The sequence below is a fragment of the Xyrauchen texanus genome, chromosome 26 (assembly GCF_025860055.1).
Source record: "Xyrauchen texanus isolate HMW12.3.18 chromosome 26, RBS_HiC_50CHRs, whole genome shotgun sequence".
NCBI lineage: Eukaryota > Metazoa > Chordata > Actinopteri > Cypriniformes > Catostomidae > Xyrauchen > Xyrauchen texanus.
Genome location: NC_068301.1, coordinates 40,494,638 through 40,617,212, shown reverse-complemented (window position 1 = coordinate 40,617,212; position 122,575 = coordinate 40,494,638). Strand labels below are relative to the sequence as shown.

The window sequence follows — 122,575 nt, the reverse complement described above, 5'->3', positions numbered from 1 at the left end:
GTTCAAACTTGTTTGCTCACGTAACTGTCAGCTGTATTAAATTATATCCCCATTAAAGTACGATACATAATACAATTTTATTTGATAAATAGTATATTTGCTCTGTGTAAATATCAATATATAGGAACTGTATCTAAAATAAATATGGGGGTGATAAATAAATAATAATACAACAGGCTGGAAAAATAGACATTTATTAATTTTAACATCCTATATATATTTTAAATGTGTTGAAATTTTAAACCAGGTGATGCACCCGGAAAACTGCACCATTATAACGGGGAGAGCTTGGTGTCTGTCTCAATAAAGCTCATTTGGTATCATTGGAGTGCAGGGGTTTTAGAAAGAGAAGGCATGGCTAATTCAACAGCTCATTCTGTGGAAATTCAAGAATGGCTAAAGTCAATTACAGCTCCTTCAAGTAAAAGTAAAGATATCTTTATGGGAATTCACTTAATTAAAAGTTAATGTAGTGCATGAGAAAATGACTTAAGTAAATGTATTAAAGTAAGAGACATTAAATCTACTTAAGTTTCAAAAGTTCAAGTAAGTCGCATAAATGACTGCACAGCTCACTGTACCCATGGCAGCGTGCTGCAGTCTATATGAGGATATGTAGGAGTTAACTTAAGAACTGCCCTGACCAATTCAGTGAGTGAGTGAATCTACTACTACGCTGGTGCAAAATATCAAAGTAAACAATATTATTGATGTATTCGTCATGTCGGAATTATTGTATTTACGAGATGAGCACAAATGAAAACTTCTACAAGGTCAAAACTACCAGTGGGCAACTCAGGATTTTCTTGGAGTCACTGATTTTCCGAGTTGTAGGGCGTCAATTAAACAATCACAGCGGAAGCAAATTGGCATAGATCGCAACAGTTCCCGTTAACTTTATCAGCCACCTGGGTTCTGGAAGTATTTTGTCCCATTCCTTTTTTCCATAGGCTTTTCTTAAAAACCTTTATAAAAGAGTTCTAATCAATGAACCAAATCAACCAGCTCTGAAGTGATTCACAACATTAAAAATTTTGATTGGAAGCAAAAAAATATTAAAGGGTAACTAAACCCTAAACCAACTTTTTTTAGTTAATGATCTGTAAGCATGGGGCTTTATTAGTTCTGGTCACTGATTCAAGTAATTTTTTTGACATTTGTGTATAAAGTGTTTTAAAGGGGTCATGACATGGTTTTTTTTATTGTATTATTATGTTCCCTTAGGTGCAATTATAGTATTAATATATTTTTTTTTTAAGAAAAACTTTTAAAATCTAGTGATTTATGACCTTTTCCCACCCTGTTTCTCATCCTCTGATTCAAACAGTCTGTTTTGGGGGCGTTTTCCATTTAAGACTTCAGTGTTAACGCCCACTGTTATGATTGGCTAACGTCAGTGCCTATGTATCAATTATTGACGCCCCCAGCCAGAACAATATGCAAGTAAACTAAGTAAAAACACTGTGATTATTCATAATGAATGAAATTGCGCTTTAAAAAGTAGTTTAAAGTTTAAAATAGATTACTTACAGTTTGCGTCGTCGTTGTTCCCAGAATAGTCGGCACGGACTTATCTTTGAGCAACAGTTTTCTGGCAAAGCCAGCATCATATTGAGATTTGTTCTCAAAACAGTCATCCTTAAAATGTACAGAACAAACGCTTAAGTTAACACTGCCGTGACTGGAACGTCCGCAAAAAATAAACTGCATCCATTTTTCCCTGACGTCTGGATCTTTCGGCAGCTTATTCAGAGGTTTTGTTTGACCACAGCCAGGAACAGCACATCTGTGTGGCATCGTAATTTTCCTGTGCACAAGTAGTCTCTGTCAGAGCTTGCTGTCCATCGACTGAACACTTGTGAGGCGCACGGCGATACTGAAATGAGCGTAGTTGTCTTGCGCTTAAAGCGTAGTTATCTTGTGCTGGAGGCGGTCATATGCAAACGCTGTTACGTCACTTCTAACCGACACGTCACTTCTAACCATGAATCCAGAACGAGCTGTATTTTGAGCTTGATTAAATAAATGATTCGTTTAGAATGGGGAGGACGTCTTAAATTATTAAACTTGCAGGACGTTTTAATGATACAAAGACCTCTTATATACCAAAAGATCAAGGCAAATTTGGTTTCTCATGTCATGACCCCTTTAATTCTACAATATATGGTGTAAAAACGTCTGAGTGCTGCCCTCTTCAGGTTGAACGGTGGCTACTGCAGTTGAATTTTCCTATTGGCTGTTGCGGTACTTTGTGACGTAAGCGGTGACAGCTGACGTAAGCAGGTTCCAGCTCACCACGCCAGATTCATGTACATGTCGTCTTGCGACCGTGTGAGGAATAATAATAACAGAGTCTGACAGCAGCTGTCAATTAATCCGTCACTACGAGTCTCAGGTGCCCCACCCCGCTCAGCCCCGCACTCGGTTCGTTCCCTCTATCCCCGCCGGGGTCTGCCCACTTTTCCTGCATTTTCAAATATTTCTAGTGGGTGGAGTCAGACTCTGAGCAGGTGTTTAGTTACCCTTTAAAACATTTGACAAAAAGACAAAGGTACAAACGGTGTACATACATTTTTCACAAGGGCATAAACTACAATACCATGAAGCATTGCGAATGATGTAATCAAATAAAAAAATATGGAAATATATAAAACTATTCATTTAAGGTTATGTATTATAAGTATAGAAACAATATATTTAAAAATTACAGCAAAATATTCACAAATATGCAAATATATATGTAGTTTAAGGGTGTATGATATTTCGTCATTCACAGTGCATCATGGAAGTAGGTGGTACTGCTGGACTAGTTTGTGGGGCTTTGTTGGCTGCAGTACTCTGATTGGTGGATCTTTCTCTGTTGGACCATGGGTGGTGTAGTTGTTCACCAGGAATTTCTGTATTAAATATGATTTTTAAATTTGATCTAACGTGGACTGATGGCTTCAACTGTCACGATTCCCTTGTTGTCTGCCCTGTGTTTCACTTGACTTTGTCTAAAACTACACTTTCCACAATTCCCGGATCTCATCACTGCCAGCACTCTGTCATTGTTCGCACATGATTGTCGTTTGTGATCATCCTGTGTCTGTGTATTTAAACCCTGCTGTTTCTCCATTCCCCTGTCGGTCGTTGATGTTTGTGGATGCTTGTTTTGCCTGTTTTCCCATTGAATGTCTTCCGTGTTTTTGTTTTATTTTTCCCGTTGTGGATATTTCCTTTGTTCCTGTTTGTCGTGTTGTCATTCTTGTTTAAATAAAAACCACTGCATTTAGATCCTCGCCCCTCGTCTGCCTTCACCTGCTCATCATTACAGAACGACCATAATGGATCTAGCAGCGGTTTTCACCGAACTGGCCCAGGCGGATTTGACCATCCGCGAGTACTCACATCTCTTCTCCACTGTTGCCATCCACACCGGGTTCGATGATGCTTCCCTGAAGACCATCTACCGGCTCGGGCTACCAACATGCCGGCAAAGGGAAGTGCCGGAACCCGGAGATCACACGTGGAGGGAGTATGTGAGTCTCGTTTTGAAAGAACTCGCTACCGAGGAACCACCTCTCTTGATCCAGGCTTTCGAGCCAGAGCCCACGCCAGCCACGGTCAGCGAGCCAGAGCCCACGCCAGCCACGGTCAGCGAGCCAGCAAAATATTCACAAATATGCAAATATATATGTAGTTTAAGGGTGTATGATATTTCGTCATTCACAGTGCATCATGGAAGTAGGTGGTACTGCTGGACTAGTTTGTGGGGCTTTGTTGGCTGCAGTTCTCTGATTGGTGGATCTTTCTCTGCTGGACCATGGGTGGTGTAGTTGTTCACCAGGAATTTCTGTATTAAATATGATTTTTAAATTTGATCTAACGTGGACTGATGGCTTCAACTGTCACGATTCCCTTGTTGTCTGCCCTGTGTTTCACTTGTCTTTGTCTAAAACTACACTTTCCACAATTCCCGGATCTCATCACTGCCAGCACTCTGTCATTGTTCGCACATGATTGTCGTTTGTGATCATCCTGTGTCTGTGTATTTAAACCCTGCTGTTTCTCCATTCCCCTGTCGGTCGTTGATGTTTGTGGATGCTTGTTTTGCCTGTTTTCCCATTGAATGTCTTCCGTGTTTTTGTTTTATTTTTCCCGTTGTGGATATTTCCTTTGTTCCTGTTTGTCGTGTTGTCATTCTTGTTTAAATAAAAACCCACTGCATTTAGATCCTCGCCCCTCGTCTGCCTTCACCTGCTCATCATTACAGAACGACCATAATGGATCTAGCAGCGGTTTTCACCGAACTGGCCCAGGCGGATTTGAGCCAGAGCCCACGCCAGCCACGGTCAGCGAGCCAGCGCCAGGAGCCCCGACCGTACGGCTCCGCCTCCAGAGCCTCCCAGGGCTCCGCCTCCAGAGTCTCCTGCGGCTCCACCTCCTGAGCCACCCATGGCTCTGCCACCTGGGTCTTCCACGGCTCCGCCCTCCATGGCTCCGCTACCAGAAACTTCCATGGCTCCGCCTACCTCGGCTCTGCCCTCGGAGTTCCCCATGGCTGTCCTGTGGCCGCCTCCCAGGCTTCCTGAACCTGTCCCTGTCCTGTGGCCACCTCCCAGGCTTCCTGAACCTGTCCCTGCCCCTTGGACTGCCTTCATGCCCCCTGTGCCCCCTTGGACTTCCTGCCTGCCCTCTGTGCCCCCTTGGACTGCCTTCTTGCCCCTTGTGCCCCCTTGGACTGTCTGTTTACCCCTGGTGCCCTCTTTGGTCTGCCTGCCCCCCCCCACTCCTTGGACGATCTCTGTTTTTTTTGGGGTATTCCTTATTTCATTTTTTTTTCAGGAGCGTCTGGAAGCCACTCCTTAGAGGGGGGGGTTATGTCATGATTCCCTTGTTGTCTGCCCTGTGTTTCACTTGTCTTTGTCAGAGCCCACGCCAGCCACGGTCAGCGAGCCAGCGCCTGCAGCCCCTACCGTCAGCGAGCCAGTGCCTGTAGCCTCGACCGTCCCAGAGCCAGTGCCAGGAGCCCCGACCGTCCCAGAGCCAGCGCCAGCAGCCTCGACCATCCAAGAGCCCGCGCCTCTCGAGCCTCCCAGGGCTCCGCCTCTTGAGCCTCCCAGGGCTCCGTCTCTCGAGCCACCCGAGCCTCCCAGGGTCTGGAAGCCACTCCTTAGAGGGGGGGTTATGTCATGATTCCCTTGTTGTCTGCCCTGTGTTTCACTTGTCTTTGTCAGAGCCCACGCCAGCCACGGTCAGCGAGCCAGCGCCTGCAGCCCCTACCGTCAGCGAGCCAGCGCCTGTAGCCTCGACCGTCCCAGAGCCAGTGCCAGGAGCCCCGACCGTCCCAGAGCCAGCGCCAGCAGCCTCGACCATCCAAGAGCCCGCGCCTCTCGAGCCTCCCAGGGCTCCGCCTCTTGAGCCTCCCAGGGCTCCGCCTCCCGAGCCTCCCAGGGCTCCCCCTCCCGAGCCTCCCAGGGCTCCGTCTCTCGAGCCACCCGAGCCTCCCAGGGCTCCGCCTCTCGAGCCTCCCAGGGCTCCGTCTCTCAAGCCTTCCAGGGTTCCGCCTCTCGAGCCTCCCAGGGCTCCGCCTCTCGGGCCTCCCAGGGCTCAGCCTCCCAGGGCTCCGCCTCTCGAGCCTCCCGAACCTGCCAGGGTTCCGCCTCTCGAGCCACCCGAGCCTCCCAGGGCTCCGCCTCTCGAGCCTCCTACGGCTCCGTCTTCTGAGCCTCCTACGGCTCCGCCTCCAGAGCCTCCCAGGGCTCCGCCTCCCAGGGCTCCGCCTCCCGAGTCTCCTGCGGCTCCACCTCCTGAGCCACCCATGGCTCTGCCACCTGGGTCGTCCACGGCTCTGCCCTCCATGGCTCCACTACCAGAATCTTCCATGGCTCCGCCTACCTCGGCTCCGCCCTCTGAGTTCCCCATGGCTGTCCTGTGGCCGCCTCCCAGGCTTCCTGAACCTGTCCCTGTCCTGTGGCCACCTCCCAGGCCTCCTGAACCTGTCCCTGCCCCTTGGACTGCCTTCTTGCCCCCTGTGCCCCCTTGGACTTCCTGCCTGCCCTCTGTGCCCCCTTGGACTGCCTTCTTGCCCCTTGTGCCCCCTTGGACTGTCTGTCTGCCCCTTGTGCCCCCTTGGACTGTCTGTTTACCCCTGGTGCCCTCTTTGGTCTGCCTGCCCCCCCTCACTCCTTGGACGATCTCTGTTTTTTGTTGGGGTGTTCCTTATTTCATTTTTTTTTCAGGAGCATGTCTAAGTGTGGTGTTGTGATTCTCCTGCATGTGCTCATGTTTTGTGGGCAGTAAGGCTTCTATATCTTGTCCCTTTTCCCTGGTGAGTCACCTGATTTATTGCTTTTTCTTACAGCATTGTCTTTAATCACTGTTTTTTTTTCAGGAGCGTCTGGAAGCCGCTCCTTAGAGTCGCTCTTTGATTCCAGATGCTTGTTTTGCCTGTTTTCCCATTGAATGTCTTCCGTGTTTTTGTTTTATTTTTCCCATTGTGGATATTTCCTTTGTTCCTGTTTGTCGTGTTGTCATTCTTGTTTAAATAAAAACCCACTGCATTTAGATCCTCGCCCCTCGTCTGCCTTCACCTGCTCATCATTACATCAACGAATGAATATACTATGATTCTTTAAAAAATATATAGATATTTAATACATGACGCTCCCATTGTGTAGATAGAACAATGGTTAAATGTTCTTTGTTCATTTCCAAAACGCATTTGTATATAATGGGTATCCGTAGTTATGACGTAAGCATTACGTATCGGTACATGGAAGAGTAATGTAGAGATGTACGACATGTGCATGAGCTGATATACAGTTCTCTAGAAAAGTGATTAATTTAATCAAACATGTTGTCCGATCATTATTAACAACAAGACGGTACGTGGAAATGAGAACATCTCAAGGATTAAGACGAACGTCAAATTCCATCTAAAAATTTCAGAAGACTAAGATTATCTTTATTCATCAGAAAATGGCAGAAGGTTTCCAAAGACCGGATCCATTAATGTTTGTAGTTAACATTGCTAAGAACTGGCATATTTTTGAACAAGAATACAACATATTCATAGCAGCTGCTAACTCTGTCAAAGATGCGAGGACACAAGCATTTATTCTCCTTAATTTTGCCGGCTCAGAAGCTATCGAGTGAGAGCGTGCATTTGTGTATGCACCAGCTGTGTATTCGGGAGAAGGAGAGCAAAGAAGGATCATAACTGTATCTGAATCCAGAGAGGATCTAGAATGTCTGAAACTAAAATTCCATGAGTTATGCAATCCACAAATTAATATAACTATGGAACGTCACAAGTTTAACATGAAGAACCAGAAACCTGGTGAAACCATTGAGGCATATGATATAAGAAATAACGCAAAAACATGCAGATTTGGAGATTTAATGGATTAACTTATAAGAGATAGACTTATGTGTGTGGTGTGAGCAATGATGGCATGAGAAATATACTGCTGAGAGACTGTGACTTAACGCTAGCTAAAGCAATAGACGCGTGTCACATTTATGAGATAACAGATACACACAAAGACCCTCGCAGTGCCCAATTTTAAGTAACACTAATGTGGACATTATGCAGCCCAAAACAAAGGCTATAACAGCACAAGTATTTAAACAGAGATCAAATTTTAATCGCACAACCTACCTAACCAGACTAAATTGTAGTAGTTGTGGGGGAAAGCATGAAGCCAGCAAAGCCTGCTTAGCCTATGGACAGCAGTGCCATAAATGTAATAAGTTGAACCATTTCAAAAAGTGCTGCAAGACAATGCCAAAACACAGGATGTGTAGATAAAATTAAGCAGTAAATCAGGGTCAGACAAAAGAAAGTTCTACAGACAGCACAGATGAATCATACTATGTGGATGGTGTGTCAATGGAAAAGTCTGTGATTCAAACAGTGGGGACAGAAACTAAACAAAAGAGTTGATTGGCACAAGGCACATAAATGGATATGCAGTTGACTTCAAGGTAGATACAGGAGCCAAATGTAATGTAATGTCTGAAACTTTATTCACAAAAATACAAAAGGGAGAAAAACTTAGGCTTATAGCCTAAGTTGGTAGAAACACTCCCCGTGATAACATATTGGGATCACCAGCAGAAAGACTAATGTAAAGAAAAACACGGACGACATTGCCAATCAAAACAAAGTTACTGGCCCCTTCCACCAAGAGTCAAAATGTAGTCAGAAAGAGACTCACACAGAAACGTCATCATCAAAAACATTATTGCGACTGGACCAGTAAGCCTCTTTGTCCATTGCTGAGAGGTGAGGTCGTCAGGATGCAAACTCCTCAGGGGACAATAACCCACAATAAATTAGGTACCATCAAAGACATTTGCAAATGCAACCTTTGGCTAACGGGATAAAGAAAGCAGACTATGCCACCTAGGTCATTTTACTGCCCAGGAAAATAAAGTGAAACTTCCCCCAAAAGTTTTAAACCAAATGCTGTTACAATAATATAAAGGACCCTGCTGGTTCGGATTGGATGAAAAGTTAGAGACATGACTTCCAAACAATACCAATTTATTTCACAAATAAATTTATTCCACTAAAAGGTTTCTAAAAATTTACCATTTGACAATTTACCAATTAAATACCCACAGTCTATAAGACACTATAATAAAGCAAACATTAACAGAAAGGACTAATCACACATCAAATCAGTGCATAAACACTCTTAAAGCAAATGACAACCCAAAAAGAAAAACACCTCAGCCTCAGTATCACAGCAGGTCAGACATTAACAGGTAATAGGACTGTGGATATACCCTGGTAAAAAAACTAAACATACAAACAAGAAACCAAACAAACACCAAAAAATAAAACAAACTCCAGGAGATTAAAATCACACTAAATATTTAAGATCTTTCAAAACCGCTTCACCACAGTGAAGAATACAGACCTATTGGTTTAATTTATAAACTCAAAGGACAAAAATGTTAAACTACTCACAGATATATCAAGCAGATCCACAGAGCGAAATCATCCTAAAAACACTCTAAAACAGTGATTAAAGACAATGCTGTAAGAAAAAGCAATAAATCAGGTGACTCACCAGGGAAAAGCGACAAGATATAGAAGCCTTACTGCCCACAAAACATGAGCACATGCAGGAGAATCACAACACCACACTTAGACATGCTTTTTTATAAAGCCACCAGAACCTAACATGCCTCATTAATTGAGCCGCACAGGAGTGCTCAATGTCAAGATGCCGCTCAACAGCAGCGGCATCTTGCATTTGAGATGTGCACAACCATTAAGATGGCAAAACAAATTCTAAAGAACCAAGAACCAGGGAAAATACTAGAGACACTCAACCTTTCACATTCTACCCCCTAGTTTTAAAATCGTCGCCCCCTACGATACTAACTCCAAGGTCTAAAGAGAGTGGAAACACTGTTAGTTACAGATATCTGAGAATTCACAATACCCCCTCTACCCCCCATTGTCTCTGGCAAGTGATGGACATTGGGATGGTAGCCTGCGAATGTGTGTTGACTATCGTCAACTTAACAGCAAGACAAGAAAATATTTTTTCCCATTACGAAGAATTGAGGAATCCTTGCATGCCCTTTCAGGTGCTAGGGGTTTCACTACAATGGACCTCGCTAGTGGATACAATCAGGTCCCAATGGCTGAGAAGGACAGGATGAAGACTGCCTTCTGCACACCTTTTGGGTTATATGAGTGGAATAGGATGGCTTTCGGCCTGTGCAATGCACCGAGCACATTTCAGAGATTGATGGAGCGCATGTTTGGCTTACAACATTTTCAATCATTGTTGCTTTATCTGGATGATGTTATAGTGTTCTCTTCTACCATGTCTGAACACTTGCAACGACTGGAGGTGGTCCTGAATTCTCTACAGCGGGATGGCTTAACTCTTTCCCCGCCAAACACGGAATTTTCCGGGTTTTATGAAAAAACGCTTCCCCGCCAAACACGGAATTTTCCGGGTATCCGTGTTTTAGGTGGTATACGGTAAGAAAGACCCGCACGCATGTTTTGAAAGAGTACGCAACTCTTTGATCAAAGAAACAGACTGCGATCATCTCAAACATGAAGTGGAACACCATACTAATACTAAAGCACTTGTTTGATAAAAATGCCTTTTTCTCAGCTTTTTGTCCGAAATGTTTTTTTTGACAGAACCTACCTCTGTTCAAGTGGCAATAAAAAAAGAACACATAATATAAAATAAAATCGTTTTTTTTGCCTAAAAGCAGAGGCTCAGATCTTTATTTTGATATATAGCATCTTCATATATTCATGGAAGAAAATATTCTGCGGGCCATTAAAGTTTAGCGAAAATCGTCAAAAACCCTGGCGGTGGCTGGCAACTTTTTTTAAAAACGCTGGCGGGGAAAGAGTTAAAGGCGAGGGGTGTCAGCAGAGTTTTTAGACCCTGAATCAGCGTTTGGTGAGTGCTCCCCTGTTGGCTTATGCTAACATCTCACAGCCATTCATCTTAGAAGTGGATGCCAGTTATAGCGGATTGGGAGCAGTCCTGTCGCAGGATCAGGAGGGCAGAGTTCGACCAGTAGCCTATGCTAGTCGTGGTTTAAGACCTTCAGAGAGGAACATGTCCAATTATAGTTCCATAAAACTTGTATTCCTGGCCCTTAAATGGGCAATGACTGAGACATTTGTTGAGTATTTACTTGGACACAAGTGTGTGGTATACACTGATAATAATCCTCAGTGGGCGTGTCTTCCCATTTGAGATGTGTACAACCAATAAGACAGCAAAACAAATTCTAAAGAACCAACCACCAGGGAAAATACTAGAGACACTCAACCTGTCACACAAAGAACCCAGATCATACATGGTAGAATCAGAAAGGAGAGAGTACCGAAGGATTCGCAGACACATTATGCCTGTTTCAGAAACTCTACCACTTCAGCATGAGGTCAATCCAGCTGATCACTCAAGAGTTAGTGCACAAGGACCAAATCAAAGTTAATTATCAGTACACGCTGATGGTGGCGTCTACTGACTCTGCATTTACTGACCCAGTGACCATTGTAGCTGTTAAAGGAATAGTTCATCCAAAAATGAACATTTGCTGATAAGTCACTCACCTTCAGGCTATCAAAGATGTATCTGAATTTCTTCATCAAAACAGAATTTAAACAAGCACCATTCACAAACCAAAACAGTCCATAACAATTTGAAAACAATATAAAATAATAAAATAAAATAACAAAATTCCAAATAATAATAAAAAAACTATTTGTGCTTTTTCTTTAGCAGAATTATATAGGCTAGCCTTTACACAGCCTAGAATTGTGTTTTGTATCATTGTCCTGTTGAAAAAAAGATTATAGTCTCACTAAACACAAACCAGATGTGATGGCGTATTGCTGCTTGATGCTGTGGTAGACTCACTGGTCTAGTGTGCCTTAAATTTTAAATATATTCACATACTGTGTCAACAGAAAATCACCTTCACATCATCACACCTCCTACTCCATGCTTTATGTTGTGAACCACACATACAGAGATCATCCCTTCACCTACTCTGTATCTCACTAACAGAAAGCGGTTGGATCCTAAAACATCTTTGACCTTTGGACCTGACCAAAGTACAGATGTCCACTGGTCTAATGTCAATTGCTCTTATTTTTGCGCCTAATGAAGTCTCTTTTTATTGTTTTCCTTTTTGGTAGTGGTTTGTTTGCTTCAATCGTTCAATTGTTTGCTTCATGAAAGCCTTCTTCACGCAGTCTCCTCTGAACATTTGATGTTGATAATTGTCAGTTTCTTTAACTCTAAAACATTTATTTTAGCTGCAATCCCATTTAATTTAGGATTTCTGAGGCAGGTTAGTCTAATTAGCTTATGCTCTGCAGCAGGTTTAACTCAGGATGTTACTTTCCTGTGTTGGTCCTCATGACGGTTTAATAACAGAACTTTATGGATTAGGTGACTGCACTTGAAGATACTTTCAAAGTAGTTGCAATTGTCCAGTTTGACTGACCTTTATATTGTAAAATAATCATGTACTGTCGTTTTTTTTAGCTTATTATAGCTGTTGTATACATAACATTGAATAACAATTAATTACTTTTGAGTGGTCGTTTTAGTTTTAGCAATGCCCCTTCAGCCAGACAACTGTGCCCCCTCTGTCAAAATGTTGTATTTGACCCATTTTGTTATATATATATAATTTAGTTCTTATCTTTTAAATGTGTTTTAAATTTTTAATTTTTTTTGCAAGCCTACATTTTAAACTAAATTACAAAATAAATTAAACAAATAAAGCAAATTAATCCTTAAACTAAGTTGGGAAGGTGGAACTAAGTTGGGAAGGTAGGGACAGGAGTTACGCTGTCTGGCCAATTAACTGATCTCTTTTCCTAATGTATTCTACTATGTAATTCAGTCAGAACTCAGAGGCTCAAAGACTAAAAGAAGGAAATGGATTTAAGAAAAAGATTTTACCGAGTCACGTGATGCCATGAGCGGACGTGTGAACGGCGAGCTTTGCGCACTTTCTTAATATATGTGTTATAAACTGGTGAGATTCTTAACTGTTCTAGGAAGACAATATGTAAAAAAAATTCAAAATCCTCGGGCTCTGGAGATATTAAAAGACACATGCTCGGGCTGATTCCCCGGAGCAACAGACCGAAGCCCCGGACTCAATTCAGACGGTGAACTGAAAGAAATCTGGCGTGAATTGATGAATGTGTCGGCAAGCTGATGAAAGTCATTGCAGATTTGGAGAATCTTGTTGTAATATGTCAATTACAGAAGCTGATTACAAGATTGTCGGACATTGAGAGACGGATCGATTATCTGGAGTCATCGGAGAGGGAATTCGCTGCTAATAAGCTAGTAACCAAGGTGGATTTGGAATGCATTTGGGAAAAGGATTTGGAGAATCGTAATCGATGAAACAACATCCTAATTGTTGGAATTCCTGAGCATGAGGAAGGATGAGATATGGTGAAGTTCCTAGACGAGCTCTTCCCGAGTCTACTCGACATAACAGGCCATAAGTTCGAAATAGAGCGAGCTCTCAGATCCGCTTAGGGAGACCAGTCAATTCTGGCCAAATTTCTGAGATAATCCGATAAAGGTCTCATGTTATGCGAGGTGAGGAGTAAAGGAAAGCTTTCTTGGAAGAACCACAACATTTTCTTGTTCCCAGATGTTGCAAATTCTTTAAGAGAGAAACATGATTGATTTAAGGAATGCAAGAAACTCTTACGTCAATGGAAGATCGCTTTTGCGCTGATATTTCCAGCCAAATTTAGAATAAATACTAAGGAGGGCTGCAAAATATTTACGTGCTCACAGCAAGCATTGTCTTTCATAGAGACAATGGGGCGAGTGAGCCATTTGGTGTTTCACATGTGGTCCCTGAGTGATCTTGACTCCCTGAATATACTCTTGACTCTCTGAGGAAGCTGGGCACCATTATGTTTCTTTTTGTGCTGGTTCATCCTAGCGGCTGGAGTTTGTTTTGTGGAGTATTTTTTACAGGACATTGGAAGGATTAAGTCATCTGCTAGACTCATGAACAGCCTGCTCACTGAAAATTAGTTTGACTGTGCGAGGAAATTACATTTGTAATTTTATTGAACTAAATTTTTTGTGCTGGTTCCACTAGCGGCTAGAGCTTGTTTTGTGGAGGAACACACCCTTGATAAAGTTTTGGGAATTAATCTACACGTTCTTTGTTTTTATTTTGCCTATTGGCTGGAGTTTGTTTTATAGATTATTTTCTGTATGTAATTCTGTCTCAAAATTTGTATAGAAGTGTCAAGATTCACTGTTGTCTGCCCTGTGTTTATCTTATTCTCTTAAATCCTTGGCTGCACCTAGATCCAGCTCTCTTGACTTCTTCCCAGCGTCACTGAACAACTGACCGTAAAATGGATCTAGCTGTGTACTTCACTGAACTAAGTCTAAGATTTAACAATACGCGTGTGCTCCCATTTCCTCTCCACCGTTGCCGTCCACACCGGTTTTGATGACGAGACCCTAAAAACATATTTTGAATTGGACTACCAACACGCCGGTGAAGGGAATTGCCGGAAACCGGAGATTGCACATGGAAGGAGTATGTGAGGCTAGTTTTGGAGACACTCGCGGCAGAGGAATCACCTCTCTCAATCTCGGTTTCGGCTTCTGAGTCTTCCACGCCTCTGCTCCGCACCCTGTCACAGCCACACCAGAATCTACTCCATGCCATGTCAGAACAATGCCTCAACCTGCTCCATGCCTTTTCACGCCAATGCCCATGCCTGCCACAGCCAACGAGCCAACGCCCATGCCTGCCACGGCCAACGAGCCAAAGGCCACGCCTGCCACGGCTAACGAGCTGGAAGCTTCTTCCATCCCAGAGCCAGCGTTGCCAGCCTCGGCCGTCCCAGAGCCTGCGCTGCCAACTTCGACCTCCCGGAGGAGGAGGAAAAAGGTTTCCATTTCCAAGTCTCTGCCAGTATTCATGACCACGGTGGTCATTTCCAAGACTCTGACAGTGTTCACGACCACAGAGGTCGTTTCCAAGTCTCTGCCAATGTTCACGACCACAGAGGTTGTTCCTGAGTCTCTGTTCATTCACACGACCACAGAGGTCGGTACTGAGACTCTGTCCATGTCCATGACCACAGAGGTCGCTCCTGAGACTCTGTTCATTCCCACGACCACAGAGGTCGCTCCCGAGACACTGTTCATGTCCTCGACCACAGAGGTCATCCCCGAAACTCTGTTCATGTCCTCGACCGCAGAGGTCACTCCAGAGGCTCTGTTCATACCCACGACCACTGAGGTGGTTCCAGAGCCTCTGCTCATGCTCACGACCACAGTGGTTGATCCCAAGGCTCCGTTCATGTCCTCGACCACAGAGGTCACTCCCGAGACTCTGTTCATGCTCATGACCACTGAGGTCTTTGCTCAGTCATCCTGGACTCTTAGCTTCGAGCCTGCCACGACTCTGCTCCTCGAGCCTGCCATGGCTCTGCCTTCCATGGCTCCGCCCCTCGAGCCTGTCACGGCTCCACTTTCCATGGCTCCGCTCCTCGAGCCTCCTACGACTCCGCCTCCCATGGCTCAGCTCCTCAAGCCTGCCACGGCTTCACCTTCCAGGGCCTCGCCCCTCGAGCTTCCCATGGCTCTGCCTTCCATGGCTCCACCTCTCTTTGTCGAGCCTCTCCCGGCTCCACATGCCTTCGCTTTTTTCGAGTTGTCCATGGCTCCGCCCACAGAGACTCTTCCCCCAGCGGCTCCGCCCCCCCCAGAGAATCTTCCTCCAGCATCCCCGCCTGCCCCCCCAGAGGCTCTTCCTCTAGTGGCTCCGCCTGCTCCCCCAGAGACGACTCCTCCAGCGGTTCTGCCGCATGACCCTTCCCTGTCCTGTGGCCGCCTCCCTGGCCTCCTGACCTCCTGACCCTGTCTCGGCCCTGCGGCCACCTCCCAGACCTCCTGACCTTGTCTCGGCCCTACAACTGCCTCCTGACCCTGTCTCGGTCACAGCCAGGCGGTGTCTTTGGTCTCCTGACCGTGCACCTGATCTGCTCTGGTCTGCTTGGTCTCTTGGCCGTCCGCCTGATCTGCTCTGGTCTTCTGGGTCTCCTGGCCGTCCACTTGATCAACTCTGCTCTCCTGGCCATCAACCTGACCTGTTCTGGTCTCCTTGGTCTCCTGGCCATCTGCCTGATCTGCTCTGGTCTGGGGGGCGACTCATTTATTTATTTTCTTAAATGTAAGAAATTTTATATAATGTTTCTTCAAGAATCTTCAAGTACCTAATGCTGATGATCAAGGATTTTTTATAGATCTTGAGGGAATGTTGCAAGCCACTGGCACCCCTCATTATATAATATTGGGAGGAGACTTTAATCTTTTGATGGAGATCATAGTGAAGCAAAAGTGTGTAAGACCTCTAGAGCAACATTGACACTTCACAGGATGTGTAAAACTCTTGGTCTTACAGATATTTGGAGACTTTTAAACCCATGTGGTAGGGACTATACATTTATTTCATCAGTCCATAAGATTTGTTCTAGAATAGATTTTTTTTTTATATCTAAGTCCCTCATTTCATCTGTTGTTGATTGTTCAATTGGAAACAACTTAGTCTCAGATCCCGCCCTGTTGAGTTTTGAGGTATTGCCACATATGGAGAAAAATAAATCATATAGTTGGCACTTTAATGTATCTGTAAAGGGATTTAGACGGGCAAGGAGGAGGCGAGAACCAGCTTGGCAATATAAATAATATTTAATGGTTAACTTAAACAAAAGACAAACACACACATGAAGGACATGTCCGTAAACAATCTCTCTCTCCCACACCACCGCCCGCAATCAGCCTTATCCCTCTCGGAGGCTTAATTAGCCTGATAAGGGACCGGGTGTGTATAATCACGACCCGGCCCTGCCACAGTATCCCTCTCACAAAATCTTGATTTCCAAGAAATGTTAATGGATAAAATCAATGTTTATATGGAAACCAACTGGTCCTCAGTATCCTCTGTGGGTGTGGGTGTGGCTTGGGAGGCAGTTAAGGCAGTTCTTAGGGTTCAGATTATACAGTATGCCTCATTCATCAAAAAATCCAAAGCACGAGAACTTGTGGAGTTGGAAGGGACTATTAAAAGTGCAGAGGCAGAGCTGAAGCACCAAATGTTTTCTGATGGCCTCAGAAAATTGACCCAATTGAAATATAAATATAATACTATTTTGTCACGGAAGGTGGAGCTTTTGGATATTCAGTGCAAGACAGTCATACTTTGAGTCGGGGGACAAAGCAGGGAATCATTTGGCTATATATATATATATATATATATATATAAAGCAGAGAGAGAAATGTGCTGGTGACAAAATATTTACCCCAGCCACTGATATTAAAATTGCTTTTAAAGAATTCTATATTTTGTGGAAACCATTAGAACACCTAAACTGATGACGGAGCAAAATAATTCTCTTGATTCTGTGATAACCTTGGTGGAGCTAAGTGAGGCAATTAAGGCCTTGCCTGCCTGGTCATTATATGTACAGAAACTGAAGCGATCCCTTCAGAACACTCTCACCACCCAGAAATCAGTCCATCTGAGCCCTACTAATTTCACTGGTATGTACACTAACATAAAGTGTAAAGAATAGCATAAAGCCAAGGTACACAAAATCTAGCCCAATCCATCTTCATTTTGTGGCCTCTTACATGCCTGAATGGATGCTTATTCAAATGTGCCCTTATAAGTCGTGTGATAATTTGGCAGTACACATTTTTGGAGAACCTTTGTAACATAGGATGTGTCTCATCTTTATGTCTTGAAACAGTATATCATGAACATGAATATAACACACATAACATAAACACACATGATGGTCAGCTGCCTGTAAACAATCGCTCTCTCTCATGCACCACCATCCGCAGTTGGCATTTATTCCTCTCAGAGGCTTAATTAGCCTGATAAGGTACCGGGTGTGTAGAATCACCACCCGGCCCCGCCCTCCGCCCTGTCACAACATAGTAGGGATTTTTTTTAAATGTATCTTATTCTAAAAACTCTAATAATTAAAAGATTGTTAAAATTCCTTATAGGAACATTATGGATGAAAGATAATTATCCTTTTAAGAGAAAATAAGGCTTTGACATCATACATTTACTAAATCAAAATTCAAAACTCATCTCAAACTCAAAAAATAGTGATTGATTGATTAAATAATGCAATGTTGAAATCACCAAGATGAATTTGTTTAAATGATGGATCTTTAATGGTGTACAATGCTTAGTGAAACACTGAGGTGACAAAATAATGCATGGTGTAAGAATTTGTTATTATCAAAGATAAGAAAGTGTCTCTCTAAAACAATACATACAAGTTGTGTCACAAAGCAGCTTACATATTCACTTTAACCCTCTGGGGTCTGAGGGTATTTTGAGACCTGGAGAAGTTTTGACATGCCTTGACATTTGTGCTTTTTTAAGTTGCTTAAAAACATATTAATGTCTAATGTCTGATTACTGTATTCGGCACAAACTGGGATACAATAATATGTGAGCAACATGCATGTACAGGTTTGTATTTTTGAGAAAATAAAGTTTATGCGTGGTTTTGGAAAAAACACAAAATTTAAGTCACTGAAATAAGTGCATATGACACATACTAAACATTTGTCCACAAGACTTTTGAGAACTGGATCTTGTAGCCTAGATTTTTGCTACAAAATGATGTGAAAACCATCCTGATCACTCATTCACACAAAACAGTATAGTAATTTCACTTTTGTAAGACACTTTTAGTGTTGATAGGTAATATGCGAGGGGGCGTGCACGATCATGAATATGGATGTATTTCACACCTGAGGATACAAAAACCCCTCCCCTGGGCCTATCAATGAGGGATAGAGAATGAATGTTAGGAGACTTAATGATCCAAACTTAAAAGTTTTAAGTTAAAAGAATTAATCTGACTATATGTTTTTACATAAAGACTTTACTTAATTTTAGACCTACACTACCATTTAAATTAAGTCTCTTCTGCTCACCAAGACTGGATTTATTTGATCCAAAATACAGAAACAACATTGATATTCTGAACTCTTTTTACCATTTAAAAACAGTTTTCTATTTAAATATATTGTAAAATGTAATTTGTGATCAAAGCTGAATTTTCAGCATTATTACTGCAGTCTTCAGTGTCACATGATCCTTCAGAAATCATTATAATATGGTGATTTTCTAATATGGGCATATTTAAAGTGTATTTTATTTATTTAACCTGAACACATATTTGCAAACACAAGCTTTGTTGATGAAAATGAGGCATTTTAAACACTAGATAAAATCTAAACATTCATATTATTTTTATATCATATTACATATAATATTTAAATCATACAGCATACAATTTAAATACCTGTAACTAAAACTTGCTTATTAGGACATATTTCAAATGTCAATACTCTGAATCCTGGCTGGAGATTCTGGAAACAGTACCATTAGTAAAATATGAACATGTTTATATAAAATAGCATGTCACCTAATGAAAACTAATTGAAAACTAGTCCGAAATTGTATCCTTGGCTGAATCAAATCTCTTTTCAAAATACAAACGTTCATATGAGTCCCGCTCTTCTTCTGAGGAAAATGTAAAATCTTCCATAATATTCTGGAGCTTTCTCATCTGTGTATCGTTGCAAACGCGCAGAAAAATGAATGAAAAGTGTTTACAACCTCACAGTCGGTGTACATTTGCGTTGATCATCTCAGCACATTAGCGTATGAATGGCGTGCTTTGCTGGTGGGTGGGATCACATTACAGATAATGAGATGGACCGGTAAAAACCGTACATCGCTTTGTTTCAAACAGATTGCATTGCAGCAGAATATTTGTTTTAAATTTTACATTTTAAGCTTTCTTTAGACATATGTTTCATCATCATTTACACCCATCATCATGAAGTGCTTCGAGAGGCTCATCATGAGGCAGATTAAGACCCAGCTGCCCCCCTCACTAGACCCACTGCAGTTTGCGTATCGTTCAAACCGTTCAACGGACGATGCCATCACCACAACCCTCCATCTGGCCCTCACCCACCTAGACAATAAGGACTCATACGTTCGAATGCTGTTCATAGATTTCAGCTCAGCATTCAACACAATCATTCCCCAGCACCTGATTGGAAAGCTGAACCTGCTGGGCCTGGACACCTCCCTCTGCAACTGGATCCTGGACTTCCTGACTGGGAGACCTCAGTCAGTCCGGATCGGGAACAGCATCTCCACCACCACCACACTGAGCACTGGGGCCCCCAGGGCTGTGTGCTCAGTCCACTGCTGTTCACTCTGCTGACTCACGACTGTGCAGCAATGCACAGCTCGAATCACATCATCAAGTTCGCCGATGACACGACCGTGGTGGGTCTCATCAGCAAGAACAACGAGTCAGCATACAGAAAGGAGGTGCAGCGGCTGACGAACTGGTGTAGAGCCAACAACCTGTCCCTGAATGTCGACAAAACAAAAGAGATGGTTGTTGGCTTTAGGAGAGCACAAGGTGAACACACTCCGCTGAACATCGACGGCTCCTCTGTGGAGATCGTCAAAAGCACCAAATTCCTTGGTGTTCACTTGGCGGAGAACCTCACCTGGTCCCTCAACACCAGCTCTATCACCAAGAAAGCCCAGCAGCGTCTCTACTTTCTTCGAAGGCTGAGGAAAGCACATCTCCCAACCCCCATCCTCACTACATTCTATAGAGGGACTATTGAGAGCATCCTGAGCAGCTGCATCACTGCCTGGTTTGGGACTTGCACCGTTTCGGACCGCAAAGCCCTGCAGAGGATAGTGAGGACAGCTGAGAAGATCATTGGGGTCTCTCTTCCCTCCATCAAAGACATTTACAAAAAACACTGTATCCACAAAGCAACCAGCATTGTGGACGACCCCACACACCCCTCACACAAACTCTTTACCCTCCTCCCGTCTGGCAAGAGGTACCGAAGCATTCGGGCCCTCACGGCCAGACTGTGTAACAGCTTCTTCCCCAAGCCATCAGACTCCTCAATACTCAGAGACTGGTTTGACACACATGTGTCCTGAGTTGCACTTTAATTACTGTCACTTTATAACTGTCTGCTACCTCAATAACTGCTATGTGCATAGAACACTATCTCATAGTATGTTATGTTTACATTTTTAGAAACTGTCATCTTTTTGCACTACTGAGTACTGGTCGGCGCTGCACTGTCTATTGTCCTGTTCATTGTCAGTAATTTGTTGTACTGTCCTGTACTTTTTGCACATGTTTGCACGTGCACTTTATATAGGTATATATAGGTAGTTTATATAGGTATTTTATTTCGTTGTGTAGTCTCATGTTGACTACCTATGTTGGTCCTTTGTTGTTTTTATGTAGCACCATGGTCCTGGAGGAACGTTGTCTCATTTTGCTGTGTACCGTACTAACTGTATATGGTTCAAACGACAATAAAAACCACTTGACTTGACATGTTTGTGTTAGAAGAATTCGCGGAGTTACAGTTCATTTTTGTGACGTGTTTCTGAAATATGCTTGTGAACACAGAGACTGCTGAGAGCTCACCCTTTTTATTTTATTTATTTTACAAAAGCAGAAGATTTTGTTGTTATTGTGAATGTACACAAATAAAAGTAGACCCTTTATAGTCTCTAATGATGTCTTACACTTATCTGTATACCCAAAAATGACAGAGTATTTTAAGTTGTTTCTGCTGTAATGACAAAAATATCCAGCAGGAAGCGCCGGCGCGTCCGTCGACCCCAAAGGGTTAATATGATGAATAAATGGTTTAACAAAGCTAATGTTTGGCATTAGTTTTTCAAATAGGTTTATTTTACTAAATCACAATAACGTATTTCATTTTAGCCATAGATCTAACAAAAATGTCTCACAATTTTAGTTTTAACAATGCAGTGAAAATGTGTTTCTAAAACCGTGGATATTGGTTGTAAAGCAAACTCATTCAGATGTTCACTTTTAAAGATAATGAATGAACAGTTTAACCTAGATAAAGTTTAGCAATAGTTTAACAAACATGGTTATGTTACTATAATACAGTAATGCATTTCATGTCATTTTAGATGTAGCTTTAACACATAGACTTAAATTTTTAATTTGAACAAAAGGTATTAGATTGTGAAGCACATCTCTAACATTGTCACTTTTAAAGATGATAAGCAAAAGTTTAAAAAAAGTTTATCATTCCAGTGTTTTACCAAACTGGTCTGTGTTACTGCAACACAATATTCATGTTTATATATTTCTAGCTATATCTTTAATACAAATGTGTTATGTCAACAACGATTTACATTCTCACAACAAATGATTAGTCTTAATTATATCTGTTATTTGTAATATGACAAGCATTTGCTACACTGTCTGATCACTAAATCTTATTACTTTACTACTGTTTTAATTGAGTTTTCAGTGTGTAAAATGGATTTCCCAGTTTTATTAATTGGTAATGAGGAATGTACAGCTTTAATAAGATTGAAATGGCTACCATCACACGTTTTGTTCAAAATTGTGCTTAAGCTCCAACATCCCAAACATTTCAGATAAAGATCCCCTTTGAAATAAAAAAAACTTTTCAAAACACAGTTAGCTTCCTTTTATTCCAAAGTTTAATTGTACCACCATATGAACCATCACAGGCTTCAAAGGATATTTTATTCTGCAAACAATTGGAGTCCTCTAGACGCAGTGGCCACTTCACATAAAGTTTTCTTTGGATTGATTTGATTATTCAATTCTCAGATTCTATATACTAAACGTGAAAACGTTCTACTTTAGAGACCTATTTTAGTCTATTTGTTAAAGATGTTGCAATTCTGTTATTATACATCTCTTGCTGATGTAAATTTTACACACCAGCTTATTACAGACATGCATGTATCAAATACAGAGCCATGATGAGTAATAAAATACATGTTAACAGAAAACCAATGAACCAATGAACAAGTCAAGCCAAGTAAATTTTATTAGTATAGCACCTTTCACAACAACAGATTCAAAGCAGCTTTACAGAAAATTAACTCATTAACAGATGAGAAAACTGTAATGAATCATCATTGTGTAATTAGATAAAATACGCTTGTAATCATGTTTAAAAATAAGTAATTAAATAATAATTGTATTAATAACCCCAGTGAGCAAGCTGAACTCCATAAGATGTTGATTAATGGAGAAAAATAACTTTGGGAGATACCATGTCATGAGTCAGGTTTTTCTTCCTTTTTGATTCTCGCACTCACTCGCACGCACGCAGACTCACACCCACACACACACACTCTCTCTCTCTTCTGCTTCGTTCTGCAGGCCTCTCTCTCTACCCGCACCTGTTAGTCACTGCAATCAGCGCTCGCGCTGTTTTGCTTTGACACCTGTTTCTACTTTTCCCTAAGTGCGCACCCTTTATCTGGTGTTTGTTCTGGTAGATTCTTTGTCGGATTATTGTTGCATGTCACACGTTACCTCTTCTACGACCTTCATGTCTGAACAGTTTAGTGCTTACCCTGTCTTGTCCTGTTTTTCTGGATCAGTCTTGCTTCGAAGTATTATCCGTGCCCTGCCGTTGCTACTGCATGTGAACCTGTTCGGTTCTCTCTCCCCGACTGAGACTTCTACTCCTGTCATCAAGCCTGCTCCAAGGGAGTCCTGATCTGTTTTCTCATCGTGACAGGAGTCTGCTCTTCTCTTTAAGTTACTCTATCCAGTTCTCTGTGCTTTAACGAAAGACTGCCTTTGTTCGTTATATCTTCATTAAAGACTGTTATTTCTGTCATCTCTGCCTTTGGATCCATCATTTTTCATCGTGACATACCAGACTCACTATGAGGGCCAGTTCCCCTCTGGCTAACATCATGAATATAATGTAAGTATTACTTATGTATAGTTAAAGTCATGGTTTAAAATTATTAAACTAAGTAAGTATTAAGGGTCAGTATTTAAACATTGATTTTGTTTGAACTGTAAGATTAATGACCAATGTCTTTGAAGTCCATCCTGGATTAGCTGCAGAAGTTCACATAGATGCAATTGTCCTTGTTAATTGGCTGATGAAGGCTTTTGTTGGCAATTGTTAGTCTATGCATTCCATTTCAAGATTGTAGTCCATCAATAGACCGAGGTGATGCAGGCAGAGATCAGGGATGTGAAACGCTGTTCAATCTGGCTGGTAATTTCGGTGAGGTTCGGTGTGGTCCATCCTAAATCCAAGGTTCAGACAATGGCATATGAAGTATCCCATGTCTTATGGTTTGAGTTGGCATCAGTTCATCCTCTGAAGTCCATCATAATAGACTGAAGTGATGTTTGGCTTGCACCGGCTACATTTAGTTATCATCATTCAGTGACATGTAGCAGTGGAGTCCAACACGAAGCAGGAATGGTGCTGGATCCAGCCAGTTCTGGTGACCTCAGGATAGGACGAGGTTGAGACAGGGAAACAAATAAAATAATATCTGCATAGATGCCATTCAATTTATTGCAGAGATATAAATCATGATCAATGTTTCTGGTTTCTGGTTCCAGCAGACTAAACTAAAGCAGCCTAATTGTGGGTTGGAGGATAAGTTAGGTGTATGCCTGGCTAAATAGATGAGATGAGTCTTTAGTCTAGACTTAAACTGAGTGAGTGTGTCTGCATCTCGAACAGTGTTAGGGAGACTATTCCATAGTTTAGGAGACAAATATGAAAAGGGATCTACCTCCTTTTGGGGATTTTGATATTCTAGGAACTATTAACAGGCCAGAATTTTGCGATCATAATAAACGTGATGGAATATAGCGTGGTAGAAGGTCACTTAAGTACTACGGAGCTAGACCATTCAAAGCTTTGTACGTAGTTAATATAATTTTTAATTAATACGGAATTTAACAGGTAGCCAATGTAATGATGATAAAATGGGGCTAATATGATCATATTTCTTGGTTCTTGTTAGCACTCTGGCTGCTGCATTTTGAACCAATTGAAGTTTATTTACTGATCTTGCTGGACATCCTCCCAGCAATGCATGACAATAATCTAGTCTTGAGGTCATGAATGCATTAATTCGTTTTTCGGCATTAGCAACAGAGTTGATGAATGCTGTTCTACAAACATTGGTAATTTGAATTTCAAAGGACAGATTGGTATCAAATATAACGCCCAAGTACTTCGCTGTTGAAGATGATGTAACAGTACATCCATCGAGAGTCAAATTATACTGTAGTGGCTTATTTTTAGAGTTTTTGGTCCAATAATTGGTACCTCTGTTTTGTCAGAATTGAGTAGAAGGAAATGTCTGGCCATCCAATCTTTTATTTAATTGATACACTCTGCTAATTTCGAGAATTGTGAAATCTCATCAGGTTTTGAAGAAATATAAAGTTGTGTATCGTTGGCATAACAGTAGAAACTTATTCCATGATTCCTGATAATATCTCAAAGGGGAAGCATATAAAAGGAGAAAAGCAGAGGGCCTAAAACTGATCCCTGCGGCACTCCATATTTTGTGTCATATATGACAATTTCTCATTTACATAGACAAAGTGGTAGCGGTCTGCAAAATAGGACCTAAACCATGCTAATGCAACTCCACAAATGCCAACATAATTCTCTAGCCTATTCAAGAGTATGTCATGATCTATTGTGTCAAATGCAGCACTAAGATCTAAAAGCACTAGAAGTGAAATGCAGCCGCGATCAGATGATAAGAGCAAGTCATTTGTAACTCTGATAAGTGCAGTCTCTGTACTGTGATGAGGCCTAAATCCTGACTGAAATTCTTCATATATACTATTTCTCTATAGAAATGAACATATTTGGGAGGATACTACCTTTTCTAGTATTTTTGACATAAACGGGAGATTTGAAATCAGTCTATAATTAGCCAGTTCTCCAGGATCAAGTTGTGGCTTCTTAATAAGCGTTTTGATAACTGCCATTTTAAAGTTTCTTGGGATATGTCCTAAGCATAGCAAGGAGTTAATAATATTAAGAAGAGGTTCTGTTTTTACAGGAGATACCTCTTTTAAGACCTTAGTTGGTATTGGATCTAACAAACATGTTGTGGCTTTTGATGTTTTGATAAGTTTTGTTAGCTCTTCATGACCTATGAGAGAGAAGGATTGAAGTTGCATTTGAGGAAAATTATTAGACACTGTTTTCTGAGGTGCTATGACAGATGATTGCATAATTCCAAAGTCATTATGAAGTCATTACTCTTACTAATGAGTTAGAGAATCACATCCGAACGCTAATGGAGGACAGTGAGAAAAAGAAGCCGGTAGATATTGTTTCGGATGCGAGTAGTACAGAGAGCAACATACACACTTTGGTTACGGATGTAGAGCCCCTGCAGCAGGGCATTTGGGTGACATCTCGGCTGCATACTTGCTCAGCAAAGAGACACCACTCTCCCGTTCCTGTTAGGGTTTCCAATCGATTCTCTCCACTCAGTGATACACCCACTGAGAATCATGTTGAAAGAGCCCTTGTTATTGGCAATTCTATTGTAAGGAACATGGAACTAGAGACTCTAGCCACTATTGTTAATAGCATCAAATCAAATTTACAAGTGCTGGCTAATGCTAAATGTAGATTTTCTAAAATTGTTATTCATGTCGGCACTAATGATGTCCGGCTTCGCCAGTTGGAGATCACTAAAGATAATGTTAAAGAGGTGTGCAAATTTGCAAAAACGATGTCAGACACTGTAATATGCTCTGGTCCCCTCCCTGCTCATCGTGGTGATGAGGTTTATAGTAGATTAGTGTCACTGAATGGCTGGATGTCTGAGTGGTGTCTGAAGAATAAAATAGGATTTATAGACAATTGGAAGAGTTTTTGGGGTAGACCTGACCTGCTAAAGAGAGCAGGGAAGGTGCCGCTGTCCTCTCTAGTAATTTGGCTCAAGTAATTTGGCTCATAGTCTTAATAATGATAGTATTTGACTAACTCGGTCCCAGTTCAGGAAGCAGACAAACTGGTTAATCCGAACGTCTTCTAGCTGCCTTGAGACATCACACAGGTCGCATAAACTACGACACATAGAGACTGTATCACCTAGATATCTCATAGCGACTGTGTCTGTTCCCCGAACTACCAAACACAATACCCTCACTAAATCATTTAGAAAAAATTTGATTAAGGTTAAACTTTAAAAAACAAACAAATTAAAAATACACATCATGTAAAAACAGGGCCACTAAACATTAGAACTCTTTCTACCAAAGCACTAATTGTTAATGAAATGATTACAGATCATAGATTGGATGTGCTCTGTTGACATCTCAAGGCAGCTAGCAGACGTTCGGATTAACCAGTTTGTCTGCTTCCTGGCCTGGGCCCCAGTTAGTCAAATACTATCATTATTAAGACTATGAGCCAAATTACTAGAGAGGAGTGCGGCACCTTCCCTGGAGGGATGAGTCCATCTCTCTTTAGCAGGTCAGGTCTACCCCAAAAACTCTTCCAATTGTCTATAACCAAAATTCCTCTCAGCAGACCGAACTGTCCTTTATAGTCTTCTGATGTCTAATTTCATAGCGGAACTAAGCCATACAGTTATTGAAGTGTAGAGGACAGACTCAATGACTGCTGATTAGAACTGTATCTGCAGCACCTGTGGCAGGTTGAACTTTCTCAGCTGGTGAAGGAAGTACTACCTCTGCTGCTTTTTCACAATGGAGTCAATGTGTGTCTCCCACTTCAGGTCCTGTGAGATGGTAGTGCCTAGGAACCTGAATGATTCCACTGCTGACAGAATGTTTAAAATGGTGTTTAGAATGCTGAGGGTGTCAGTGTTGGGGTGTTCCTCCTAAAGTCCACAATCATCTCCACCGTTTTGAGCATGTTCAGCTCAAGGTTGTTATAACTGCACCAGACAGCCAGCCATTCAGCCTCCCTTCTGTATGCAGACTCATCGTCATCTCAGATGAGGTGTAGGCAGTGGTGTCATCTGCAAACTTCAGGAGCTTCACAGAGGGGTCCTTGGTGATGCAGTAATTGGTGTAGAGGGAGAAGAGTAGTGGGGAGAGCACACATCCCTGGGGGGCACCAGTGCTGATTGTATAGGTGCTGGAAGTGAATTTCCCCTGTCTCACAAGCTGCTGCCTGTCTGTCAGACAGCTAGTGATCCACTGATGGATAGACATGGGAACAGAGAGTTGGTGTAATTTGTTCTGGAGTATAGCTGGGATGATGGTGTTGAAAGCCGAACTAAAGTCCAAAAAAAATGTCCCTGGTCTGTCCAGATGTTACAGGATATGATGCAATCCCATGTTTACTGCATCATCCACAGACATGTTTGCTCGATAAGCAAATTGAAGGGGATCTATAGAAGAACATCCAGTGATGTTCTTCAGGTGGGCCAACAGCAGTCTTACAAATGATTTCATGACCACAGACATCAGTGCGCCAGGTCTGTAGTCATTAAGTCCTGTGATTTTAGTTTTTTTGGGACAGGGTTAATGATTGAGCGTTTGAAGCATTATGGGACTTCACACTACTCCAGTGATCTATTGAAGATCTGTGTGAAGATGGGGGCCAGTTGGTTAGCACAGGATCGAAGACATGCTAGTGAGACGCCATCTGGGCCTGAAGCCTTCCTCGTCTTTTGTGTCCGAAAAAACTGGCACACATCATCCTCACAGATCTTAAGTGCAGGTTGAGTAGCAGGAGGGGGAATGAGTCCTGTAAGCCAGCACTTGTACATTTGATTGGATGTCAGATGATTGAGCTCTGGAAATGCATTTAACAATGGTGGCTAGAGTCTCTAATTCCATGTTCCTTACAATAGAATCACCAATTATTAAGCTTTTTCAACATGATTCTCACTGGGTGCATCACTGAGTGGAGAAAATCAATTGGAAACCCTAACAGGAACAGGAGATTGATGTCGCTTTACTGGGCGAGTATGCCGCCAAGACGTCACCCAGACACCCTGCTGTGGGGGATCTACAGCTGGAATCAAAAGTGTGTGTGTTGCTCGCTACCTGCATCCGAAACAGTATCTAATGGCTTCACTTTCTCACTTTTTTTATTTAATGCTGTGTTTGTTTTATTAATGTATTGTAGATTCATCTGTACTTGGCGTGTTTGTTTTTATTTTAATGTATTGTATATTCATCTGTACAGCACTTCGGTCAGCTTTGCTGTGTTTGAGTGTGCTTTAGAAATAAATGTTACTTACTTACTGACCTCCACTTGCATTCGGATGCATGTCTCTAACTCAATAACCTTCTCCGTCAGCCTGACTAATTCCTTACATGTATCACATCTTTATCCTTCACTGCTGACAGAAGAAGCTATAGTAAACACGTGGCATGCAATGCAGAAAGAAATAACATGAGCGAATGCCATGACTTACCGCAATTGTTTGTTGTTTTTATGGTTAATCTTGTGCAGCAAGGGTTTGAGATCGATGTGGTTCCTGATCAGTAGATGTTTGAAATTGATAGAATAATCAGTGTAAAACAAAGTGGAGAAAAATAATGCACACAGTTGAGACGCGAGATGTAGACAAGAGGGAAAAGAAAAAAGAGAGAAAACTGGATCTTGCTGTAAAATACACGCAGTTTAAACTGTAGAAAAGCAGAAAAACCTGAAGCACCTGGTAATATGGCAAAGGATAAAACAATTAACGTATTAGAATAAGCTACGCTAAGCAGGCTAGCAAGCTACAAACACTTGCCGGCAGCAACTGGAACAGGTGATAGTAGTTGTGACGATGACAACTCTGCAATAGATTTTTTACCAACAAAATATTTTGAGAACCAGAAGACAAAGAAGCAGAAGACCAGGTGGGGAAGAGGCAGATCAATTAAGACTTCCAAACCAGGGCCGGACCACCAGGAACCAAACAGAGCAGAGGTGATTCACATCTCTGTGACTCCATTGTCAACAAGCTGTGTCTCTGTTTTGTCAAAAGTTCTAACATTTGCCCCTACAAATTCCGCAAGTGAGTTCCAAACAAAGGTAGACTTTTTTTATTTTACTGGAATCTCCAACTTCCAATACTCCAAGTCTGGTATCATGCTCATATTATCAAATTCTAATGAATCAGCGTTACACAATTTTGCTGAGAAAAATACACCTTTCAAGGCTTAAGTCAAAATTCATGCCATGTATTTTCAATCCTACTCTTAATTATTTTTCTAAAAACATGATATAGGAGATTGATAAACTTTTTGCTACCAAAAGAAAAAAAGGACTATAATATTTCAAAAGAAGAAACAGAATCTTTGAAATGGCTCTCTAATAATGACAATATTGTAATAAAAAGATCTTATAAAGGATGAGCTGTTATTGTTTGGAACAGAGACCAATAAATCAAAGAGGCTTTGCGACAACTACAGTCTGTTAAAGTTTGTGTTCATTTTAAAATTCTGTTAATTATTTACAAAGCTTTGAATAGTCTAGCTTCTCAGTACTTAAGCAACCTTCTTTCACGCTATAATCCATCACACTCACTACGATCAAAAAATTCTGGCCTGTTAATAATACTTAGAATATTAATAATAATACTTGGAATATCAAAATTCACAAAAGAAGGTAGATCCTTTTCCTATTTCCTAAACTATGGAATAATCTTCTTAGCATCGTTTGGGACTCAGACACACTCTCTCAGTTTAAGTCTAAACTAAAGACTCATCTCTTCAGCCAGGCATACACTTTATTTATCCCACTGCTCCTAGTTATGTTGCATTAGATAGGTCTGCCTGAAACACTTCTCATATTCTATAATTCTTCTTTAAAGTGAATGTCATGTATGCTAATATTATTCTAATTGTTTCCCTGTCTCAGCCTCGGAAAATATATCCTGTGGTTAACAGAGCATATCAGATCATGCTTTGGTCGGCCCGATGTCCTACTCCCACTGCTATGTATCGTTGAGTGATGACTACTAACTGCAGACTGTGCCAGCCAGACATCATTTCTGTCTACTTTGATGGACTTTACAGAGGATGAACTGATGCCATCTCAAACTGTAAGACATGGGAGATACTTCACTGCCTGAATCATGGACCTAGGATGGACTTCACTGGAAATGAACTGCCACAAGCTTCCAGCCAGACTGTGATGCAATCACTGAACCCTGCCAACAAAATCTTGGTGATAGGATGGACTACACTCTCTCATATATGTAGACAATCAATTAATTGTTGACTAAAGCCTTCATAAGCCAGATAACAAAAGACTGTGCATTTGCACAGTTAATTCAGTATGGAATACAAAGCCTTTTAGTCAATAATCTTACAGTTCATACAAAATCATTTAGTTTAAACATTGGCCACCAACATCTACTCAGTTTACTAATGTAAACCATGATGACTTGTATTACAGATAGATAACTAATACTGACCTTATATTCATGCTGTTTAGCCAGAGGGGAACTGGTTCCCACAGTGAGCCTTGCCCTTGTGTTCCTATTCTCCATAAACCAAAATCTTATGGAGTTTTGTGTTCCTTTCCACAGTTGCCTTTAGCTTGCTTTCTGGGGGCCTAAAGACAAATAATATATTTTTAAGACACAATCTACAATCACGTTTTCATTTCATTTCGCTAAACCAATTTCTCCAACAGCAAGATAAAAACATCCACTTTTACGTTTCCACAAAAGGAAAAAATAAAGAGCATTGTGTTATAACAGAAGAGAGAGGATGCCAAATGTACAGTTACTTCCTTTAGCAGTTGTATTAGAAACCTCATTGCTTCTGTGGTAACTAGTATTTTAAACCAATTCTAGGGTAATATAACCCAAAGCATAATGTTATAAATGTACATGAAATAATTAAGAAATTGAAAATATAAAGTTAGCTATATTTGCTACATGCTGATTTTCCACAAACATTTATTTTGACTCATCCCTCCTTTTCTTAAAAACAAAAGAGGTTACAGTGAGGCACATAAATTTGATGCTTATTTGTTTAAAACTCGTGTATTATTTGAGCCATAAAGTTGTTTATATAATCACTTTTACAGTTGTTGTAGGGATTACAGTGTTACATCATCATTTCAACAAAGTTGTAAAATTGGATATATCTTCACACAAGGAAATTAAGCGATTTTATCACACTAAAATCATATTAACATGAATATTGTTTATGTCCAGTGGCTATACGATTGACCCAATTCACTTCCATTGTAAGTGCTTACTCTAACCCAGTGGTTCTCAACCGGTGGGGCGCACCCCCACTCTCCCGGGGGGGCGCGAGTAGGCTACGATGGAAGGGAAAAAAAACTAGTCATTGAGTCGTTCATTCAAACGATTAGTTCAAACGGCCGATTCATCAAGAATGAGACAGATGTTTGTGAATGGGTCATTGAATCTTTGACTCAACCGATTCGTTCACAACACTGAATCATTCAAAACACGATTGAGTATTGCTGTGAGATGCGCTATGGCTATGCTGTGATCTTTGTTTGGATTCATCGGATCTATTTTCGCTGCTAAAATAGACCAAAACAGTCATTATTTCGTCTAAAATGTAAGTGACTTAATATTATTAACTTGTTTGTTGAACTGTCATATGAAATCAGTGTCACATTTTCAATCGTGAGGTGATGGTAAATTAAGTGATGGTCAATTGTCAGCTCTCTTGGTCGTCAGGTCGTGTGATGTATGTTGCTGAACTGTATTCAAATGTTATAAATATAAAAACACCACATTTTGAAATTTAACTGCAGTATGTCAATTTAGTTTATTTGTGTGTGCTGCGCTCATAGACTTTAGAAAGCGAGCTCATTTGTTTGATTTCAACCTGTCTTTGCAAGGCCGCGAAACTCATATTTTGCTCCTTGCAGACAAAGTGCACGCCTTCACACAAAAACTAGACCTCTGGCATGGCCGCATCAGTCGAGGGAACTGCGACATGTTCCCCAGCCTTGCAGACTTTATCACTGATGCAGGCACGTCACACGATTTCTCCTCCCTATTTCAATCAGCGTCTGAGCACCTGTCAGCAATGAGAATTATTTGCTACATACTTTAAAGAGGATTATCGCTCTTTTGCGTGGGTTCGAGATCCGTTTGTGTGCACAGCAAACGAGCTATCAATTGATATGCAGGAACAGCTTATTGAGCTGAAGAGTGACAGTAGACTGAAGGAACTCTTTAGCTCCTGCCCACTTTCGTCATTCTGGGCAGCATTGATGCAGGAATACCCTGAACTCTGTGACGTCTCCTTGAAGATTCTCCTTCCTTTCGCGTCGACATATTTGTGTGAGGCAGGATTCTCAAAAATGACCGCACTCAAAATGAAATACCGCAATCGTGCACAAATCGAGGATGATTTGAGGCTATGTTTATCAAACATTGAGCCAAGAATTGAGGATCTTTGCAAGGCAAAGCAGGCTCAGGTCTCACATTAACATCACCTACCAGCAAGCTTCTGTAAAAAATGCAGATGATGCCTACTATTAGGCCTAGTAATAATAACAATAAATATAGCTGCGAGCAGCGATGGCGGGCCCAAGCCGGTGGCACCGCCACCCCCGTGCCTTTAGGGTCACTGTGCACGATGGGCAATAACATAACCTCGCTTTGACCGTCGAGAAAATGTGTGCTGTAGAGCTTGCATCAGTGTGGGCTCTGCAAAAGTGCGCATCAAGGGCACATATCAACCACAAAGTATGCAAGAATATGTAACGAGGCACACGTGCCAGGTCTTGTGTGTCACACTTGTATAAGGTTCAATATAATTCGATATGGGCCAACTGATCAGAAGATAAGGAGCGGCTACTGGAGAGAGGGAAACAACACAACAGGTAGGTGAAAACCAAGAGCTTTTTTTACTGGTTGGAATCTTGTATTCGTTGAAGAAATTCTTAATTGCAATTTGTCTGGAGCATGTAAATCTCAATACTGTAATTTGACAACATACAATGTATGATAATGCTTACAATCAAATCTCTTTTTTGAAATTCCAGGAAGTTGGACTCATCAACTCAAACAAATCAACTCAATTGACAACAGTTGTCATATACTTTGTATGAAAATGAAATAATAAAATGAAACTTGGAAAACTCAGACTCAGTTTGGTTATGACCCAATAACATTTTTAGAAACAATAAACAATGTTCTCAAAACAACATATTGCAACTTAATAACTCAAATCACTCTTTCAATTTAAAATGTAACAGTCTTTTCAGCCAAATGAATCAAATGTTCAAAATCCACTGAATTGATTCAGTTAGTGTCAGTTCAGAGTCAAATGACTCGGATCAAAAGAGTTTTTGACTCTTTAGAATAGTTCAGTTCAGAATCGATGTCTCTCCGTTCAAAGCTCGAGGAAAAATATGCAAAAACAAAGTCTCGGTCCAATTTGTCCGAAAATGAAAAGGTTTCTCATACCAGTTTCGATGAGTTCAAGATCAAAGTTCAATCAAATGGTCTCCGTGGGTGGCTCGCCTTTTACATACGCTCATATGCGTTGCACGTATCCAGGATGTTGATCACAATTTCTCGGAAGAAACACACATACAACAAAAAAAAAACAGCCTTGCAAAAACACAAGGCAGAACAATAATTAATCTTCCATTCAAACACTTTCATCAACAAATATCATGTATACACTTCAAACAACGTATTAACGTAATATCTTGACACTTGCACACAACATTGTCACTTTTCATCGACTCGTTTGCATCTTCACATGTGATTAGCTTTAGCCCAACGTGCAAATTAACACTAGCTCACACACTATGCACAAGCGGCCTATATGAACTCTAATGTCACACTACTGATTTGCCGCTGCGTCTGCAACAGTTTCTTGTAAAATGTCAAGTCAATAAACAAAAAAAACAACTCACCAAGGCAAGAATTTCACATCTTATTTTGCAAGAAGATAATTTGCGGTGCTTTTTGGCTCCGTGTATCTACATCGGCTTTTATTCTCGACTTCAGGTCAGCTCTTCAAAGTTATCACTTTCACTCAAATGTAATCTTTTGATTGCATTCAAGTTTCTTTTCCTCAATATCTACTTTTTAATGAGGAGTATCTGCTTCGACTGACTCGCTCGCTCTCTCCCAATGTTTTTTGACAGCAGCAGTGTGGCCCGCGCAGTCTCAGTGCGCTGCTACATTGGCTCATTGGAGTGTCAGTCAATGCAGCACGATCCATAATTGGATGAAACACTTTCTCTTCTAAAGCACTCGTTGTTCTCTCTTATTCGCTTTTCTTAATTTTCCCATCTTTTTACACATCTCTCAACTCTTCTACTGGTAGCCTGGATCATCTGGGTTACAAATATCTCAGCTCTGTTGGTCCTTTCAATGTAAGTAAATGAGAAGTGGTGAGAAACAGATCAATAATTAAGTCATTTTTTACTATAAATCTCTACTTTCACTTTCACAAGCTCTTCTCTCTTAAGAGTTCTTTTTCAGTTGTTTTTTTTTTTTGGGTGATTTACTTAAGCATATCACCCCTCCTGAGCAGGGTGGACAATTTATAGTAAAAAATATAAAAATACTATATATACTACATACAATATATACTATTTATCTTTTTCACACCCACACCTATAATATCCCTTCTGAAAGTATGGATTAAACCACTGGAGTGTTATGGGTTGCTGTTATGCTGCATTTATGTGATTTTTGGAGCTTCAAAGTTCCAACAGAGAAATTGTGGCGCTATAACTTTGACTCACAATAGTCACATCCATGCGATCGGCCTGTTACAGCGAACACACTGCTGAAGTTTCATCGAGATCAATTAATGTATGCAGAAGTTATAACACACTTCCTGTTTCTCTTTTCGCGCCATCGTTTCGTTTCCGCGCCACGGCCAAACCGTTCGAGATATCAAAAATCCGCCGGCAATGTACATCCTTGACTTCATGCTGACCGAGTTTCGTGGCGATTGGTGGAATTCTCTAGGAGGAGTATTTCAAATTCCATTGCATGCGTTTTCCAAACAACCCTAAATAGACGATTTCCTGTTGGGCTGGGGTAAAAAGTAAAAGTATGAAGGATATATGAAACGATGAGATCTATATGTGTACCAAGTTTCATATTATTACATGCAAGCGTGTTTGATTTATGGACCAAGTTTTCGGACCCCGTTCCAGGGGGCGCCGTGGAGCCCCCCTGCCACGCCCCGGTACCAGCTTCAGCCCGGCCCTAATGGCCGCGGGTTCTGACCCTTATGCAAAGTTTCAAGAGTTTTAGAGCACGTTAAGAGCCCCAAAAGTGCCCGAATAGTCGTAAGAAAAATAATATTCTAACGAAAACAATAGGGCCTTGCCTTTTCAAGGCTTGGGCCCTAATAAAGCATGGGGCGGGGCGGGGGGCACTGGGGCCCCAACTGCAATGAACCAGCTTTGGGGGGGGCCCAGCTTGCAAAAGGTTGAGAACCCCTGCTCTAACCCATATGTATATTTGTTTTTTGGTAATAATCTTTGGTAGTAATCAACATTATGCCACAAATGCTATCAATTATGCTAAACTAGAGGTGAAGTGGTGGTAACTGACTGGTAAGACCAGAACAAAGAGTGAATGTATTGAACTGAAGAAAGTAAATGTACCTCCTTACCTTGAGAAACAGCTCAGAGTTTATCATTATCTAACCCAGGGGTGCCCACACTTTTTTGCATGATGATCTACTTTTAAACTCAATAAGATCTACCAACTAAACAAAACACAGTTTCATTTTTTTTAAATGCTTGTTGGGACTACTGTATGTATCCCTACATGGAATTAATCTTGTAATTAATTAAAAAAAATATATATATGTAATAATGTTCAATGTTGATATCATTCAGTTTTAACACTAAACCCAAAACACCTACAGCACAATAGATTACAATAGCCAGGGCATTTACCTTATTCTGATGATTTGCACTGAATGGAATCAGACAGTGCTGGTAGCTAGTCTCAAACACTGCTAGCTTCGCAATTTCGCGCTCTGTTCTCAGAAGCCCTTGGAAGGAAACATGACTAGTTTTCATGGCAACTGAATAAACAAAAATCTCGCCTGGTCAAAATGTACTCGTCAAGTGCAAGTCAGACAGAAACTAAAAGAAGGAAAAGACATTATATATATATATATATATATGTATTTTTATTTTTTTTTAAATTCAAATTTAACGAAAGCGCATTTAAATTTTGTGCGATCTACCAGCATTGCCTTTGCGATCGACTGGTAGATTGCGATCGACGTATTGCGAACCCCTGATCTAACCTAACCTAAGAGAAAGTGAAAAAAGTAGGACATATTTCCATAGAGTAAGTTCTTTTTTTTTTGTAGTGTACAGTATATGAAAATGACACTAATACAGATACTGACTGTAATTCTGATGAAATGGATGTGATTAAGTGTAAGTGCCATAATGAGTGACCACCTGCTGGACAATAGCAGGATTTAATGGCCAATAAAGTGTTTTCATGTATTTCTGAACTAATATCTTTTGCAATACATTCTTGTTGCTAAAGCACATTTCCTCTCTGATATTTGCCCTATTTTAGTGACCTGATTACTAAATACACACCGTTCCAATGAGGACAGGTAAAAATAGAGACATACAGCAGAGATAAATTGGGCTATACTTCTATATCCAGCATATAAAAAAGGGATTATATGTTTGAAAAATATGAAGGCCATGGGAAAGTCACCCTTTTATTTAGATGATTTATTTTAGTCCATGAACAGACAGGAAATATTAAAGCAATGGCAACCAGCTTATAATGTTCAGCTGTCTCATATCCTACATCTCATATTTGAGCAGTGGTTGGCTGAGTAAAAAGGGAGTTTTAACATGTCTTTCTTGAGTTGTCCATTTATCCAGAGTAATGTAAAACAATTAAGTCTAATAAGACTTAAACAAAACATGTATTATGAACAGTATGGAAAAAAACAAACTCTACATTCTAATTCGAAAATGTCACGACCTGGCCCAGAACTCGGATCTCTGATGTAAGAGCTAGACGGTAATACCACTGAGCCACCAGAAAGCAGGGGTATGATCCAATCGAAACACAGGAATCGATGTCTCAGGTAAGATAGTTTAATAAACAAAAGATGATTACAGAAAACTTCAACAAAGAATCTCCTAAAAATGGAGGTATGACAAAAACACACAAAAAAAAACTCCACGAGGGGAGAAAAGTAGGCAGAAGCAAGAGAACTGCTTGAAATAACTTAAACAACAACCCTAACTTTTTCACAGGGTCTCAAAAAATCCAAAGAACTCAGGTAGCCAGGCAGACATCTCATACAAAGACCAAGTAACCAGGGAGAACAAAGACAGAGCTTAAATACACAGGGGGAAACGAGGTGCAGGTGGAGATGATTACATAAACAAGAGGCCACAGGTGAGTGGAATGACATCTAGTGGCAGAACTAAGGAAACAACAGTCCCAAATGCTGACAGGACTCCCTCCCCTAGGGACGACTCCTGACGTTCCTTCCAGAACACCCCGGTCTCCGGGCATGAAATTCCCGAATCAAGCTGCGGTCCAGGATGTCCCTGGTCGGAACCCAGGAACGTTCCTCTGGCCCGTAACCCTCCCAGTCCACCAGATACTGCAAGGAGTTCTGGACCCTTCGTGAGTCCAATATCCGGCAGACCGTGAAGGCTGGCTGGCCGTCAATGATCCTGGGGGGTGGAGGAGGTCTGCGTGGGGGAAAAAAGGAGAAGACAAAACAGGTTTTAACGAAGACACATGAAAGGTAGGGTTAATTCTAAAGGAACGAGGAAGGTACAAACGGTAAGACACAGGGTTTACTTTCCTGGCAATACGGAAAGGGCCAATTAACTTCTGGGAAAGTTTCTTGGACTCAACTCGAAGAGGTAAGTTCTTGGTAGCCAGCCAGACCCGTTGGCCGGCCCGGAAGCTAGGAGCCCTTTGTCGATGACGGTTAGCCTGATGCTGGTACCTCCTGGAGGTCTGGAGAAGCGCACGTCTAGCCTTCTTCCAGGTCGACTGGCAGCGTCGGATGAAGTGTTGAGCAGATGGGACACCGACCTGTGCCTCATCCTCAGGAAACAGTGGAGGGAGATAGCCAAACTGACACTCGAAGGGGGACAGTCCCGTGGCAGATGATTGGAGGGTGTTGTGAGCATATTCTGCCCACACGATGAAGGTGGACCATGAGGTGGGGTTGTTGGCCACCATGCAGCGCAGGGTGGTCTCAAGGTCCTGGTTGACCGTTCTGTCTGGCCATTAGACTCAGGATGGAACCCAGATGACAAGCTGGCAGACGACCCGACCAATTTATAAAAGGCCCCCCAGAATCGAGATGAAAACTGGGGACCTCGATCGGAGACGACATCCTGAGGAATTCCAAAGATGCTGAAGACGTGATTCATCAGGAGCGTGGCAGTCTCCTTGGCTGAAGGCAGTTTGGGTAAGGGGATGAATCGGGCGGCCTTCGAGAACCGGTCCACAATAACCAGAATGACAGAGTTGCCCTGGGATGGAGGAAGGCCTGTGATGAAATCCAGAGATATGTGCGACCACGGTCTATGGGGGAACAGGCAAAGGGTGCAAGAGTCCTAAAGGCCGCTGGCGCCTCGACTTCCCTTGGCAGCACACTGGACAGGCCTTCACAAAGCTCCTTACGTCCTCCTTGATGGAAGGCCACCAGAACCGCCGATGGAGGAAGTCCAGGGTACGTGCAATACCAGGGAGGCAGGTCAGGGGAGAGTCATGACCCCACTGTAGAACCCGGGCTCGGACGGATCGAGGAACGTAAAGGTGACTTGGGAGACCACCTCCTGGGTTAGGTTCTTGGGCCTCACGTATCTCCCTTTCCAGTTCCCAGCGCAGCGGCGCGACGATCCTAGCCTTAGGGATGGCAAGTTCTAGAGGCCTCTCATGTGACTCAGGAGAGTAAGCTCGGGACAAGGCATCTGGCTTGACGTTCTTGGTGACAGGCCTGAAGGACAGAAGGAACTGAAAACGATTAAAAAATAAAGACCATCGAGCTTGGCGAGGATTGAGTCGCTTGGCCTGCTGCAGGTACTCAAGGTTTTTGTGGTCTGTGAGAACCTGAAAAGGGTGTTGAGCCCCCTCAAGCCAGTGGCGCCACTCCTCCAAGGCGAGCTTCACTGCAAGAAGCTCACGATCCCCGACGTGGTAATTGCGTTCCGCTTCCGACAGGCGACGGGACATGAAGGCGCAAGGGTGCATCCTACCGTCCTCCCCTCTCTGAGAAAGGATGGCTCCAACTCCCGCATCCGATGCATCCACCTCTACCACAAAAGGTCTTTCAGGATCGGGAACTGAGAGTATAGGTGCCGATGTGAAGCGACGCTTGAGGTCACGGAAGGCTCCCTCTGCCTCTGTGGACCAGCAGATCTTGGTGACACCTCCCTTAGTCAGTGCAGTTAAGGGTGCAGCCACTGAGCTGAAGTTCTTGATAAACCTCCTATAGAAGTTAGCAAAGCCGATGAAGCGCTGAACCTCCTTGACTGTCGTAGGGGTAGGCCATTTCAGGACTGCCTCGATCTTCTTGGGATCCATCTCAACATGACCTGGGGTGATGATAAAACCGAGAAACTGAGCATGGGTGACGTGGAACTCACATTTCTCAGGTTTCACATAGAGATGGTTATTCAGGAGGCGTTGGAGAACAGCACTGACATGCCCTTCATGCTCCTCGAGAGATCTCGAAAAGATTAAAATGTCGTCTAAGTAGACAAAAACAAACTTGTTTAGCATGTCCCGGAGTATGTCATTTATTGGGGCCTGGAAGACCGCTGGAGCGTTGGTGAGCCTGAACAGCATCACCATCATAGTGACCCGTGGGAGTGTTGAAGGCCATCTTCCATTCATCCCCTTGCTGAATCCGCACAAGATGGTAGGCGTAACGTAGATCCAGTTTGGAGAAAATGGAAGACCCTTGAAGCAGCTCAAAGACGGATGCCATCAGAGGAAGGGGATAGCGGTTACGAACCGTGATTTTATTAAGTGCCCAGTAATCGATACATGGCCTGAGTCCTCCATCCTTCTTTCCCACAAAGAAGAAGCCCACTCCTGCTGGGGAAGTGGAAGCACGGATGAAGCCAGCCGCTAGGGACTCCTTAATGTACGTGTCCATAGCGATGCGCTCGGGAGGAGACAGGGAAAAGATCCGGCCTCTAGTGGGACAGGTGCCAGGGAGAAGGTCGATGGTGCAATCATAGGAGCGGTGTGGTGGTAAGGAAGTGGCTCGGGACTTACTTAAAACAGCCTGGAAGCAGTGGTAGACACTAGGGACTCGAGACAGGTTGATAGGTTCTTGAGACTTGGGACTCGGTGCTGGGGGACTCGAGAGGGGACAGGTAACCTGGCATGCAGTGCCCCAACTCAGGATGGTTCCAGCTAGCCAGTTGATGCGAGGGTTGTGTTGGTGCAGCCAGGGGTAACCCAAGAGCACAGGAAACTCAGGAGAGTCGATTAGATAAAACTCCTCCATATTTTGATGTTGGAGAACAGTGAGACGAAGAGGGTAAGTGATCTCCGTAATGCAGCCCGGCTCCAAGGGTCTGCCATCAAGGGCAGTAACGGTTTGGGGTCAAGGAAGTAATTGGGTAGGTACTCCAAGCCTCCTGACCAGAGACCGGTCCAGGAAGTTGCCAGCAGCCCCGGAGTCGATCATGGCTCGGACCTGATGTTGATGGCCTTCCCAAGAAAGGGTAACAGGAACAGAAAGCACTGCATTGGGAGGAGGAGCACTAATCTTCCCCATCACAGCCCTCCTGTAACTGGGTGGGGACAATTGTTTCCCGGAAGCTCGGGACAGAGGAGACGGAAATGCCCAGATGCACCGCAGTATTGGCAGCGCTTCTCCCTCATGCGGCGCTCCCTCTCGGCAGGTGAGAGTCTGGAACGCCCCAACTGCATGTCCTCCGGGGGCTCGAGTTACTCAGAATTAGGTGAGAAGCGTGCAGGATAGGGTTGTCTGTTTCCAGACAATCGGGGCGGAGACGTCTCCCGACGGGTTGACTCTCTCTCTCTTAGCCGATTGTCCAGACGGATAGCCATGGTGATCAAGGACTCGAGATCAGTCGCGGGTTCGCTAGTAACTAGCTCGTCCAGAATAGGTCCGGACAATCCTCCCTGGAAGCAGGCCATTAGAGCTTCGTTGTTCCATCCACTACCGGAAGCAATGGTCCGGAACTCTATAGCGAAGTCTGCCGTGCGCCGTGATCCCTGCTTAAGGGTGAGTAGTTGCCTTGAAGACTCCAGGCCACTCACTGGATGGTCGAACACCCGCTTGAACTCCTCCACAAAGAGAGCATATGTGCCACAACAGACATCCTGAGATTCCCACACCGCAGAGGCCCAGGAGAGTGCCTTATCTGCCAGGAGAGTGATGATGTAGGCAATCTTAGAGCGGTCAGTAGGGAAGCTTGAAGGCTGGAGTTCGAACGTCAGGGAACACTAAGTCAGGAATCCTCCACATGAAGAGGCATTCCCTGAAATGTCCTTAGGGGGTAGAAGCTGAGGCTCAGCGACTACTTGGGATCCACCAATGGGAGGCAGACGCGGTGCTGGAGGAGGTGAACTCTCTGGGATCCAGTGAAAAAGCTGACCAATGGATTTCATCACATCAGCGAGAAGGTCAGAGTGTCCGGCCATCAGCTCCTCCTGACGGGTGAGAACCGCTTCATGGCGTTGGTATGCTACCTCATGCTGAGCCATCACGGCCACCAGGTCCTTATAGGTGAGTGTTTCTGGATCCATGAGTGACTTGGTCTTTCTGTCATGACCCGGCCCACAACTCGGGTCTCTGGTGTAAGAGCAAGACGGTAATACTACTGAGCCACCAGAAAAAAGGGGTAGGATCCAATCGAAACACAGGATACGAGGTCTCAGGTAAGATAGTTTAATAAACAAAAGATGATTACAGAAAACTTCAACAAAGAATCTCCTAAAAATGGAGGTATGACAAAAACACAAAAAAAACTCCACGAGGGGAGAAAAGTAGGCAGAAACAAGAGAACTGCTTGAAATAACTTAAACAACAACCCTAACTTTTTCACAGGGTCTCAAAAAATCCAATGAACTCAGGTAGCCAGGCAGACATCTCATACAAAGACCAAGTAACCAGGGAGAACAAAGACAGAGCTTAAATACACAGGGGGAAACGAGGTGCAGGTGGAGATGATTACATAATCAAGAGGCCACAGGTGAGTGGAATGACATCTAGTGGCAGAACTAAGGAAACAGCAGTCCCAAATGCTGACAGAAATGCTATGTGATTCTTATTTATGTAGTTCTTTTAATAGTATTGGTATGGTATGTCCTATAGCCATGTGTCTTAGAAAGCACAGCAACAAGCAACTTATTTAATCCATGTAAAAAGATCCTGAACAATTTGTTTGCTTAATTTTTATATGTACATGTAACATGTTGTTGGTGGGGGGTAATGCATATATGTGAACAACCCAAGTGGTCTCAGACCCATCTAAAAGGACCCAAAAGTGAAACCTCAGGCAACATCAGGAGGTGGTTTGAGTACAGATCGTTTGTGGGTTCGTGGTTCCATTGATTTGTGCGATGTGACAGCGAAGAGGTACCAGTCCGGTTTGCATTTTATGACATAAATACCTTGTGGCTTGCCATACATTACATACTTCATATTCCAGTCACAATTTACTGTCCACATATGGGAATTTTAAGTGAATATAGATATACCACCATGATCACCATGACACGTTATTGTGTCTCCTTTTTCATCTTGTTGTATTATTTTAGCATCTAAAATGTGTCAAAATATGTTCCCCATATGTTCCCGGTTAGTCCTATGTTTCCCCAGTTATTGTTCTCCATAGCGATGTTAAACATTAAACATAGGGGGAACAGACTTTGACAAATGGGAAACAGACTTCACTAACCTAAGGGGAAACATAGGGGAAACATAGGGGAAACGGACTTCAACACTAACCTAAGGGGAAACATAGGGTTAACAGACTTCAACACTAACCTGAGGAGAAAGATAGGGGAAACAGACTTCAACACTAACCTAAATGGAAACATAGGGGAACAGACTTCAACACTAACTTAAGGGGAAACATAGGGTGAACAGACTTTGACACTAACCTAAGGAGAAAGATGGGGGAACAGACTTCAACACTAACCTAAATGGAAACATAGGGGAACAGACTTCAACACTAACCTAAGGAGAAAGATAGGGGGGACAGACTTCAACACTAACCTAAATGGAAACATAGGGGAAACAGACTTCAACACGAACCTAAGGAGAAAGATAGGGGGAACAGACTTCAACACTAACCTGAAGAGAAAGATAGGGGGAACAGACTTCAACACTAACCTGAGGAGAAAGATAGGGGAAACAGACTTCGACACTAACCAAAGGGGAAACATAGGGAAAACAGTCTTCAACACTAACTTAAGGGGAAACATAGGGTGAACAGACTTTGGATAAAAGCGTCTGCCAAATGCATAAATGTAAATGTAAATTTTATTTGCGCAATGGCAAATGATCTTGGTTCATACACACAATGTAAATGACACGCAGGAGTCATGCAACAATCGTGGATATAGTGATTCCCGGCAATGTAAAGCTTCAGTTCGTCCATTTTGTGAGCCATAGATCTTGCATTAGTGAGAAACATACTTGGTAGAGGAAGCTTATGTGGTTGTTTCCTGAGTCTCGCAAGAAGGCTGGCCAGACCACCTCTCTCTGCTTCTTACTCCAGCATACATCTCCCATAGAAGATGGAAAACACCACTCACAAAAACTGTTTCTATTTGGCCCGAAAATGCACTCTCTCAGCTCCAGGACTGCTTTTTACACACTGACTGGGAAGTCTTTAAACATCATGACCTGGCTGTTCACACTGAGGCGGTACTGGCCTACATCAAGTACTGTATGGACAATGTCACAGTGAATAAAATCATCTGGGTTTTTCCCAACCAGAAGCCTTGGATGACCACCCAAGTCTATAAGCTCCTCAAAGATCGGAAAGCTGCTTTCAGGTCAGGTGATAGAGCTCTTTACAGTGCTGCTAGAGCCAACCTGAAGAGAGGAATTAAGGATGCAAAGAGGGACTACAAAAATAAGGTAGAAGATCATTTCACAGACGGTAAACCACGACAGGTATGGCAGGGATTCCAGCACCTAACAAACTTCAGAGGCAACAGCTGTGTAGATGGAAACAGCTCGGCTCCACTAGCAGAGGAACTGAACTGCTTCTTTGCTCGTTTTGATAAACCACAGCTGCAAAATATCACACCACTTCAGTCTACAACAGACTCTGGTACCCCCTCACTCACTGTCCAGGAGCATGAAGTGAGGCAGGTGCTTAGAACAGTGAACACCCTGAAAGCTTCTGGCCCTGATGGCATCCCAGGGAAGGTGCTCAAGGGATGTGCTAACCAGCTCTCAGGAGTCTTCACAAACCTCTTCAACCTCTCTCTGACACAAGATTTAATTCCATCCTGCTTGAAATCCTTCATAATTATCCCCATACCAAAGAAATTAGCCACAGATAACCTCAATGACTATCGCCCCATTGCCCTTACACCGATCATCACAAAGTGCCTTGAGAGGCTGGTGTTGCAACATCTGAAAACCTGCCTCCCCTTCACTTTTGATGAACATCAGTTTGCTTATAGAGCTAACAGATCAACTGAGGATGCAATAGCCATAGCTCTCCATAATGCGCTGTGCCATTTGGAACATCAGGAGAGCTATGTGAGGATGCTTTTCATTGATTATAGCTCAGCATTTAATACTATCATACCGGACATCCTCTTCTGCAAACTCACAGATCTGGGCTTCCCTTTACTCACCTGTAATTGGATCAGAAATTTCCTGACGGACCGTCCTCAGACTGTTAAAATCGGTCCTCATTTCTCTTCCACCCGCACGCTCAGCACTGGCTCCCCTCAAGGGTGCGTGTTGAGCCCAATTCTGTACTCTCTGTATACGCATGACTGCCGCCCAGTCCACCACCAGAACAACATCATCAAATTTGTAGATGATACTACAGTGGTGGGACTAATTTCAAAGGGGGATGAGGCTGCCTACAGAAATGAGATCCTGAGATTGTCAGAGTGGTGTTTAGCCAATAACCTGACACTAAATACCACCAAAACAAAGGAAATCATCCTCGACTTTAGAAGGCACAGGGCAGACCCCGCTCCCCTCTACATCAATGGAGACCACGTAGAGAGGGTTCAAACATTCAAATTCCTTGGCACAACCATCTCAGCAGACCTCAAATGGTCAGCCAACACCACAGCAATCATCAAGAAGGCACAGCAGCGCCTTCACTTCTTGAGAGTGTTAAAGAGGAACAACTTAAAGGAGAAGCTGCTGGAGACCTTCTATCGCTCTGCAGTGGAGAGCCTGCTGACAAACTGTATCTCAGTATGGTACTGTAGCTGTACTGAGGCAGAGAGAAAGAGAATACAGTGGATTATTAACACCGCGCAGAGGATCATTGGTTGCCCTCTTCCCTCCCTGAAGGACCTTTACAACTCCCGCTGCATCAGCAGAGCCAATAACATTGAAAAAGACCACACTCACCCTGGTTCTCACCTGTTTAAACTGCTGCCCTCTGGTAGGCGCTACAGATGCTTTAAGTCAAGGACAAATAGACTCAAGGACAGCTTTTTTCCCAGAGCTATAATTACACTGAATGCACATATGCACTGAACACCTTGGATGTACTAACATCTTACCCAGCACAATATGTGTATTTATGTATTATATTTCTGTGCAATCTCCATCTCTTTATATCTTTAGTTTAGTGTAGTCTTGTATTTGTCAAAATATAATTTTGACAAAACTGTGGCAACTCTTTCTATGTTCTTTTTTCTTATTCTTTGTCCTAGCTTAAACATTTTAATACATCACTTTGTACTATGTATTATTTATTTATCTTTTTATGTACCATGCACCTTATGCAGAAGCTCCGCAATTTCGTTGTATCTTGTGTACAATGACAATAAAGAATAAAGAAAGAAGGAGGAGATGCTTGCGTCTGTCACAGTTCCTCTTGACACTCCCAGCACTCACACCCCACGATCTCCCTCTCCCGAATTCTAATCACCTGCACCTGAAGCTCGTTCCCACATTCATCAACCTGCTGTGAAAATGAGTAATGGAGCATGCTGTAACACAGGGGTACTCAAGTTCAGATGCCAAGGGGGCCACATTTAAACCACATAAAATGTGAAGGGCCACAAATTAGAACTTGCATCGTAAGATTTTATTTATGACAATATTTACCGTTTTACTTATTTAGAAATGCAGTTTATTACCTGTCTTGCTAGTCTTTGTCCTATTTAAAGTAATACTGAACATGAAAAAAAAAATCTGGAACAAAAAAGTGGAATAACAATTGTCTTGCAATATTAAAGCAAAAAATGAGAAATGTATGAGGAAAATCAAAATACAGGCTACTTTCTAAGCCCTGATAAAAAGTAGTCCTTGTTCCTAGTGGGAATTCTGAGTGTGAATTCTTTTTACCAGTGATTTCAGGTCAGCCTGTTGCTCACTGGTAGCTGCTCTAAGACAGTCTGTCAAATGTCTGTCAGTTAAACGTGAACGTTGCTTTGACTTTATTATTCCCATTGCAGAGAAAGCACTTTCACACACATATGTAGATCCAAAGCAGGTCAAGATTTTTAAAGCACACTGACTTAATGCAGGGAATGTGTCTTTCAGAACACACTTGGTCCAGAATGTGTCAATGCTCTCTTCTTTATGTCTCTCTTTAAAGATGGTGTTGTGCTGCAGCTCTATGAGTTGCTCCTCAAACGCTGCCCTTTCCACGCTGAAGGGTTCTGACATGACTGCGACAGACGTAGCCTGTATGTCACAAGCAAATGGATTTTCTGTGAATGCCAGTACAGGTGTGAAGGATTTAACGTCCGCAAATCGGGAGGAAAACTCGTCTTTTAGCTCCCTGAGATATAAACAGTAAGCACTGGGTGAAAATGAGCCAGGTTCTGTCACTTGTGACTGCAGAACAGAAAAGTGAGTGAAATTTCTTTCCTGAAGTTGTTGCTTGAACAAGTCAATTTTCAGCTTCAAATGCAGCCACATCGTTCAGCATCATCGGAAGAATCTTTTGTTTACCTTGAAGCTTACGATTGAGTGCATTTAAATGTCGCGTAACATCAGTCAGAAAAGCTGCATTGTGCATGAATGTGTCATCTTCGAGGGCTGCCAGTAAATCATGTCGGCCCTTCTCTTTCAAAAATATGAGCACAACTGGAAGTAATTCCATGAAGCGATCAAGGACATTTCCACGACTAAGCCATCTGACCTCCGCGTGCATTGCCAAGTCAGGGTATGCGCTTTCAAACTCTGCGACCAAGGAACGGAACTGTCTGTGTTTCAGAGCATGTGCAAGAATAAAATTGACTGTTCGTGTCACTGTGTCCATTGCCATTTTGAGCTCTCCACGTTTGAGCTTGCTGCACAGTTGCTCCTGATGCAGAATGCAGTGGTATGAGAAGAAGGCTGGTATTTCAGAATCTTTTCTAAGTAAAGCGATTAATCCCTTTTCCTTCCCAACCATTGATGGGGCACCATCAGTAGTCACAGAAACAAGCTTTTTCAAATTTATGTTTTTGCCTGGACCATGAAAAAAATTCATCAGTGCGGAGTGAATATCCTCTCCACGGGTTTGGCCTTTCAATGGGAGCAAGGTCAACATTTCCTCGACAAATTTCTCCCCTTTAAGAAAACGCACCCACACTGCTAGCTGTGCAACATCTGTGCTGTCAGTAGATTCATCCAGTGCTAAACTGAAGTACTCTGAACTTTCAATGTCTGTTAGCAACTGTGAAAAGAGATCGTCTGAAATCAATTCTACTCGTCTGGTCACTGTTGAATCAGACAACTGCAGCTTTGAGATTTGCCTGATGATGTCTTCCTTGTTCTTAAAATCCGAAAACAGTGATTCTGCACAGTCCATAAATGTATTTTTGAGAAATTCTCCCTCTGTAGCAGGCCTCTTTGCTTTTGCAATATTCCAAGCAATTCTGAATGAGGCCTCGGTAATATTGTCAGCACTTTTAACAATGCCGCGGAACATGCATCTCTGGGCATTAAAACCAGCTAGCAATGTCTGTACCTTTTGACTCCTGACTGAGCTGCTATGTGGATATGCAACGCTGAAATCGGAATGAAGCTGCTCATGGTGGCGTTGCAAATTAGCTCGTTTTAATACAGCAATTGTTTTTTGACAAATGAGACACATTGGTTTGCCACCTATGTCCGCAAAGGCGAATTCCATTTGCCAATCAGGGTTGAAAACTCTGTTTTCATCGTCAACCTTCCTTTTCTTTGAAGCCATCGATATCTAATGTACAGTACGAACACACAAGATACAGTATGTTCACAAGGTTTAGTTGACTGATGGGGTTTCGCTATGATTCATCGCCGACGAATAAGCTCTCTTAATTTTCGCGGCATCCGTTATAGCACCACAACCTTAAAGGTGCATACCCAGTTTTCTCACGATTTTTGTTATAGCCTTCATGAGCAGATGTTGAGGGCCATTAAATATATATTATCTTTATATTTTAACATTTAACATTTATTGATTATGCCTATAATATATCTATAGGCCTAGCCTACATCAAATGTTCAATTATTTATTAAATGTTTTCTTACATGTTTTTGTACTCAGGGTCACTTTACAAAGTTATTATTCTTAGCCTACTACTAATACCCACTATTAGCCCAGTACATCTAACTTTTAAAGGAATACTCCACCGTTTTTTGAATGTGGGGTTATTCACCGTCTCCCCTACAAATGCATTTTTGTCTCAGTGCATGCATTGTCTGGCAGCGCCGCCGCTAGCTTAGCTTAGCATAATTCATGGAATCCTATTGTCGGGTAGCATGTCAGTAAAAGTGACAAAAAATAAAAATACTTCTTTTGGCCTGCTTATTCACAACGAGTACAAATAGCAATGCAGATCAAGCACAGGCGAAGCACTGATAGGCTACTTGGACGCATAGATATCATGCAACACCTGAAATAAAGCTTGCCACAAAGAACCGGCAAAAGTAATGATTATGCATGAAACATTTGAATTGTTTATCAATAAACTTGTTCTATGTCAGTGGCTGCAAAGATAAAGTTGACGATGCAGCGCATATAGAAATGCACACTTCATATGAATTAGCAAGCAGAGAGTAGGTCATTTCTTTTAGTTTTTAATTGTTTTGTTTAAAAGTAGATATTTAAAGATTTCTATAGATGACAAGTAGTTTATACGCTGAGTTTCAGATAATTTATGAGACACGTTCCAGTTCACGCGCTGGCGCCTCCATGTCCTGATATTGTCTACTATTAGTTTCTTCTTATTTATTAATCCAGGCAAATTTGTTGATGAAACATTGATTAAAATGAAGATAAAATTTATACAAAACGAAATCTTCAAGCAAAAATGACATTCGAAGATCACTAATAATTATTTGATTATTATTCGAAAATCGCACCCCTCCGCCACATGCACGCGCAAATGCATGTATAGGACACACACCAGAGCATGTGAGCAAAGCGGAGCGGTGCGACGCTTATAAGTTAAAAAACTTAAACTTATAAATGTTGTTTTTTAATATCATCTATGTTGATTATATGAAAAGGGAACCCATGAGATGAGTAAAATAGGATCATAAGGTGACCAATATATCGGAGAAAATTTGGAATGGGTCAGACATCATTTTGACTAAAGTTTTGTTTTGGAGAAAGCGAATTTCTTTTTGTATACATTGTATCTTAATTTTAGTCAATGTTTCATCAACAAATTATCCAAAGCGTCTGCGGTATACATGTAGGCTATAGCTACCTACATATATGTCACACGGTCTAATATTTGCGCAACCTTTGAGCTCAAATTATAAAAAAAATGCATTAATTTTTTGCATGACGCGGGCCATAAAATGAATGCCGACGGGCCGGATGCGGCCCGCGGGCCGCCTGTTGAGTACCTCTGCGTACTCAGACTCGATGGTAGTGTTAAACACGGAGGTGTAGTTTATTGAGGAAGAGTGGGGAGCGGGTGCACCTGGGTGATGACTGCTGTGTGCTGGATAGCGGGTAAACCTGGGTGATGACTGCAGTTCACTGGATAGCAGGTAAACCTGGGTGATGACTGCAGTTCGCTGGATAGCAGGTAAACAGGAACTAGACGAAGGAGCAGTAGCGCTTGGATCAAGAATACGTAGGAGCGTTGGAGAGGAGAACCAGGAAGGTAACGAAGTGTCTCCAGGAGGAAGCAGGTAAGAGAGTCTGTGATCGCCGTTGAGACCAGACAAAGAGTGATAGGAGAGTGGGGCTTAAATACTGTGAGGTATGCAAGCCTTCCACGGCCCCTGTCTGCAAGCCTTCCACGGCCCCTGTCCCCCAAGGTAACTCCACGCCTAAATAAATTTTGTGGGGGGGCTAACCCTATCCTGTTCCCAGTGGCCGATTCACTGCTGCATCCAGCAGCGGCCACGGTCAGCGAGCCAGAGCCTACGCCTGCCACGGTCAGCGAGCCAGAGCCTACGCCTGCCACGGTCAGCGAGCCAGCGCCTGTAGTCTCGACTGTCCCAGAGCCAGCGCCTGTAGCCTCGACCGTCCCAGAGCCAGCGCCTGTAGCCTCAACCGTCCAAGAGCCAGCGCCTCCCAAGCCTTCCAAGGCTTCGCCTCTTGAGCCTCCCGAGTCTTCCAGGGCTCCTCCTCCCGAGCCTTCCAGGGTTCCTCCTCCTGAGCCTTCTAGGGCTCCACCTCTCAAGTCTCTCGAGTCTTCCAGGGCTCCTCCTCCCGAGCCTCCCAGGCTCCGCCTCTCAAGTCTCTCGAGTCTTCCAGGGCTCCTCCTCCCAAGCCTCCCAGGGCTCCGCCTCTCAAGTCTCTCGAGCCTTCCAGGGCTCTGCCTCTCGAGCCTTCCAGGGCTCCGCCTCTCAAGCCTCTCGAGCCTTCCAGGGCTCCGCCTCTCGAGCCTCCCGAGGCTCCCAGGGCTCCGCCTCTCAAGTCTCTTGAGCCAGCCAAGGCTCCGCCTCTCAAGTCTCTTGAGCCACCCAGGGCTCCGCCTCTCAAGTCTCTCGAGCCACCCCGGGCTCCGCCTCTCGAGCCTCCCAGGGCTCCGCCTCTCGAGCCTCCCAGGGCTCTGCCTCCTGAGCCTCCTACGGCTCCACCTCCCAAGCCTCCTACGGCGCCACCTCCCTCGGCTCCACCTCCAGAGCCTTACAGGCCTCCGCCTCTAGAACCTCCTACGGTGCAACCTCCCTCGGCTCCGCCTCCAGAGCCTTCCAGGCCTCCGCCTCTAGCTGCCTCCTATGGTGCCACCTCCATCGGCTCCGCCTCCAGAGCCTTCCAGGCCTCCGCCTCTAAAGCCTCCCACGGCGCCACCTTCCTCGGCTCCGTCTCCTGAGCCTTCCTCGGCTCCACCTCCCGAGCCTCCCTCTGCTCTACCTCTTAAGCCTCCCACGGCTCCGCCCCCTGAGCCTCCAGAGTTTTCCATGGTTCCGCCTCCCTCGGCTCCGCCTCCTGATTCTCCCTCGGCTCTGCCTCCTGAGCCTCCCTCTGCTCTGCCTCCTGAGCCTCCCACGGCTCTGCCCCCTGAGCCCCCAGAGTCCTCCATGGCTCTGCCTTCTACAGCTCCGCCCCCAGAGTCCTCCATGGCTCTGCCTTCTACGGCTCCACCCCCAGAGTCCTCCATGGCTCTGCCTTCTACGGCACCGTCCCCAGAGCCTGCTACGGCACCATCTCCAGAGCCTGCTACGGCACCGTCTCCCGAGCCTTCCAGGGGTCCGCCCCTCGAGCCTTCCATGCCTTCAACCCCAGAGCCTTCCTGGGCTCCGCCTCCAGAGCCTCCTTCGGCTCCGCCCCTCGAGCCTTCTATGGCTTCAACCCCAGAGCCTTCCTGGGCTCCGCCTCCGGAGCCTCCCTCGGCTCCGCCTCCTGAGCCTCCCACGGCTCTGCCTCCCAGGGCCCAGCCTCCCGAGCCTCCCTCGGCTCCGCCCCCAGAGCCTTCCACGATACTCACTCGGATCGTCCGGCTCCTCGTGGCCATGGGCGCCCTCGTCGCCAGGTCGCACGCCCCTCTGGAGCGGCTCCTGGAGGGGGGGTAATGTCACAGTTCCTCTTGACACTCCCAGCACTCACACCCCACGATCTCCCTCTCCCGAATTCTAATCAGCTGCACCTGAAGCTCGTTCCCACATTCATCAACCTCACAGTATTTAAGCCCCACTCTCCTATCACTCTTTGTCTGGTCTCAACGGCGATCACAGACTCTCTTACCTGCTTCCTCCTGTAGACACTTCGTTACCTTCCTGGTTCTCCTCTCCAACGCTCCTACGTATTCTTGATCCAAGCTCTACTGCTCCTTCGTCTAGTTCCTGTTTACCCGCTATCCAGCGAACTGCAGTCATCACCCAGGTTTACTCGCTATCCAGTGAACTGCAGTCATCACCCAGGTTTACCCGCTATCCAGCGCACAGCAGTCATCACCCAGGTTCACCCGCTATCCAGCGCACAGCAGTCATCACCCAGGTTTACCCGCTCCCCACTCTTCCTCAATAAACTACACCTCCGGGTTTAACACTACCATCGAGTCTGAGTATCTGTTACAGCGTGCTCCATTACTCTCGAGATGATAGATAAAGAAACATATTTTCAAATGCACATTGAATTTCAAATGAATTCATTCATGCGAAATAAGGGCTTGTTGTTGTTGTTTTTTAAACTGTATGAGTTGTGAAAAGAGCTATACAATTAAAAATGACTTGACCATGTAAAATACATTTGCGGTCTATGCTCTTAATATATGAACAAAAGCAGCACCCAAATTATCAGACCATACCTTCTCATGATGACAAATTTTTGTTAGTAAAGTTAGTAAACTGGGTGTATAGCTGTGAAATAACATGTCTACATCATATTTAGTGACCTTCACTAATTATTGTTTCTGGAAGTCTGGACCAAAACAGATTTTCTTTAACATTTGGACAGACAAAACTTTCAGTACATCACTGGCTCAATTTGTTATTAATGCACTTCAGTCTGGAAAATAAATACTGCATCCATACATATTAACAAAGAATCCTTGAAATACACCTGTTCCCTATTTCTTCAATGCTTACAGAACCGATTCCTCCTCCATTATGTATCAACATAATCCCATGACTATACTGTACTTCTTTATACAGGATTAGACTAATTGCTTCCTCTCACTCTCTCTGTTTTGCTTTTGTCATTGTTCATCTGCTGATCTGTTTGTTGCTTGTATTTTGCCTTTTGTATTTTGTGTTTGCATTATAATTGGAAAAAATAAAGAGAAAATAAAATTAAACCTTGCATCCCTTTTACTTAACTAATCTGTAAGTAGTATATACTACTGCAAATTTGCATTTCTCAAGTAGTAGGCGGTTTCAGTACAATGTCAGGAAGTTAAAGCATATTAAAGTTGCAGAGCCATCCTGTCAAATGCTGTTGTTTCAATCTTCCTTGCTCTCTCTCTCTGACTAGTAATTGTGTTCAGTGTATTGAAGGCATTTCTTGACAGTTCTATGAAAGAGAAACATGTACAACAAGTGTACAAGGCTGGGAAGTGTAAGAAGCTGTCACTCTTGAAATTTCATGATGATGAGATGTCCTTGACATCATGTATTGATTGAGGTGTGGAAGTCAATGTTCATTCATGTAATAAAAGATTCTGCTTTATGCAGCTTGCATGGTTTATAATGGTGTATATTTAATATTTCTATTTATTAATGTAATTATCAATGCATGTATTGATGCTAATATGCTAATGAAAATTGTTACAGTTTTGCTGTAGCATCTTTGTGATTAGAAAAGAAGAATAGCTCTATTTATCTGTGAAAACTCTGTGGAAAAAATAGTCTATAGCCAGAATCAACCCTCTCAAATTTGTTTTCTACTACACCACACTAGTAATAACATATGCCAATGATGTACCACTTTTCCTAAAAATAAATACATTGAAAAACAAATGTTCTGAAAAAAAATAAAAAATTAACATGGACATTTAGAGACATTTTGTCAAATTCTGCTAGCTAGAGGACAAATTTAATTATTTAATTGTAGGAATCGAAGTACCTAAAGCTGGTGCCACACTAGCTGATTTTTCAGGCAGTTTTCAGGTGTAAGCTTAATTTACATAATCGCCAGCCAGTAGGAGAGAGGCGAATCGCACACTAGTGTCTGCCAATGGTTCCAGCATCTGGAAAAAATTGTTCTGTCGCCGGGGCAGGCTCTAGTGTTCTCATCAAGTGATCAATGAACTGCTTTTTTAACTGAAGAACTGACAAGATGTAAAGCTGTTCTGAATATTTTCATCACACTCATCTGCATCACAAATGCAGATTGTAATCCTTTATGATTCTGTCAAAAAAATTTTTTTCTGTGGTTCATCTACAATAAATTGACTAATGAAATCAGAAAGCAGAGGCACTACAGTCAGTTTTTACAGAAAGTCATTATTTATTCACTGAAAGCTGCATTTAGACACACACAATCTTCGGCAAGCCTGGTGGGGATAAACACACAATCACACACATTCACAAGGTAAAGGTACTCCATTAATTAAATTCTAAATCTCTATTACAATAACTTATGTTCATGCGGTACTCATTTTGTTATTTTGGCGAGCTCCACGTGACAGGGAATCAGAGAGAGAGAATTGTGGTGAGTCAGTATATCTGTCACACCTCCACCATGCTTAGTAGGAAAGTGTGTCATACCAACACTGAAGAGAGTAAGATTTCAGCAATGCATCCTCAGCCAAGATCGAGTTGATTGGAGTCTGCAAGTGTGGCACCGGCTTAAACAAATCATGTGTTACCAAAGGTTTCTATGTGGTAAATGCATCTTCTAAGAGATGTTGAAATTAATAAAATGGCACTGGAGCGGTGCATCTCTCTCTGGTGTGTTATATCTCCTCCAGTGAGTCACTCGGCACCAGACCTCTCTTCTTACCACTGCTCACCTTCAGAAAGCCATCTGTGTCTTCACTCTTACCAACACATATCTATTGTGAAAGATTGAAACAATTGAAAAGATGACAAGAACAGTCAACTACTGTAGATTGAATCAGGGAATTTGTTTTGCCATTAAATGATCTGATGTAATGTGAAAAGATATACAATACAAATAAATTCTGTAAAAAAAGTATTTCATTTACTTAAATGTACTTAAGTGACCCGCCCAACACCCCCCCTCCCCCTCCAAACACACACAGAAAAGATAAACATTTAAAATGAGTTTATTTAGAAGGAATGTTACCTGAGCCTCTTTAACAGTCATGTGACCCAGCTCTTTGTTGCCATGGACACCTTGCATCACCTTCCAGACTCTCTCACCTGGGCGCACTCGCTGCACAAAATTAGCTGGGAAGAATCCAACTCTATCACCACATTTACCCTGCACACAAGAGAACAATATGTATCCCTCTTAAAGGTGCTGAAAGTGATTTTTTTATGAAATAACATGAAGAGAACACATTTCATATCACTAATGAAATATCACACCTGTCTCTGTAACAGCCCTAGGCTTGGTAAACAGTGGGGGAATAGATATCCATGGGCTGCAGTCTGATCCTTTGCTTAGCCAATTTAGAAGACCATCTGCCTGTCAATCATTGTACGGGTTCACAGGCCAGCACATACAGTCATATGCTCGTATAAATGCCCATACAGTGTCCTGCTCCCACAAAGCACACAGGATCAGAAAGCAAAATGCTCTGTGAAACCCTCTGCACTCTATCTGCTCCAAGACAACAGTCTCTAGTGTGTGTGTGTGTGTGTGTGTGTGTGTGTGTATGTATCTGAAATATGGGGTTTTGGAAAGAGGGTCGTGGCTAATTCAACGGCTTCTCTGGTAGAAGTTCCAGAATGGCTAAAATAATTTACAGCACATTTAACCACCTAAATGTTTAACATTAAGATACATTTATTGGTAATTATTCAATTTAACTGTGTTGTCTTTTCAATTTGAAAACAGCTACTCCAGGTTTAGGGCACTCTTTGCTTACAAAAGTTACTGAGCAGAATTATGTGGAGGCGTACCTCCAAACATTCAAGATCATTGCGGAGTTTGAAGGCTGGGTACAAGAAAAGTGGGCAACGATCACCTATTACTCTCTCCTGCCCGACTCCACAGCTGACTATGAGGCTTTGAAAGGAGAGATTTTAGAGCATATTGGCTTGTCACTTGTCCGAGCAGCACAGCTGGGTGTTTGAACACAGTGAGTCTATTAGAGCCCAGACATCCAAGCTGGCTCGTATCACTGACTGCTGGCTTCTCTCGGGGCAGGCCACCACTGGGAATGTAGCTGAAAAGGTCCTGGTTGATAAAATTGTCAGAAGCTTGCCACTCAACAAAAGGAAGGCTGGCCGAGCCACACAGGAGAGAGAATATAGGGAGCGGACTCTGTCATTTCCCCAAAGGGTCAACCTAGAGCGGCGCAAGCCAGATAAAACCTATAGCATAGCAATAGGACCCCAGGATGAAAAGGTATGGCTGGTCGGCTGCACCTTGCATGAAGATGTGTTTACTTAAGAGCCAGGATGGACCTCCATCACTGAACATCAGATCCTCATGCCATCTGGGGCCATAATCAGGCAGTGGCCCTACAGAATTCTGAGGCTTGCAGTCAGGCTATCGAGGACAAGATACAGATAAAGCTGCAGATGGGGGTCATAGAAGAGTCCAAAATCCCTTGACCCTATTGTAATGGTTAAAAACCAAATGGAACATACCAGTTTTTAGGAAACTAAATGATATCTCAAAGTTTGATGGATACCCCATGTCCCGGGTCAACAAGCTCATCTACCGTCAAGGGAAGTTCAATTTTATGTTAACGCTGAACCTGACAAAGCAGAACTGCCAGGTGCACCTTAGACCCTGTTTCCACCTGGTATTAAGATGTTAAACGGGGTCTAAACAATTTTGTGATCGGATCACAAAAACCACATACGCTAATCTGTTCTGTATGTGTCACAGCAGCAGTGAAGTGCCACCCCTCACCTGTCAATCAACTGCTGCACTAAAACAACAATTTAAAGTTTGCTGGTAACGAGCATCTTTAAAAGGAAATAACCATCCGATCGGAAAATTAAAAAAGTTGGATACGTACACAATTACAAGAGCTTCATGTATCTTCTTTAGTGTGTCTGATATCAACACAGATGACAAGCATGAAAACCTGATGCACTTTCAGGCAATCCACTAAAATAACGGATAATTCTGCTTGACATTGCATTTGTGCTTGGAGTAAATTTCAATCACATCTGGGAGAAACAGTGTGCAATTTTTTCGTGCTTTCTTTGACTTTTCTGACTTTGTTGTGCTTTATTATCATCCAGTAACATGCTGACAGAGTGATTGATGTATGTCATCATGAAGCAGAGACCCTCCACTCCAAATCCAAACACAAATGGTCACAGGAAACACATTTAAGTGACCAGGTGTAAACAGCAATGTGTCTCACCTGTCTACATGTGATTGGATCACCTGAGATGGATCTTTATACCAGGTGAACACGGGGCCTTACTCCAGCACAAAAAAAAAGTCCTTTAGAAACCGTACTGGATTCTGGCAGTGCTATGCCCTATTGTTTGGCTGCATAGGGCACCTGCCACATTTCAGCAGATGATGAACATCATCTTAAGACCTCACCAACAGTATGCAGCAGCTTACCTAGATGATGTCATGATTCACTATGACCACCTCCTGTGACTCCGGAAGGTGCTGGGTGACCTCCATAAGGCTGGACTCAACCCAAACTCAAAATCAGAAGCACGCTACCTTTGTTAACTTTTAACAAAGTTCCTGATCATGTCAGTGCTTCATTATACAGTATGTTTGAGCAGCACAAATCACAATACGATGCAGGCTTTGCAAAGAAACTTTTACTGAAAGATCAGGCAGTGCCATCTATTCTGAACCAGACAGAAATGCAGCAACTAAGTATCCAATTTCATTAGAATGTTATTGTTGCATCTGTTAATGACTAATGAAGCGGACATTAGGGTCTGCCACTGGGACTCCCTGCTGTGTTGATGGTTCCAGCAATGGAAAAAAGGTCCAAGTGAAGTCTCTTCAAGTGACCAATGAGGTTCTTTTACTGAAGAACTGACAAGATGTCAAGCTGATCTGAACGTCTTAATCGCACTCAGCTGTCTATCATCATAAACATTGATTGTAATCCATAGTGGTTCTGTCACAAAGCGTTTCTTTCCCTGCATTTTTCCCTACAAAAATGACTAATGAAATCAGAAAGCATGACAGTCTGTTTTTATGTGTCACACCCTTTGGCCAAAACAAGTTGTTTTGAGTCTGCCAGTGTGGCACCAGCTTAACTTGAGCTACAGCTGGATACATGATTATCAATCTTTTAAATTCATAGCATTTGTTAGTCTGGACTATTTTCACTGTTGTCAGATTTACATTTTATCACATATATTACATATTACATTTGACATTTATTTATTTATATCACCAAATCTTGGTTGTATGTAAGTACTGGGGAGCAACAGTATCCCATGAAATGAACTCTCAAATCCTAATGGTTGAGGCGCATGACAGAACACGCACTCAACCATGACGTCACTGGGTGTAGAATAACCTCCAAGATCTGTCTGGGCATTGTTTCCAGTGGCATTACGTGTAATGTCTAGATGCAGCTCTGCTGCTCTCAGGTATAGCCTCGTTGCACAAGCAAGTAACGTGCGACTTGCAACTTTGGCCATACAATCTCCATCTCACTAGATGAGTTGAGATTTGCTCTGTTGTAATCCAACCACGTTGGACTGTTGTGTATTTCCGCCATCGTGGGTGAGACCATTTATTCTAATGGAGAGTTTATCCATTATTGAACCAAAGACCGTCGGACAGTTTACGAGCCGTTCACCGCATTTCTGAGTGATAAACTAACAGTTGCCTTTTCCCCCCATGATCGCAGAAACCAGCTTCTGTGCGATCACTCTTCTCTCTCTTGTGCTAACTGCACACACACGCAAACATACCCACACACATTTGGCTAGTAGATAACTTGGCGATAAAGCTCAACTTTGTCTCCAAGTTATCATACAAGTGGAGACACACGCTAAATGAGCAGACACCATTAACCAGCCTCTCCCCACTCACATTCGTGGCCATATTCTCTGGCCGGAAACCTCACATGACGTACTATCCACGAGAACCACGTCCGCCATTTTGTGCACTTCACTCCTTACACACACACACACACACACACACACACACACACAAACAATAACTACCTCTCATGAATTATAGGCTTATTGTGTTGCCATATCTAATAATGTTACTTATTAGTTTGTAGTTGGAAGTTAGAAGTTTATTGACTGCATTATAGTGATTATTAATTTATATTACTACATCAATAAACTTTGTTATACTTTAAGGAGATTTAAAAACACATTTAAGTGATTCTAATCAATGTTCTATTGATTTTAATAGTTAATAATTACCTTTGATAATCCGAAAACTGGACTTCAAATTTCTCAATGCCGACCCGCTGTTTACAAACACGCCATCGGAGCCCTTTGTCTGGGCAGCCCGGCTGCGGAAATGGAGAAGGAAAAGGGGAAAAAGAGCCGTCGTTCTCATCAGGGTAAGCCGTCGTGCATATCGTCCCCCGCTACCCAGTATTCTACTGGCAAACGTTCAGTCTCTGGACAACAAGCTCTGCGAGTTGAGCTCCAACGAGAGACGAGGGACTGCTGCATTATCTGCCTTACAGAAACTTGGATGTCTGCGGAGATTCCAGACTCAGCAATCGAACACGCGGGGTTCTCCGTGCACTGAGCGGACAGAGCAAAACATGTGTGATCAGAGGAACGTAGATTTTTTTAAGTCTTTCTGCTCTCCTGATTGGGAATTTCTCATGCTTCTGTGTCGACCATTCTGGCTACCAAGGGAATTCACCGCAGTCATTATCACTGCTGTGTACATCCCCCCACAAGCCGACACAGACCGGGCACTCAAGGAACTGTATGGGAGTATAAGTGAGCAGGATACCGTGCACCCTCAGCCCACGTTCATTGTGACGGCATTCTGGGCAACGTCATGTGTGGCTGGTGTTTTTACAGACATTTTCAACCTGTCCCTCTCCTTGTCTGTAGTCCCCACATGCTTCAAAACGTCCACCATTGTGCCTGTACCAAAGCAATCAAAAATCACTTGTTTAAATGACTGGCGTCCTGTTCCTCTGACCCCCATCATTAGCAAATGCTTTGAGAGGCTAATTAGAGATTACATCTGCTCTGTGCTTCCCACCTCACTGGACCCATTGCAGTTTGCCTACCGCAACAACCGCTCCACTGATGATGCCATTGCATCTACAATACACACTGCTCTCTCCCACCTGGAAAAAATGAACACATATGTGAGAATGTTAGACTACAGCTCAGCATTCAACACCATAGTGCCCTCCAAGCTTGATGTGAAACTCCGGGCTCTGGGCTTAAACAGCTTGCTGTGCAGCTGGATCCTGGGCTTCCGGCCAGGCAGATGTCAGGTGGTTAGAATGGGCAGCAACATCTCCTCATCACTGACCCTCAAAACTTCTCAGCCCACTCCTGTATTCCCTGTACACACATGACTGTGTGGCAACACATAGCTCCAATGCCATCATTAAGTTTGCTGACGATACGACGGTGGTAAGTCTGATCACTGACAATGATGAAACAGCCTACAGAGAGGAGGTGCACACTCTGACATGCTGGTATTAGGAGCACAACCTCTCCTTCAACGTCAGTAAGACCAAGGAGCTTGTAGTGGACTTCAGGAGGAAAGACAGAGAACACAGCCCCATCACCATTAATGGAGCACCGGTGGAGAGTCAGCAGTTTCAAGTTCCTCTGTGTCCACATCAATGGGGAACTCACATGGTCCATCCACACTGAGGCCGTTGTGAAGAAGGCACACCAGCGCCTCTTCTTCCTGAGACGGCTGAGGAAGTTTGGAATGAACCACCATATCCTCATACGGTTCTACACCAGCACTGTAGAGAGCATCCTGACTGGCTGCATCACCACCTGGTATGGCAATAACACTGCCCACAACCGCAAAGCCCTGCAAAGGGTGGTGCGAACTGCCAGACACATCATCGGAGGTGAGCTTCCCTCCCTCCACGACATATATACCAGGCGGTGTGTGAAAAAAGCTCGGAGGATCATCAGAGACTCCAACCACCCGAGCCATGGGCTGCTCTAAGTGCTACCATCAGGCAGGCGGTATCGCAGCATCAGGACCCGCACCATCAGACTACATGACAGCTTCTTGCCCCAAGCAATCAGACTTTTGAACACTTGATCTCTCACGAAAAATATACATCAGAACTTTTTTTTTAATACACTTTATATTTTTATTTTATTTTCATTGTATATGTATTCTATATTGTGTGTATATTATTATTGTGTTGTGTAATTATGTGTACATTTGATATGTAAATTGTGTTGTGTAAATATGTTGTTTATTGTAAATTGGTATATGTCTCGTCACTGTCATGACTGCTATGTTGCTCGGAACTGCACACAAGACTTTCACCCACAGTTGCAATTGTGTATATGGTCGTGTGACAATAAAGTGATTTGATTGATTTGATTTGAATGCAAACTTTTACATCAATGGAAGATCGCTTTTGTCCTGATATTCCCAGCCAAATTGAGAATAGATGCTAAGGATGGTCATAAAACATTCACATGCCCTCATCAAGCGATGTCCTCCATAAAGTCAATGGAGTGATTAAGTAATTTGCTTGCACTCATGTCGCAGCCGAGTGGACCCGCACACTGAACATTTGCTTGACTGTTTGAAGAATCTGCACACTTTTTTGAGCTGGAGTTTATTTTGTAGAGTAACACACCTTCAGGACTGTTTTATGGATAAACCTACAAGCTCTTTGTGTTTATTCCGCCTATTGGCTGGAGTTTGTTTTATTGATTATCTTTTGCTGTCTAATTCTGTCTCACAACATTTTTATAGAAACATCGGACTTGAGCAATCTGATGGAAAAGTTGTCGCAGGGTCTCAGGGTATATGTCAAATGTTAATATGAGTCTCTCTCCATGTGGAATGTGAATGGTTTGGGGCACCCCATATAAAGGAAGGTTATTTCTCTTCTTAAGCATAAGAAATATGATCTTGCGTTTCTTCAAGAAATGCACCTTTCTCTGCAGGAAGCTGAGAAATTTGGAAAGATATGAGGTGGGCATTTTTTTAATAGTGCTGTCTCGAGTAAGATCAGGGGAGTCATTACACTGATAAGTATACACATAAAATTCAAATGTCTCAAACTGAGTAAAGATAAATTAGGAAGAGTCATTATTGTTTTAGCTGAAATTCAGGGACAAAGTCTTATTTTGGCTAATATGAATGCACCTAATGATGATGATCAGGACTTTTTTATAGATCTTGAATGGATGTTGCAAGTCACTGGCACCCCTCATTATATAAAATTGGGAGGAGAGTTTAATCTTTTGATGGACTCAGTCCTTGTTAATAGTGAAGAAAAAGTGTGCAAACCCCCTAGAGCAACACTGATGCTTCAAAGAATGTGTAAAAATCTTGGTCTTATAGATTTATTGAGACTATTGAACACATCTGGTAGGGACTATAAATTTAATTCCATCAGTCCATAAGATTTAATCTAGAATTTGTTTTATATCCAAGTCCGTCATTTCATCTGTTGTTTATTGCACAATTGGAAACAACTGGAAACATTTTAGTCTCAGATCTGAGAGTGGTGTGTTTAGAGGTGTTGCCAAATATGGAGAAAAGAAATCATATTGTTGTCACATTAATGTATCCCTTTTGCAAAATCCTGAATTCCAAAATATGCTAAAGGCTGAAATCAATGTCTATATGCAGACCAGCTGGTCCTCAGTGTCCTCTGTGGGCAGTGGTGGACAGTAACGAAGTAAATGTAATTCATTACTGTACTTAAGTAGCTTTTTTGCGTATCTGTACTTTACTTAAGTATTTAAATTTGGGGAGACTTTTACTTTAACTCCACTACATTTCAAAGTCAAATATCTTACTTTTTACTCTACTACATTTTCAAAATCAGTCGTTCCTTTTTATTTATGAGTGGATAAAAACGTAACTGTTCAAACGAGCCACCAATCACAGTACAGCGTGCGCGCTTTGTTTTGAACTTGCCTTGGCGGCATCTACTAAGCGCAAACCAGGGGTGCGTTTCCCAAAAGCATCGTTAGCCAACTATGGTCGCAAGTTCCGTCGTTATCATCATAGTTCAACGAGTCGGTGTTTCCCGAAACCATCGTTCCAACGAACATTCGCAAACAGCATCGCAGAATTGTGTGGTTGGAACAACAGCTCTCGACCTGTGGTTAGAAGCAGAGTTTCTTGTTATTATAACATGTGGGCTTAAATTATTATCTTGAGCCAAATAAGCAAAATGACATTCAGTACAATCAGTATCTTTTATTTAGAAGACATACAAATGTCCTTTATGTCTTTTAGTTTGTCAATAGATTTAAAGCACCGTTTTTGAAGAATGCGCATGTGTGAATGTGCTCTAGTGCGTAAGAACGAGCCTATGATTGAATCTGGAAATAAAGCAAATAACTGAGAAAAATATGAGATAGTCCTCAGATGACATGTCCGTAATTTATAGCAAAACATCTAGCATTAATTCGATCGCAAACAGATTAATTAAAAGTAGTTTTTACTCCACCACATGTGTGACATCATTAACCAACGTGGTTGAACAACCAATTTGCGACAATACGGTTTCGGGAAACAGTCGTGACTAGCAAGTTGATTTCTTCAACAGTGCATCATACTACGGTAGTGGAGCAGCAAGTTACGTCGTTGTATGGGAAACGCACCCCAGAGCCGTTAAATATGAGAGTTGCGAACATAGACGGTTGCAACAGTGATCTCGCCGCCGCGCGGTCACGTGATTCGTGTAGCTCTCAATAGTTCCAAACAAATTGGGTTGCCAATGATTTTAAGCGGGGCAGAGAGCAGCAGCTATTATTGCAGCAATTATCGGTAAATATTGACGCATAATGTACATTGCTTATTATGTTGACACTAAAATGACTTGCATATAATAGCATTTTTTTTTCTGGGGAGTAGCAGAAACACTGCATTAATACGTTTTTGTGTTTAATTTTGGAGGGAAATTGGCTGCTCCCATAACATAGAATATATATATATTCTATGTATGTGTATGCTACAGCACACATACATAGAATATATATATATACATAGAATATATCTATATATATATATATTCTATGTATGTGTGTCGTAGCGTGTGTGTGTATATATATATGTGTGTGTGTGTGTGTATATATATATATATATATATATATATATATATATATATATATATATATATATATATATATATATATATATATTTAATGGTGTTGTGCAGGTTTATGTGAATGTATCATAACATTAGGATGTTAATAATTATGACCATAGACACTTGAGAAAAATATATACACTAAATACTGTAAATGTATTATAACTTATGGGAACAGTCCCCTTCCCTCCAAAATGAAACACACAAAAAATTTATTCAATTCAAATATATATATATATATATATCTGACTAATTAACATCATTTTATTAATAGATTGGTGTGCCAAGAGTGACATTAGTCTTCATGTAGACTGAGTTAAGCAAGAGTCTTGTGACAAATTATAATAGGACATTATGGCCATAAAAAAATCATAGTACTTGGATACTTAAGCACATTTGAAGGCAAATACTTTTGTACTTTTACTCAAGTGAATGTTTAAAGGCAGCACTTCTAATTTTCCTTGAGTAATATTTTACCTTGAGTATCTTTACTTTAACTCAAGTACATGGTATGTGTACTTCGTCCACCACTGTCTGTGGGCATGGCTTGGGAGGCATTTAAGGTGGTTCTTACAGTATGCCTCATTCACCAAAAAATCCAAAGCACAACTTGTGCAATTGGAAGGGAATATTGAAAGTGCCGAGGCAGAGCTGAAGCATCAAATGTCGTCTAATGGCCTAAGGGAATTGACCCGATTGAAACAATTTTGTTGCAAAAGGTGTAATTTTGGCTATTCAGGGCAAGACAGTCATACTTTGAGTCAGGGGACAAGGCAGGGAAACTTCTGGCTATATATATTTATAAAAGAGAGAGTTTATTTCTACCATACACTCAGTGAAATTAGCTGGTGGTGAAATATTTACCTCAGTCATTGATATTAAAAATGCTTTTAATGAAATATTAATCTCTATAGTTACACATCTTTGTCTACTGATGAGGATATTAAAAACTTTGTGGAACCAATAGAACTTTCTTAACTGATGACCGAGCAAAGGAATTCTCTTGATTATGAGATAACCTTGGAGGAGCTTGGCAAGGTAATTAAGGCCTTGCCTACAGGCAACGCTCTAGGGCCAGGGGGCTTTGTCGCTGAATTATTTCGATCTTATGCTACAGAACTGGCTCCACTTTTGCTAGAAGTTTATATAGAATTATTAAAGAATGGAAAGCTTCCTCCAACCATAACACAAGCCCGGATCAGTCTGATTCTTAAAAAAGATCCAGTAAATTACATAGTCCGATTGACAAATGTGGGCTAGGTCTACCCAAAATTTTCTTTTATTATCATGCATTCAGGCTCAGACATTTGGCTCATTGGTCACTTCCACCTGAGCCCCTCCCTGGTTTTGGTATTGAACAGGAAGTTATTGCCCCTATTTCAACATTGCAAAGCCTTTCTATCAAACTAACCAGAGAAGTTACACCCCGTTATTTCACATATGGCTGAGCCCAAAATTATGTATTAATAAGTCCCCTTTCTGCTGGACAGGGTGGATTGTGAGGGAGGTTAATATGTTTGGTAACATTTATGAGAATTGTGTTGAGTGTTGAGGTCCTTTGAAAATATGGTTCAACATTTTGGGATTCCCAGGTCTCAATTCTTTAGGAATTTACAGCTGCGCAACCTGCTCTGTACTATTTTTGGGAGTAGCATACACCCCCCCTAAAGTGGCAGACACTTTGGGAGTGGTGATTACTGCTTTTGGAAAAGGTATTACTCCCTGCTATTTCAGAGCCTGGGGTATGGAGCTTTAACTTCGATCAAGAGATTATGGGAGAAAGATTTAAACTTGGTCTTGGAGGAGGAAGTGTGGGCTAATATTCCAAAAAAAGTCAAGTCTACATCTAGAGACCCTAGAGAGTCCCACCTGCTGGTGATGCCAATCAGAAGATGGGGACAACACTCATGTTTTTTGTGGTGTGTAAAGATCCAAGAATTTTGGTTGAGGGTTCAGAGATTTATATGTGACGTATTGGGCACTCAAATTTCATTTTGCCCCAGACTCTGTATTTTAGGCAATGGGATGGTCATTAATATAGGGAATAAATACATAACAAATTGGGTCCTAGCCAGTGTTATGATCGGCAGACAGATTATTTAGTGGATGGAAGTCGGCTGGAGCCCCCTCGTTTCAAGAGTGGCACACAGAGATGGGCATTTGAAAGAATGTCATATAGAAGGCTAGGTAACATGGATTTATTTCATAAAAATGGGGCAACTATTTAGCCTTTTTATAAGGTTCTCGGAGAGGGGCAGTGGAGGCAGATTTGTAGTTTTAAATGTATGATTTTTAAGTGTTTCCGCTTGTCTGTTTTAAAAAAAAAAAAGTTTTATGCGTGTGTGCTTTCATTTTGAGTTGGACCACTGGATGTTAGTATTGTGTGTGTGTGTGTGTGTATCATAATTTGACACTGTGTGTGTATGTTCTGTTTCTTCAATCCTGTTTTTTGAATCAATAAAATGTTAATATATAAAAAATAATTGTTATGTACTTATACAAGAATAACAAGAATGAAATTGGCGTCCAACATTAGGAAATCAGGCCCTTCCTATCAGAGCATGCTACACAACTCCTCGTCCAAGCTCTTGTTCTATCCAGGATGGACTATGTTCTTCTGGCAGTCTTTCCAGAATGTACTGTCAAACCTCTGCAATTGATCCAGAATGAGGCAGAGAGAGTAGTCTTCTCGACCCAAAGAGAGCACACAGCAGGCCTCTCTTCATCAAATGGCAATGGCTGCCAATAGTTGCTCATGTTAAGTTCAAGGCATTGACGCTTGCTTACATAACAACCACTAGCTTCGCATCCCACTATATAAACTCACAACTTCAGACTTATGTGCCCTCCAGAAGCCTGCATTCTGCTGGTAAATGGTGCCTCGTGGTGCCATTTCATAAAGGCACAAATTCACTGTCCCGGACCTTGACTATTAAACAGCACCTTTTTCGTGAACACCTAACCCATTCATACTAACGCACTACCTTCATGTTCTTTAAAGGAGACCTATTATGCCCCCTTTAACAAGGTGCAATATAAGTTTCAGGTGTCCCCAGAATGTGTCTGTGAAATGTCAGCTCACAATACCCCACGGATAATTTATTAAACCATGTTAAAAATGCCTCATTGTGTTCCTTGCCACAGTCGCTTTCAGCTTGCTCACTGGGGTTATTAATACAATTATTATTTAATTACTTATTTTTATACACAATTAACAATCGTATTTTATCTAATTACACAATTATGATTCATCAACATTATAGACATTATAGTTTTATTGTCTGTCAATGCCTGATCTTCTGCAAAGCTGCTTTGAAACAATGTGTGTTGTGAAAGGTGCTATACAAATAAAATTGACTTGACATGACGACTCTTTTTGGGTGGAATCAAAAACACACAGATTTTGTGTGTCTCTTTAAATGCAAATGAGCTGCTGCTCCCTGCCCCCAACATAGCTCTGGTCTCCGTGAATACAATCAGAGAAAATGGTAACTTTAGCTGCATTATCCGTGGAATCAGCTAACAAGCAAATTCAGCTAACAAACATTCACAAAATATAAAGTGTGATAATTACATCTTCAGTATATAAAGCTGGAAGACGAACAGTTGGTACTGATCCATGCTTGAGAATCAACTTTTTTTGAAAATCCTGCTTTATATTGACACTCATTCACAAAGCAGTCCTCTTTCTCTCTCTCTCTCACACACACACACACACACACACACACACACACACACACACACACACACACACACACACACACACACACACACACACACACACACACGTTGTGTTTCCATGTTTTATGAGGACTTTCCATAGATATAATGGTTTTTATACTGTACAAACTTTATATTCTATCCCCTAAACCTAACCCTACCCCTAAACCTAACCCTCACAGAAAACTTTCTGCATTTTTACATTTTCAAAAAACATAATTTAGTATGATTTATAAGCTGTTTTCCTCATGGGGACCGACAAAATGTCCCCACAAGGTCAAAAATTTCGGGTTTTACTATCCTTGTGGGGACATTTGGTCCCCACAAAGTGATACACACACACACACACACACACACACACACACACACACACACACACACACACACACACACACACACACACACACACACACATCCTTATTACTCCAACAACTTGTTAGAAACAGACAAAGCTGTCATATCTAGTCCTAAAGTGTGGTTTTCAAATTAGTAACAGAGGTTTGGACACATCTGTCCAAAAAAGTTTTTTTTGGGACAGTCCTTTTTTTCCTCCCTTTTTATTTATTTACATGTTCATTGAACTGCTTTATAAAAGTAATATCACAGAATTGCAGTCATGCTGTATTTGTCCATCTATCAGCATGGCTATGATTACTTTCGGCACTTGGCCTACGGCCGAATCACTGCCATGCTGAGAGCTTGATATACAGCACTCTTGCTCATATGATACTGCTTAAGCATGTATTTAGGATACATATAATGTTAGCAGTGAAATTAGCCTTAGCAAGACAAAGATGTCGGCCAATTTATTTCAAGAACTTTTAAAGGTAATTTCCATCAGCAGCATTTCAATCATTGATAGAATTCTGTTAAACACAATACAGAATTTGAGATGTGCTGGAATTGACACAGTGGTGGGAATTTTCAGAAGACATTATTCTCCTGTGATGCATGTACATACACTGTTGGACATTGTTAGTAGAAAAATTTAATAACCTAGTGAGAGTTTGTAAATTGTTTTAAAAAGTGCCCAAGGTAGAAGAGAACCCTCGGGCACTAATGTAATATTTCTTAAAAAGTTTACTGCTGTGATATTGTTGAGGATAAACTACTTACCTTCCACCACTCTTCATTAGAATCATCAATCACCTGAACTCTGTCACCTGGACTGTGTTTAAAAGAGATACAAAATTATATATGTAGGTGTGTTCCAAACCATCTGACACACATCACATAGACTTATCTACTTGTATGTGTATTTGCAGAATTACTGTTCCCTTCCCATTTGTAAAGAATGTGTGGTCTGGTGCTTGAAGACATTATCACAGACACACACACACACACAATAGACTCACTGTAATTCAAGGTCATTTTGCTCTTGAGGGAGGAACTTGTAAAGCGCAACATAGGTATGAAAAGAGTGAACTTTAGGAACCTGAAGAGGGAACACAGAGAGCGCTTATTCTCTGTTTTCATATATTTGCAGGATGATCAGATCATGAAATTAAGAAATAATGCAAAAGTTAGTGAGGCATGAGAGTTAATTCAGTTTATCTCCATTTAACAATTTGTGCCATAACTGCTGAAAGACTATTACAGACTGAACACAGCAATGTCACTGTACCTTTGATATCTCCTCCAGCTCAGAGTTCACATTCTCAGGAACACACACATCTGTGAATTAAACAGACACGGTGTCATAATGTTTGGAACTGTATTACTATCTCTCTATTGGAATTTGGTATGTGTGGCAGCGGGGGCATGGTCAAGCGTCCATCCGGAGAGAGTGAAAGCGGTAAGGATGCTTGTACCTGAGCTAAATTATGTATAACACCTGTTTATAATGGAGAGAGCGATATATAAGCAGCCACATCACCAGCAGTGAGGAGGAGACTGGGTCAAGAACCTTACTGTGGAAGTGGTAAATTAAAAGTTATCTACCTGTGTTGGAAGTATCCAGCTCCAGTGTAACAAAGAAGGACAACTGGAACTGGATTCTTCCAACATAGATAGATAACTTTTAATTTACCACTTCCCTGGTTTACAGCTTCACAATAACTTAACAGCTTCACAGGCACGTAGTCACAAAAAAACATTTGTTTCACATTAACATCTCAGCTTCAGAGTAAGGCTCTTGACCCAGTCTCCTCCTTGCTGCTGGTGACGTGGCTGCTTATATTTTTCTCTCCCCGTGCTCACTGGAATTATAAACAGGTGTTTGTGCCCTTACCGCTTTCTCTCTCTCCAGACGGATGCTTGACTAAGTATGCTGCCACAGTATGGTAGCATAGTTGCTCTCTGTGTTGTATTTTGCTCTGTTCAGTGTTTCTTGTGCCACCATATCTAATGTGCTGCTATTCTGCAGTTCAACTCAAGGCTCAATCATTCTTCAATATCACAATTGGTCTTTGCAATCTAAAATCTAATTAGTAAAATCAAATGTTTTAATTTAGGTCTTACATTATGATTTAGTATTTACATTTTCATGAAAAATGTGTTTGCCTATGGCCCTTAGTCAGAGTAGTGCCATGTTTAATTTTTGAAGCAACAGAATTACAGTCTGTTCAAAAGGCTGAACGGTTGTTTAAAGTGGTGTTGATCGTTCAGCTGACAAAACATTGAATATACATCTTTCCAAAAGAACTGTTGTAAACAAATACCTCCAGAAATAATTCGATGTGATCTTGGACCTTTATACAGATTTATAAAGTGTGTACCATTGTATAGACTATAAGGGGGCTTTCACACTAGCACTTTTGGTGCGCACCCCGGTTCGAATGACGTCAGAGTTCGGTTCGTTTGGATGATGTGAACGCTGTCTTCCGAACTCGGGTGCGCACCCGCGAACCTTACTCGGGTCCGCTTAAAAAGGTGGTCTGGGGTACGGTTCATGTGAACTCCAGTACGGTTCGCTGCTGATATGAACGCAATCGAACCAAACCGCGGAAGTGAACCGCTATTGATGACGTATAATGTGGTCGTCAGTCTCACACGTGTCACTTTCAAAATGAGCGGAAAGGGTTTACTTGCGATGCGTCGCGCGCGTGTACACTTACCTTGACTAAAAGCGGGATTGACGCACACGCACTGCAAGCAGATAGATGATTTCTGCTTGCCTTCGCAAAAATTGTCTTCGGCGGACAGCCCGCTGTCTTTGAACGATTTCAGTATTTTTGCGGCAGACAGACGCTAAGTGTGTTTCTGTATCTTGATGTTGAAAACAAAACCAAAGGTTAAAAAAAGAAGAACAAATGTGAACCGAGCAAGTCTATTCATTGAATTTTGACGCTTTTCATTTCAGCGGTTATCAAGCAACACGATTACGCACCAGCTGCAGCTTGATGATGCAAGCGTACCGCGGTTCGGATACAAATATATAATGTGAACACAGTCCATCGGGGGGAGGGGGGAACAATCGAACTCAGGTTCGGAACAGGCAATCGAACCAAGTGTGAAAGCCCCCTAAGTCTCTGTTTTCATCAGCACAACATTTAATTTGGCATCTACCTTGACTAAGAGAAACTATAATCTAAAGAATGAAAAACTAGAATAATCTATAAAATACAAATCATTACAAGGAGTGCGCTCAAAATAAAACAAAATATGTGTTATTTACCATATAGCTGTCATATAAATCTTTCTATTTATAATGATCATTGTGTTGATTCTCTCACAGTTCTCTGTGTTTTCAGTCAGTTTCTCCTCCTCAGACACAATGTCATTCTTCTGCTGAGTTTCTTCTTCATCCTTAAAAACACAAACAATGTTTCACACAATAATGAAATAAAACATGAGATGAACATTCAGGAAAAAATCTATTGTTTGGAAACAGAATTAGAGAAACAAATCATACAGAAATGCCCAAAATATGAATCAATGAAGAATTTATTTGAAGAGGTTAAAGTTCAAGCTAAACTTGTAATAAATCTATTGTTGATTAATATTAATATTTAATATAGCTGAGGATCTCTGAGGAGCTTTCCAATGACACCTATGGACAAACACATGGTGAGTACTCATCTGCATTAAAGGTGCACTCAGTCATTTTTTCCTCATTAAAAAAGTTTAACTCCAAAAGACATGAATTGTAATATTGCTATATATGTAGGAAATCATGAGCACTCCCATGAAAATGAAGACTTAAGTCATATCAGGAACCTTATAAAAGCTGTTTTATTCTACATGGAGAGGTTCCGCACATGGGGGCTGCCATGTTAGAATCACTTGACCATCCGAATACTACTCGCTTAATCCCAGTCCTGTTATTGGACACTTTCACTCATTGATTAAAGTAATCATGGCTTACTGTGAATACTAAATTCTACAATGGTATCAGAAACTGAAAACTATAGATTTTAAATTATGCTGCATCCATGCCACTATGTGTCAGTGGAAGTACAAGATGATACAAAGACTTAGTGAGTGTACCTTTAAAGAGACGTCAGCATTTCAGATCTGTATTAGTACACACACACACCCACACACACACACACACACACACGGTATATACACACCAGGCTTTGGGTTGGAGATTCACAAAAACTACCAAAACTGGATTGGCCGGTCTGGGAGAGAGAGGTTCCAAAGCGCAGTGTAGCGTACACTGGATCAACCTGAACTCTTGACCCTATCACATCACACACACACACACACACACACACACACACACAAAAATAATGAGCACTGTACTTACACACTAAATCTATTCACACACATAGGCTTACACAGAACTGTATTCATAGCTGTGAGTAGGTAGAATGTATACTATAAACAATCCTTTCCTTGAGAATAATGCTGTTCTTTATTCTATACTCCAAATCAAACATTGGGCCTCATTCATGAAACTTTCATAAATATATTAAATTCTGAGTAATTTGCACATAAATTAGACCTTTCCAAAAACTATCCACCGGATTCATAAGTGTTTGTTAGTAAAACGTGTGTATGTTAGTGAAATCCAAACATTCGTAAAGAGGGGGCATGTGCTTGTTCATTCACAATTATCATAATCCACGCCCATGAAAACGCAATATGAGGAACCTTACTTACTAAGGCTTTTAACATTAATGCAAAACAGTCATAAAATAGTTTTTATGAATGAAGTGCCTTCATATCATAACATTTTGATTTAGCAAGCACAATAGCATCTCAAAGATGAAATGAGGACTTACTGTCATTGCGTGTTTTTGCTGTCATTGGAGGCTCTTTTGTGATTCAAACAGTCAATAACCAAGTCAATAAAAATGGTTTGACATGACTGTAAAAACAAATTTTAGTTCAAGCCAGCAGAAGGATGTCCAACACCATTAACAAGCTCTGGTTCAGTTCGCAGCACATCACCAGCATCATCTGTGAAATGTCTCAGGCAAATCATGATGGTAACAGTGAAATACAGTACTAGCAACTGGAAGAATCTTTAGAGAAAAGCTGTAAGATTACAAATTTGAAAGCTATACTTCAGTGTGCAGGCTTCTTCTATATTTTCCCAGCTGTACTATACTGTGTACGCACCTGCCCGTGACATGCATTTATTTAGGGGTTTAACAGCATTAGCACTGACCATACGTTATCATCTGAACACGATATACTGATGCCTATTCTAAATTATGACACCTAAATTATAGAGCTCATATCAAATAATAATAATAAAAAAACTATCCAACCAGTCACATTAAGAGGGCATTCATTTCTTCAAGAAATATCAAACACTTATGCTGACATTTGTTTTTTTAATTTATACTTTGAAAAAATAGGAAAAATAAATTCAAGCAGTAAAGAAAAATTTCTAATCACGTATAGGCTATATTGTTTTTTAAAAAGTAGCTTTTTTCAACTAAATTGTTATTTTTTAAGGTTAATTTCACAAATGTTATTATTAGTAAATTTTTTATTACTTATTCAAATTAACTTCTGTCAAAATTAATTTATAACAGTTTGCCTGAAAGAACACGATGTGTTCAGATGCGTTCAGAAACGCACTGTTTACACATGGTTGGGAGCAGGTGTAAATTTAATTCATTTCAACTAATGTATTTAAAATAAGAAAACTTTCAGAAATCCGATAATGTTTGTCAGAATGGCTTTACGAACAATTTACACAAATATTCGTTCTGCTTGTGTTCAATAAATCAGGCCCATTGTTTTGTCGGTATCCCACACATACTGTACCTTGTGTGTTAACCACACATATTTGATCATTGGTCAGCAAAGGTGAGCTCACGTTTCTTTTGAACATACCAGACTGAAAAAAAAACACAAAAGAAAAGATGAATCTTACCATAAATATAAATACTTAAGTATAAAGTTTAGGCTATACCATATTAGAAACTAAAACCTAGACATATACACAAATCACATAATGATGATGTTTTTATAGATACTGATTTAACAAGTGTTTCCCGTCTGTCGCTCACTTCGACGTTGTGTCAAGTGAAGCGACACTAGGGGACTTCCTTGAAGGCCTCGGTTACCTCTGAACTTGAGAAAAGGCCAATGAGAATTTGGCAGACAGAATTTGCATGTCCCTCCTCCAGACATAAGGGTATAAAGTGAGGGAATCATGCATCTGTTCATTCAGATTTCTTCTTCGGAGCCGAGCAGTTGTGCGATCAGCGAGCTGAGATCACTTACTGTTCCACTCACCTCTGCAGAGCGTATGCTGTTGAATCTATGGTGCATATCAGCGGCTTTCTCCCTCTCTGCACCTGGCCGTTTCGACAGCGCTGGTAAAAAAGTATTCATAAAAGAGTTTATTTTCTCTAAAAGAGCAATACACAGCTGGCATTGAACATCCTTTTCAGGACACCCCTCTCGCCCCTATGTAGTTCCTTGATGCGGTTGATTTCTCTCCGCTCCTGACGGTCATAGACACTGCCCTCAGCCCACCCCCCCCGTGTCGCTCCCTCTTGCCACAGGTACTAGGAGGTCCCCCAGGTGGACAGAGTGGTTGCAATCCACCTGTGTCCCGAGAAAACCGCCACCTGGCGGGATCACCCCTCCAAGGCCTGTAGGATGACGTCGTCACTGACCTCCAAAGCCTACATTGCCACTGGCCCTCCTGCAGGTTCACCAGGCCAAGTCACTGAAAGATCCACATTTGGGTAGTCCTGACCCCAATGTGTTGCAATAACTGCGCTCTGCGACCGACCACGCCCTCTGGGCCACGAAGGTCACTTGGGCAGGCAATGGCCATCCTCATGGTCCAGGAACGTCACCTATGGCTGAACCTGGTAGAGATGCGGGAGGTAGACAAAGCTCTCTTTCTCAATGCCCCCATCTCCCAGCTCGGTCTATTCAGCGACACCGTTGACGACTTCGCTCAGCAGTTCTCGGCGGTGAAGAAAAAGATGGAGGCCATTTCCCACATCATGCCCCGCCGCCATTCCACCGCCGAGGGCCGGTGTGCGGAGAAAGGTAAGTGCTTCGAGTCCTCTCTCAGCACCAAAGCCTAGGGATGCACTTTTGCCTCCTGATGCCACACTACCTGCTCTGCCCCGCTGCGAAGCCTTGCCAGGTATGTTAAAAACGAGTGTGCCTTTAGTGACCCTCCCATGGAGCTTGGACGCGTGGCTCTCACTTCCCAACCCGTCATGCTGGCTGGCCAGGACCATCCGACTCAGCTACGCGATTCAGTTCACCAAGCCCCCACCCCCTTTCACCGACATCCGCTTTACCTCTGTGTACGTCGAAGACGACAATACCATGCATGCAGAGACGTGTGGGTGCTGTGCAAGGTCAGGGAGGACAAGGAACAAGTCACTCTGTTGGCCCCCTACTGGCCCACACAGACTTGGTTCTCAGATCTCACGCTCCTCACGACAGCCCCTCCCTGGCAAATTCCCCTTGAGGAAGGACCTTCTTTCTCACGGACGGGACACACTCTGGCATCCGCGCCCAGACCTCTAGAACCTCCACATCTGGCCCCTGGACACAAAAGATCTAAGTGGCCTACCACCTGCTGTTGTAGAAACACTCCCTCTACCAGGCAACTTTATGCCCTGAAGTGGCGCATGTTCGCAAATTGGTGTTCTTCCCGATCTGATGACCCGCAGAGATGCGTAGTCAGGTCAGTACTCTCGTTTCTGCAGGAGAGGCTGGAGGGAAGGGTGTCCCCCTCCACCTTAAAGGTTTATGTAACCGTCATATCGGCTCACCACGACGCAGAGAACCCCCTTCGAGCCGCTAGAATCAGTCGAGCTCTAAGCCCTCTCTTTAAAGATGGCCCTCCTGATCGCACTCGCTTCCATCAAGAGGGTTGGGGACTTGCAAGCGTTCTCTGTCAGCGACACTTGCCTAGAGTTCGGTCTTGCAGACACCCATGTCATCCTAAAACAGCGACCGGGCTACGTGCCCAAGGTTCCTACGACCCCCTTCGGGGACCAGGTAGTGAACCTGCAAGCGCTGCCCCGGGAGGAGGCAGACTCAGGTTTTTTGTTTATGTGTCCGGTGCGTGCTATGCATACCTATGTGGACTGCACACAGAGCTTTACATGTTCTGAGCAGCTCTTTTTTCTGCATTGGTGGACAGCAGAAAGGGAACGCTGTCTCCAAACAGAGGCTTTAACACTGGGTCGTTGACGCCATCGCTTTGGCCTATCACACCCAGGCCGTGCCTGCCCCCTTTCAGGTTCGAGCACACTCAACGAGAAGTGTGGCATCCTTGTGGCCACTGGCCAACGGCACCACCCTAGCAGACATTTGCAGAGCAGAGGGCTGGGCAGCACCCAATATCTTTACAAGATTTTACAATCTCAGGGTTGAGTCGGTCTCGTCCATGTAGAACTCGGGAATGCAGAACGTCTGACCGGGTGTTCCGCTTGCACATAGCACCTTTCCCCTCCACTGAGGTGATCACGTGTGCTCTTTTCCCCCAGGAGATTCCACTAGATTCGTGCTCCCTGGATGTTCTTCCTCCCTAGCCCTCTGGTCCACGAATTCAGCGGAGGAATTTCCGAGAGAAAACGCGCGGCTGGCACGGCCTGCTCCCATGCTTGGCACGTCGCCTACCCTTCAGGATGCCGGGAACCTAAAAAGTTGATGGCGATTTTTGTGGGCCATTTGGGAAGTATATGTGCAGTCTGTTGCTTTGGTACGCAAATGCCTGCCTGCACCTGCATCAGCAGCACACATACACGGTTCAGAGCATGGCGTGATTGAATAGGGACCCCTAGTGTTGCTTCACTTGACACAACGTCGAAGTCAGCAACAGACAGGGAACGTCTAGGTTACTCTTGTAACCTCCGTTCCCTGATGGAGGGAACGAGACGTTGTGCCCCTCTGGCCACGACTCTGAACCGAGCCACTGCAATGGCCGAACCTTATTCTCGGCTCCTCGGTGCAAAACATGAATGAACAGATTCCCTCCCTTTATATCCGTATGTCCGGGGGAGGGACATGCAAATTCTGTCTGCCAAATTCTCATTGGCTTTTTCTTAAGTTCAGAGGTAACTGAGGCCTTCAAGAAAGTCCCCTAGTGTCCCTACACTTGACACAACATCTCATTCCCTTCAACAGGGAACGGAGGTTACAACAGTAACCTAGACGTTTTCATAGAAATCTGGGCTGACAGACTATGCAAACTCAAAAGTAGTTACATAAAATATCTAAATAAAATTAAATAAAAATCCTTCCAGTATGTCAGTAAATTAACTGAATATTGGCTCCTCTCAAGGTTTCATCCTCAACTACACTACACTACTTTGTAAACATTATGTATTGTATTGTGAAAAGCACTATTCCTTTGAATTGAATGGAATTTAATTGTAACAACAATTTTTACTTAAAAGGTCACTTGAAATATATGAATACATGAATACTGTAATATATTTGCTTATGCTTATACTGTTATTTGTTAACATACTATCATGCTGTGTTCAATGTCCCATGAACATACTGTGGTGCCTGTAACACTGCATTACCTGTAAATAATCCATGTCATATGTTGTACTACCATGTACTTAGCACTACATCTTGTACAGTTTGTAGAACTTTATATATAATCTTTGTACTTATTTTATTCCATTACTATTTCATCTACATTTTACTTGTATGTGCAGAGTATATATTGAAGCATACACTTTTTATCATAGTTTTACAGACTATCACAAAGGAAACATACCTTGCCTAGACATGGCTGTTGTGAGAGTTCAGAGAGGCACCAAAGATGAACTCCCATCTTACATGTTTTACAGCGCAGTCCCTGTTTAGAGTTGCCTAAAAACAGACATAGGAAAGGGTATATACTGTATATGAGTATATAGGCTTCAGAGTAATTAAACTATTTTATTAAGCATGAGCTTCCTCTGTACTCCACCTCTGCTTAAATGACAATTCTCAACATCACAAATTCCCACCATCCACCTGCTTTTCTCTGCTCTCCTTTTTCACTCATCTCTCAGAGGCTGAAATCTCTAAAAATCTCCTCTCTAACCCTCCTACCATATCAACAAATGTTTCTGCACCAACCCACTCAAGGGCATCATCATACCCCAAGGGGGCACCAAAAAGTTGCCAGATGCCATTCCTAACACATTAAGCGTTTTTAAGGTCCCAATAGCAGTCGTGGAACACTCTTCCCATCAAACGATCGCCTCAAACCCTGCCCCTGAAGATCCAAGTCTCACTTTAGCTTCTTTCCCACTGAAAAGTCACCTTCACCAAGCTATATCACTATCCAAACTTCTTTCCAGAGACTTTGGCATTAGTGTATATTTTCAGTCTATGATTTTCTAATGTTATTTAGATTGCATAATCTGTGTAACAAATCTTTACACAGAGAGTAGCACGAGCCTCCACACACTTTGAGTCTGCGGTGTCATGCACAACATGATAAGATGTGTGGACTGACTGTCTCAGAAGTGGAGGCAACAGAGAATTGTCCTCAGCCATCAGGATTGTGGTGAGTTACAGTGCCACCACGAAGACCTAGTAAGTAGTGGCAATTGGGCATTCCAAAATTGTGGAGAAAAGGGGCTAAAAAAAAAAAGGTAAGGCAGAATTTCACAAAATCATTCATAAACACACACACACACACATACATACACCTTAATTGATGTGTGATCAAAATTACCCCACACTTTGATGTCTTGTGTTCGGTCTACTACATAATTGTAGCTGGCTGCATGGTCTCAGAGGCACCACACATCACACCAGCTACCCCAGAGTTCAGTAATGCCTCATCTCTGAGCTCGCTCCTGGAGGTTTCTGAGGTTCCTATCTTGGCCAACCCAGAGTCTGCTGCAGCACCTCCGGTGGCTTCTGTTCCTTCACCACCCCAGTGGGTCCTGTTGTTGCACTTCTCCCTGAAGCCGGCCTTGCCATAACTGAGGCAACATCTGTGGCTGAGTCTGATCCCGTCTGCTCAGGTTGATCCACTGTCAGTCCCGCCAGGCCATTATCTCCTTTCAGCTCTGCCTGGTCCCCTGTACCAGCCTAAGTTCTCCACCTTGGTCCCCAGTTCTGCTGGTTACCCTGTGTCCTCTAGTTCTAATAGCTCCGCTGTGCTTTCCAGACCTGCCATCTTCCCCTTGGGCTTCAGGTTCCCAGATCCACCTCATGTGTAATATATGTTTTTTTCTAATAATGTTTGATATTAGGAAACAAACTGGACTAGTTTACCTTAAAATATTACTAGATATGACATAAATTATTCAGAGCCTGATGAAAGGAGTACAATATCTGTGAAGGACTAAGAAACAAACGCTTTTACTATAAGCACATTCCCAACTCAATAAAATGGTCTACACATTTACAGTCCAAATATTATAATGAGCCATATAGAAATAAGGTGTTAATTAGCAACTTGAAGTAAAAAAATCTGTTCAATTCAGAAGGTTTCAGATGCTTTGATGATCAAAATTAACTCATATGCAATATAAACATGAAATGGAACTACAAAATTACATTATGTACATAAATACCTTCATGTAATAAACCAAATTCATGTGTGTGCACGTGAGCACATCAGCCATCACCAAATATAATTTTCTTTTGAGTTTTCAGTGCCTGTAAATTATTCTGACCATTTGTCAGATTTCTTTCCTGTCAATTTGTTGTAGTTTTTGTTTTGTTTATGGATGCTCCGATCATTTAACCTTTTATCAGGAGCTTTGTGATAACTGGTTATATGTAAGCTTTCTGCTCACTGTCACTGTTAACTGAATTTCCCTGTTGGTAATACAATTTTTCCCTAGTTTTTGCTGATGACATATTGTAGGTTGGATAATTGATAATCAAATAAACATCAAAATATTTTTTTTATTAATTTTAAATAGGCATTATACAAAATATTCTCTATATTAGGATAGATAGCCCAATAAAGGACAAGGCTTATGCTGCATTCATGTGCTATTACAATTATCATAAATACCAGTATCTCACTCAGAAGTTGCACATAAACAAGCCCTTAATTTGTAATTACAACTGGGAAACTCGAAGATCATTTTAAAACCTTAGTTTCCGAGATGAGAGGAGTCATAAACTTTCAAAGTGGTGGAGGAGATTACGGTTTCTATAGTGAATGAAAGGTTTTATTAATTGTCCTAAATACAGCTAATTGTTAATGATTGCCATTTTGGTCATATTCATTTATGTATATCAGCAACCATTGCTGTATTGTTGTTCATTTTTACACAGTGAAAGTAGCTTGCATTTGCCCAAAGTTCCAGTATGGTCAGCAAGCTATCTGAGTAATATATATTATGGTGTAAAAATAAAAGGTCCTCATAAATGAACTGGGCGGCATCCATATTTCCTGTTCTGTCTGACAACAAAGCACATAAATGTGACATACTCATAATTACCATGAAGTGGGTAGTAAGATAATTCCGATTACACCATTTGGCCAGTTTTCCCCACACTCCCATGAGGATATGACAGTGATGATGAAGTCTTAAAGGAGCCGCCCCACCTAGCAAATTGCATTGAATCAATGTTAAGTCAACGTTCATTCTTTATTTTCACATAATTACATACTTTCAATACAAATCAATATTTTATGTCCATTTATGTATTTATTTGATTAGTAGCCGTGTGATAAGTGCAATAACGTACAGTCAGCCGGTTGTTATAGCAAAATAAACCATTACAGGGTGTTACAAGACATGATCCTCATCACCCTATTAGGGTTTATTTTGCAATAACAACTGACTGACTGTACATTATCCCTTGAATACTGTATATGGCCTGCAGCAGTCTGGAATTCTCATTAATGTGTGTTTCATTCATTGATGATATTTAATTCCTGTTGAGCTTCAACAATAAATTTCACCATACAGCAATTTGAATACATATGCTAAACTCTATATTAATGGCACTACACATATTTAATACTTTTCAAACGTTATATAACTCATTATCTTTGACAGCTCTTTCAACACACTGTATATTGATATACTTATCAATGAAAATAGACATTAAAATTCCTATCTCTCAGGTAGGTCCTTCAAGGTAGCCTGGAGAGGTGAGGTATCCAAGCCACATCAACTACTTTCTGGGGTACCTCAGGGATCAGTGCTTGGGCCACTTCTCGTCTCTATATACACAACATCACTGGGACCCATCATTCAGGCACATGTTTTCTCATACCACTGTTATGCCGATGACACACAAATCTACTTCTCTTTCCAGCCCAATGACACCACCGTGACTGCTCGAATCTCTGCCTGCCTGGCAGACATCTCGGCCTGGATGAAGGAACACCACCTGTAACTCAATCCATCCAAAACCGAACTCCTGCTCTTCCCAGCCAACCCTGCTGTTGAACACAACATCGCCATGCAGCTGGGTTCAACTACAGTAACGCATTCAGAAATCTAGGGGTAACCATTGATAACAAACAAAATTTCACATAAAAACATCTCAAACACCGCAAGATCATGTAGATTTACACTCTACAACATCAGGAAGATAAGACCCTTCTTATCTGAACATGCCACACAACTGCTTGTTCAGTCACTTGTCATAACTAGACTGGACTACTGTAACGCTCTCATTGCAGGCCTCCCTGCATGTGCAATTAGACCTCTGCAAATGATCCAGAATGCAGCAGCACCTCTTTGGTCTTCCAAAGAGAGCACATGTTACCCCACTCCTGGTCTCTCTCCACTGGCTACCAGTTGATGCACGTATCAAATTCAAGGCTCTGATGCTGGCATACAGAACAGTCACTGGGTCTGCTCCAACATACCTAAAATAAATTCTGCAGAGCTACACACCCACTAGAAGCCTAAGGAACGTCGCCTTGTTGTACCAACACAAAGAGGCACCAAAACACTTTCTCAGACTTTCAGCTTCATCATACCACGTTGGTGGAATGACCTCCCCAACTCCATCCGTGAAGCAGACTCACTCTCTGTCTGCAAAAAACTACTCAAAATGCATCTTTTCCAAGAGCACTAAACTAGTCACTAACAAAAAACTAAAAATAAATAAATAAATGCATAAATAAATAAATTGCACTTGTATATGTTCTGAATACTATTCTGATGCAAGTGAAACTTTGTAATATGGCACTTTTGTATCACTGTCTCCTTAAGATGATTCGCTTATGTTTTCCTCTTTTGTAAGTCGCTTTGGATAAAAGCGACTGCAAAATGAATAAATGTAAAACGTAAATGTAATACATTCATTTAATAAAAATAAGTTGATGCGTGCATTCATCAGGTCTCTCTATCCTCCCACAAACATGAAGTATTACAGTGTTTGAAGCATGTAGTTGTTTCATTCAAAGAGCACTGGTACTGACACCCTTTACTAGTCTTCTTCAACCTTCTGTCATTTGAGCTAATCTGTGGTAAAATATCTGCTACAGAACTCCGTGTGAGGAGAAATGGTCAAATGCGCTTGGAGTTCATACTAGCCATTGCTTTCTCAGATTGGGTTGGGCTGGATTAAAGCTCTGGAACCATGTACTGTGCACAGTAATGTTCAGAATATTTCCTTTCCTTTCTCTGCTTAAAAAAAGTGTTCAGAAGAAGACTTTAAAGTACAGATATTTTCAGAGTTTTGGGAACAAGGCAACTACGGCACATGGTAAACACATATAACCTGAAACTAGCACGCAGCTTTATTTCAAAATTTAAATACGTCATGTGGTTCAGTGCAAGTAGTTCATTGGGTGTGCCATATAAGAAAAACATCAATAATGTGCAGTCTGTCGAAAGAGACAATTGCAACAATATGTGGTTTCTCTATATTCTTTAAGTGGTCTCTGGTATTTTTACAAGAATAATGTTAGAAAATGGCAAGTGTACAAAACGTCATGGTTACTGTTGTAACCTCCATTCCCCGATGGAAGGAACGAGACATTGTGTCGATTATAGTCACACAAGGGGTCTCTTCTGTGAGCCTCGCGTACCTCTGAACTTGAGAAAAGGCCAATGTCAAGTTGAGAAAAGGCCAATGTCAAGTTGGCAGACAGAATTTGCATGCCCCGCCCCCGGACATACGGGTATAAAGGGGAGTGGGGGAGAGAATGTCAGACAGGTTTTCACTGAGGAGCCGAGAATACGGTTACAGCGCATTACAGTGGTCTCATTCCTTCCATCGGGGAATGGAGGTTACAACAGTAACCATGACATTCCCCTTCTGTCACTCACTCGATGTTGTGTAGATTGTAGTGACACAAGGGGTCCCACTTCAAAACGCCATGCACTACCTGAGTTATGTGACTATCGAACCAGGTTGAAGCAGGCTGCTGCATGCTAGAAGCAGCTGGGTCGGCTGCATGTAACCCTCCCAAATGCCCCCAATGAAAGGTGTCATATACTGCTCTTAGGTTCCCAGCACCTGTACGGGAACAGGCAACATGACTTGTAAAAGAGCCAGCTGGCCAGCCGCAGCCTTTTCTCTCTCTATGTTTCTCGTCATAGAGATAAAAAGCAGCTGGGGCTATCTTAACGCTATAGATGCGTCGGGGAAGGTGTCCTTTCCTGTTCCTATTCTTTCAGGGGGAAAAGGCCCTGCGGAGGCCACGACCTGCCCAGACTGGGGGAAGGTAACTCGTGGCCAATACACACGGGGGTTGTCAAGCAAACCGTGGACATGGTGCGGTGGTAGATCATGCCTGACAAGGGAGGAGTTGCTACAGACACAGCGACCGAGGGGCAGCAGAGACTGCCCAAGGGAGATGCGGGTCCTGCCAGCAGGAGGACCGTACCGCAGAAAATACATCACAGGGAGTTGCCTGTAGCAGGAACTATGCCTGTGGAGCCCAAGCCCAACACGGAGTACTCGACTCGTGGTGGGTCTGGTGGTGAATTCCTCCACTGAATCCGCGGCCAGAGGGCTAGGGAGGAAGAGCGTCCAGGAAGCAAGAGCTTACTGGCTAACCTGGGATAGAAGGCGCACCGGATCAGCTTGGTGAAGGGCGCAAGGTGCAATCGTAACACCCGGTCGGCTGTTCCATATTACAGAGTTCTACCGGCTCGGACCTGACAAAACACGGGACGAGACCGCCTCAACCCTGAGGTTGTAGAACCTAGCAAATGTGATGGGTGTTGCCCAGCCCGCCGCTCTGCAGATGTCTGCTAAGGAGGTGCCGTAGGCCAGTGCCCACGAGGATGCCACACTTCTTGTAGAGTGTGCTCGAACCCACAAGAGGGAGGCCTGGGTGTGATAGGCTAGGGAAATAGCATCAACAACCCAATGAGCCTCTGTTTGGAGATGGCGTTCCCTTTCTGTTGTCCACCAAAGCAGACAAAGAGCTGCTCAGAGCATCTAAAGTGCTGCGTGTGGTCCATGTAGATGTAGCAAAGCAAGTACCGGACACAGCAACAAAGAGGCTGGGTCTGCCTCCTCCCGGGGCAGCGCTTGCAGGTTTACGACCTGGTCCCTGAAGTGGGTCGTAGGAACCTTGGGCACGTAGCCCGAACGCGATCTTAGAATGATGTGCGCATCTGCCGGGCCGAACTCCAGGCAAGTGTCGCTGACAGAGAACACTTGCAGGTCCCCAACCCTCTTGATGGAAACGAGCGCGATCAGGAGGGCTGATAATCAAGTCGTGCTTACAGGGACTTGCCGTCTACTGCGTCATGGTGGGCTGCGATAGCAGCGACATCCACCTTCAAGGTGGAGGGGGACAGCCTCCCCTCCAGCCTCTCCTTCAGGAATGGAAGCAATGACCGAACTGCGCATCTCTGGAAAAACACCAAATTGTGAATAGACGCCACTTGAGGGCGTAAAGCTGCCTGGTAGAGGGAGCTCTGGCTTGGTTGACTGCAGGTGGTAGACCGTTTAAGTCTTCAGCTGTGTTCCAGCGAGTCTGTGCCGAGAGGGGCCTCCGTTAGGGAGTACCAGAGCGGGCAGTGGGAGTTGTCTTGGGAGGCGAAGAGATCTATCTGTGACCTGCCGAAGCGGCCCCAAATCAGCTGGACCACCTGGGGGTGGAGCCTCCACTCTCCGCTGAGTAAGACCTGTCACGACAGCGCATCTGCTGTCGTGTTGCGGTCGCTAGGGATATGAGTGGCGAGCAGCGACCTGAGTCGTGGCTGACTCCAAAGGAGTAGATGGCGGGCGAGTTGTGACATGAGACAGGAGCATACGTCGCCCTGCCGATTTTTGTACACTACCGTGACGGTGCTGTATGAACGGATCAAGATGTGCTTGCCCCGAATCAGCGGGAGAAACCTCCGCAGGGCAAGGAGTACAGCCAACAACTCGAGGCAGTTGATGTGCCAACGCAGACGGGGCCCTGTCCAGGAGCCAGCGGCTGCATGCCCGTAGCACATGGTGCTCCAACCCAGTTGGGAGGCATCTGTGGTGACCACGACACGTCTGGTGCTTTTTGGAGCGTAAAAATGTTGGCACCCCTTCGCTTACATTGAATGAACCTACAGAGCTGATTTGTGTTCTGAAGAAAGAATGTCATAGACAGATGAGGTGAGTAAATGATGAGAGAATTTTCGTTTTTGAGTGAATTATTTCTTTAAGTAGCACAAGGGGGGCACATTGTCCTCCTTTTGAGATACAATGTTCAACAATGATTTAGTTCTTGTATCTTTTAAGCGCAGAAATAGTTGTGTTCTCATTCTGCACAATTTTCTGAAGTTTGCGACTGGTGGAATGTTCTGCTGAAGTATTGCTCTGCAAATGTTGATACTTTTCTATCTTTATAAAGACTAATCATAATTATAAATTATTTTATCATCTCTACTTTCCTGGTAATTTATTATACAAATGAACGCACTCTCTACATCAGAGGTCAGTATTATTAAAAAATTAACAATTTAAAAGATATATTATTATTAAAAATTTCACTGTTTTATTCAATTACATTAATACTTTTAAAGCTACTCAAGTTATTCGGCCAAAAATAGTTTTCTAATTTCCTTGTATTTGTTGTTTGATTAATAGCCTTTATATAGACAGTGCTCAATTCGGTTACGTGCACACTTCAAGTCCGACATTTTGATGCAAATACGCTTTTTGTCCCACTGTTTAAATTCACTTTAGATATAAACGATGAGCCTATCAATGAGGAATGTGACAGAAAGAGAATGAATGTGAGGAGACTTAATGATCCAAATCAAGTTTTAAGTTAAAAGAAGTAATCTGACTATATATTTTCTTTACATAAAGACTTTACTTAATTTTAGACCTACACTACCGTTAAAAGAAGTCTCTTCAGCTCACCAAGACTGGATTTATTTGATCCAAAATACAGAAACAACATTGATATTCTGAACTCTTTTTACAATTTAAAAGAACAGTTTTCTATATATATTGTAAAATGCAATTTGTGATCAAAGCTGAGTTTTCAGTATCATTACTGCAGCCTTCAGTGTCACATGATTCAGAAATCATAATAATATGCTGATTTTCTAATATGGGCATATTTAAAGTGCATTTTACTAATTTAACCCTAACACATATATGCAAGCACAAGCTTTGTTGATGATATTGAGGCATTATAAACACTAGAAACACTTTTTATATCATATTACATATCATAATTATATATAACAGCATACAAATTAAATACCTGCTTTAGCCGAAACAGCATTTAAATGTAACTAAAACTTTCTTATTAGGACATATTTCAAATGTCAATACTCTGAATCCTGGCTGGCAAGTCTGGAAACAGTCCCACTAGTAAAATATTTACATGTTTATATAAAATAGCATGTCAGCTAATGAAAACTAAATTACTTACGCGTCCAAAATTGTATCCTCGGCAGGATCAAGATACAAGATACAAAATACAAATGTTCATCGGAGTCCTGCTCTTCTTCTGAGGAAAATGTTAAATCTTCCATACTATCCTGGAGCTTTCTCGCCTGTGTATCGTTGCAAATGTGCAGAAAATAAATGAAATGTGTTTACAACCTCACTGTCGGGGGCGTGTACCATTTGCATTGATCGTCTCAGCACATTAGCGTATGAATGGCGCGCTCTGCTGGTGGGTGGGATCACATTACAGATAATTAGATAGGCCAGTAAAAACTGTACATCGCTTTTTTTCAAACAGATTGCATTGTAGGAGAATATTTGTTTTAAATTTGAATTGTTTTATTAAAAGTAGACATTTTAAGCTTTCTTTAGACATACGTTTCATGTTTGAGTGAAAATAATTCGCGGAGTTTGTTCATTTTTGTGACGTGTTTCTGAAATATGCTCGTGAACACAGAGACTGCTGAAGGGGTGCCAACATTTGCCAACATACACTCCAAAAAGCACATAAAAGCAGCACAAAAGTAATATAGTACATACAACTCCAGTGGTTTAATCCATGACTTCAGAATTGATATGACAGGTGTGGGTGAGAAACAGATCAATATTTAAGTCAATTTGTGCAAGAAATTCTTCTCTCTGCCCAGTAGGTGGTGGTATGCATGAAGAATGTGAATCACCAAAAACACAAGAACAATGTGAAATTTAATGTGGAGATTCACTGAGCAGGGAGGAAAATTAATAGAACTAAAGGAATTAAATATTGATCTGTTTCTCACCACATCTATTCATGTCGCTTCTGAAGACATGGATTAAACCAATGGAGGTACATGGATTAGACTACTTTTATGCTGATTTATGTGATTTGTGGAGCTTCAAAATGTTATCACCGATTCACTTTCATTGTATGGATCAAAAGAGCAGAAATATTCTTCTAAAAATCTTTAGGGGCAAAATCGAGATGTGGAAGTACGCGTCCTTCAGGTCTACAGCTGCAAACCAATCTTGATGCCAGAGGCACACAGTTAGAATGTGTAGCTTTTTCGCCGAGCACCGAGGTGGGGCGGATGCCGCTGAAATGGGGCGGACGCCTGGTGAACTGAATCACATAGCCGAGTCGGATGGTACTGGCAAGCCAGCGCGACGGGTTGGAAAGCGTGAGCCACGTGTCCAAGCTCTGCACAAGGGGCACTAAAGGGACAATTGTTTTTGACATACCTGGTGGGGCTTCGCAGCGGTGGGGAGCAGGTAGTGTTGCATCAGGAGGCAAAGTTGCGACCTGAGGAATGTGTGCTGAAAAGGAACTCAAGGCAATTACCTTACTCAGTCTACCCGTTAGGGAGCAGGTTAGTGACTGAGGAGGAGGTCCTGGTAAGGCATCCTCTGGACTCGTCAGAACCGGCCGACCGGGGTTGTGAACGCTGTACAGACGCGGACGTGGAGGTGAAGTTTCTACGTCCAGGGTGCCACTTCGCCTGTAAGGTTCTGTTGCCGGGGCGCCGTGAGAACGGTGTTTGCGGGCACCGGCTAGGTAACCCAGGGGATGAGGAAATCGCTCTTTTATTGAAAAAGTGGGTACTGCAGCCCGAAGGGGGTGCGGCAAATGAAAAAACAGAAACCAAGGATTCTCCACCCGGCCCTCCACCGGGGGAAGAAGTGGTCTGGCTACCAGCTCCAGAGCTAACATCTCGTCCCCTGGTCGGTCCGTCCTGGAGGTGGTTCGTGAGACGTCCGCTTCCAGCGAAGCAGGGTCCTGGTTGCGGCGGAGCTACCTGCAGGTTTCCTGCTGCTGCAGGGGGATGCCCTCAGTGAGCAGACGGGGCTCGGCAGGATGTAAACAGGTGTCGTGGTAGGATATGTTGGATGGCCTTCATCTGCTTCTTCACCGCTGAAAACTGCTGGGCGAAGTCTTCAACATACTAACACAGGTGCACCGCAACTGCTTTGTCCACCTGGGGGACCAACGTGTACCTGTGGAACGCCCTGCCGTTGAGGGTAGTGAGGAAGGGCATCTTGATAAAGACGCATCTTTAAAAAGATGTTTGACACCAAGCGTTAACTCTTTTATTTTCTTTGAAAATAATACTCTTTTAAAGGAGTGTTGCTCTTTTAAAAGACTGTAGAAGCGCCCAGGGGCGTGGACCGCACTGGCGTGCAGAGGGGGTGAAAGCTGCTGGCAATGTGCCGTAGATCCAACAGGAAAGCTCTCTAGAGGCTTCAGCACGCTGAACACACACAACTGCTCGGCTCTGAAGAAAGAATCTGACTGAACTGAGGCGGGACATGCAAATTCTGTTCGACAATTTGGCATTGGCCTTTTTCGTATTCAGAGGAATCCGAGGCTCCCGATAGAAGCCCCTTGTGTCACTACAATCGACACAATGTCGAGTGAGTGACAGAAGGGGAACTCATACATACTATAACGTGTGAAGTCATATATAAAAATTCTATATACACTGATGAGCCAAAACATTATGACCACTCACAGGTGAAGCAAATAACGTTGATCATCTCCTAATAAGGCCACACGTCATGGTCTGAGTAGATTAGATGGTATGCGAACAATCAGTTCTAGCAGTTCTAGGAGGACCATATTAGGCAGGTGGTCATAATGTTTTGGCTCATCTGTGTATATGTGTACATGCTCCCTTCTTGGTTTGCTTAAGTTGCATTACACTTGCATGCGTCAAAAGTCTGGTGAGTAAAAACTAAAGTTTACCAGTTTTTTCACCAATGTGTCCTTAGAGGGTTGGAAATAGTAAGGTACTTAAACACCATTGTTTGTAATTGTTCCACAGAATTTGTGTGAGTGTGTCTGGTGTTTTAATAAAATATTATTTGAGATTATATTGAGAAGCACACATGATCTCGTTACAAATCCATGTAATCTACTACAAAACAATGTAAGTTCAATGTCACTCTCAGTACCCATATGTAATGTTGGCATTCATCAAAATTTCAATGTAATCTAACATATCTGAAAGTATGTGAAATTCTGAACTCAACCAAAATGACGATTCAGATAAAAAAAGCAACATTGTATCAACTTTAGCTTGCAATCTGGGGCACATCTTTTGCGATATGGGCGATGGGTTTAAGTGATAGGCCAAATTATGAAACCATAGATTGAGTCAGGGCACGAATATCGGCCGATACCGATCTGACCTTTTCATTTTCCCACCCAACCAGCAATTCAACACAACATTACAGTTCATCTTGTCAACAATAACACCATACAGGTCAGCCAGACACTAGAGGGTAGTGTATGATGAGTAGCTGAACTTCACAGACTACATCACAAAGACCACCCAATAATGCAGATTTATGCAGTACTACATTAGGAATATTATAGGAACATTCCTATTTTAGGATGCTGCACCTCCTTGTCTGGTTCTTGTCATCTCTAGACTGGACGACTGCAATGTTCTGTTAGTCAACTTTTCTGAATGCACAATCAATCCTCTACAAATGGTCTTCAAGCAAATGTGGGTGTGGTGTTTGGATGTCCACATACTTTTGATCATGCAGTGTATCCATTGATGCTGAGAAATGTGCACCCCATCCCTCTACCAATGCAAGTAAATAATTTGCATATGCAGTCAAGTTTCATGCCAGGAGAAAATTGTCTGGCAAGTAAGTTAAAATAAATAACTAGCCAATGGTGGTTCTTTCTCCAATGTGTCCTTAGAGGGTTACACACAATGAAGCATTTTTGGCAAGACATTTTGTATAGAATTGCAAAAAAAAAAAGAAGAAAAGAACACCATGTCAGTGAAGTCTATTACATCTTACATTCTCTGCTTACCGACAATAATGTTTTTGCACAGATGACAGCTGGTTGGTCGACGGAACACATGCTCCAAGAAGCAGTGCATGAGTGGTGGCCGCAGCTGCAGGGAAGTGGAGGCCGGGCCTGAGGGGGGATTGAAGCTGATGCAGGGTGAGGGTGCAGCAGCACTGTTACTGGGGCATGCAGACCCAGTAAACAGGGATGGGGATGTAGGCAGGGCACCAGAAAAGAGTTCTGATTGCAGACAGGTATCATTCTGAGAGCGCTGAAAGAAGTTCTCCACACTCTTACTCCGCATAAACGTGAGCGAGCGCTTCAGACGCAGCAGCTACAAAACAAAAACAAAAAAACAAGTCATATAAACACATATAACAACAGGTCTTGTAACACCCTGAAATGGTTTACATTGTCTTCTTTAACATTCAGAATGAATAAAAAAATTATGGTTTTCCCAGATCAAGGAAGCTACATGGATGTGTTACAAACATGTAAAAATAGCAAGCAATATTATTTGAGTGTAGCTAATTGTTTAAGGTCATTTTACATTTGTTTTGTATTTGTTGTTGTTTCTGAATCCAATAACCTGTTCAGATAATGGGTGTGATGTTTATTAACTGTAATTCAAATACTTTTGGAATCTTTTGAATCTTTATGTTATCTCATATAAATACTTGGCAACACAACTGATATTCATTTGAATGTGCAATTATGAATAATAACCACACAAACAACTTTAATTTGTCCTTTGTGCATCCAACAGCACCCAAATACAAGCAGACTAACATTTTTCATATATATAAAGAATTCAGATTTCAACACATTTATCAGGGAGAATCATTCGCTACATTAATATACCATAATATAACACCTAATGATATCCTTATCACCACATATCTAAGATATTCTGGTCTCTAGATATGACTCAGGTTCCTCCTTCAGTGTATGAATGGGATTTTTGTTTTTTTTTCTTGAAAAAGGGTTGATTGCTTAGTAAGTCACAGAAATGTTGGTATCATTTATGTCGATAGCACAAATGGTCTTTTGGAATTACTTCTTAATTAGAATCCGTACGATTAAGGGTTACTTCAAATTATTTGTTCAAAGTATGAGCAATATTTTGTTATGTAGTTAGTAAGCACCACACATAAATGTGTCTTTAGTAAAGGTGAGTTTAATTTGTTTATCTCATTTTATCCTCTTCTGCTGGGCTCCAATGTTTACTGCTGTCCATGATGCTGAGGCCCAGAAGTCCATATACATTCCCTTTTGCAATGTATGGGAAATGTTTACTTGTTATTCAATTAAAAACTCCTTTAGTTTTCCATGGTAGGAAAAAAGCTTGTCACTGAATCAGTGTTGGGAACTCACTACCTAGCTACTAACTTAATACAGTAGGCCAGTAAACCAAAGCAGCAATCTCTCTCTTTCGTGGGAAATCCACAGTTAAGTGAATTGATTCGTTTTGGAAGATTTATTTAAGTTTTTATGTTAAAACAAATGATTCACCAATCTGCATATGTAGCTTTGGAAAGTAATGTTGGTGAATCGTTTTGTTTGAATGGTACATACTGTATAAATGAACCAGTTCAAGCTAATTATACTGCAATTCACTTGAGACCATGAATAAGTCACTTACTTTAATATTTATGTAATTGTAACCCTCCCATTTTCTCCCCAATTTGGAATGACCAATTCCCAGTGCGCTATAAGTCCTCGTGGTGGCATAGTGACTCCGGGTGGTGGAGGATGAATCTCAGTTGCCTCCACGTTTGAGACCGTCAATCCACGCATCTTATATAATGGCTTGTTGAGTGCATTACCGTGGAGTATGTGAGATTTCACGCTATTCTCCGAGGCATCCATGCACAACTCACCACGTGCCCCACCGAGAGAGAGAACCACATTATAGTAACCACAAGGAGGTTAACCCAATATGACTCTACCCACCCTAGCAACCGGTCCAATTTGGTTGCTTAGGAGACCTGGCTGGAGTCACTCAGCACCCACTGTTTTTTTTTTACTCAGTTAACATAAAAGTGTTTATTTGTTGTACTCAGTATATTGGCCAAAACAATTTAGGTTCAGTTTAGTATGTATGAATTTATTGGTACAATTTAAAGTTGCCAGATTTACATTTACATTTATGCATTTGGCAGACACTTTTATCCAAAAAAACTTACAGTGCACTTATTACAGAGACAATCCCCCCCAGAGCAACCTGGAGTTAAGTGCCTTGCTCAAGGGCCCAACAGTGGCTTCTTGGTGGTGCTGGGGCTTGAACCCCTGACCTTCTGGTCAGTAACCCTGAGCCTCAACCACTGAGCCACTGCCCCCACCACTGAGCCACTGCCCCCAATACAGTGATAGAAAAAAGCAATATCTATATTGGAATTCAGTTGTTATTTATTATTATAATCCATTGTTTTCCAGTTTTTCATTATAATAAAGTATGATACAGTATTATTATTACTTTGAGGATTTGTTGTATACAATAGTAACATATGTCTGTCTTGTTTACTTTACTTTCACCTGGAGCGTATATTCTAATGATGCAGTGTATTGTTCATCATGTTGCAAAAGGCTGTATTTTTTGAAAGCATCGTAGGCAACATTCGTAAAAGTGCTTACATAGGAAAACAATGGAAAAATAGAGCAGATGCACGCAAAAAGTTGTTTGATGTGAACGGCCCCTAACTCATGGGCGAAAATGCTCGGATGTCCTGTATATTTTTTCACTGACCCGAACCCAGCCCGTGTCACCCCTCAAGCATTTTTTATGGAGCTTTCCTACCGGGCGGGAAGAGAGCTGGAAGTACGATGTTGGGTGCTGCCCCTTTAAGGACGTTGATTTTGTGGGCTCATGTGATCGCCTAGGAAAAGGCGCAAAAAAACTAAAAACAAAAAAAAAAAAAAAACGCCTAATGTTATTTACTTGTGTTTTGATGTTTGTGTAGACATCTACTGTTTTACATTACCTGTTGAAATATTCTTTCAATATATGTTGCATTTGGTTGGTAAACAAAGTTTAAATAAGTTTTTTGTAATACAGAGACTTTCTCTGTATTGATGGTTGTATCACATTTGTGATAATTTTTCATGCAAAATGTGATATTTTGCATTGTAGGGGATATCTTTGATTTATAAGCAAATATTTTTGTGTTTACCATCTAAAAGCTGATGTTATAATTTGTATACATTTATTTGGTACAATACTTCATATTAATTGTGAATTGTTTTGTTTTACAGTTTGACCACATAAATGTGCACATAAATACTCAAACCTACTCTTAAACTACAACAACAGCAACTAAATGTGTACATCGTGAGTTCTGCGGAAGAGGAATAAAAGACAAAATCAAAATCCAAGTTAATGTTATCATTTCATGTGTAACATTAAAGTCAAACACGAGGAATTAAGATTAATGACAACATGGACAAAGATTCAGAAACAAGTATTACTCCTGATCAACAACAAAAGTGTCTCAAGCGTCAACGTGGAGGTGCAAAGGCTGCAGTGACATGCTTGATGACACAGATTACAACCTCTATGAGCTGTAACCAGCCCAAAGAGGTAGAGATGAAACTTGCTGCTTTGGATGAGGCTGTTATGCGGTTTCATGAGGTTCATGACATGTACCATAAAACATTAGAAGACGATGATGACCTTGATGCTTCTAAGGGCTATTTAACATTTGTCTTACGTGATGTTCAAGAATTCCAGCACACAGTCTTGAGCTGGCTTGAGGACTTTAAGCCATCAATGGAGGATCCAAACATAGAATCTTCAGATGCACTTAATTTCCAAGAGGAAGAGTTAATGCTTGATGAAGCTGTTAAACATCCAATGTCTTCTGTAGATCAACTATCTACCCAGCTTCAAGGGTTACAAAAACTAAGACAGAAAGAAATGAAAGAGTTTTCCATACTTGTAGCACAACAGGAGGAACGTCTGTGTGCAGAGTTTAAATTACAACTTCAGCATGCCGAATTGGAAATGGATGGACTGAAAAGCTTACTGAAACACAAAGATGCTGAGTTAACAACAACAAATAAAGACTTTTCCACTCCTGTCACAGGTAACACATCCCTTAACTTCCGTCCATCACTCTCAGCAGTGAATGAGAATTCTTTATGCCAACTACTAGAGCTGTCAAGGCAACAATATCAATCACACATCGATTCTATGCACCTACCACCTGTTGATATCATCAAGTTCGATGGAGAACCCTTAAAATACTGGCAGTTCATGAGATTGTTCTCCTCCGTGATTGATAAAGAGACAGTGCCAGATCAAGAGAAGCTGACTCGACTGCATCAGTACACTGTCAGCTAAGCTAGAGATGCTATCTCACATTGCTTGGACAACCCCAACTCTAGCCTGGGCTATGCAGAAGCCATGGCTATTCTGAAGAGACGTTTTGGCAATCCATATGCAATATCACAAGCATGGGTTGACAAGGTGCTTAATTACAAAGACATTAAAGACAACAAGCAGTTGCAAAGCTTCGCAGACATTCTGTGCAGCTGCAGAGACACTTTAAAGGCAATGAAGTGCGAGAAAGAGCTAAATGGTGGACGCACTTTGCTACAAATTGTGGAAAAGCTACCTGAAGACATAAAGAAAAGATGGCTCACAAAAAACTAGGAGATCGTCAAGTCTGGGCATTTACCAAAGTTGGATGACATAGTCAGTCTTGTTCAATCAGAAGCTGCCAAGAGGGCAGATCCTATCTTTGGGAATCTTCTTTGCCCTGCTAGTCGAAATTCTCCAGCAAGTTCTAAATCAAGTACTAAGTCAAGTTTCAGTAAGAAAAGGCAGACTGTGTCAGTTACTAAAGAATCTATCACATCATCCATGCCAAAGACAACCTCAACATTTAAGTGTCCAAAGTGCACTGAAAGGCACTTTCTGAACCAGTGTCAATCCTTTAGGGCTCTGTCTGTTCAAGAGCGTTTGACCTTTGTTCAACAAAAGCAACTCTGCCTGAACTGTTTCATGAAAGGTCATCGCAGCACAGACTGTACTCGCAGCTGGGTATGCAAAGTGCCTGGATGTGGGAAAAAACACAACAGTTGGCTGCACTCCGCTATTGTAGCTTTTAATAACGACAACAGCCAATCTAATAACCAATCTATTGGAGATGAGACAGCTGCTGAACCACCACAAGCCATTCAAGCACATGCCACCAGAAAGTGCATTGAAGCCAGTCGAAAGAAGATTGCGCTTCCCATCTTGCCAGTAGTGGTTTCAGACAGACACAACCGATTCTCCATGAATGTCTTTGCTTTGCTTGACAGTGGCTCCAATGGGACTTTTGCTTCTAAGAAGCTAGTTCATGCTCTTAAGCTGGAGTCACACAAAATGAACATTAAACTGAACACCATGGAGACCAAAAATCTCAACGTAGTCACCTTAGCAGTGGATCTACAAGTTGAAGATGCTCAACAAAGGAACTCTTACCTGATGAAGGGAGTGCTCTGTCGGGATCACCTGAACATAAGTCTGGACAACCTAGTCACACAGCATGAGGTGTTCCAATGGCCACACCTGCGGGAAATTGCTGATGAAATCAGCTTACCTGATGTTAATCTAGCTGATGAGGTTCACTTGCTGATAGGTCTAGACCAGCCTGACATACTTGCTCCTCGTGAGACATGCTGTGGTGAGTCAGGCGAACCTTACGCAATTCTAACTGGACTGGGGTGGACACTCCATGGACCAGTAGGTGATGGTTCCACATCTATCTCTGCCAATTTCATTCAAGCTGACTCCTCTCTACAACAAGCTGTTGAAAGATTTTGGAAACTGGTGGATCCAGTGCACATGAACAGTGACTCATTGTCAATAGTCGACAGGCAAGTTGTGGATATATGGAACAAGCAAGCAATCAGAGAGAATGGTCACTACACACTACCAATCCCTTTCAAGGAACATCCACCACAACTACCCAGTAACTATGCAATGGCTAAACATCGGCTGGACCAACTGGGAAGGCGGCTGAAGAAGGACCCAACCCTGATGCAAAGGTACACTGAAGGTATCTGTGACTCTCTGCAGAAAGGCTATGCAGAGGAGGTTGTTGACATCAACAGAGATGATGGTTGTGTGTGGTACCTGCCACATCACCCGGTGCTACATCCACGTAAGCCGAGAAAGATTTGTATTGTCTTTGACTGTGCAGCATGGTACCAAGGTACTTCGTTAAATGATCACATTCACCAAGGCCCAGACCTTACAAATAAGCTACTAGCAGTACTTCTAAAGTTTAGACAAGAACCCATTGCTCTAAATGCTGATATCGAGAGCATGTTTTACCAAGTCCGGGTGCCAGTTCAAGAAAGAGATGTGCTTCGTTTTCTGTGGTGGGAAGATAATGACCCTGAAAACCCACCTAAGCACTACCGCATGACTGCTCACATTTTTGGTGGTGTTTGGAGTCCTAGTGCTGCCAATTTTGCCTTGCAACGAGTGGCTGAAGACAACCGTGGAAACTTCTGTGATGACAGTGTGGAAACAGTGAAGCGAAATTTCTATGTCGACGATTGTCTAAAGTCGGTACCAACAAAGGAAGACGCCATTAAACTTGCTTCTGAACTACGCAAACTGCTCACCTGTGGAGGCTTTAGATTAACCAAGTGGTTAAGCAATTCTAAGGAAGTGATGAAATCAATACCAGCTGAGGACTGGGCAAAGTCATTACATGAGGTCAACCTTGACCAAGAGGATTTGCCATTTGAACGAACACTAGGTGTCCTTTGGGATGTGGAAAGAGATTGCTTCACATTCGATGTCAAGGCAGTAGAAAAACCTGCAACAAAGAGAGGAGTATTGAGCACTATCAGTTCCATCTATGACCCTTTAGGGTTTGCAAGTCCATTCGTGCTCAAAGCAAAGGCAATCTTTCAAGAGTTGTGCCACATGAAAGTCGACTGGGATGAGGAGGTACCGGTGGACATAGCAGCTCAGTGGCGCAGATGGTTAAATGACTTGCCTCTGTTGTCTGCATTGACAATTCCAAGATGTCTTAAACCAACACCCACTAATTGCTTGATATCGACCCAGCTACATCACTTTTCTGATGCTTCAGAACTGGCTTACGGTGCTGTTTCATACATCAGGATTGGCGACACTTGCAGACTAGTGATGTCAAAGGCCAGACTTGCACCAATCAAGCCAATTAGCATACCACGACTGGAGCTACTAGCAGCGGTAGTTGCTATAGAGCTGGACCAGCATATCAAGCGGCACTTAGAAATTACAATCGATAAGACTTACTTTTGGACAGACAGTACCATCGTACTTCAGTACATCAACAACAAGCATTGCCGTTTCCAGACATTCGTTGCCAACCGTATTTCAAAAATACATGAGCGTTCAGAACCGTGCCAGTGGAGGCACATTGATTCTGCTTCTAACCCTGCAGATGATGTCTCTCGAGGAATGACTATGGAAGAGATCTTGGCAAGTGAACGATGGGTATATGGTCCACACTTTCTTCAACTTGAAGAGGAACATTGGCCTTTTCAACCAATCATAAATGACTTGCCAGAGGAAGCAGAGATTAAACGAGCTAAAGAGGTCTATGCGGCTAGCATAAAACCAAACCAAGTGATGAAAAATGCAGTGGACAGACTACTGGAACGATACTCCAGTTGGCATCGATTGAAAAGGGCTACTGCTATCCTGTTGCGCGTCAAGGCTTTGTTAAGCAAGAAAGCAAGTGTGCATCTTTACGAACCCATCACTGTTGGTGATCTCCAACAAGCAGAGTTAGCCATTCTCAATTACATACAAACTGCATCTTTTGGATCTACTCGTGCAAAACCCAGTTCCCTTTCCAAGCTTAAACCCTTTGAAGATGAAACCAACCGACTCCTTCGCGCGGGAGGCAGACTAACAAATGCCCCAATTCCTTTCGAGGCTAAACATCCAGTGATCCTACCTAACAATAATCACGTCACCCAGCTGATTATCAGTCACTACCATCTTCGCTTGGGTCATGCAGGTCCAGAGCGAGTACTTGCAGAAGTTCGTCAACGTTTCTGGATTCTAAAGGGATGTCCTGTCATTAACCGAACTCTCAAGTCATGTCTACAGTGTCACAAGTTAAGAGCTAAGCCACAAAACCAGCAAATGGCAGACTTACCTGACTCTAGAGTGACACCAGGTGAGCCTCCATTCACTCGAGTGGGCATAGACTACTTCGGGCCATTCTTGGTTAAAAGAGCACGCAGTGAGCTCAAGAGGTACGGATGTTTGTTTACATGCCTCACTACGAGAGCTATCCATTTGGAAGTTGCACACACCCTTGATACTGACTCCTTTATCAATGCCTTACAGCAATTTATCGCTAGGAGAGGCCCACCCACGGAGATACGATCAGATAATGGGACTAATTTCGTTGGTGGATAACGAGAGTTGCGGAAAGCCTTGAGTGATTGGAAACAACAAAGGATTTCTGATTACCTGCTACAGAACAATGTAAAATGGATCTTCAATCCACCTGCCGCCTCTCACATGGGTGGTGTTTGGGAGCGACAAATTCGCACCATTCGTTCCATTCTAAACACTGTCCTATCGAAATCAGGCACCAGATGATGAGGGTTTGGTAACACTGTTTTGCTGCGTTGAGTCTATTGTCAATGGTAGACCAATCACTAAAAACTCAGACGACCCATCAGATCCTCTACCACTCACACCAAATCATTTGTTGTTTCTCCGTTCCGGTCCAACTTTACCTCCGGGAGCCTTTGTAAAACAAGACCTTTACCGGTGCAGATGGCACCAGGTGCAATATCTGACAGATGTCTTCTGGTGCCGATGGCTCAAGGAATACTTGCCTGCACTGCAACAACGACAGAAATGGCTGCAACTAAAGAGAAATCTTCAAGTAGGAGATCTTGTTCTTATTCTGCATGAAAACACACCACGCCATCACTGGCCACTAGGTCTACTTACTCAAGTCTATCCAGGTGCAGACGGACTTGTGCGTACTGTGGAAGTGAAAACAAAGGCAGGGGTCTTCATCCGTCCTGCAGGAAACATCTGCCTTCTGGAAGCCAGTCTTATCAGTTGAATTAGTTTAATTGAGCTTTCCTAAGAGACATCACCCTTCCTTTGTTTGAATGACCTGTTTTTGGGTCATTGGGGCCGGGATGTTGGGTGCTGCCCCTTTAAGGACGTTGATTTTGTGGGCTCATGTGATCGCCTAGGAAAAGGCGCAAAAAAACAAAAACAAAAAAAAACTGAGGAAGAAAGCCATGTTGTTCTTGTGTTGCTTGCTGAAATTCATGCATATAAATTAAAACTATCTATTCCCAGCGTGGTGAGTAATAGTTTTGTTGTTATACGTATATTGATGGTTCTTGATGTACTGATATATATATATATACACTTACCTAAAGGATGTAAATGTAAATGTAAATGTATTAGGAACACCTGTTCAATTTCTCATTAATGCAATTATCTAATCAACCAATCACATGGCAGTTGCTTCAATGCATTTAGGGTGTGGTCCTGGTCAAGACAGTCTCCTGAACTCCAAACTGAATGTCAGAATGGGAAAGAAAGGTGATTTAAGCAATTTTGAGTGTGGGATGGTTGTTGGTGCCAGACGGGCCAGTCTGAGTATTTCACAATCTGCTCAGTTACTGGGATTTTCACACACAACCATTTCTAGGGTTTACAAAGAATGGTGTGAAAAGGGAAAAACATCCAGTATGCTGCAGTCCTGTGGGCGAAAATGCCTTGTTGATGCTAGAGGTCAGAGGAGAATGGGCTGACTGATTCAAGCTGATAGAAGAGCAACTTTGCCTGAAATAACCACTCGTTACAACCGAGGTATGCAGCAAAGCATTTGTGAAGACACAACACGCACAACCTTGAGGCGGATGGCCTACAACAGCAGAAGACCCCACCGGGTACCACTCATCTCCACTACAAATAGGAAAAAGAGGCTACAATTTGCAAGAGCTCACCAAAATTGGACAGTTGAAGACTGGAAAAATGTTGCCTGGTCTGATGAGTCTCGATTTCTGTTGAGACATTCAGATGGTAGAGTCAGAATTTGGCGTAAACAGAATGAGAACATGGATCCATCATGCCTTGTTACCACTGTGCAGGCTGCTGGTGGTGGTGTAATGGTGTGGGGGATGTTTTCTTGGCACACTTTAGGCCCCTTAGTGCCAATCAGGCATCGTTTAAATGCCACGGCCTACCTGAGCATTGTTTCTGACCATGTCCATCCCTTAATGGCCACCATGTACCCATACTCTGATGGCTACTTCCAGCAGGATAATGCACCATGTCACAAAGCTCGAATCATTTCAAATTGGTTTCTTGAACATGACAATGAGTTCACTGTACTAAAATGGCCCCCACAGTCACCAGATCTCAACCCAATAGAGCATCTTTGGGATGTGGTGGAACGGGAGCTTCGTGCCCTGGATGTGCATCCCACAAATCTCCATCAACTGCAAGATGCTATCCTATCAATATGGGCCAACATTTCTAAAGAATGCTTTCAGCACCTTGTTGAATCAATGCCACGTAGAATTAAGGCAGTTCTGAAGGCGAAAGGGGGTCAAACACAGTATTAGTATGGTGTTCCTAATAATCCTTTAGGTGAGTGTATATAGATCGGTATTTGCGATCAGCGCCTTAATTAGCGCCTAAACGCCTAATGTTATTTACTTGTGTTTTGATGTTTGTGTAGACATCTACTGTTTTACATTACCTGTTGAAATATTCTTTCAATATATGTTGCATTTGGTTGGTAAACAAAGTTTAAATAAGTTTTTTGTAATACAGAGACTTTCTCTGTATTGATGGTTGTATCACATTTGTGATAATTTTTCATGCAAAATGTGATATTTTGCATTATAGGGGATATCTTTGATTTATAAGCAAATATTTTTGTGTTTACCATCTAAAAGCTGATGTTATAATTTGTATACATTTATCTGGTACAATACTTCATATTAATTGTGAATTGTTTTGTTTTGCAGTTTGACCACATAAATGTGCACATAAATACTCAAACCTACTCTTAAACTACAACAACAGCAACTAAATGTGTACATCGTGAGTTCTGCGCAAGAGGAATAAAAGACAAAATCAAAATCCAAGTTAATGTTATCATTTCATGTGTAACATACTTGATATTGTAGACCTGTGTTCACTTGAAAAATAATTGCACACCTTAGTCTTTCAACCAGTCAGAATCAGAATCTGATAAATCCGGTTATACCAATGCAATAGCGTAGATTTGGTTTGAATATTGAGGGGGACCAAATTGCGTATGAGGGTGGGGGGAGCCTTTAATTACAACACATTACATAATGCATAATAATAACAGTTCAAATTAAAACACAGATAAATAAAAGTTATGTTCATTGAATACTCTTAAATATGTATAAACTGTACCTTATCTAATATTCTGAAAAACATTGACCCTTTCAGAAAATTACATTTCTTACCTGCTCATCTGAAATGTCTGCTTACCTCACTATGAAAAACAACAAATCATTTCTATGGATGCCTTTAACATCTTCACTGACTCCACATATGACTCATGAGATATATTTCATGTTTTCTAAAATTTTACAAAAGTTTTGGTGGGTTACAGACCTACAGACCGAAATTGCACGTTGTCAGCCGCTGACTGTCTTGACAGTTTTATTCCTGCAATGTGCGCTTGACGCTCTGAACACCGAATCCTATATGCATCCGCATTTAAATCTAAGAACAATTTATATCCATTTGGAGATATTTTAAAGTTGATAGTTATTTTAAATAAAAACTGATAATTGCAAGGATGCAAACCTATGAATGAAAATTCACCTCAGCATAATCTATAAAAGCATTTTTCTAGATAAAAACAGGTACCACATGACACTGCCAACTTGTTGGGACATACCAACTCATACAATGGTGGGGGTACTTCAGTTTTTTGTCTGAATATGACAGACTCACAGCCACACAATTGTACATTATCTTATTCTAAATTATTTTCAGCGTTGATAAAAAAAATAAATAAAAATACTATATAAACAAGGACAGATGCATGATTGCAAATCACCCCTTGACGTGTCCCCGTCTCCCCCAATTCTACGCCAGTGCGCCAAAGAAAGTAATTTTTAGTGCACAGTAAGATGCATATAGCGGAATATTCAAGGCACAATTGTAGACTTGCAAGCCAACGGTATTTGTGTTTAAATAAATAGTTTTAGCAGTAGCCGAATGTCTTCTTAGTCCGTTTTGGTTCAGGTGAGTTCTGAAGCCTAGCCCATAATGAAAGTACCTTAATAAACGTGTCATACCTTCATCGGTGAAAGTTACCTTCAAGAAGCAATCATGTGTTATACTTTGCTATAATGAAAGTGTCTTACCTTCAGCGCGTGAGTTCCGCTTGTGTCTGCGGTACATGGGCGCTCATGGATCCGCAGTTCGCGGTCCGTCTCGTTTCTGCAACTCATCCACGATCCTTAAACACTTCTGACGAGTGAAAATTAAGTAAGCAGTTGAGCTGACTCTTCAAGTCAATGTTTTTCTCACTTTAATATCAGAAATTATGTTGTTCTGTACACATTCATTACAAACACGTCAAAGAAAGCATTTCTCTATACTCTCAGTATCTCACAGAGCACATCCTGACACTGAATATAATATCATTTCAAGGGAGACTTTAAGTGATCTAGTTTTCATTAGACCACTCCTCCTCGAGCTATTCTTATACCTGCTGCTAAAGCAGGGGTGGGTTTTGTTTTTGGTACAGGGACACTTGGTGTTCCAACAGTTCTGTATAATACGGAATCATCCCGTATTTAAAACATCAACGCAGCGTTCTGTATTAAACCCATACAGAACGCAGTTTGTCCCATATTGACTACATATAGATTAGAGAGGCATTTATAAATGTGCAAGTGGTAATGTCTGTGCAAGGTAGCGGTATGTAAACGTGAGAGTTAGAGCACTCTGTCATTGGTTGTTGTTACATTACCTGGATCATCCAGGCTGGATGCTAGCTGACAGTGGCGGGAAGCTTAACTTTACAGCGAGTATCTCATGATGGCAACTGTTACTAGTCCATCTTGTAAAAGTGTGTGTGTGTGTGTGTGTGTTGTATATACAGTATATGTATAAAACAGCAAAATAATAAATTGTACATCATGTATATAAATCAGTACATCATGCTTTCAGATATGATTTTGCCTATTTCATTTTAAAATAACATATTTCATTATTGCTAAGTCAGGTGATAGGCTTACACATACAGACTGTTCCTGTAATACTGATCAGTTATTATACTGTTCACTTTGATGCTAATAACTGTGATCTTGATCCTCATATTTGGATTTTTACTTTTAGGTTTCTGCAGCTGAGTTGGACCACATTTACCACACTGTAAAGCACAATATGAGCTATGTCAGTGCTGACTGTGCTAACAAATTACTTAATTGAATGGTCAGTGACTCAAAGATAGTGAAGAAAATGCCCATTTTCCCTTAAAACAGAAGCATCTAATCATAAGATGTTTCCTCTGTCTATTTAGTATTTCACTCCTGAGAGTGGAGTAACCCCAAAAATGTTTGATTTTGTGGAGAATCCCGATGAGACTGCTGATGGTATTGTGACATGTATAGAGGACAGTCTTGAACAACTGTCACTTACTTTAGATCAAGTGTCTGCATTTAGTGCAGACAGTACAAATGTGAATTATGGTGTTCACAACTCAGTTTACACAAATTTGAAGAAGAAGAATAGCTACCTCCTAACAGGCAACTGTCATGCCCACATTGTCCACAATACAGTAAAACATGCACTGAATGAGTTTTCAGTTGATGTAGAGAACATTGTTCTCAAAATCTATGCATTCTTTTCAAGCTCTGCAAAAAGAAGAGAAAAACGTAAAGTATTTTGTGAGTTTTGTGATGTTGAGTTTCGTGAGTTTTTGCGTCATGTTGTGACCAGATGGCTGTCCCTAAACCCTGCGATCACTCGCCTCATGCAGAACCGGACTGCTCTGAAGTCCTACTTAGTTAGTCTTGGAGATGACTGTCCAAGGCACCTGAGGATTTTGAGGAACCTGAACTTGGATGCAGTAGAGCTGCAAGAGGAAGGAGATGTTGTACTGGTTTATCTTCTCTTCTGCAATAATATTCTCTCCCTCTTGGAAGAGGTGGTGAGGAATCTTGAAAAAGATGCCACAACATCTGTTGATTTGAATGTCATCATGAAGTCTTTCATGGACAAGTTGATTCAGAGGAGAGATGATGATTTCTATGGATATTTGACAAAACTGAAGCTCCAGCGTCTTCCCCATCTGATACAAACACTGCCAAAGAGGAGTTCAAAGCTTTATTCAGCACTGCAATCAGGTATGTTAAGAAATGGTTTGACTTCCCTGAGGACCACTGGATTTTTCACCTGAAACCTTTGTCTCTCCAGTCTGAGAAACTTTCCTTTGGTGATATGGAGAAAGTTGCAGAGACACTTAACCTCATTCAAAAGTTACAAATCAATATGGATGCACTTTAAGATGAGTTTATCACTGCCAACCCCATTTTGGAGAAGCTGAGAGAATATGATCAGTGGCAGCGTACAGACACAGCTAAAAAGTGGATGAAAGTGTTTCAAGCAGTAGATCTTCCAAACATACTGGCTTTAGTCTCATTTGTCCTGAGCATTCCATCATCCACAGGCTATGTGGAGAGGATATTCTCCATAATGAGAAACAAGTGGAGTGACTCAAGGAACAGATGCTCTGTTGAACTCATGAAAAGCAAGCTGCTTATCACCATGTACTTCAACACACCATGTTATGAATTTTACAGAACTGTACTTCATGACAAACAAATCATTGCTGCTTTGAGAAATGAGAAGAAGTACTCATGGAAAAAACGAGTTGGCTCTGAGAAGAAAAGAAAGAAAAAATTAAAATCTTATTTTTTGCACTTTTGTTTGCACTGTTCATAAAATTGTGAAACATAAAAACATTTCTACATTTACTGTAAGTAACATTTCTACATACATGTCTACGTTTAATCAGTTGTTGTGTTTATAAAAAAGAAGTTGAGCTTATCAAAGCCTATTACATGCGCGTTAACTTTTTAAGCTCAACTGTCATGTAAAGTACATTAAAAATAAATATGACAACATCCACTTAAAAGAACAATCTGTTCCTCATAATTTCTGCAGTCACAATTCTATAGTAGTGCTGCTCAGGTAGGTGGTTTGTGTGTAACGGATGTGACATTTTAATTAGATTTAACGCGTTCATTTAGTGCGATTAATTTTACAAAAAACAACGCGTTAAAAAAATGTACGCAATTAATCGCACTTCCTCCGGATCATAATAAGGAAGAGCCCAGAGAAATGCAAGCTTGTAGTTCCACCTATTTAATCCAGAGGGCAGTAAGTGAAATTTCAGCTGTATGAGCAACGTGCAGTTTATACGGTGAAGAAAACATTTCAGTAGGCAGAACAACATAAACATGCGTTATGTTCTTGTTTTCAAAACACTTGAAGGAGTGCAAATGCGAACTAAGGGATTTCAAGATGTGTTCAAAGATTGAGTATTAAACTATATTTAACTTGACACAGTGACCTAAACATTTTATGTTTATGACGCAACGCACCCGAGACACTACACAAGCATGTCTGATGCAGGGTGTGGCTGGATTGAGATTTGGAGATTTCCAAAATTTGGAATCATAAATAAAATCAAAGACATTTCCTTCAAACTTATTTATAAGTACTACCCCACTAATTATTTTCTGGTAGAGAGATTTAATTGTGATGTCAATATATTCTGTACATTTTGTGTTCTGCAGTAGGAAACATTTTTTCATTTATTTTGGAGTTGTCCCTACTCGACTTGTTTTTGGTCTGATTTCTGCAAGATTGTTAGATTATTATTCCCAGCTTTCAACTTTGAATTTGAAATTGTTTTATTTGTTTTTTTTAGCAATGACATGTCTCTTCATAAGGAATATTATTTTATAAATGTTCTGCTTTTGTTTAAGTTTAGTTGTCACGAACCCCGCTCCCTCGCTCCGCCCCCTCGTGCTTCCACGCTCGTTCCGCCCCTCGAGCTTCCACGCTCGTTCCGCCCCCTCGAGCTTGCACGCTCGTTTTGCTCCCTCGAGCTCGCACGCTCGTTTTGCTCCCTCGAGCTTCCACGCTAGTTTTGCTCCTACGAGCTCTCATGCTCGTAGCAGGTCTCCCTCCTCGGGCTCACATGCCCGCTCCCAATGGCCAGAACATTATGACCACCTGCACTCGTCTCTATCACCCCTTTATTCGTTTCACCTGCACTCGTCTCATCACCTTTCATTGTTTACACCTGCACCTTCCCCTATAAATACCACAGCACATCCGTTTCACGGGTGTTGGTTATTGTATTTAGTTTCCCGTGTCTTTGCCCCCCGCTAGTCTCGTCTAGTTTTGACCTCCTCTCGTTCACCTCTTAGCTTGCCAGCTCCCCTTGTTCCCCTGTCTTTTGCTCCCACTAGTCTCGTCATTTTCCTCTTGGTTCCCCGGCTTTCGACCTCACGCTCCCTTTGACTACTCTTCACTGGATTTGCCCTTTTTCTGTACTTTTGCCTGCCTGCAATAAAACTCAGTTTTTGACTTACATTGTGACTGTCTCTTCTTGTGCGGGTTACATTAGTATTCATAAATGTAAGTATTGTGGTTATAAACCATTAGTTTAAATTTTTAATTTAGAGGTTCAGAACAATTTCCAATTTGAGTAACAAGAAAGCTGTAAAGTGTATTGAAATATGTAAACAATTTGATATTTTTATTAAACTGTTTATTTATTTATTTTCCTTTTTGTTGTTGTTTGTTTTAATATACCTCTCGGCTCTAGATGTAAAAGTTTTGTAAGCATTAATGAAAAAAAATTCTGACGCAGGTGTAAATTGACAAGTCCTTAAACAAGCCCTCATAATATATCTCCAACTGATTGACAAATTCACTTGTGAAATGGATTGCTGTGAATTGAATGCCAATGATTGACTTATGATCAATAATATGGTAGTAAACAATACATTGTATTCTAAAGCCGCTTTTTGTATTGTTTTAATAATGATGAACTCTTCTGCGTAATGCATTTTAATTATCTGAATATATATATATATATATATATATATATATATATATATATATATATATATATATATATAATTTTTTAAATATTTAAAGATAACTATGTATAATTATATATTGATATAAATATGTATAATCATTATATATTGAATTATTGTTATATAAGGGGCTTTCTCAGCAAATATTTGTAAATACGATTAATCGCGATTAATTAATCGGGACACCATGTAATTAATTCGATTAAAAATTTTAAGCGATTTATAGCCCTAATTTTAATATGACATTATAATTCTTTTTAGAATTAAATTGTACAAAAATAGCATAAGTAAAACTTGTTTATGTCTGAGATTCCTTTTAGCATTTAATTCAAGCAACAACAAAAAAGAGACATTTATACACGTACTTCTTCAGACACTGAAAAGACATAAACTATGTGTACAAATATTTTGAGTGTCCCTTATACTATCCCTTATTTTCCTATAAAGAACCAAGATTGTCCCTTATTTTCCTTTGCTGAAGTTGGCAAGACTAGTTGAGGGGTCCCTTGGTGTTTCTTAAAAGAAATTATAAACATGCTTGAGTTTTCTGAAGGAATTTACAGACAGCAATTGAGTGATACTGAGTACATCCAAAGTCATTCTAGCAAGTCAGTCCACTGTCAGTCATCTTTGGAATGCTCCCGGGACAGTTGTGCCAGTGCAGCTCCTATCTATTTTAATGGGAAAAGACCAAAATATCCTAAACGGTTGGTCAAGATTACGATCAAAGAATATATTTCAAACCAGCAGTAAAATGGTAAAATGACAACAATGGTATTAAATTGTGTTTCTTTACCTCAGATTAAGCTAAAAAAAAATCTTGGCTTGTATACCTAATGAGCCTGCACATTGTCGAGCTGATTGACAGGCGATGTCTGTATCTAAAAGGTGATTGGGTCTTGTAAGGTGGGACTTCCTTTCTACATCCATGGACCATTGGCTGCCATTGGACATTCCAGTTTTTCCCATTTATTTTAACAGGAGTGGCCCATCTCAGATAAATAATCTCTGGTAGATCCTAATTTGTCACCATTAAATCATCTTGCATCTTAGAACTAAACCATACTTAGAACTTAATTAATCTGCATGCAGTTAATGTTTGCATTTTTGCCAGTATTTATCTAACATATTGTGTTAGCTCACTATCAAACATTTGTAAAGTTATTACATGGATGCTATCTGGAAAAATAGCCCTGGGCTGCAAGGCCTCACGGCCCATCAACTTTGACAACAAATGTTTATTTACGCTTGAATATGTGGGCCCCACAGCTTAAAGAAGGACCCCTCAATATGGCCCTGTGACTATGAGGACCCCTTGCCCTCTCATAGGACCCTTTTGCCTTCTTGTCTCTAATAAAAAAAATTTGAGCCACTCTTTAGCCCAATAACACCGCACATGTCATATTTGACTTTCTAAAGCCTTTAACATCATCATCAAAACTTAGCTGAAAATTTTGTGTACTAGATTTTCCCGTCTGTCGCTCACTTCAACGTTGTGTCGGAGAAGCGACACTAGGGGTCTCTCTTGAGTGCCAAATATACCTCTGATCTATGAAAAAAGGCCAATGAGAAGTTGGCAGACAGAATTTGCATGTCCTACCCCCGGACATATGGATGAGACACAGGTGGGGAAATACGTCTGTTCCATTCATAAATTTTCTTCGGAGCCGATGATTGTGTATGCAGCAAACTGCGAGTCACACACACCTGTTCCTCTTACCTCTGGTGATCTGCTGTTGGATCTACGGCACACTTCAGCAGCTTTCTCCTTCTCTGCACAGCAGTGCAGTTTGCCTCTGGGCGCTTCGAAAGCGCAAACTAAAAGAGTTTATAAAAACTACTTGGAACCTACTTGGACTGCACGCAGAGCTTTAGACGTTCTGTGCAGCTCTTTGTCTGCTTTGGTGGACAGCGGAAAGGGAACGCTGTCTCCAAACAGAGGCTCTCCCACTGGGTGGTGGACACCATTTCGTTGGCCTATTGCTACCTGGCAGTGCCCCCTACCCCCTTGCGGGTCCAAGCACACTCAACAAGGAGTGTTGCATCCTCATGGGCACTGGCCAGAGGCACCTCCCTGGCAGACATATGCAGAGCAGCGGGTTGGGCAACACCTAATACCATTGCTAGATTTTACAATCTCAGGGTAGAGTCAGTTTCGTCCCGTGTTTTCTCAGGTCCGAGCCAGTAGAACTCGGTAACACACTGACGGACTGACCGGGTGGATCGCTTGCACCTAGCTCCCTTTCCCTCGGTTGAGGTAATTCCATGCACTTTTTCTCCCAGGTGATCCCACTCACTCGGCTCCCTGGATGACTCCTCCCTAGCCCTCTGGGTCCGCAATTCAGCGGAGGAATTTGCCGACCTAATCCACTGCGGGTACTCAGATCTACCCTGTACTGGAATTGGTGCTCTACAGGTCAGGGCTCCTAATTAGCGCTGGTTGGACGCTAGGTGGTACTATGGGGTCATTTAATTAAGCAGGGTGAGGGTTAAGCTTACAAAATAAATCAAACTTTTTTTATTTATTTATTTGAACTAAGTGCAATTAAATCGTGTGTTGTTCAACTTTTTGAAAGATGGTTTTACAACAGTTATCACCTTTCCATTTACCGTCAGGCAAGAATCTTAACATAATGGCAGAAAATTACTTACACAAATGAAGACATATAAACAATTATAAATGTAAAAATAATAATTATAATGATGATAATAATCACTGAAATATAAATCATGGTTCAAGGTGAACGTGTTTTTGTATTATTTTATGTTTTATTCGCAGATGTAGGCTATATAGGCTGCAGAGTTGGTCACAATGAACTGCTCTGTGGAAATAAAGTGAACTGAACTCAAAGCACCTCCTGAGCTGAGATGTCCGAGGTCATTTGCAGCACTCAGACAATACTGATCTTGCAAAATCTGAAGACAGAAACAAAGAGTCAGAACCTTTTAGATGAGCGTGTTCCATGCAGACTCAGCATCAGCACGTCATACATGCCCATAGAAGGCTTTTCTGTTATTTGTTCTTAATAATATAATACAGTGTTTCTTCAAGCACATGTCCATGTGTCTATGGGCAAATTATTTGTGATATTAATTTGATAATAATAGCCTAATAATAATAATAATTATTTAATACGTGGGAAAACTAGCTAAATATTGTCTTGACATCGTCCAAGGCATCAGCTATTGGCGATCGCTCTGACCATCGTCAATCACACAGATCATCATCATCTGTCAGCACAGCGCTAATGTGCATTTCTCTATATAAATTAACAGAAATGTTCAGACAGTCTCCTTGCATGTTTTTCCAACACATTCAGGATCATTACAGTTTTTGTTACTGCAGCTCACTTCATGCGTGTGCTTGTAAAAATTATATTTTGAAGGCTCATTGTTACGGTTTAGTATTTAGCAATGTTACTTATAACGTTCTTTCTCAGCCCTGGAACTCAAACCTTTTTCTGATCCTCCCCACAAAAATATAGGCAAGTAATTAAATTAATTACGCACGCACGCACACACACACACACACACACACACACCCTTGTTTCTCCAATAACATGTTAGAAACAGCCCAGTCTGTGATGTTATTGAGAAGCTTGAATGCATCATTTGATTTGAACCAGCAATGGCAGATTGTGACCCTTCGCATAAGAAAGTAGTTCCCTTGTTCATTGAACTGTTGCATATAAGCAATTTCACACTCGCAGTCTTGCTATATGGCCCTAAATCAGCGCTGCTGTGATTACCTACTGCACCCGGCATGCGGCCAAATCACAGCAGCTTTGATATAGAGCCATATCGCACTCTTGCTCATGTGATATTGATGAATCGAATTAATTACATGGTGTCCCGATTAATTAATTGCGATTAATGCATTTAATCGCATATACAAATATTTGCTGAGAAAGCCCCTCATATAACAATAATTAAATATATAATGATTATGCACATTTATATCAATATATATTTATACATAGTTATCTTTAAATATTTAAAAATTATATATATATATATATATATATATATATATATATATATATATATATATATATATATATATAATAAAAATATTCAGATAATTATAATGCATTACATTCTTGTGGCAGAAGAGTTAATCATTGATAAGACAATACAAATAGCGGCTTTAGAATACAATGTATTGTTTTCTACCATATTATTGATCATAAGTCAATCATTGGCATACAGTTCACAGCAATCCATTTCACAAGTGAATTTGTCAATCAGTTGGAGATTTATTATGAGGGCTTGTTTAAGGCCTGCATCAGACATTATTTTTTTTATTATTAATGCTTACAAAACTTTTAAATCTAGAGCGAAGAAGTATTAAAACAAACAACAACAAAAAGGAAAATAAAGAAATAAACAGTTTAATAAAAATATCAAATTGTTTACATATTTCAATACACTTTACAGCTTTCTTGTTACTCAAATTGGAAATTGTTCTGAACCTCTGAATTAAAAATTTATACTAATGGTTTATAACCACAATACTTACATTTATGAATACTAAACTTTGCCAACAAAAGCAGAACATTAAAATAATATTCCTTATGAAGAGACATGTCATTGCTAAAAAAAACAAATAAAACAATTTCAAAACAAAGTTGAAAGCTGGGAATAATAATCTAACAATCTTGCAGAAATCAGACCAAAAACAAGTCGAGTAGGGACAACTCCAAAATAAATGAAAAAATGTTTCCTCCTGCAGACCACAAAATGTACAGAATATATTGACATCACAATTAAATCTCTCTACCAGAAAATAATTAGTGGGGTAGTACTTATAAATAAGTTTGAAGGAAATTTCTTTGATTTTATTTGTGATTAAATATTTATGGGTCATTTCCAAATTTTGCACCATCTCAATCCAGACACACATGCTTGTGTGGTGGCTCGGGTGCATTGCGTCATAAACATAAAATGTTTAGGTCACTGTGTCAAGTTAAATATAGTTTAATACTCAATCTTTGAGCACATCTTCAGATCCCTTAGTTCGAATTTGCACTCCTTCAAGCGTTTTGAACACAAGAACATAACGCATGTTTGTGTTGTTCTGCCTACTGAAATGTTTTGTTCACTGTATAAACTGTGTGTTGCTCATACAGCTGAAATTTCACTTACTGCCCTCTTGAGTAAATAGGTGGTACTACTAGCTTGCATTCCTCAGGAATCTTCCTTATTATGGTCCAGGGGCATTGCGATTAATTGCGTAAATTTTTTTATTGACAGCCCTAATATATATATATCGCTGTAAGGCCATTCCAAACAGAATTCCCATTAAAAATAACTTAAAAAGTGAGTCCTCCAAAGCTCTCACAGTGGATGTTAAAAATATCCAAAGGGGAGCCGTGTGGTGTCATACGAGGTTCGGACATGTGAACGGCAAACTCTGCGCACTTTGATAGTTTTAAACACTTTTAATTATATAAACCAGTGAGATTTGATACACCCTGATTCTTAACTGTTTTATAAAGTCATATGTCAAATAGTTCAAAATGCTCTAGCTCTGGAGATATTAAAAGACACTTACGTGCTCAAGCTGATACCCCAGTGTAACAAAACTTCACAGCAGTAGCGGAAGGAGGACACAGGGAACCAGTTTCTTCATCTCACAAGTAAAGCTTTTGATTAACAAAACTTGCAGCATTTCAGCAACTCAACAGATTCACAAACAGTCATCAGCTTCTCAATGGCTCGTCAGCATCACAATAGCTCTATCAGAATCACAATAACTTTATCAGCATCACCATAAGGGACAAGAGACAGCAGGTCTCTCTCTCTGACTCCCCATCGGTGGCGTGGTCCTTTTATACCGCTCTCCCCAAACTCACTGCAATTAGAAACAAGTGTTAAACATAATCTGGTTCAGATGTATGCACCCTTACCACTTTCTCTCTCACCGGGCGGATGCTTGACCACACCTCCGCTCGAGTATGTCTGCAATGCTGGCGAAGGTCGTTGCTTCCATTGGAACAAAATTGGTTACAAGAATGGGGGACATCGAAAAACGGATTGATTATCTGTAGTCATCGGAGAGGGAATTAACTGCTAACCCGCTAGCGATCAAGACAGACTTGCATCACGTTTGGGGAAAAACTGGAGGATTTAGAGAATCGTAATCGATGAAACAACGTCCAAATTGTTGGAATTCCTTAGCATGAGGAAGACAGAGATATGGTAAAATTCCTAGACAGGCTCTTTCAGAGTATGCTCAACATAACAGGTCATAAGCTGGAAATCGAGCGAGCTCACAGGGTCCCGGTTTGGAGATCCGCTGAGGGAGACATTTCAAAATTTCTGAAATCATACGATAAAGATCTCGTGTTACATTAAGCGAGGAGTAAAGAAAAGCTTTCTTGGAAGAACCTCAACATTTTTTGTTCCCAGACTTCGACAAGAGAGAAACATGATCAATTCAAGGAATGCAAGAATCTCTTACATCAGCGGAAGGTCGCTTTGTACTGATGTTTCCGTTCAAACTGAGAATAGATACTAAGGATGGCCATAGATAATTAACATGGCCACAGTAAGCTTTATCCTTCATATAGACATTGGAGTGAGTAAGCAATTTGGTGATTTTCATGTTGCTGCCTAGTGGACCTGACTCACTGAAAATACACTTGACTGCCCAAGAAAGCTGGGTGCCTACTTTGTTTCTTTTTGTGCTGGTTCCACCTAGCGGCTCAAGTTTGTTCCCTGTCTGTCACTCACTTCAATGTTGTGTCGAAGAAGTGACACTAGGGGTCACTTGAGAAAACTTCTGAACTTGAGAAAAGCCCAATGAGAAATTGGCAGACAGAATTTGCATGTCCCACCCCCAGACATACGTGTGTAAAGGGAGGGAAATGCGTCTGTCCATTCAGATTTTTCCTTCGGAGCCGAGTGGTTGTGTGATCAGCGAGCTGTATTCACTGACTGTTCACTCATCTCTACACAGCGTATGCTGTTGGATCTACTGTGCACATCAGCGGCTTTCTCCTTCTCTGCACAACAGTGCAGCTTTGCCCATGGGCGATTCGACAGGGTCGACACGCCCAGTCTGAGGCTGACGCCCAGATGTCCGACATGCTTGCCCGGGCTGCCGTCTGCATGAGGTTGGACTGGAACCATCCAAACAGGGTTGGGGCGCCGTGTTCTGTTCACTTCCCAGGAGACCTCCCACTGCCCGCTCTGGTACTCCCTAACGGAGGCTCCCCTCAGGACAGACGTGCTGGGACACAGCTGGCCCCAGGGGCTGCGCAAATACACATTTCCCCAGTGAGCCTTCTTGCACGGGTGCTGCGCAAGGTCAGGGAGTAAGAGGAACAAGACATTCTGGTAGCCCCCTACTGGTCCACTTGGTTCTCGGATCTCGTGCTTCTCACGACAGCCCTTCCCTGGCGAATTCCCCTGAGGAAGGACCTTCTTTCTCAGGGATGGGGCACCCTCTGGCATCTGCACCCAGACCTCTGGAAACTCCACGTCTGGCCCCTGGACGGGATGTGGAAGATCTAAGTGGCCTACCACCTGCCGTCGTAGACTCGATCAACCAAGCCAGAGCTCCCTCTACCAGGCAACTTTATGCCCTGAAGTGCCGCTTGTTTGCAAATTGGTGCGTTTCCTGGTCCAAAGACCCTCAGAGGTGCGCAGTCAGGTCTGTGCTCTCATTTCTGCAGGAGAGGTTGGAGGGGAGGCTGTCCCCCTCCACCTTGAAGGTGTATGTAGCCTCTATCGCGGCCCACCATGACGCAGTGGACAGCAAGTCCTTGGGTAAGCACGACTTGATTATCAGGTTCCTTAGAGGTACCTGGAGGTTGAACCCTCCCCGGCCAAGCCTGTTCCCCTCCTGGGATCTCTCAGTGGTCCTCTTGGGGCTCCAGAGACCCCCCCATCGAGCCGCTAGAATCAGTCGAGCTCAAGGCCCTCTCCTTGAAGACGGCCCTTCTGATCGTGCTCACTTCCATCAAGAGGGTTGGGGACCTGCAAGCGTTCTCTGTCAGCAACACCTGCCTGGAATTCGGTATGGCAGACACTCATGTCGTCCTAAGACAGCGACCAGGCTATATGCCCAAGGTTCCTAAGACCCCCTTCAAGGACCAAGTAGTGAACCTGCAAGCGCTGCCCCTGGAGGAGGCAGACCTAGCCCTTTCGTTGCTGTGTCCAGTACGCGCCCTGCGTACTTATGTGAACCGCACGCAGAGCTTTAGACATTCTGAGCAGCTCTTTGTCTGCTTTGGCGAACTCTCTCCAAACAGAGGCTTTCCCACTGGGTTGCTGATGCCATAGCATTGGCCTATCACACCCAGGGCGTGCCCGCCCCCTTGCGGGTTTGAGCACACTCAACAAGAAGTGTGGCATTGCACGTACATGGTTCAGTGCATGGCGTGATTTAATATGGACATGAGATTCGAGATAACATCGGGAACGAGACGTTGAGTCCTCCAGGCCACAACGCTGAACCGAGCCACTGTTATGGCAAAAACCTGAATGGAATTTCTCTTCCTTTATACCCATATTTCCGGGGGCAGAACATGCAAATTCTGTCTGCCAATATCTCATTGGCCTTTTCTTAAGTTCAGAGATGCACGAGGCTCTCAAGAGAGACCCCTAGTGTCGCTTCTTCGACAAAACATCTCGTTCCCTCCATCAGGGAACAGAGGTTACAATAGTAACCTAGACGTTTTGTGTAATATAATTTCTTTGGGACAGCTTGTGGATGAATCTGCACAGTTTTGTTGCTTATGCCTCCTGTGGCCTGGCATTTGTTTTGTGTAATATCTCTTGAAGGACATTCAAATGATTGGGTCTTTTGTTGCACTCATGTATCGGCCGAATAGGCCACTGAACATACGTTTGACTGGCCAAAGATCTGAACAGCCACTTTTTTTCCTTTTTATTTTGTGCTGGTTCTGCTAGTGGCTGGAACTTGTTCTGTGGATGAACACACATTTTGGACAGTTATGTGGATGAATCTACACATTTTTTGTGTTTTTTCCACTTATTGGCTAGAGTTTGTTTATAGACTATTTTTGCTGTGTAATTCTGTCTCGCAAAATTTGTATAGTAGCACCAGATTTAAGCAATCTGATGGCAAAGTGTCGTGCACAGGGTTAATGTGCACGTTTTTCTTTTTTCTGTTTGTTTGGTTCGGGGGGAAGTTTGCCAGATTAAATGGAAGTCAATAGGGCTTGTTGCTAGTTTGCTCAAAATGGTTGCTAGTGCATGGCTATGTAGTATCTATGATGATACCTGAAGTCTGATAGCTCACCCAAGTAAAAACAAGCCAACTGTAATTTCTTGAGGACTTTCTGATCCAAAAATATCAGATGTATGGCTAAGTAGTTTCCATGATGATACATGAAGTCTTATTGCTCACCCAATTGAAACAAGCAAACTGTCATTACTCTAGTACATTCTGATCCAAAGATATCACTCTTAGCCAGTTTGAATGGAAGACAACTGGGTTTGCTTGCTAGGTTGCTCTAAATGATTGCTAGGGCATGGCAATGTAGTATATATGATGCTACCTGAAGTCTGATTGCTCATCTAAGTAAAACAAGAAATATTTATCTATTATATAAATAGTTGTATTTATGTACTTTAGAACTTAATCGAGGCATCAACTCACCAGCTAGTTTTAATAAATATTTAAGGGTGTAAGATTGTACAAGATTGTATTAAATTTGTATAATTCATTTTTAATTGCCGATGTGTGTTTCTCATTAATAATATGGTCCCTTAATAGATGTAGCCATTGTGTGATTGCTATTTGTTTTTAAATTTTCCAATTGAGTAATATTGTTTTCATGGCGATAGCTAGAGATATGAGCAGAAGAGTTGAATGTTCAAGAGGGGTGTTCATTTGAGATGTGTCACCTAAAATGCATAGTAATGGGAGTGCAGGGATTGTAATTTTCAAGAAATCTGATTTATCTGGTTTATTAATGACATCTGTCCAGAACTGATGAACAGGTGGGCATAACCAGAGTGCATGAAGGTAAGTGTCTGGTGTGTTTAAATTGCAGTTAGTACATCTGTCAGAAGTTACTAGTACCATTTTAAACATCATACGCTGTGTTATGTGTGTTCTGTGTACAATTTTATACTGAATTAGCTGGATATTTGTGTTTGTACTTAAGATAAAGGTATTTCTGCAAACTGTTTTCCAGAATTCCTTGTTGGTGTTGATATTGAGAACTTTTTCCCATTGTTTAACTTGTGCTGCTGTATTAGTATCTATAGACGATATTAAAGTGTATATTTTAGTAAGTGTCTTTACTGAATTTCCAATTGTGGTTTTAATAGAATTCCTAATTTGTAGGTAATAGTAATAATGTTCTTTTTAAAGTTACATTTCTGTATTAATTCTGTAAATGTAATGAAGGTGTTACCAGTAAACAGGTGATGTAGATGTGTGATGCCTTTCTCTTTCTATTTAATATTGTTAAGCAGAATTTGGTTAATGGTAAGATCAGGAATTAATAAAAAATTATGCCATATAGGTGAGTTGATGTGTGAGCGCATGATTTGTCAATGTATTCATTTGCCACCAAGCAGTGAGAGTTGTTTTAATCATCATAGTTTTAAAAAGTTTTTGCTGTGAGTGATGTGAGATCAGATATGGTTATTTCTTTACATTCTGCTTGTTCCAATTCTAGCCATGGGTTTTGGAAAATGTCACTTTTGATCCATTTGCAAAAGTATTGTTGGTGAGATGCTAAGCAATAATGTTGAAAATGTAGTGCTGCTAGACCACCTTGAGCTTTATTTGTTTGAAGTGTTTGTAAACTTATTTTAGATGTATTTTTTTCCAGTAAAATGTGTTAATTGTTTTTTTTAGGATTTTGTACAAAAAGATATATGTCATCTGCTTATAAAGAAATATTTTTTTATAGAGCGAAGAGTAATGGTGATAAGGAGCACCCTTATCGAGTCCCTCAGTGAAGCAGGAATGATGATGATATTATGCCATTCTTTATAACAGATGTTCCCTTCTGTCGCTCTCTCCACGTTGTGTCAGAGAAGCGACACTAGGAGTCTCTCTTGAGCGCCGATATACACCTCTGATCTATGAAAAAAGGCCAATGAGAAGTTGGCAGCCGGTATTTGCATATCCTGCCCCCGGACATACAGGTATTTAAGCGGCGCAAATACGGGAGTTCATTCAGAAAATTTCTTCGGAGCCGATGGTCGTGTCTGCAATTGCTGCGAGTTACACCCCTGGGCGCTTCGACAGGGCAGATTAAAAAAACTCTCACAAGTTTTTTCCCTAAAAGAGTGATTTTATTTAAAAGAGTAATTTCCTCTAAAAGAGCAAAACACAGTTGAACGTCCTTTTAAGGACGCGTCTTTATAAAGATGCCTTTCTGCCCCTGTGTTGTTCCTGGATGCGGTAGAGTGCTCTCCGCTTCAGACGGCCACAGGCGTTGTCTCGTGTGTCTGGGTAGCGATCACACCGAGGCTGCGTTTGTGGATGGTTCATGTTCTCACTGCGAGAACATGACCATGACAACGTTGCGGCTCGCTTACAACCGTAAGCAAGCCACTCCAGCCGCCCCCCGCGTTGCTCCTTCCCACGGGATTGAGGACGATTGAGGCGATTTGGGGATGGCAGCGGGTGCAGCTCCGTCGGGTACCCCCCCTCGGACCACCCGCACACCGGCACGCTCGTTGACTCCCGTCCGTGCTCGAGGCAACGGCGACTCACCTTACAGCCAGTCCGCCTACCCTCCGAGCTCGCCGCGGCATCGGAGGGCGCGGTATCTGATGCTGAGGACTCCCTTGGGCTGCCGCTTTCGGGCCTGCACGCCCAGGCTGAGGCTGACGCACAGATGACCGACATGCTTTCCCGGGCAGCCACTAGCATGGGCTTGGATCGGAATCCTCCATCCTCCCCACAGCCATCACGGCTGGACAACTGGTTCCTGGGGTCTGGACACCGCACACAGCCTCGTCCCACACCAGTCCCGTTCTTCCCGGAAGTGCATGATGAGCTGACGTCTTGGTGGAGAGCACCCCTCTCCGCTCGTCACACTGCCACCTGCTCATCCGCCCTCGCCACCCTCGAGTGCGCCACGGGTACACGGCGATTCCCCAGGTGGATAGGGCAGTTATGCCCCGGAAGCCCTACCACCTGGCGGGGCTGCCCTGTACTCCCTTACCGGACCTGTAGAGCAACATCCTTGGAGTTAGACTCAGTCTCAATGACAGCACGTCTCTCCAACGAGCGTGCTCAGTCAGTGATGAAATGCCTCGCTTCCCTCAAGCCAGGTACCGTGGTCCCTCTAAAATGATTCCAACAGCTCCTGGGGCATATGGCATCCTCCGCGGCAGCCGCGCCGCTGGGGTTGATCCATATGAGACCACTTCAGCACTGGCTCCAGACTCGAGTCCCGAGACGAGCATGGCGCCACGGCACACACAATGTGAAAGTTACCACCGCCTGACGCCAAACCTTCAAACCCTGGACAGACCTCTGCTTTTTACGGGCAGTGGTACCCTTGCAGCAGGTGTCCCGATGCGTTCTGGTCACAACTGATGCCTCCTAATAGGGTTGGGGCGCCGTGTGCAATGGGCATGCAGCCGCAGGCCGTTGGAACCGGGCCCCGCTGCGTTGGCACATCAACTGCCTAGAGCTGCTGGCAGTATTCTTTGCCCTGAGGAAGTTTCTCCCGTTAATTCGAGACAAACACGTCCTAGTCAGGACAGACAGCACCACGGTTGGTAGCCTACATAAACCGCCAAGGCGGAGTACGCTCCCTCCACATGTCACAGCTTGCCCGTCGTCTCCTCCTTTGGAGTCAGCAGTGACTCAAGTCAAAGCTTGCCCGGCGGAGAGTGGAGGCTCCACCCCCAGGCGGTCCAGCTGATCTGGGAACGGTTCGGCAAGGCCCAGTTAGACCTGTTTGCCTCCCTAGAAACCTCCCACTGCCCGCTCTGGTATGCCCGGAAAGAGGCTCCCCTTTGGGCAGATGCTTTGGCACACAGCTGGCCCGCGGGGCTGCGCAAGTACGCATTTCCTGGTTCCTCAAAGGTGCCCGGAGGCTAACTCCCTCCCGGCCTAACCTATTCCCCCCCTGGGATCTCTCGATCATCCTCACGGGCCTCCAGAGACCCCCCTTCGAGCCTCTAGATTCAGCTGGACTCAGGGCCCTCTCTCTCAAGACTGCCCTGCTGATCGCACTCGCCTCCATCAAGAGGGTTGGGGACCTGCAAGCGGTCTCTGTTAGCGACACTTGCCTGTGTGTCCCCTCTACGAGGCTGGATCTACCACCGCACCAACTTTTCCACATAGGTCCTAACAGGCCATGTGATGTATTTGCCACTCTTTTGCCTCCCCTGCAGGGTAGGTGTGGCCTCAGCAGGGTCTTCTCCCCCTAAAAGAAGGGCTAAGACCCCCTTCCCTCAATGCGTGTAAGAGCACCGGCCGTAGTTGCTCTATGCGAGAAACATAGAGAGAAAAGAGGCCCAGCCAGGCTGGCCCATTCCCAGATTGGCGGCCATCACCTTGTTCCCCCCTCCAGGGTAACCAGAAGGACTCTGATGGCTTTAATGGGGCATTGGGGAAGGGTACGTGCAGTCTGATACAGTTGGTCGCCTTTGCACGTAGGAATACCTGCTCGCTCCTGTATCAGCAGTTCACGTACATGGCTCAGCGCATGGCGTGTTTATAAGTGGACCCCTAGTGTCGCTTCTCTGAAACAACGTGGAGAGAGCGACAGAAGGGGAACGTCTAGGTTACGTATGTAACCTCCGTTCCCCGATGGAGGGAACGAGACGTTGTGTCTTCCCCGCCACGCCGCTGAGCCGAGCCACTGTTGTGGCCGGACCATTTCCGGCTCCTCAGAAAAATCCTGAATGAACTCCCGTATTTGCGCCGCTTAAATACCCGTATGTCCGGGGGTGAGATATGCAAATACCGGCTGCCAACTTCTCATTGGCCTTTTT

At 42.2% G+C, this 122,575-nt stretch overlaps 1 protein-coding gene across 1 annotated transcript; it reads right to left on the bottom strand.

Annotated features, from left to right (window-relative positions):
- Positions 1 to 54,906: 54,906 nt before the first annotated feature.
- Positions 54,907 to 104,111, bottom strand: LOC127620171 (SH3 and cysteine-rich domain-containing protein 2-like). The gene is made up of 11 exons (XM_052093291.1): positions 103,865 to 104,111; positions 91,490 to 91,802; positions 78,635 to 78,729; positions 74,686 to 74,758; positions 73,032 to 73,144; positions 72,192 to 72,264; positions 70,142 to 70,191; positions 69,873 to 69,952; positions 69,634 to 69,685; positions 55,716 to 55,853; positions 54,907 to 55,461 (listed from the first exon to the last, which is right to left on the bottom strand). Exons 1-11 carry the CDS (start codon positions 103,949 to 103,951, stop codon positions 55,363 to 55,365), a joined length of 1,173 nt encoding a protein of 390 aa, XP_051949251.1. The 5' UTR covers positions 103,952 to 104,111; the 3' UTR covers positions 54,907 to 55,362.
- Positions 104,112 to 122,575: the final 18,464 nt, after the last annotated feature.

Excerpts from the sequence above, each read along its gene's own strand:
- LOC127620171 (XM_052093291.1), bottom strand. The coding sequence starts at position 103,951 with ATGAGTTGCAGAAACGAGACGGACCGCGAACTGCGGATCCATGAGCGC. Across the intron at positions 91,803-103,864 it reads GCGGAACTCACGCGCTGAAG|CTGCTGCGTCTGAAGCGCTC; the intron begins GTAAGACACTTT and ends TTTGTTTTGTAG. Across the intron at positions 72,265-73,031 it reads AATCTCCAACCCAAAGCCTG|GATGAAGAAGAAACTCAGCA; the intron begins GTGTGTATATAC and ends TGTGTTTTTAAG.